Source organism: Rhinolophus sinicus, chromosome 16 (assembly GCF_057876585.1).
Source record: "Rhinolophus sinicus isolate RSI-liver-muscle chromosome 16, RSI-T2T, whole genome shotgun sequence".
In the NCBI taxonomy this organism is placed as follows: domain Eukaryota; kingdom Metazoa; phylum Chordata; class Mammalia; order Chiroptera; family Rhinolophidae; genus Rhinolophus; species Rhinolophus sinicus.
In genome coordinates this window covers 128301268-128429209 of record NC_142516.1, presented here as the reverse complement: position 1 = coordinate 128429209, position 127942 = coordinate 128301268, and the positions used below count along the sequence as shown (strand labels likewise).

General features: G+C 39.2%; 3 protein-coding genes, 1 non-coding gene and 1 pseudogene across 8 annotated transcripts; 2 read left to right on the top strand and 3 right to left on the bottom strand.

The window, feature by feature from the left end:
* Positions 1-18103: 18103 nt before the first annotated feature.
* Positions 18104-27492, top strand: TTI2 (TELO2 interacting protein 2). Of its 3 annotated transcripts, none has more exons than XM_088793516.1 (8): positions 18104-18120; positions 19496-20209; positions 21671-21857; positions 22539-22631; positions 23949-24136; positions 24196-24357; positions 26261-26423; positions 27334-27492. In XM_088793516.1, exons 2-8 carry the CDS (start codon positions 19563-19565, stop codon positions 27436-27438), a joined length of 1545 nt encoding a protein of 514 aa, XP_088649642.1. In that variant the 5' UTR covers positions 18104-18120; positions 19496-19562; the 3' UTR covers positions 27439-27492. The 3 variants fall into 3 exon arrangements, with proteins under 3 accessions (XP_088649642.1, XP_088649640.1, XP_019598738.3); XM_088793514.1 differs by lacking the exon at positions 18104-18120 and adding an exon at positions 19101-19214; XM_019743179.3 differs by lacking the exon at positions 18104-18120 and having other exon boundaries at positions 19139-20209; positions 24214-24357.
* LOC141571440 (small nucleolar RNA U13) lies at positions 18704-18807 on the bottom strand. Its single transcript, XR_012496182.2, has one exon. It is a non-coding gene; the product is annotated as a small nucleolar RNA U13 (small nucleolar RNA).
* On the bottom strand, positions 25623-37054 carry MAK16 (MAK16 homolog). Its single transcript, XM_019743180.3, has 10 exons — positions 36952-37054; positions 34661-34710; positions 34459-34568; positions 34290-34354; positions 33947-34098; positions 33091-33145; positions 30034-30108; positions 29092-29205; positions 28353-28418; positions 25623-28154 (listed from the first exon to the last, which is right to left on the bottom strand). The coding sequence occupies exons 1-10, from the start codon at positions 36964-36966 to the stop codon at positions 27960-27962; spliced, it is 897 nt and encodes a 298-aa protein (XP_019598739.3). The 5' UTR covers positions 36967-37054; the 3' UTR covers positions 25623-27959.
* Positions 37055-37083: 29 nt separating this feature from the next.
* On the top strand, positions 37084-118811 carry POFUT3 (protein O-fucosyltransferase 3). 3 transcript variants are annotated; one of them, XM_019743190.3, is made up of 5 exons: positions 37084-37427; positions 50205-50556; positions 54777-55071; positions 108966-109801; positions 118269-118811. In XM_019743190.3, exons 2-5 carry the CDS (start codon positions 50479-50481, stop codon positions 118491-118493), a joined length of 1434 nt encoding a protein of 477 aa, XP_019598749.3. In that variant the 5' UTR covers positions 37084-37427; positions 50205-50478; the 3' UTR covers positions 118494-118811. The 3 variants fall into 3 exon arrangements, with proteins under 3 accessions (XP_019598749.3, XP_019598748.3, XP_074185777.2); XM_019743189.3 differs by lacking the exon at positions 37084-37427 and adding an exon at positions 43088-43206; XM_074329676.2 differs by lacking the exons at positions 37084-37427; positions 50205-50556 and adding an exon at positions 43093-43206 and having other exon boundaries at positions 118269-118627.
* Positions 57523-58161, bottom strand: LOC109453460 (dynactin subunit 6 pseudogene; annotated as a pseudogene).
* Positions 118812-127942: the final 9131 nt, after the last annotated feature.

Genomic DNA, 127942 nt, shown 5'->3' with positions numbered 1-127942 from the left:
TGAATGCCACCATAGTGTTCCACTGACTAAGAGTTCATAGAATTCTACTTGTAATTCAAGGAATTGTGTTCTTAACATAACTGAAAAGGTCTGGGTTGCTATCATAGAGGCTTGATCTCTGTTTCCTTATACTTTTCTTACCTGCCAGCTGATGCTCACTGACCCATCCGACCCTCCCATGCCATGTTTAGAAGTGGACTTAACATTTTATGCCCCTGTGTGCACTCGAATCTTGCCCCTATGTCTCCCACCTCTGCTCTGTCAATGTCCCAAGGGAGCTGAATCAATAACGGATTGAGTGCCAGGAACTATCTTCTTGGCCAACAGAAGTATGGAGCAGCTGGGCTGTGGTCGCCCCCTGCTTGGTGGAAGAGGGCAGTGCCAGTGGTCACCCCAGGTGGCAAGCCTTGGATGCCGTGCATAGAGGCGCATTGCTGAACACAGTATAGTGTCATGGTGGGTCACGACATGCAAGAGATGCCCATGCACCCAGAGGAGCCAAGCCCAGGGGTAGGCGATGCCCTTCCACCCCAGGAGGCTGGCACAGTAGGTCTCACACTGGACACACCCGAGGTGCAGCTGGCACCGGTCTTGGTCGGGTCCTGTGCCTGAGGGCGTGCCTGTTTTTGTCACTTCACACTTTCAGAGGTTATTCCTACTCCTTAAAGCCTCTACCACCTGCCTGCTGCTGCCAAGCCTATGAGGCCTGGTCTTTTCTCATTGGAGCTCCACTTCCTCCAGTGCTGCCAGCTTGCTTTACTGGGGAATAATGCATTTCCTAAGCAAAACAGTCCTCTCTCTAGCTCCTGCTCCAGCCTCCAGGTGGATGCATCGCTGGGAGGAAGTGGGGAAACCAGTGGGCTACAGGTTGGCTTCAACATCTACGTGCTCCTCCCTCACCATCCTCTCAAGGAAAACTCATCAGTCGTGGCATATTCTTATCAAAATGTGGGCACTCAAGTGTCTGCAAATTTGAACAGCATGGTCCTAAAGTCAAAATGATGGTAAAAATGCCTTGTATTATTTTCAGTGCTTCATTTAATACAGCAAGGTAAAATGGTACTCCAGGGAAGAGAAAAGTGGGTATTTTTGGTTATCAGATGTGAACTGGTAGTAGCCATTCATAAGTAAAATAGTCACAAGTTCCAAATTCAGTCATTAGTGTGGTCTTGTTCCTCAGGCCAGCGTTCCTAGAACACCTGCCACCTGGGCCAGGCACTGTAATGTAAGACAGGATGATCCTTGCCTTTGGAAAAGATGGAAGCACTGTATTTTGGGTGAGCAAGCTTGTGGCAGATCCTTAGCTCAACTGGTGTGGAAATGACAGCAGGAGTGTCTGCAAGGAGATGATACCTGAGCTGAGCCTTGAAGTACACGGACAAAAGGACTCCAGGATTAACAGGCCTGTTGGGTACCAGAGAATGCAAACAATTCAATATGAAGTTGAGGTGGGGAAAGGCTGCAGTGAGATAGTTTTGTGTGCTGCCAGGAACCTGGGACTTGGTAGAGAGAGAATCCTGAAATTTCTTTAGATCAGGCTTTTAAAGGATCTGGACACCATTTGAGAGCTAAGCCAATGCTTTTCTTCTCTGTGCATGAAATATTCATGGGCAACAACTGTGTACTTAGTCCTGTTCCCATTACTGAAGAAGAATTTGCACTCTAAATGAATCAAAGGGAAACAAAACAAACCTGAAGGAATCTGGGTGATAATATGTCCCAGGATTCTAATAATCTACACACGCACACACCATTTCATCAATCAGAAGACAATGAGCATTTACCCACCAAGTTCTTTTCTTTCCTTCCTGTATGTACCATTCTGAGTTTGGGATTAGGAAAAGTGTTGAGAAAAGCAAATAAATGGCAATTTGGAGTGTGGGAAGCTTGCTGAGATGTCAAGGGCCCAGCTTGTCCAGACTGCACACAGCTGCCACCACTGACACCATCTTGAAATGCTACCTGGGAGCTAAGGTGCAAGTCCCCACTAATCTTGGGATCTGCCACATTTATTCTTTTCAGGTTGAAGAATTGTGGAGTTGAACTGCCTACATTCTACAATGAATTTTGCTAAAATTTTGTAAGGTTATAGTATTTCTACACTTTCCTATATTTACTTTATCCTATATCCATCTAGCTTTAACCAATTTATTTTTCACTGCATTTCAAAGCAAGCTCAGATACCAGTACACTGTTTATATTAGATTTTACAACTACCATGTTTCCCCGAAAATAAGACCTAGCCTGACAATTAGCTCTAATGCGTCTTTTGGAGCAAAAATTAATGTAAGACTCTGTCTTATTTTACTATACTATAATATATAAGACCCAATCTTCTATAATACAATATAATATATTATAATATAATATAATAGACCCGGTCTTATTAATTTTTGCTACAAAAGACGCATTAGACCTGATTGTCTGGCTAGGTCTTATTTTGGGGAAAACACAGTAAACGTCTTTTTTTTTTTTTTACAGGACTTTATTGGGGAACAGTGTGTACTTTCATGACTTTTTTTCTTTTCCAAGTCAAGTTGTTGTTCTTTCAGTCTTAGTTGTGGAGGGCTCAGCTCAGCTCCAGGTCCAGTTGCCATTGCTAGTTGCAGGGGGCACAGCCCACCATCCCTTGCGGGAGTCGAACCGGCAACCTTGTGGTTGAGAGGACACGCTCCAACCAACTGAGCCATCTGGGAGGCAGCTCAGCTCAAGGTGCCGTGTTCAACCTTAGTTGCAGGGGGCAGAACCCACCATCCCTTGCGGGACTCGAGGAATTAAACTGGCAACCTTGTGGTTGAGAGACCACTGGCCCATGTGGGACTCGAACCATCAGCCTTCGGAGTTAGGAGCATGGAGCTCTAACTGCCTGAGCCACCGGGCTGGCCTTAGTAACGTCTCTTTTTACAAGTGAACTGAGAATGATCAGAAATCTACCTTGAATATGAAGAAGATAAGCATTTTCTGATAACTTGCTGATAAATTTTGATGAGTAGCTCTGGTTTCGGGATGGTTTTAGAAATAAGTGTGATGTGAAATCATTTTATATTTAAAATGTGGTGATGGCAGTAAAAGGTTCTTCACTGCACCTGGTAACTTTTCATCTTGCTAAATTATATGTTGTGTGCCAAAGGGGGGAAGAGAGAGAGAGAGAGAGAGAGAGAGAGAGAGAGAGAGAGAGAGAGAGAGAGAAAGAGAGAGAGAGAGAAGAGTGTAGAACATCCTACCCTTACTGAACAACAGTAATATTTCTTACACAATGGGCCATGGAATATTCTCGTTTTGGGCTTTTTCCATACCCTAAATTTAGCAAGCTAGCATTATCTTTTAAGAACCACTTTAAGCTCCCCTTTTCAAAGGAAAAATGCCTACAGAGGGAAATCTGCATTTCTTTGTAGTTAGAATGCAATGTCCCCAACTTCATTATTCTGCAAAGAAACAAATTCTTTATTATATGCTGAGGATATAGCAAAGACAGTAATGCAACAAATTCATTACAGGTTTGTAAAATTAAAAACTTATATATTCAGATTGAGAAACAGGCAATGCATTACAGGCATCCCTGTTTTATGTGCTCTGGCAATTGTGCACATTGAACTGTACAATTGTCTTACATGTGCCAGGCGGATTTCATTATTTAAAAGAATTCTATGTTCCGTCTTTTTACGACTGAAAAAGTCTTTAAAATGAGATCTAAGGACTTTTTCACTTTTTAATTTATAGACTTTGAAACATTAAAATATTAATATAAAAACCGGCTTTTCTTAAAGTGAGATGTATCTACAGACTACAACAGAAGTGATTTCTTTGAAGTCTGGTTTACGAAGAGAAATGCATTAAGCTAGCACAGGTGAAGAAAGGGCAGTTTTGAATGAATGTTTTTTGTTCAGAGTTATTAGTTTTCAAAAGGGTTTGAGAAAAGTTTCACTGGCAAGAGTCAGATATGAACTGTGGCTGTGTTGTAGGAAATCGTGGGTGCTTTCCCTTCTGCTCCTCATTTTGAGGTTAATTTGTATAGTGGAATAAACAAAGTTAGCATTGGAATCCAGAGAATGGGTTTCAAGCCCCAGCTCTGCCTTTAATTAGCTGGGAAACCCTGGCCTTGTTCCTTAACCTCTCTCAGCCTCACTTTTCTCCTCTGTAAAATGGAGGTATTAGTCACTGCCTCAAAGTGTGATTAAAAGACTTCATAAAAGAAGGTATAAAAAAGACTCAAAGTGATATTCAAATACAAGCTATTTTTGTTTCTAAAGTCATAGGGATTTAGTCCCCTCCCCCTCAAAAAAATAATTGGGCTAAATAGAAAGTCTATAAGAAACAAGAAAGCTTGTATATTTCCCCTAATTGCCCTATTTAATACAGCGTCCTTTATTGAACAGACATTGTCACAGGTGCTGCACTCGGGGTTTGCTTTGCTTTACTTCATTGGGCATCACTGATACCATTGAATACGCCATTTGTAGAGAAGTCTGACATGATAATTGTACTTAGAGTCAAATATTGAGGAATACGTACTTCAAACTTTTCATATTCATTCAACAGCCACTGTGCCAATGAACAAAAACCCAAATGGTCCCTACTCCTGAGATGTTTATGGTCCAATGGGAAAGAGAGTTTCTAAACAAGCATAACATATATGTGTGCCAACCAGGAAAAAGTATGCAGTACCTACCTAAATTAAACTTGGGGGGATGGGAATATAGGCAAAACAATCCTTTCAGAGCAAGAGGCATTAAAGCTGAGAACAGAATGACAAGAGTTGGGGAAAGACCAGATAAGAGCATATGTGAGAACTCTGAGGCAAAATAGAGCTTGGATTGTTGGAGAGCAAATCCAGTGTGGCTAGAGCTCAATGAGAAAGGGGAAGAGAGGGACAAGGTGAGGTTGAAGGGACCCAGAGGTCAGATCATATAGGGCCTAGTAGCCACAGTAAGGAGTTTTATGATACTGGGATTTCAGCAGAGAAGTGATATTATGTGAGTTAGGTTTTTATTGGAGATGGGATGGTGGACAAAAATGGAAGCAAGAAGCCAACTGGAAGGCTACTGGGTTAGTTCAGATGAAGTGGGCTTGGACTGAGATGGTGGAGTGACAGCAAAGAAAACATGACGAATTCAAGATATATTTACGGAGAGAAAATCAATAGGACTTGCTAAACAATTGCATGTGGGGAGGGAGGGAAGTGAAAGGATGACAGTCTGGTTTCTGGCTAAATAACTTGGTAGATGGAATATAATAAGAATGGTTATTCAATAAGAACGAAATTATAGAAAGAAAAGCTTTGGAAGTTTTTGGAAGATTTAAATTTCAGTTCACAAATATTAGATGTCCTCATAAAACATACAAAGGGAGATGCTAGATAGGAATTTGAATGTATGATTCTGAAGCTCAGTGATAAGTATGGGCTGGAGGTCCATAGTGAGGGTTGAAAACATAGATGGTATTGAAGGCTGTGGGAGGCATGACATCACCTCTGGAGAGGTTTGCAATGATGAAAGGATCCATGACAAGTCCTGAGGAAGTACAACCAAGACCAAAGGAGAAAGCTGAGGACATGGGAAGGGTAAAGGAGTGACGGAGAGATGAAAAGAGAACCAGGAGGGGTGGGCTCACCATAAGCAAGAGAAGGTTTTAAGGAGAGAAAAAGCAAGAGTCAGAAGTTCCTTAGAGATCAAGTGAAAGGGAAATGAACGTGTCCATTGAATTTAGCAATTAGGGAGCTCTTGATGGCCTGAACAAGAGCAGTTTTGCTGATTGATGGGGTGGATGCAGAATTGAGTGTGTCGAAAAGTGAACAAGAAGAAAGAAAGAAGCCATTCCTAAAAGACTGAAAAGAAACAAAAATAAGAGAACCTAACTATATCAAATTGGTCACACAGCCACATAGAAAAGAAATTTTTTTTAAGTGACTTGAAAAATAGTATTTGATTGTAATTATTTACCAGGTATATCCTAGAGACAAAAAAAGAACAGCAAGGAAATATTAAATTGTGCTCAATAACCTTATGTTTAGTAATAATACTATTGCTATTTTAATACCTTTATGTATATATTATGTTATTAACATAACAACATTATATTGATGTTATTAGGAAATAAGATTTTCAGTGAAAAAGAAGAGAGATATGCCTCATATTTAAAAAGTAGAAGCCTGGAATCTTCCATTTGAATTGTAAATATCAATTAAAATTCATGATTTATTTTCTCTTTCTAAAGAACGTATTTCCAGGAATGGCTGGTTAGTTCAGTTGGTTAGAGCATGGTGCTAATAACACCAAGTTTGCTGGTTCAATCCCCACATGGGCCACTGTGAGCTGCGCACTCCTTAAAAAAAAAGAGGAGGGCGGCCAGTTGGCTCAGTGGTTAGAGCACAGTGCTCATAACACCAAGGTTGCTGGTTAGATTCCCACATGTCTGCACCCACCACAACTAGATTGAAAACAATGACTTGACATGGAGCTGACGGGTCCTGGAAAAACACACTGTTCCCCAATATTCCCCAATAAAAATTTAAAAAAAAAAAAAAGAGGAAAGAAAAGAACACATTTCCTAGATGTGTCAGCTGAGCCTAGAAGCCTAAAATTAATAAAAAAAACTCAGGAGCAATGGCATCCCACTGGACTCTGTAGCCTGTAAATAGCACTTCCCATTAGAAGGAACAAGGGCTCTTTGGAAAATGGTTGAATCGATCCTGCCATCCTAGACAGTAAGGAAGAAATCCAAGATTTCTGTTGTGTCAAAAAGACACAAAGGCCAAAATGAAAAAAAATTCCCATTGGACTACGCATGTGTGGGGACAGGGAATATACGGGAAATCTCTGTACTTCTGTGCAATTTTGCTCTAAACCTAAAACTGCTCTAAAAAATAAAGAGAGAGAAGAGAGTGTAGGACATCCTACCCTCCTACATGCTTAAAAAAAAATTCTTTTAGACTCCCTCTGGCCAAAGATAGGACAATTTGAGGATGAAAAAAATAATGATAATGAGATAAAATTCATCAAGTCTATAAAATTCCTTGAGATCTAAGAACAACAACAAAATATCAAGTATTCATTGAGGGCTGCTAGGGCACTAAGCTCATTATTCTAAAAACTGGTAGAGGGGAAGAATCAGGCATTTGTCTTGCTTTTCCTGTACAAACTGTATTTCAGAGTGATCAAATAACTAGGTGTTGATGGAAGGTTTTATTTAAAGCAGTGCTACAGGTTAAAAATACAAAGGGAAATAACAGAATTAGAAAACTGCGATTTTATAACACTTAATGAACTACCAGAATTAAGTAATGATCATCTATGGCTGCTAAAGTCACCAGAGGAAAAACTGATGGGTAACCTTGTATCATATAGATCTCTTATCATCAATAAAAGCGCGACATCACATGCCTCCTGTGATACAGTCAGAAGTACACACAACCCCCCACCCCCCAATGGATCCTGAATTTAATCCTACCTCTAGAGCTAACTACCTATTTACAGGAAATGGAGGAGATAGGGGAACAAATTAAATGATATCAAGAAGAAGCAATCCGTCGAATTCAGAGTTTCAGTCCCTTAACCAGGAAAAATGGTCTTGTGTCTTCAATGTCATTTTTAAAAAGGAGAGGGGGGCTATTAAAAAGTTTAAAAAACTTATGAGATATAACCAGGTTCAAACTCCATAAAAAAAAGTTCTAAGTGAATGACAGGTGGGCAATAGGGCACATGTGTGTGTTTGTTGTTTTATTTTTTGTTTTAAGACATTCTGCTGAGCAGAGAAATAGGATGGTTGCTGAAGGAGACTATGGCATCAGAAATAACTGTTTTTGTTTTTGTTTTTAAATTGGGGAATATTGGGTAACTGTGTTTTTCCAGGACCCATCAGCTCCAAGTCAAGTCGTCATTTTCAATGACGTGTGGAGGACACAGCTCATTGGTCCATGTGGAAATCGAACCGGCAGCCTTGGCGTTATGAGCCCTGTGCTCTAACCACCCAAGCCAGCCGGCTGCCCAGAAAGAACATTTTAATGATGAACTAGAGTGAGCATTTTGGAACACCACTAGGAATGATGGAGGAGAGCATAAAAAGGGAATGCCATTGGAGGGAGGTCATCAAGGAAAAACGTGCACAGGAGCCATTTCCCCCCATGGAAGGAACAGTCCTTGGGTAAGGTATTCTTAGATGATATACTACCTTAATAAAAATACTTGTCGAAATATTAAACTGATGGCACAGACGTGAAAAGGAAACTGAACAAACCTAGAATTTTAGGAGGGTGAAAGGTATATTGGAGATGTACTGGACTTACATCACAGTGAAAGCTGACTCATTTAGTCAAATTTTCAACATGGGTATAACTTTTAATTTGGATGGGTAGTCCATGTTTACGAGATTTTTTTGTTTATAGCTTTGTTTACATTGTTTCAAAGAATTCCGGCTCATTAAGAGCCATTTGGTGCTTGTTCTACACATTTTATAAACATGTGAACCTTCAAAATAATTAGTATGCTCTTCAGCCCAAACCAGTCTTCATAATCAGTGTTAAAAATGTCGTCTCATCTGCAAAAGAATATCGTGGTGGCCTCATTCCCACAGGCATTAACGGGCTGTAAATACTGTACTACCATTTTTCCATTTGGCCTGCAATCAGAAGAGTAGCTCTGCTGCAAGCAGTCATTATCTTACAAATCCTATTGTTAACCACGTTTAGACCATATGAACCTTGAAAGACGTATAGTTGGCATACCGTCATGCTGCAATCACATCAGCTGTTAGTCTTATTAGGATGAAGGGGAGCAAACACTTTTTTATTTTCTCTCACTTTTCTTTGTCCTTATGAAGAGGTTTTGAACCCAAATCGTTAATCATATGGTCTTTGGAAAACTGAGAGGTATTGCTAAATGTTTAACCACAAAATCTCTGGAATTTATTGCATTCTTCCATTTCTCTTTAAAGGAAATACTTTACAATTTAATCTCCTTATACATAACCACATTCATACATAATTTCACATAAGTACATATACACAATCATATATATGTTTTGTAAAAAGGTGCGGTCATTTCTTTCCATTCTTTTTGCTTGGTTTGGCTTCTCCATCTTCCTCTCTTCCTCCTTTTCCCCACATCAGCACCCAAGGTCATCTATGCTGAGACCCTAGGATGTATCCTACCATATTTTCTCCTCACTCATGTAGTATTAGACCTATACTTATGCATGTTCCGTGTTTCCCCAAAAATAAGACCTAGCCGGACAATCAGCTATAATGTGTCTTTTGGAGCAAAAATTAATATAAGATCCAGTCTTATTTTACTATAAGACTGGGTCATATAATATAATATGATTGATATGATATGATATGATATGATATATGATACACCCAGTTGTCATGCTGGGTGTCAGGCGGGGTCTCTTCTGGGGTCTCTAGTCCCGCTCCCCACATAAGAAGGCAGGATATGGTGAGGCCAAACAGGAACACCCACGAAGCCATAGGTAGGGGAGTCATACCACTATAGTCTTGCTAGCGGCTGGGTTGGAGACACAGGAAGCAAATATCCGCCAGCACCCCAACAAGGGGTCTTCCTGCACCAGTCTCGCTTGCTAGCTGCAATCTGCCGCTTGCTAGCTCAGCCGCCATCTTCTTGCTATCCCCCATTTTTTGCTAGTGTAGCCACGGCAGTTATATTAGTGGCCAATGGCTCACTGGTTACAGCTGACGGCCAATTAGCCACAGCTGATGGCCATCCAATCACAGTTGATGGTCATTTACTACCTGAGCCAACACCTTTCTATATGAGGCCGAGAGCCTGGAAACTGCACCCCTGGCTCTGTCCCCACACCAGTCTTATACAAGACCGGGTCTTATGTTAATTTTTGCTCCAAAAGACGCATTAGAGGTGATTGTCCAGCTAGGTCTTATTTTCGGGGAAACATGGTGTGGGGGCAGAGCCCCAGAAAGTAGTTTCCAGGCTCTCGGCCTCACATAGACAGGTGCTGGCTCAGGTAGTAAATGGCCATCAACTGTGATTGGATGGCCATCAGCTGTGGCTAGTTGGCCGTCAGCTGTAACCAGTGAGCCATTGGCCACTAATATAACTGCTGTGGCTGTGCTAGCAGAAAGAGAAGAGAAGAGAACGGGGGCTAGCAAGAAGATGGCGGCTGGGCTGGCAAGTGTGGATGGCAGTTTGCGGACAGTGTGGATCCAGCCTCCAGTGAGAGTATAGTGCCGCCAGAGAGAATATAGTGGTGTGACTCCCCTACCTATGGCTCCGTGGGTGTTCCTTTTTGGCCTCACCATGTCCTGCGTTCTCTTGTGGGGAGCGGGAGCAGAGACCCTGCAGGGTCCCCCACATGACACATGGTCCAAACAGGGATTCGTATTCTAAAGCATTGTCTTAATAACGGGAGTATAGCATCGCATATTCACCATTGAACCACACCTTGTGGAAAGCCTCGTAGTCCCCTGGTTTAGCTCCACTTCATTCTTTTAATAAATGACTGGAGAATTCCACAGTGTGGATGTGCCATTGATGAGTCTTCACTTTGTTTTCAGGTTTTTGCCCTATGAGCAGAGACGCAATGAACCTACTTGCTTATCCTTGTGAACTTGAACCCATATCCTTAGATATGGTTATTTATATTTGATAAAGTCTCAGGAGTACAGCTGCCACTAAATTCATGTATTCTTTTTAAGAATTGTCTGATTGTTTTCCAAAAACTGGAGGCAGAGAAAGTCAGGGAACGGAAGATGAATGTGGATCAAGTGCCCCCCCCCCGTGAATTTAACCGTGTGGATTGAATGAGGGGACAGTGCAGTGTAAAGACCAACCCAGTCTTCTCCTAAAGACGGTGGTGTGGGGACAGAGCCAGGAGTGCAGTTTCCAGGCTCTCGGCCTCACGTGAAAAGGTGCTCACTCAGGTAGTAAATGGCCATCAACTGTGATTGGATGGCCATCAGCTGTGGCTAGTTGGCCGTCAGCTGTAACCAGTGAGCCATTGGCCACTAATAACTGCTGTGGCTACGCTAGCAGAAAAATGGGAGCTGGCGAGAAGATGGTGGCTGGCAAGGGCTAAGTGTGGATTGAGGATTGCAGAGAGGTGGATTGCAGTTAGCAAGTGAGGTTGGTTGGCAGAGACAAGTGGACGGCGGGTTGCGGACAGTGTGGATCCAGCCTCCAGTGAGACTATAGTGGTATGACTCCCCTATGTATGGCTCTGTGGGTGTTCCTTTTTTTGGCCTCACCATGTCCTGCGTTCCTATGTAGGGAGCGGTACCAGAGACTCCGCAGGCTGCCCTGCATGACAGGAGGGCTCCCTGAGGTCACTGCCTAGGCCTCTCTGGAGGGGGTGGCATTTATCAGGTGTACAGTGAGAGTGACATTCTGGGATTATGTACCTGGACAGATTAGAAAGGAATGGTAGAGGGCCAGCCCGGTGGCTCATGCGGTTAGAGCTCCATGCTCCTAACTCCGAAGGCTGCCGGTTCGATTCCCACAAGGGCCAGTGGGTTCTCAACCACAAGGTTGCCAGTTCAATTCCTCGAGTCCTGCAAGGGATGGTGGACTCTGCCCCCTGCAACTAAAATTGAACACGGCACCTTGAGCTGAGCTGCCGCTGAGCTCCCAGATGGCTCAGTTGGTTGGAGCACATCCTCTCAACCACAAGGTTACCGGTTCGACTCCCGCAAGGGATGGTGGGCTGTGCCCCCTGCAACTAGCAATGGCAACTGGACCTGGAGCTGAGCTGTGCCCTCCACAACTAAGACTGAAAGGACAACAACTTTGACTTGGAAAAAAAGGCCTGGAAGTACACACTGTTCCCCAATAAAGTCCTGTTCCCCTTCCCCAATAAAATCTTAAAAAAAAGAAAAGAAAAGAAAAGGAACGGTAGAGCTGCGAAGAGCATAGGTTTGGGGAGTCAAAGGGACCTAGCTTTAAGTTGCAGCTTTACCACTTTCTGCTGTGAGATCTTGGGCAAGTTACTCAACTTCTCAGAGCTTCAGTTTCCTCATCTGCCGTATGGAGATAACGACGCCAGCCTGCGAGAGTGAGAGTGAGTGGCTGTGAGAAGGAAAGCACATAAGGCCCTGAGCAGTGTGCCTGGCCCTTGTTAAAAGTGACAGATTATTTCTCAGATGCCTTCATTATAAATCTTTCCCACGACTACCTATCACTGTGTCCCCCAGGAGATGAAAACCCATGGCAGGCAGGAACTATATCGAATTTACCTTTGCATCTTTATATATCCAATCTCTAACTTGGTTTTCTCTCCTATTATCTACCTCAAGGTCATTTGCTCGGTTAAACCAAGACTGATTAAAACTAAGGGCAATAACAACAATTTGTTATTATGGAAAGTTTTGGGTTTATACTAAAATTATAGAGAGAGTGATATAAAGAACACCCGTGATCCACTACCTAAATTCAACATTGTCAACATGTTGATAATCTTTTCTCACAACCATTTCTCGATCAATCCTTCCCACCACTTCTCCCATGGAGTAATTTAAAGTGAATCCCAGATATCACGTCAGTTGTTAATACTCATGTGTATTCCTTAATAGCAATTCTCAGTGTGTGAGCTAGAAACCCCTCAGGGTTTCCAAGACCCTATCAGGAGGTTGGACAGGTCCAAACTGTTTGTATAGTAATACAGTGTTTCTCAGAAAATAAGACCTAACAGGTAAATAATCCCTAGCATGATTTTTCAGGATGACATCCCCTGAACGTAAGCCCTAATGCATCTGTTGGAGCAAAACTTAATATAAGACCTGGTCTTATTTTCGGAGAAACACGGTATTAATATACTGGTTGTCTTTTTCACTGTCATGCTCTCCTGAATGTACAGTGGAGTTTTCCAACACAGATTGAATGCTACAGCAGATCTGAGAATCCAGCTGTCTCCTACTAAACCAGAAATGAAAGAGGTGCGAATTGTCACAAATCTGTTTACAAAAATGTAACACAATGCCACCCTTCTGGTTTTTTTTGTCTTGGAAAATATAGTTATTTTTCATAAAAATAGTATGCAACTTGTTTATTGTTGCTATTTTTAAAAGAATTAAATGGATATTTTAAGTTTGTCAGTTTTGATTTCTAACATAGAAAAAGATCTATCTAAATATCTATCTCACATAAAGCAAAGCTGTTTGGGGTCCTCAATGTTTTATTAAACTAGTCTTTAAATTGAGATTTTATTCATATACCATAGGAATCACCATGTTAAAGTACGTAATTCAGTAGGTTTTAGTATATTTACAAGGTTGGGTAATCATCACCCAACCAGAATATTCTTTCTTATCACCCTAAAAAGAATGATAAGCTGTCATTCCCAACTCTCCTCTGTCCCCCATCCCCTGACAACCACTAATCTAATTTCTGATTTTCCTGATTTGTCTGGACATTTCATATAAATGGAATTTTTTTGTATCTGGCTTGTTTTTTCCCCCCTTTCTTAGGCCTCTCCCCCCCGCCCCCGCACCTCCCACTTTGGTTCAAGCCATTGTTTCTCACTCTACTTGTGTAGGACACAGCTCCCTGGCCCATGTGAGAATCGAACCGGTGACCTTGGCATTAGGAGCATCGTGCTCCAACCACCAGAGCCACCGGGCCAGCCCCACTGGCCCTGCTGGCCCCTCTGGCTTATTTCATTTAGCATAATATCTTTAAAGTTCATCCATATTATAGCACATATCAGAGCCTCATTCCTTTTTATGGATGCATAATAGTCCATTGTACCTATATATCACATTTTGTTTATCCATTCATCAGATGACAGACAAATTTTATGTTGTTTCCATTTTGGGCTATTATGAATAATGCTGCTAAGAACATTTGTGTACAAGTTTTTTTTACGAATGCATAGTTTTAGTTCTCTTGGCTATATCCCTAGGAATAGAATTACTAGGCCATAAGTTTAACTCTAAGTTACTCTATGTTTAACTTTTTAAGAAACTATCAAACTGTTTTCCATAGCAGCTGCACCATTTTACATCTGAACCACCAATGTATAAGCATTGCAATTACTCCACATCCCTGCCAAATTTTTTTTCAGTGTTCTTGATCCTAGCCATCTTTTTATGATTCATTTAGAAGATTTTGAGACTAAAATGTTTGAGAGTTGTTTTTTTCTAACAAATAGCTTTTAAAAACATTAAAAAAAAAACAAATCTTTTTTTGTTTTTAAAGACAAAAAAACAAAAAAACAAACAAGCTCATAGATACAGATTGGTGGTTGCCAGAGGCAGGGGGGTGGGAGGCAGGCAAAATGTACAAATTTCCCATTATAAAATAAATATGTCCTGGGGATGTAATGTACAGCATGGTGAATATAGTTAACACTGTATTATATCTTTAAAAATTGCTAAGAGAGGAGATCTTAAAAATTCTCATCACAAGGAAAAAAATTTGTAACTGTGTGATGTTAACTAGACTTATTGTAGTGATCATTACCCAATATACTGGTATACATATGAGTATATTGTATCATTATGTTGTACACCTGAAACTAGTATAATGTAAAAAAAAAATCTATAAACATAATAACATTATCAAATTAACAATAATTGCACAAATTTATGTAATACCAGGGTAATCAAGTTTGCTTGGGACAGACCCAATTTACACCTCTGTACCAGCATAAATATTGTCTCCTTTAATTCTCAACATGCCGTGTTTAGATGACAAATTATATAAACATTCTAATTACACATCTATGTTCAAATTTCCCAAATTGTCTTAAATATATCTTCTTATAATTTATTGAAAATGAGATCCAACATTGCATTCGATTGAGGTGTCTTTAAGAACTTTTAACCTATATCAGTTTTCCCTCTACTCCATTTCTTTGCCCTCCATATTTCTTCCCATTTGGTAATTAGATGTAGAAGTTTGAGTACATTTGGGGTAAAATTTTTTTTTTTTTTTTTTTTTTGGTGCAAGAACATTTCATAGATGGTGTGTGTTTCCTATTGCATCACATCACGGGGCACATGGTATCTGGTTGTTTCACATTTAGTGATGTTAAGATACATCAGTGGATTCAGGTTTTGATAGCTCAATCCAGCCATCATTCCCTTCACCATTCTGTCTAATAATTTTAATAGCCATGGATGATTATTACCTACTATCAGTGCTTCTTTAGGAGTTGTGAATACCGACTTGCTGATTCTTTCAGGTCTGCTGTATTTGTTACCCTTACGAACTATCTGGGTACCTTGAAATATATTACAGAATAAATGCTTGACTATTTTCTCATATTTACCAATTAAAAACACGACAACAGTTCATTCCTTAGATGACCCAAGGGTGAATGATCAGAGTTTTTTTTCAGTAGTACTGTACTTTCATGAATTTGTATATATTTAATGTGTTTCAATCCATTAATCATTCTTTTTTAAGCCCAAATTGTTCTTTGGCCAAAAGGTGCCCCTTCATCTTGGCTTTTGTGTTCTTTTGACCTAACCTTAGTAGTATTTGATAGCTACCTTGCTCTCTGGCATAATAAAATGCCACTGGCTCATCTCACACAATCCCTGCCCCAGTTCTGAAACCAGTCATTTCCTAAAGGAGTCCGGGTTCCTTGTAGTGGGCAATGGCATTTAGGTTATGAATCTGAACACCAGGGCTGCTCATAGTCGTTGGATTGTCACTGCTTCTTGGCCTTTTCAGTGAACACAGCTAGGATATAGGTACTTGGTGGAAAGATTCAAAGTTCATCATGAATTTATGCTACCATTGCCAATTCAAATTTTCAATTACAGAATTTATACCTAACTTACTGATTTGATACCTGTACCTCTTTTATCTTTCACTGAAGACCTTGGTTTCTAAACATATTAAGAGAATTACTTATTTGCTATTTTATATACATATATATAAAATATACATAATACATGCAATAGCATCTAAATAACAATACTAGTATTATTACTAACAAATATTATTACTAAGTGAAGTTTGATTTCTTCACCATTCTTTTTTGTCCTTAGGATATGTCACACTAAGAATATAGTCAAAATAATGAATTTTAAATTCAGCTTCTTAGTGTTCCACATGGTTATGCTAGTAACTCCATATATACTCTGATTAATGGCTTCTTTTAGGAAATGCTTTGTTATTCTCTTTAAAAATTATGTAAAACATTTACATGATTGCAAAATCAAACTATAAAATACAGTATATAAAAAGAAGTCTAGTTTCCATCCTCATTTTTCACCCTGTTCTTTTCTTATGTGTAGCCATTTTTATTAGTTTGTAATTTATACTTCCATTGCTTCTTCTTTAAGCTCTTTCACTGTGTTAATTGATTTCAAGTTTTTTTCCCCAAAATGTGTCAGAAATCCACAAAAATGTTGATATTTTGACTATTTTATGCACTTAATAATAACAATTTGAGCGGCTTTGTAAATAAATGACACTTTTATGTATAAAAATTTTGTATTGTTATTCATTCTTGAAAAACACAAAAATATAGAAAAATGTACATCTGCTTTCCTAAACTTCCTTTCTGGAAGTTTCCATCTTCACTCAGCAGTTGGAAATATTCATTTGGATATATCCGACTGTCACAGTAAAAGGGCTAAAATGTAAGCAAGTGCACACACATCTTTCTTAGAAGAAAGGAAACATATACATGGTCTCAGCCTTGCTTTTTTCACTTAATACAGAGAGTGCCAAAAATGTATACACATTTTAAGAAAGGGAAAAACTATTAAAATCGTAATATATCCCGATAACAAAAGATGAATACCAGTCATATTTGACTTCTGCAATTACCAGAGGTACTCAAAGTGGTTACCATCAGTATCCAGACACTTCTGATTACAAGGAACTACTGCTTGAGCAACGTTGACCAAAGTGTCTACTTGTATATATTTTTAGGCACCCCGGGTATGTACTAGAGCTCCATGGCTTTCCACAGAGATGATCTTCATTCCTTTGTACAGCTGCACAGAACGCTATTGTATGGATGTACCGTGGTTTATTCAGCCAGTCCTCTGTGGATAGACATGTGGGTTCAACAAACATTTATGGAATGACTAAATTGTGCCAGGCACTGAGGATAAAGACCTGGTCTCTGGCCTCAAGAAACTAAAGAGTGTAGAGGAGGAGACCTCTGTAATACAAGTACTTTCCTCATAAGGGAGTGAGATCTTGTATCCACTTAGCACAAGGGGCCCGTGAAACAGGGAAAACAGACTCCCACACAGGAGGGATACAATAACTATCTGTCTATTGGCATCTTGCTCCCACCTGGACTTTAGTGTGGGAGAATCCCCTTGGGAGGACATGATTTTTATCAATGTTTGAAATTATTTAGAACATTATAAGTGCCAACTGATCAGAGAAGTCTAGGCCAAATGAAAGAGGCAAAAAGGAAGGGTACTAACCACAAAATTCCCCTGAAAAGAGGAAATGTAAGTTAATACAGAAGCTGTGGTTTAATAATAAGAGCTAACACCTATATCGAACTTACCACTGACCAGAGATTTCTCTAAGCAGTTTACATATATATTTAACTGCTTGATTTCTCAAAACAAGCATAAGAAGTAGGGACTACGTATGATTACCCATATTTTACAGTTAAAGACTATCAAGGCGCAGAAAGGTTACCGAACTTTTGCCCAAGGTCACACAGAGAGGGAGGGAGGCAGGGAGCGAGGAAGGAATCGCATATAGGATGCTTGCAAGCAGTGCCCTCTCCAAGGCAAGACTACCGTACCGTAAGTCTCCCTGCACCATAACGACTCCCTGGGTAGGAGAACCTTGACATCTCCCTCTTACAGACACACACACACACACACACACACACACACACACACACACAGAATCTTGACACCTCCCCCCCTCATCTACACACACACGCACACACCCAGGATGCGACCTGCTGGGTGCCTGGCGGAGGCTAAACCGACCCGCCCAGCCGCCCAGGTCCGAGCGGTGGCTGCCAGGAATGGGGCTTCCCCAGGGCCCCGCAGGTCCCTCTCCGAGAACCTGCCCAGCCCGCTCTACGACCCCTCCGAGTGTACGACGCCCACCTCTCTGTGCTACGGCCCAGGCCTTGGCACAAATTAAGTTTGCTTCCCCGGGCTCCCAAGACATGGTGGACGCTATATGAAGTCACCGACGAACTCCCAAGGATGGCCAGGTATGTGACCCGCCCCCGGGGCACACAACTCCACCTTCAAGGAACCCGCAGCGTGGGGGACAAGTAATGCCGACGCAATCTGACACGGGCTAGGACAAAGGGGTCGCACAGGGCCGTGGCTCCCCAACCCAGTGAAAACCTAACTAAAGACCTGCAGGGCTCAGCTTTCCGTTCGCTCGCTCTCGGGCTGGCTAACGCCGCCGCCCACGGCCCAGACCCAGTACCGCCCACGGCGGCCAGGCAACAAACACCTGGAGACCACACACGCGGGACGGCCCGGAGCAGGATTCCCCCGCCCAGACCACCCGTTCCAATCGCGAGCGGCTTCCCAGCGTCAGACGCATTTCCAACTCGCGATTTGACACTGGCGCTAGTTGATTAAAGTTCGTGGCTTCCCACTTTAAGAAGCTAACTGCACAGTGAAACGTGAACCTTCCACAAAACTATACGTCAAAACGCAGAAAGCTACAGCTCGTGCACGTAGAAAAATATTATGGAAAGTAGCACACATACAAACCAACTAGCAGTGGAACAAAAAGATTTTTCCATACGCTCAAAAAATATAGAGGATCCCTCTAGTTCACGTCAGACGGGTAATGTGCCGATGTCGTAACAAGGTTTGTGGGAGGCACACCTCACGCAAAAGCGTGAACACCCAATCATCACACTTATGAACTACAAAAGGATCGGGTTAAAGGATCGGTTAAGGGTACTCGAGTGTGGCCTACTCACTTTGCAGAAAGGGTGACAGATATAGTCTATATATAGTCAGTCTTGACATAAAGATCCTGTATGTTTTAAAAATATCACCGATATTCCGTGACATTTCTCTTCTTTCTACTTAGTAAGTGAAAACAGAAATAAAATTAGCTAGCTCATCACTCTCTATGCAAATTTTCCGCAGCAGCTCCACCTTTTAAAAAAGCCTGGGTCTTTATTGCTTTACGACAGATCGTGAAATGACGGAGTTGATGCCGTATAAGCGGAAGCTAGGCTTGTGCTTTGCGGCGGCTACGTTAGCTCGGGCCGGATCCTGATAGGCCCAGGATGTGCGGGAAAGGCTGCCCTACCGGTAACCGTGTTCGGATCATGCTGTAGGAGTTTATTCCTTAAACTCTTTAGGCTTTTCTTTTCATCTTTTCTTTTTTTTAGTCTTCAGAAGCACACGAGTAATTTCTCCACTTCACTTCCGGGAGTCTGAGATTCTGTTACTCCCAGAGAGGTCCCTTTCGCCCATGTTTTCCTTTACGCACACCTGACTCATGCCGGTTAGACTCGCCCTCCCTCCTCCAAGATGTCTCGCGTTTTTATTTGGTTTTAGTTCTGTTCTTTGGGAGGATCCCAGCATCCCGGTGATCTTTCCTTCCCTCTTTAGCGGATCCCCTCCCGCCTTCATCTTCGTGCTCGGGGGTGGACCGGCCATCGCAGCCACAGTCTGAGCAATGGAGCATGACAGCTTGAGGGAATCCCCATCGCGGGAGGATTCTTCCTTGCCTGGAGAGGGGCATTCTTCCGACCTCGGGCAGGCCTTCTCCCAGATTTTGCACCATCTTACCGGCCAGGAGATCACACGGGGCAAGGCCAGAAATGCAGCTCTTCAGGACCTCAGTGCTCTCATAGATGCCACAGAGTGTGATCAATTGTTTGAGGGCCGTGGCACATCGCTCCGCGGAATGCCTGAGATGCTAGGGCATGTGGCGAAAGCCGTGGAGAAATACGCGGCCCCACCCAAGGAGCAGGAAGGTAGAAGTGATCGTCACTCTGCAGTGGCCGAGAAAGCGGCAGCAGTTGGGGTACTATTTCTTAAGCTATTGAGGAAAGTGGAGGCTGCCAAGAATTCCTTGGTTTACCCTGCCTGGAAGACAGGCCTACGTCATTTGGCGGGACCCATCTATATTTTTGCCGTCACACACAGCTTGGAGCAACCATGGACCAGCCCAAGATCTCAGACGGTTGCTGGAGAGGTACTCACCTTACTGCTTCAAGTTACTGAGTGTGGTTCTGTCGCAGGATTCCTCCATGGAGAAAATGAAGATGAGAAAGGGAAATTTACTGTGATAATGGGGCTTCTCAAGCCTGATTTGAATAAGTGAGTACTGCGAAAAGGGCCGACTTGGGCTTCAGCCTGTTTTGGAATGTTAGAGCTCAAGGGAACCTTAGTGTTGTAATAACAGGTCTCTGAAGGTCCAGAAAGATTATGATTAGCTGTAAATGACATAACTAGATAGTGGCAAATTCGACATTAGCACCCGAGTTTTCCGATTCCATTTTCTAGTGCTCTTTTCAGTCCCCATGATATCTGCCCTGGAAATTGGAAGTTCTGTCCCATTTGCTTAGACTTAACTTTCTTAGGTGGGGATGGGGATTTTAAACTTATGGTTTGAATTTAAATTTAGAGATCTTGAAACTCATTGCTAGTAGATAGGGATAGTTATTAGATATGGAAGCAATGTTTGGAATGAAAAAAATAAAAGCTTTAGATTGCCATTAGCTAAAGTATTTTTTGTGAGTTTTCTCTTGCTATTTTGTATATTAGAATTTGTGATTCGTGGACACTTTGTCCTGTCCAAAATGACCACGGAGACATTTCATCCACATTCTGGAAATTTGGTCCTGTCCAAAACATTCACAGGCATTTGATTCATGCTACCACATCTGCCTAGCTCCATGTGCCGTAACTAGCTAGACTACCAAGTGGAAAGACTTATTGGCAATACAGCCACAACACAATTATTCAACCAATAAATCATGATAGTATTTTATATATTAATCCTGTAAACCAAAAGTATAAATAAATATCATGGGCTGTTTGAACCCAAGGACGTTTTCCTAAGTGTGGACATTTCGGACAGGACCAAATTTCAAGGACCTTTTTGGGTAAACTAGTTGTCTCCATCAATGTTTTGGATATGACCAAATGTCCTGCAAAAGTATCTGTAACACTGTAGTGATGAGAAAAAAATGTGTACATAACTGACATTTTACCAGAAACTTGGAGTTAACTGTAAGGCAGATGGTACTTTTTATTGTTCCTGAGTAGGACCACGTCAGATAACCTCTCTGAACCTCAATTTCATTATTTGTAATACAAAGATAATACTACCTGTTACAGTTATTTTGAAGATTAGTTGAGAAATGTGTGTAAATTCATTTTATAAACTATAAACTGCTGTTCAAATATTGATTCATTTGCCCCCTTAATAATAATAATCATAATAATAATCATAATAGTAAAAGACATTTCCTTTACTCCTCTCTCCCTTCTCAGCACATCTTCATTGTAACCACCATCACACAGATTCTTTACATAGCTATGGTTATAAATGGCTGCTTCTCATTGGATAAGGTTTAGACCCAGAGCCCCGGGTGATTGTTAAATGAATTTAGTGTAAGTTCTCTGAGTTATTTTGGTCTAAATTTTAAAATGTAATAACATCAAGAGTTATGTGGGATGTAATTTTCTCAAGGACAAGAAAATACTTTGTTTTGCTTGAATTTGCTAGTTAATACCTTGGCACTTTACTTAATGTGGTTTCGTATTTCCATTTAGGGAGTCCTGGAAGAATAACCCTGCCACCAAACATGTTTTCTCATGGACTCTGCAGCAGGTCACTCGACCCTGGCTGAACCAACATCTAGAAAGGATACTTCCTCCATCATTGCTCATTTCAGACGACTATCAAACTGAGAACAAAATTCTGGGTGTAGACTGCCTCCATCACATTGTGCTTAATGTGGTAAGCACCCTGTGCTCCATGATTTGTTTTGATCAGACAGAGTCATCATGGCTCTTCCTCATTCGTGATACCACTAGTGCATTTCCCCGAATATAAGACCTAACCGGAAAATAAGCCCTAGCATGGTTTTTCGGGATGACATCCCCTGAACATAAGCCCTGATGCGTCTGTTGGAGCAAAAATTAATACTAGACTCAGTCTTATTTTCGGGGAAACACGGTATTTTATTGTTGCCTATGTTTTCATCTTTTATTAACTTTCCAATTAATGCTGTAATGTGACTAATTAACTCATTTATATTTTTTCTCTTTATATTTTTCCTTTGTCAATCTAGTAGAGGTTGTATTTCATATATATAATATACTATATAAGAAACATGGATCTTTATCATGGACATAAGGCATAGCCATTGTCAAACTGAATAACCAGACCTTGAGTTGTTAACAGTTGACTTTCAAGGAGCAAAAAAGTCAAACTGAAAGGGATTATGCCCATATGTGGAAGTTATTACTCAGAGACTTTTTTTTTAAATACCTGTATATTATGGAGCTTTAAAATATACACAGAAATAGAGAGTGGTATCATGAATCCTATGCTCCCATAATCCAATTTCAAAAATTACCAGCATTTTGCCAGCCTTGGGAAACTTCTCTTTTAATTGGGTAATTTATCTGATTGCAGCCAGCTGCTGATTTGCTCCAGTATAACAGGGCTGAGGTCCTATATCATGCCCTTTTCAACCACCTGTACACGCCAGAGCACCACCTTATTCAGGTAATTGGAAGAGTTGTTCCTAACTGTTGAGTCCTGAGTTCTCAAATTTCAGCAGCAGGTGACATTATGTGAATAAGAATAGTTGAGAGACATTTTCTTCTCTTGGAAAGTGAGGCTGATACTGAAAGCCATCGCTCAGTTGAAAATATGCAGGTAGCAGTGACTAGTAAAAATATCTTAATACCAAGCAGGCATCTGCATTCCTGATGCTCCACAGAAAAGTTTTGTCTTCATCTGTCTGTTATCTATAACTTGGGCGGGGGGACACCTTTATGTCTGAAGAAGTGCTATTTTTTATTCATTTAACTGTCTCCTGTTCTGCTTTACATCAACACACACTTGAAACTCCTGGAATGTTGGATATTTTAGTGTCAATTTTTCTTACACTAAATAGACATTGAGTACCTACTGTGTGCCAATAACCACTGTAGGTTCCAAGAGTGATTGAAACAGGCAGGGTTTCTGGCTTTAAGAAACCCTTTAGGAGATATTTATGTAAATATATGAACTATTAAAAGAGGTTTGCAGAGTGCAGTGGGTGTCCAGCAACAGGCAACTATTGGTGTTGGGTGGTTTTAGGATTCCAGGAGGTCATATTTGCTTCTGAAGGATGAATGAGTGTCTTAGGAGAGGGAAGAACATTTTCAAGACAGAAGACACAAGTTATATAAAATTAGAGGTATAGATAGCCTTGTTTCTTATTTTATGTCTACTTACCTTTCCCCCACTCTGCCACCTCTTTTTAAAATATTATTTTTAGATATTGACAGATACTAACAGAGGCAAAAAGATTGAGGCTCTTCAGATAGTGTTAAAAAAAAAAAAAGCCAAAAAAAGAAAAAAAAGAAAAAACCACCCCAAAATACACTCAAAACCCAAAGATCCCAGGAAAGCTAGAAGGGATTGCCTAGACACTGAAACTTCAGATAAGGTGATCAATTGGATACAAATGAGTACTACTTTAGATTCTATTCAGGAGTTTTATTTTAAGTACATGTAAATACTGTTTTAACTTAGTAATGTAGTGACAATAGACTTAGACTCCTAAAACTTGGGTTAAAGTCTGAGTTCTGCCTTTCTTCCCATTTTATAGCTTAGCAAAGCACAATCCTGAGAAGGTATTAACTTGAGACTGTCAGATGGAGATAATGTAAAAAACTTTGAAAATGTAAAGTAATATGTACTTAATGTATTCTTACCAGTATGTTTTAGAATTCTATGACATGGACCCCAAGATTAATCAAGTTGCTAGAAACATCAGTGAGTGTTGTGAATACAAATGGATGAACTCTAGTTCCTTTCCATTATTTCTCCTAGGCTGTGCTCCTGTGTCTGCTGGATTTATTCCCCGTCTTGGAGAAAGCCCTGCACTGGAAGGGAGATGCAGCGCGACCCACCACGCACTGTGATGAGGTTCTGCAGCTGGTCCTGACCCACATGGAGCCAGAGCACCGCCTTCTCTTACGCAGGACCTATGCGAGAAACCTACCAGCTTTTGTGAAGAGGTGAGTGCCAGGCCGCTGGTCTGGCCATGTTCCTTGACTTCATCTCTTTGGTGTCACAGCTTCTCTTTCGTTTGTAGGTTGGGGATCCTAACTGTCCGCCACATGAAGAGGCTGGAGCGAGTCATCCTTGGTTATCTGGAGGTTTATGATGGACCAGAAGAGGAAGCCAGATTGAAGATATTAGAAACCCTAAAACTTCTCATGCAGTATACTTGGCCCAGGTATAATAGCCAAGCAGACAGGTGTGCTACGAGGGGCAAAACTCAGCCGATTTTCTCTTTAGAACTTGCCCAGGTGTACATGCAGTACAAAGTATTAAGTGCATGGCATATATTTCAATACCTTCCATTTTACACACCTATTGGATTTTGAACTGAGAAAATGGCATTTAAAAGATACAGTACACTCAGTGTTGTTTCGGTGTACATCTCTCTAGATTTATAATGTACATTAAATTTTAAAAGGCCATTTAGAAGTGTTACAACAGGGGTGTCCAAACTGTGGCCCGCAATCCATTTTTAATTGGCCTGCAGCAAATTCCAAAAATATAATTTACTTAAATAAACCACGTGAGGCAATACATACTTCACCTCGAGTGAGTGGCCCGGCTGTTTGTGTATTTTACCGCATATGGCCCTTGGTGAAAAACGTTGAAAAAAGTTTGGACACCCCTGTGTTACAAATAAAGACATGTCCAACTTTGTTCATCCTAATGTTTCTTAAATCTAATTAAGACCGGAGCACTTCATAGCACATTATTGAACATATGTAGGCCAGTGATCAGAATACTGATTTAGGATATGGTTGCTTAGAAAGCATTCCAACTCTGGCTTGAAGTAGGTGTCAGGAACAGTAAACTGGTACCCAAACATGTTAAGTCAACAAAAGGCTTTCTTGCATGAAATGACAGTTAATTCAGGTAGAGGCCAGTCCCTTACCAACATGCATATCTATTCTGAGCCATATTCCCTCATTTCCTTATAATGTGCCCAACAGTCTTTCCCTGTCACATTTGTAACCAGGTTGCATTTGTTTACTAATTTCTCCTCTACTGAAGTATAAACTCCAGGAAGATTAAAGGTCACTTTGATACACTGAGCATACCAATTTACTCAGTACCTGGTATTAAGTACACAAATATTTGAAGAAAGTGAACTTTAATAGATGGATGAATGGAACTGAATCACATTAATACTGTCAGGCCTTTAAAGACCAGAGACAAAGATTCCAAGTAAAAGAGATTGGCAAGCAAACACAGGGGTTAGAAAATGAATATAAAGTATGCGTGGAGGAGTGGGGCCTATGAAAGATTATATATTGAATGATGACAGGTGGAGGTCTGAGCAGTATAGATTATGGGAAACTAATATTTTTAAGATCAAGGTAAGAGATGCAAACTCTTCTTCTCCCAGTATTATTTCTGTTCAGAAATGTGGTTTATTATGTATATTTTCACACTTCAAGTTAAATTACTTTTCTGCTTCCATTAAGGCTTTTTAGTTGTTTTTATTGTGGTAAAAAAACATTAACTGTTTTAAAGTGTACAGTTCATTACGTGACATTAAGTACATCCACAATTTTGTGCAACCATCACCACTACCCACTTCCAGAATTTTATCAAGATAAAATCTTTTAGAAAGGTTAAGTAGAAGTAAATAAGCTCAGTTTAATTGATAGTAACTAGGATCTGGAATTGACAGAAAATTCAAATTGACACCTGCCAAGTTTGTTTCCCTTAAACTTTCAGGCCTAAGACTGCATAAAAATTAAAGGACTATGGGCTCTCTCGTTTTTCTGGCCAAAAGTGTAGGCCCCTGGTAAGGTGAGATCCCAGTTCTCCCTTTTCAAGAAGGGCTATTTCCTTATAGAAGAACCAAGTTTCTGGAGAGGAGCAAGATATTCTTAGGCCAGTGTGTATACACGTATGAGGGTGGTATGCTGTAGAAAAAATAGGGGGCGTGAGTTAAGAAATCTGGAGTCTGGTCTCTAGTTCTGTGGTCTTTAAGTCAGTTGACTTCAGTTCCTTCATTTATGAAATGACAGCTTTATACTAGATGACCTTTGAAGTCTCTGTTTAATATCCTGGTTTACTGTGTGAATTGAAGTTTTTCTTCTTCATTCCAGAGTTTCCTGTAGACTTGAGGTCTTATTGAAGGCTCTTTTGAAACTGATATGTGACGTAGCAAGGGATCCAAACCTTACACCTGAGCCTGTTAAGAGCGCCTTGTTAGAGGAGGCCACAGACTGCCTGATTCTCCTGGACCGCTGTTCTCAAGGACAGGTGAAGGTAAGGAACAGTCTGCAATTTGGTGTCAGTTAGGCCTCATTATCCTTATTTAATTCCCACAACTGATTCTACTTTACTGTTCACATGCCTGACTAAGTCTATAAATTATCATGGAGGGTTCAGTTCTCCACCTCTGGAGCCCTCCAGCCTTCAACAGTTTGAATAATACCTTATTTAAGGCATTTGGAATCATTCAGACCAAAAAGAAAGAGGATCAGTAAACGTCCCTGGGGCTAGGACAGAGAATAGGCAAAAGGATCAGGAGTTTGTAAAATTTAAGTTCTATTCTAGTCATTGAAGAAAAACAGAAAAAAAGGTGAAATAACAGGCTATAAGCCACCATGGAGTAGTAATATAGGTAGAGTAATTCATATACTAGATGTGTTTCCAGTTTTGGGGGGCAACTGTGTTTCTCCATATTCTTATTTGTCCACATGGGCTTTCTTTGGCCTCATACGCCACAAAAGTTAACTTATCAAAGCCATAGCATATCACAGCTATGTATATTTATATACATTTAGTAAATGACTGCTTCATTTCTTTATCCCACTTAGAAATCTTGAAAGATATAAGGTAGCATGAAACGAAATTCATAGCCTAAAAATATTTAGAGATAGCTTAGTTTGTTGTTTTATTAGTTTTTTCAAATTACTTCATCTTGGCTCTTTAATGTCAGGACGTTTTCGAGCCCTGACATTGTTGACATTTATACCTGGCTGGTATAAAGCTGCTTCTTCATGAGCCAGCAGGACAAGTCCAAGCATGTCAACAGGTTTTACAGTTGTACTTGGTTCTGTGAACTGTCCCCGAGTGTAATTCATTCTTTCCTCCTTTGAGCATGGTGCCAAGAAAGAATAACCAAAGTAAAAGGGGGAAAAATAATCAAAGCCTGTTTGGTTTCATGTTTCAGAGTCTTCTGGCTAAAATTCTCCAAAGCTGTGAAGATAGCAAGGTGGCGAACTGTATCAGGAAAGTGCAGCAGGTTTCTGAAGGCACTCCCTGTGATTTAACTTAAGATTTGTGTTACTTTCCTGAAGAGAAAAGGATTTTTTGAGTATAAATGGAATTATTTAAGAAAAAAGGTATTTTTATACCAAACATTTTAATTTAAATCGTTTTCCTTCTTTTTTCTTCTTTCCTTTTGTTCTCATAGAAGTAGGGAAAGGAGAACAGAAAAATATTGAAGTCTGGACATTTCTAAATAAAGGTGGGGGGAGACACCAAGGAAATGAACGGATGGGTAGCATTTAAAATTAGAAATATTTACAACCACAGACTCATCTGTTAAGCTTCTTGGGCTCAAGCTGTCACTTCAGCACATATGCCAAGGCTATAAAAATACTCTTTACAACTTAAGGTTTTCCTCCACTCCATCCTAGAATTCTTGCCCCACAGAAGTGGCATAAATATCAAAAACACAAATATTCTGTTATATACAACACAAAGAGCGAAAACTAGAGGTATGTATGTGTTGAGGATATAAGAAAGGAAGAAGTTGAAAATGTTAAGTCCTGTTTAGAAAGGTCTCAAGGGAAATCACGTGGTTTTGGCCTTAGCCACAGGCTCTGTCTCCTGCTCATATTCTATTTCCACATATGCTCGTTTTCTTTGCAAGGGTCCTTTCAAGGGCGTTTTGCCTTTGTGTTTGGCATTAAGGGCCTTTTCTTCTTCCTCACTGGAGGATTTATTATCCTGGTCTTCATCACTGCTGGCATCCAGTTTATCCATATCCTAATATGGGGAGGGAAAAAAACAAAAGAGGGAAGAAGATATTAGATTCATTTCCCAAACTCCACTGTCTTCTCAATTTAGAATAAACCAGATAATTTATTTGCCTCTCTGTGTTTGGAAATCCTTATTTCTTTCTTCCCTTTTTTCTTTTTTTTGCTGAAGGCCAGCAGACAATTTTTTTTTACCCGTAAGTCTCACCTCAAAATCACTTATGTCACTCTCGTCCACCTCATCATCTTCCACAAACTCTCTTTTTCCCACATCCTAAAATAAAACACAACTATTAGGTTCAAAAGTTTCAAAATACATAATGAAAATTTAGCATAGACATCTAGTTTTATTCTTTGATAAATAAGTACAGATATACACAGAATCAGAATCTACTTACTCGACAACCAAAATGTACTTACATCCAAGTTTAATACTTCTGAAACCAGTATATAGGATCTACAAACAATTCTTTGTACATTGAACTAAAACTATTAATTTCAAATATCAAAAACAGTTTACTAATAGGAAAAGTATGCCTATGTACCTATGTGAGTATACCATGTGAGTAATCATTTACTTGTTAAATCTGCCCTTTTCCTAAAAATACTAGCAACTCAAGTACCTCTCCTATGTTAATAATAAAATTTAACCCTTTATAAATTTCAGTAGGTTCCTTAATAGTATGTTCTATCAGCTGACGAGGGTTCTTTATTTGTCACCTTGTAGGAAAAATTTCAGAATGCCAATCAGAATAAAATTGTCAATGCAGTTTGTTGACTGAACATGGAGAATAAAGCAGCCACTGCTAAACCAGAATAAATCTCATGATAGAAAAATACAATTCCATTATTTTTGGTTAGGGGACTATGTTCTGTCTCTCAATTACATTAAAATAGATCTAGTCCTATTGATTGCTGCTTGAAAAAGCAAAAAACACAAGGCTTACTTCATCATCATCATCATCATCTTTTTCTTCAGCATCTGAAGAGTCACTCTCTGCTTCCTGCTGTTCCAGGGCATTGTCGAAGGCATGGATGGGGAAGTTGTAGATGTCGCCATACTGAAGAACATACACAGATTTGTTTTTACTACACTTGGATCTTACAATTTAAAGCCACTGTCCGACAAGCATATTATTTTTCCCTTAGTGAAATGAGAATACTTAATTTGATAAGTAATATTTCTATACTGTTTTCAAGCCTAGAGGTGGCAGTGTCTTTAAAAAGCCCATTTTTGACATTTAAATAATCAGTGATTAATGACCAAACTGGTAACTTCTATGAAGAATGGAAGCAGATTACTTAAAACTTAGTAGTCTATAAAACCTATCTGTGCATTAGAACAAATGTAATTTCCTGACAAGTGGGAAACAATAAAGAAAAAATTGTTATTCATGTTGTCTCTGTAAATGACACTAAAAAAAGAGAATACACGTTCATTTTAAAGACCTTAAAAGTAAATAGGCAGGAGGATCAAAAATGTATGGCTTTTATACATACAGTCTGGAATTGTGTTGGGAACAGGAGTTGGGAATATGGCAAAAGGGAAAGGTCTCGTATACTGAATGAATTATCAAAGATCAAGTACAGTGGTACCTCGGTTTTCGAATGTAATCCGTTCTGGAAGACTGTTCAAGTTCTGAAACGTTAGAAAACTGAGGTACCACTTGTACTAAGTACAAAGTAACCGAAGCATTTTATGTGCTTGCATCAATGAACTAAATGAGGAACCCAGGACATTACGTGATATTTATTCCAGGAATAAAATCAAGGGGAGCATCTTTCTCACATCTTTAAAAATAACCTTTTTCCACTATTGTCACATTTCCTAGCATGGTCTTACCAGCAAAAAAATAAAATTTGTACCCCAAAGCTTCTAGCTTTCTCACCGTATCTTGTTTAAGTCTCTCCAGCAATTCCTTTTCAATGGCATTGTCCAGCTGAGCAGCTATTAATGCCTTTTCCTGTAAAAGAAAAAGAGCAAACCCATTTACTTTATTAGTACTCATTTTTCAGCCTGTAGATGAAACTATCAAGTTTTTATAAGAAAGAAGATATAATCACGTCTCCCTTCTATTACTGGGGCTTCTGCCTCTCCAACCAGATAGAGTTCTTCTTTACCTTTCAAACTTCTAGGGAACCTTTCAATTTAAAAACGGCGGTTTTCATAAATACCATTCTAAATCAAATTCGAACAAAACCTTTAATATGGAAAAGAGGTCTACATACATTTTAAGTGTCTCAGAAAATTAGCAATCCTCACGCAGTTTTAAAGGGAACAGAGACTCACTCCTTTATGTTTTCTAAAACGATGTTAGATTCCATGTGATAGAGATAAAATCTCTTCCTTCAATGATCTTTCATAGGAAATATGTGCCATCAACTTGTACCACGCACAACCAAAATATAAAACTCTAACCTCAGTCTACCTTTCTAGCCTAAGACTGCATTAATTTGATAGCGAAAATCTGAGGATTTTAAAGTGTTACATACTGAAGCTATGTTAGAATGATGAACAGTGTGTGGGATAAATCAACGCAGAAAGACTGGGGCACATGGACCAGTTAAAAGGCTACCGTGATGTTCTACGTTATTCTCTAAAGTGGGTGCTTACACCTCAAGGGTGATCCACTGAGATGTAGGAAAAAATATTCAAAACTTAAGTGTTACAAATATTTTGTATGCATACTAACATTAGTGCCTTGATTCTGTCCATAAAGCAAATAGTTTTGCCAAATACAGTGAACAAGATATCCCAAGGGGAATTTGAAAGTTTGAAAAGTAGTGATTTCACTCCTTTATTCAGATTATTACAACATATAGCTGTTTATGTTTGCTTGGTTAAATGGATTTATAGATGATACTGAATAGTTTTTAGTAAGATAGGGAGTAGTTATAAAGGTATGCTGATTATTTAATGGTTTAGTACTTTAAAAGAGTTGTAGAACTTAAAATACGCATACAATAGTCGTAAATTTGCCAACCTTTTCTAAACTGACAAAAGACTGTCAATAGTATATAACATAGAAGGAGTTATAAAAAATAAATACACGGGGCAGACGGGTGGCTCAGTTGGTTAGAGCGCGAGCTCTGGGCAATGGGGTTGCTGGTTGATTCCCACATAGGCCAGCGAGCTACGCCCTCTACAACTAGAATGAAGTCAATGAGCTGCCGCTGAGCTCCTAGGTGGCCAGATGGCTCAGCTCATTGGAGCGCAGGCTCTCAACCACAAGGTTGCTTGTTCGGTTCGACTCCTGCAAGGGATTCTGGGCTGCGCCCCCTGCAACTAACAACGGCAACTGGACCTGGGGCTGAGCTGTGCCCTCCACAACTAAGATTGAAAGGACAACAACTTGACTTGGAAAAATCCTGGAAGTAAACACTGTTCCCAATAAAGTCTTGTTCCCCTTCCCCAATAAAATCTTAAAATAAATAATACACAAATGCAATTATTTTACCAACTGTAATACTTTTAAAAGTGTTTATAAGAAAAAGAAACTTGTTTTATGGCTAGATATCTTAAGAATAAGTGGTCACATCTGTATGTGACACTACTGAAAACATGTCTCCTATAAAAACTGCCATCACACACTTAAAAAATTTGGAAACACAATTTTCCATCCCATTTAAAAATCTTACAAATCTACATTTTTCAGAGGGCTTCAAAATTATTTGGTAAAAATAGAAAAATTTAATTTCTTCTGAAAGGTTTGTAAGAACATCTGTTTAACAATCAGGGAAGAAGAAAACTCACTAGCTGGATCTGAATAAAACCTCTTCATAATTGGTGGAGAATGAAAAATAAAGAGCAAGTACTTATTGCAAACAATCAACAACGCACTTCTCTAACTAAGCATGCCTGAAATAGTTATGAGAGTGATAAAAGACAAAAGTATACTCAGCTAAGAACCAGACCATTACAACTATTATTTATAATATACCTAGGAGTGCAAGTACACGCATGTAATAATAGTTATAAATGATAAACAGGGGAGCATATGTTCAAAAATTTTATTGATGGGGTGATCAAAAATGTTTGGAAACCAATGATAAAATAGACGAGATAAGAACGCTACGTGACTAATGGGAACAATAGTCTTATAAGACTATTTATTAAAGCTATTTCTTGACAGGATGTGACAAATGATCAGATAAATGCCTGCTACTGAAAGGGGAGGTAAGCAAAGCAAATAACCTAGAATGACTGCAAATTTGAACTTGTCGGGAAAAGCTGATTCCTGGATCTTGAAAAGCATAAGAAAATTCAGCCTGAGTGAGGTACCAATGAGGTGGAGAGGCAGTCAGTTCTCTGTCACAAAGGCTGGAGTTTCCTGATGAGATTTTCCATGGATAGCACAGCATTACCAATGCTAGTCATTAGCTTGGTAACAAAGCTGCCTAGCTTACTTCAAAGGAATAAATAATCCTATCAATTCCTACCAGCAATTTCAAAATAAAAAAACTCAATTTAGTGGTCTAATATCACCTGAACTGACATAAGGCTACCTAAAGACTTTTTAAAAATTCCATCTAGTGTGAACATGCTTATATTTCACTGCACAATTACTAGTGTGTTTGATTAGAATGCTCAAATCCTGCAGAGGGTAATATGTAATATACAAGATCAGCAACATACCAACATTCTGAATTCTGAAACATTTGACCTCAAGAATTTTAGACAAGGAATTGTAGATCTCAATTTTAGGTGTTCTTTCTGTTCTCCATTACATATCCGAAAGCAGCCATATTTTAACCTGCCCTGGAAGTCATAATCTTAAGATCTGGAATGGAATATCAACTATCTTATGCAACTAATACTGTTATTCACTAGTGAACCATTATCCAGGGCATGAACAGACAGTGGTGACAATCTTTCTCATGAGCCCTACGTTACAGCTCTACCTTCAGTAAAAAAAATAGACGCTGTGAATATCAGAATAAGTTACCTCTCTTCTTTTTTCCCTCCGCTCCACCTTCTTACTCAAAGGAACAAGTTTCCTCCTATGGGAAATAAAACACATTACCAGAAAACCCAAGTACATGTGCTATGTGTTCCATTAAAGAAATGAGAAGAAAAAAAGTATTAGAATTGACTTTGTAGGGTTCAGCTGAATACAGCAAGATTACATACTTAAAATGCTATAAAAAGTCAGACATTTTTCCATATAGTTTAATAGTGCTTTTTTCTTCTTTTTTTCCCCAAGCATTCTGAGATTTCTTGAGGGCTTCAATGAACTAGGAAAGGAATTTTCTGTAGAGGACTGACATCTTTAGCACTGTCTGCTGGTCACAAGGAAATATTAGGGCCTATCACTCCCTGTGGATCTCATATAACTTTTTAAAATTAGTTCTCATTGAACTCAGAGTTAAGGTCTTACGTTCCTGTTTATTCACATTTTTAGGTCATTTTCAAATCCCTAATTTTAAGATTCCCTCAGGGATTTAGAAATAAAATTTTCTGAAGCTGATTTTCAGACAGGGAGGGGATAATCAAGTTGCACTATACTGTTTTTAAAATCCTGGAAAATCAAGGGCACGACTTTAATCTGAAGAAAAGTTTCTGTTTAGCACATCACAAAGTCGAATTTAACAGAAAGCATTACTAGGGGTTTCATAACATGATTCAGGGAAAAAACAGATTTAGAAACAAATGGTCTAGGGTGGCCGCTTAGCTCAGTTGGTTAGAGCGTGGTGCTGATAACACCAAGGTTACCAGTTTGATCCCCACATGGGCTACTGTGAGGTGCACCCTCCTTAAATAAAAAAACAAAACAAAACAAGACAAATGGTCTAAATACTTACTGTCGCTTTAGTGTAAGTTTTCGGATTCGAATTAGGTACTGGGTGATCTTGGTGAATCTCTGCTTACATTTGTGTCGAATGAAACGGGGCCAGTAAATTAGATTTTCATCTATTTGCTCCAGTGCTTTCTCATAGTTTTTATGAAGCCGGACCTATCAAACAGAAAAAAGGAAGCTTGAAGGGCAGGAGTGAATGATTAGGTCTTCACGGTTACCACCACCTATGGGACCTAATGAGGATGGCTTCAGAAGTTTAATCTAGATATGGTCAAGAAAGAGAAAAAAGCATGTGGTATTTGTGCTCTTGATCAATGGTTAGTGTAATTTTATGTCCTAAGCCTTACCCGTTCCCAGAGACGTCTAGGAAAAGCTGCCCGCTCAATAACCTTCATATACAAGTAGCACTGTCCTGTAGGATAAAGTAAGTATCTTTAAGATTATTTAGGAAGAATAAAGAACATCCTTTTTAAAGCTGTTGAGTAGTTATCATGGAAGCTGAAACTGCAGAGTTACCTTTCTCTTCTTTGATAGTGGCATACTGACTGTTTGCCAGGGGACAGGACGACCGATTACACAGTCCAGTCAGACTATATTCATTTCTGCAAAAGCTCTGTGTCTTGGTTCTAGAACGGGAGGAAAAGAGCAAGAATTGTAAGATGGGTTAGCAAGACAGCAACTAAAGGAATCTTGGTCCAAGTTGCAAATCTAGACTTACCTTATTTTGAAGGAACAAAATTGCTTATTTCCTAGTGTATCCCAGATAACCTGCAAGACAAAATATAAACCCAATTCAATTGCTCTGACCCAATAGATGGCATATTAACCGAAGAAACAATGTCCTAGGGCAGTGCCCTGCTTTACTGAGGAAAGGAGTCTTTGAGGAATGAGAGGAGGAAAAAATACTTTGTAAAGTAGTCTGACTTTTCTTAACAAATGCAACAAATTCTTATAGAAAAAGTAAATACAAATTGGCAATAACTATAACTTCATAACCCAGAGATGAAATTTCACTAGTATTCTGTAAGTATTTTCAAGTTTTTCTATACATGTGTACATTTTATGTGTGTTTTCAACAAAATGAGATACTATAGTTTGTAAATTTCCCTTTCTACTTAAATTGTTCATTATGCATTGTAAAAGGCTGCACAGTACTAGATTTTTGGATATACATACCATAATTTTATCTGACTGAGGACAAGGAAAATCATCTATTGTTATCCTCCACTAACTAATGTGCTCTTTATTCATTCAGCATTTATTGTATACTTAATTTATGTAAGGCCACTGACATCCCTAAGTCCTGACACAAAGGAAGCACTCAAATATTTGTTGAGTGAAGAAAGGTATAGTCCTTAAAGAGTGTTATCTAGTTAGAGAGAAAGATATATACATAGATCATCACAAAGCAGCAGTCTAAGTACCACAAGAGAGGTGTATAAGACTATGAGAACCTTTGAGTGTACTACCTTGAGGAACTGGAAAAGGCTTTAAAGTAGTTAAAGGGAAAAACAAAGAAAAGTAAAAGAATGGAACAATGGTTTTGGGATTTTATAGGATGTGTTTGGCGGGGCATGGTAGGAAACACGTCAGAGGAAATAAAACTGGGAAAGTCAGAGCTCAGTTTGGCTGGTGGCTTTAAATATCATCTCTAACTTGTTGACTCCCAAATTGTCATTTCCAGTTCAGATTTCTCCCCTGAGTAACAGTCTTGTATATATATCCAGCTGCCTACCTGATATCTCAACTTGGATGTCTAAAAGGCATTATACACATTAACATGTCCAAATGAAGTTCTCAATTCCACACCTCTCTAAAGAGTATCGTGTTCCTTCTCTAGTCTTCCCCATCGACAAAAATAAAACTGCCACTGAACTATTTATTCAAATCAAAAAGTCCTTGAATTTCTCTTTTTTCATTTAACCCATCACCAAGTTTTGTCAATTATACTCATAAAACAGATCTGAAATCCATGCATTCTTTTCATATTCAACATGACTACCTTGGTTGAAGCTACTTTCACAATACTCTAGTTCCCTTGCTTTCCTTCTTTATTTCCTTCAAAAACCTCTCACAACTAGAGAACTTTTCACAAATGTAAATCAGATGGCATTTCCATTAAAAGCCCTAAAACCACATCCTGTAAGACTCTACATGATCTTGCCCTGGCAAGCACATCCAACTTCATTTCATCTCTCCCTTCTCTTGATTCCTGTAACAATCACACTGATGTGATATATTTCTTCAATCTTATCTCCAGATCTTTGGACTTTAACGTTCCTACTGAGCAGATGGATTGCTTTCCCCTCACTCTTTAGATCTCAGCTCAAATGTCTAGTCAGAGAAACCTTCCCAGATCAGCCCTATCTGAAGTGGTCTCTCCTTAATTACTCTCTACTCATCACCTCTGGTCTCTTTCTTAGTATTGCTACACACTGCAATTGTTTTTATTTGTTCACTGTCTCACCAGGAAAGCAGAGGTCTTTTGTCTGACTTATTAACAAGCAAATCTCCAGTAATTATCACCATGCCTGGCATACTGTAAGCACTTAAGTATTTCTCCTACAAATAACTAAATGAATTAATCCGATGCTTCCAAAATTATGACTTGGGCAGACGTGGAACAAATGTAAAGAAAAACCTAAACACAGGAAAAGCAGATTGAAAAGCAACGTGCACCTGGATGGAAAGGATCCTTAAATTTGATGCCTAAACTTCGCCCCCGCCCGCCAGCCCGCCTCCCACGTCCCCATGGACCAAACGCAGTCTGTCATTCTAGATACCAAGGATTGTATACTCCCATTCTGTGGATTGAAGTGGCGGTGGTCTGGCTGCTTAACCCCCAAGGTACACACGTGAGAGCCCCACGCCCCGAAATAGGGGTTCTGGAAACCTCGCTTCCGGAGCCACACGAGGTATTTGGGCCAAATGAGTATGTGGCTTCTGAGTCCCCTAAAGCGGGCGAGACACCTGCGTAAACCCCAGGTAGAGAAGCAACAGGAGACTCACATCATCTGACTGCATGGTGCCGGCGATTCAGCATGCGACCAGATCCGGAAAACAGCCATGCTGCTTCCGGCGAGTCACTTCCGGGACCTCTAGTCTCACCTATCGCGAGAGTTCTGATTACTCGGACTTGCGCAGAGCGCCCCTTGGCGGTGTAACTTTCGCGTGCGCCCAAGTGTCCGCAGATATGTCCGGACTGTCACTGCGCGCTTACGCAGCATTGGTTTTGTCCCGGGCGCATTATGGGACCGCAAACGCGGTTAATAGCCCCGTGTAATCCCGCGCTGGAGTCGTCCGAATCCCAGAACGCGGAGGTCGAGAGCGCCCGACGCACCCTTAGCCAACGCGCCATTTGTGACGGCCCAGCCCGCCAGGCCTCCTGTCTACCCGGCGTTTCGCTCCGGAGAGGCGCGGACCGCCGCCTGCCGGGCCTTAGTGCTAACGGTCAGGGCTGCATTGTTACTATTCCTTCGCCTGAGGTGTGGATCTCAAACTCGGCCTTTTTAAACCTGAGACTCTGGCTCCCGCACTTACCCCTCCCTCACTTACCGCGCACACACTTGTTTGGTGTGGCATTGGGTCTTGACTTTTGAAATTCATGGATCGGATAATATTTCAAAAAACTTTTGAAGTACTAAACTTTTTTCCGCTTTTTATTTTGACGGGAAAAAAACCCCAACCGATTACTAGCTCATCGTTTTTTTTTTTTTTTTTTTTTTTTTTTAAAGAAAGTCCATTTTAATACCAAAAGTAAGAAAGGCACAATCTCAGAATAATAATGGACCCTTAACTTGCATGTTACATTATAAAATAATTCAATGTAGCGTAAATATTGTAATTTTGCATGCAGGTGAGAACTACGAATTACAACACCCTATTGGAAAGCATTAATTTAGCACCAGTTTTTGGAGTCAAACTTACATACTAAAAACCAACTGCCATTTTCTAAATATCTTTGGGCAAGTCACTTACCTTTAACAAACATTTCCATTTGAATAATGGGGTTATGTGAGGACTAGAGGTATGTAAATACATAGTTTACATTGATTTATAAAACGTCGTGATTGTTCTCACTAGCCTACTGCCCTAGACAAGTCGGTTTAGAGACCTAGAGGAAAGTCATATATACACAAGCCCTTCTATGTTAGTAAAATAAAGTTTAAAACAATGTAAAAGAAATCAAAAGCTGAACAAGACTCACCACCTGCACCACACCACACTCCCTGAATTATTTTTAGGAGGGGAAGTGATTATGTGTATATATATATATATATATTTTTTTTTTTTTTTTGGCATAATATTCCTTCCCTGCTCACCATCAACAGGTGAGTCCTGTGAATAAACTTTTTTTTAATTGAGGTATAATTGACATACAATTTTATATTAGCTTCAAGTATACAACATGATTCAAGATTTGTATATGTTGCAAAAGGTTCACCACAGTAAGTCTAATTAACATGCATCACCATGCAGTTATTTATAACATTTTTTCTTGTGCTGAGAATTTTGAAGATTTACTCTTAGCAATGTTCAAATATGCAACACAGTATTAACTGTAGTCACCATGCTGTACATTCCATTTCCATGAATGATTTATTCTATAACTGGAAATTTGTACCTTTTGACCCCCTTCACCCATTTCGTGCATGCCCCCCCAACCATTAATCTGTTCTTTATATCTTGAGCTTATTGGGTTGTTGTTGTTTGTTTTTTAAATTCCACGTATAAGTGAGATCATATGTTATTTGTCTTTCTCTGCCTGACTTCACGTAGCATAATGCCCTCAAGGGCCATCCATGTTGTTGCAAATGGCAAGATTTCATTCTTTTTCTTGGCTGAGTAATAGTCCATTGTGTGTATTACATTTATATTACATATAAATGTGATATTAAAATATAACATAATATATAATATAATATAACATAATATAATATAACATATGTATCACATTTTGTTTATCCATTCATCCAGAGAAGCTTGGAGGCCCAGAAACATTTTTAAAAATCAGAACAATTTCTGTCCTTCCTAGTCCAAGTTGGGAGCAATTTCACGATGTACAAGTTTAAAACCTTTGTGTGCTTTCTATGTGCAATCTGATTTAAGTTCACTCCATTGGGCAAAAACCATACACATAATTTTTTTCAGACAAACTTCTGTCTTCAATTTTAATCGTGGCTACTTTGGGTGTGTCATGCTGCTATGGAAATACCTCTTTATGATTCTTACTGGCTATTTCATTTGGCTGAAAAGATTTGCTAGACACCATCTTAACTCTTTTAGAAGTCTTAACTAAAGATCTGCCAACCTTATCTTGAGGATCTTTTACTTGTTGGGGAGAAGAGAACCAGTTTTATTTCCCAACATGCTAAGTTTTGATTCCTCTATATTCTCCCTAGTTTCTGCCTATAAAGTTGCCTTTTTTTTTCTCTTTAGCTTATTTTTTTCTGGCAGTACCTTACAATTTGCAGCTAAAAGATGCAAACTGACATTTTTAGCATTCTGCCTAGAAATCGTTTTATCCAGATATACAAGTTCATTAGTTATGTTTTATATCTTCCAAGTTACTATAGGTGATACTTTCACCAAACATTTTTTTTCTACTACATAAAATGTGTCGTTATTTTTCCAGTTTGCTATAGTAGCTTTCTTACTGCTTTTTCAGTCTTTGCCCACCACCTGGTCCCAAGGCCAATGCCACATAGTTTAGATTTGTTTTTTTTTTTTTTTAACAGCAGCAGCCCACTTCTAGATATTAATTTCTGTATGAGTGAGCTACTGCTATGTAACACCCCTCTCTCAGACTCAGTGGTTTAAAAGGGTAAGTATTATTGTTCATGTTCCTGTAAGGCAGATGGGTAGTTCTGCTGTCCCAGACTAGACTTGGGTGATCTGACCTGCTCAGATGTCTGTAGTCAGCTGATGGATTGGTTTTGGCTGACTTGTCTAGGATGACCTCATTCACATATCTTATAGTCGACTGGCTATTGGCTGGGGCAATAGGGGTGACTGAGTCATTTTCCCTCATTGTCCGGAAGGCCATCATAGAATTGTTCTGTTGGTAGCTGGGCAGGATACCAATAAAAGGAATGGAAGCATGCAAGGCCTATTGAGGCTTGGGCTCAGGACTGGCACCCTGTCACTTCAGCCACATTCTATGGCCAAAGCAAGTCACCAAGCCAGCCTGTATTCAGGGGTAAGGAAAAAAAACCCACTTTTTGATGGGAGCTTCAAAGTCACAATGTAAAAGGAGTGGATACAGAGAGGGATAGAGAATTAGGACCATTTCTGTAATGAATGTTTATAATTAGAGCAACCATTGATTACACAGTTTGGGTCTTTGTTTTTTAACAAAGTCCCTTTTGTTGAATCATAGATTATTAATTAGGGAACATCTAGGAATTATCAGGTCCTATCTGATGTTGTGCATTAATGAATTTTACAACATCCACAATAAGTAGCCATCCAGCTTCTGATATGAAAATTCTAGTGTCAGAGAAACTATTACTCCTCTGTCTTCACATGTAATTCAGCTGGGTATATATAGCTGTACATGAAGCAGTTCCCTCTGAGGGAAATCCAGAAACTATTAAAATGTCTTCCAAAGTGTTATACATTTTGCATTTTCACCAGCAATGAATGTGTTATGTGTTTTAACCATCCTAATAGGTGTGTAATGGTATCTTGGGTTTGTTTTAATTTACACCTTTTCATTTGCTTATTTGCCATCTATGTATCTTCTTTGTGTGTGTGTGTGTGTGTGTGTGTGTGTGTGTGTGTGTGTGTGTATCTTCTTTGGTGAAGTGTCTGTTCAGGTCTTTACTTCATTTTTTAAATTGGGTTGTTTGCTTTCTTATTGTTGAGTTTTAAGAGTTCTTTGTATACTTTGGATAATAAGCTTTTATTAGTTATGTATTTTGCAAATATTTTATCCCTGTCTATGGCTTGTAGTCTCATTCTTTTGACCTTTATTATCCTTTTAATGTCCATGGGATCAGTAGTGATGGTCCCGCATATCAGAAATATGGTATAATTTGTGTCTTCTCACTTTTTTATTGGTTAGCCTAGCTAAGTTTTATCATTTTTGTTGATTTTTTTTCAAAGAAGCAGCTTTTGGTTTCGTTGATTTTCTCTGTTAATTTCCTGCTTTCAATTTTATTGATTTCTGCTCTCATTTTTATTATTTCTTCTCTTCTGCTTACTTTGGATTTAGTTTGCTTCCCTGTCTCTTGTTTCCTACAGTGGAAGCTTAGATTATTGATTTTAGGCTGGCATTCAGTGCTATAATTTTCCCTTTAAGCACTGCTTTTACTGCATCCCACAAATTCTGATAGGTTGTATTTTCATTTAGTTCAAAATATTTTTTGATCTCTTGTGAATTATTCTTTGACTCATGTGTTACTTACAGATTTGTTATTTAATCTCCAAATATTTTGGAATATTTCAAAAGAGTCTCAAATGTTTTGGGATATTTCTGTTATTGATTTAATTGGTTTAATTCCATTATGTTCTGAGAGCATATTTCCCCCCCTTCTTCCCCTCCCCCCCAATCTGGTTCAAGCTGTTGTTTCTCAGTCTAGTTGTATAGGACACAGCTCCCCGGCCCATGCGCAGCTGGCTGCTCATGATGGCTGCCAGCCACTCATGGCAGCACACAGTAGCCCATGGCAGTACACAGCGGCCGGCGGCAGCATTCAATAGTCCACGCCAACCTTGGGCTGCTAATGGCAGCCCAGCTCCAGGGAGAGCAGTTGTTCACAATCTTAGCTGTAGAGGGCGCAGCTCACTGGCCCATGTGGGAATCGAACCAGCGACTTCCGCGTTAGGAACAGGGCTCTCCAACCACCTGAGCCCCCAGGCCAGCCCGAGAGCATATTTTGTATGATGTCTATTCTTTCAAATTTGTTAAGGTGTGTGTTATGGCTCATTTTACCTGTCTTTTGATGTACATATGTATGTATGTATATTAGGCATATACCTAGGAGCAGAATTTGTGGGTCATACTGATAGACAGTTTTCCAAAGTGGCTGTAACAATTACACCTCCACCAACAGTGCATAAGAGTTCCATGTACCCACAGCTTTGTCTTGGCTTTGTATTGAAAGTTTTAAAATCTGTAGCCATTTTGGTGGGTGCATAGCAGTATATCATTGTCTTGTTAATTTTCATTTCCCTGATGACTAAAGAGGTTAAGCATCTTTTCACATATTTATTGACTACTCAGATTCCTCCTTGGTGAAGTGCTGCATAAGTCTTTGGCCCGCTTTTTATTGGATTCTTTCTTTATTGCATTGTAGGACTTTTTGATATATTCTGGATATGAATTCTTTGTTAGATAAACCTATTGCAAATATCTTCTACTCAGTGGATTGTTTTTCATTCTCTTAATAGTGCTTTTGATGAACAGAATTTCTTACTTTTAATGCTATCCAATTTATCGGTGTTTTCCTTTGTGTTTGGGATTTTCTAAAATTCGATACCATTATTATCAACTCACTTTTACAGGGAGGTTAACTGAGGTACTTGGCATTGGAGCGCTGTAGGACTAGGACGGTAATGAGGCAGGCCTGGGGCAGCTACCAAGCTCATGTTCCTGCAAGTGTGCCTGGTGCTGGCATGACTCTTAGAGTCAGTGCCTCTCAAATTCTGAGCCCTAGATGCCTCATTTGCCCTGACTCTAGTCCCAGCCCTCCTAAGGTCTTGAATTATTTGACCTCCTTCTACACTACGGAAAAATAATTTTAATTGGGTTACTGAATTTGGAACTCAGTAGCTAGAAGTCAGTTTAACTTTGCCAGTAAAAAGAAAGCAAAACAAAACAAAAAAACAACCCTAAATGATCATCCTGCTCAGTCTGCCAAACACTGGGACATGACTAAAGAGACCCAAAACTCTGCTTTCCTTAGAAGGTTCTCAGTTTTCCTGGATAGATACCTTTGAATGTGCTCCAGGTGAGTTTGAGAAGCAGGAAGTCTCCTGTGACTTGCCTCAGGAGAGGGCCTCAGGAGCCTTCCAAGAACTTTCAAAAAGGGTTGTACTGAGCTGCAGGCTGAGGTTCCCTGGAGCCGAGATCCCACTTGCTTTTAAATGGGAGTATCAGTGAAAACCTGGATCCAGGATCGCTGGGCCTGGACACACTGAGAATTACCCCGCCTTTCCCAAACCTCCTTTCCGAGTCTTCGCCTGAGCTCCGGGGGCGCAAACTGAAAGTGAAAAACCAGGGCTGCAATGGGCAGAGCGAGCCTCCCTCCCCGTGAAGAGGTGAGTGTGCATCACTGGGTCTTACTTGATTGATAGCTTGGGGGTAGGGTCTTGGTGTCGAGAAACAAACAAAAAAACTTTTCTGGTGCCCATGGAAGCTGCAGCCCCCGGGACTCACAGCAGAAGGAAACATCTTCTTTGTGCCCAGAGCGAGTGTCTGAAGGGAAAGACGGAGTTGTGTGCTGAAAAAGAAATCAAGTCTGCTTTGGGAAACCTTGGGCAGTGCTTTCCAGAGCTACTGCCTGAGATTTCAACCTATCTGGCTGCTGGAAAAGCCCCGGTGGGAGGCAGGCAGGCGCCCTTGCAGGAGCCCAGGGAGGCACGCAGTTCCTGGCGCCTCGAAATGAAGATGAAATGAAGATTTTCTCGTACCTCCCTGTCCGCCACGATCTTCCCAGCCCCACCAGTTAGAGAACCTAACTCTGCCATTGCGGACTGTGAATTGTTTCCTTCTTCCCCACGTCTTCATTGAGAATCACTTGTTGCTAGAATTGTGTGTTGAAGTCGTGATTCCGACTGTCCAGCTGTAGAGAGCATGGCACCTATAATGGAGAAAATGACCAGGGAGAACCCCAGAACAGCAAGCAGGCTTTGGTTATCTATATGCAAAGCCATTTCCTAGGTATTTTTGTATGCGATTAGCGCCCTCATAATAGAACTCATTTTGTGTAAGATACAGAAATAACATTGGTGTAATTTTAAGACTTTTTCTGGGAATCTTTAAATGACTCTTTAATATATAGCAAATGCCACGCAAAATGATGTTTGTTTAACACCACAGCTCCAACAGGCTGCTCTCTACACATTGCCACAGATCCTTGAAATAGCAGGGTAGTGTTATGTAAGTGGTGACTTGGATTGTTAATTTCATTGTGGAATGCATTAAATACACTGGCTTGCCACAGTTTTGAATGTGGCAAGTTGGTCTTTAGGACCTCATTCTCCTCTCTCAAGATGAGACACCCTTGAAGCTCATGATCCATCTTGGACTTGCTAGTGATGTCACACTACAACTAGGGCATTGTTTCCATGGTGGTTCGTTTCCAAATGGAGGGCTTTCAGGTGAGGCCTGGCCATCTGCATTGAATAAGCAGCCCAGGTATTTGTACACTAAAGCAGCAGAGCCACCAATCTAGACAGCACCCTAGCCTCAGTTTTAGAACTGTCTCTTCCCGCCTGCAAGCCAGAGGCCATGGAGCATCAGAGGATCTTTAGGGTCCGGTCCATTTTTGAAATTGTTGTAGTAACTCTTCATTTGCTTGCTGGCTTCCTGCTAGATGGCAGTGTGTAACAGTGAATTAAATACACAATCTCAAGTGTTACTGTTTTCATGGCTCATCTTTTATTCAATTAAAAAAAAGTGTAAGTTCAAGTGTTATCTTACACACAGAACATTTTTGAAAAAAACACTCAAACTAGAGTTAACTTTAGGAAATAAAAAACATAGTTTGGACAAACAATAATGATATTCATTTATGTATAAGTATTATTCAGTATGCAGACATTTCTAACCCATATTTAAATGCTGGCTCAGTTCTTAATGTGATATGTAATCTTCAGTTTTGTTCCCTTACCTCATTTAAAAACCCAATTCCTTGTGAACACTTGTATTTGGGGCTTTTTAAAAATACTTTTATGTGGCAGTCTTTTTTTGGGGAGGGTATATATTTTTCTGACCTGGGTATATAGTTTTATTTAGTTTCTAGGTTAAATAGATCCACTAAGTGAGAGTGTATTAATACTGCATACTTTGAGTGCTTCCCTGTGTGTCCAGAATTTAAGAATGGCATCACCTTCAGTTCTGCAATACAAATGTGAAGGTGTTTGGGCTACAACTTCTGCTTCCCCATTAATCACCTGTGTTGCTTCACATGGATTCCAGTACTCCTTTCTCTCTCATTATTCTCTATTTGTCTCGCCTGAAATGTGTGCTTGGCTGAAGAGGATGACCTTGCCCGATAGAAATCTGCAACCCAAAGCACTCTTTACATAAAAATAAATGCTCAGCAAAATATGAAGTCCATTAAAAAAGAGTGAGGAACATGTTAACACAAATACATGTTAAAGAAAATTAGGTGAAAGTAGAAACTGCAGAACCATCACACGTTTGTCAGATGCCCAAGGGACAGTCACAACACCAAGAAAGTCTTCTGCAAATTAATAAAATAGGTCAACTTTTTGATGTTCAACAATTATTTTGTGTTAACCCAATAAAGCATTTTTGAAAGTTTACTAAAATCCCCCAGTTTCCTGCTTTCTATCCTTTGTTGTAATGAAAACAAATACACAGTGATATATGTGGCTCTAGATGTCCGGACTTGGCATTGGGGAGTAGTAAGTCTTCCCCAAAGCAGATGGTCTTGAAAGCCTTGGAGAATGGCTAGGATAGTGCAAGAGGTATGGATGGTGTAGGTAGGGACCAGAGCACAGAACAGGAAGCTACACTCCAAGAATAGCAGGAACAAAGGGTATATGTGGTGGAGAGAGGGGGAAGGAAAGCTAGCGAAACAAGGTGGGGGTCCAGGTAGTGTTTTCTCACCTAAAGAGTTTTATCTGTATCTTGAAATCTTTGGGAAACAAAAGATTTTAATCAGAGTAGGGATTTCCAACCTGCATTCCAGAAACAACTCTACAGCTAAGTGGAGAGTGCAAGGGGTCAGACTGGTAGAAACACCAGTTACCAGGCTTTTGGAGAAACCAAGTAGGAATAAATGAGGAGTGTTGATGAGGACAAGTGGAATTGAAAGGCAGTAGGTAAAAAGTGCCTGCAGAGTTGTCCAAACTCCCTGAAACCTTTGCATCAAGCCTATCTCATCACCTGTCTTTCCCAGGACAGCCACTATTTGAGGGGAGTTTTGAGGATTTATACATTATAAACTGAAAACATATGTTGGGAGAGTCAAACCTATTTGAGAAATCATACTTTAGTATGAATAATTTGGTAATTAGATACATTTCTTCTAAAGACTCCAGGGTAGAACCTTAAGCTCAGTTAACTTACCAGTTACTGGGGAAGAGACATGGAAGGAGTCTTCCCTGACCTCTCTTTCCCCTGCCAGTGGGGAGAGGGAGAGAAACGTAGAGACACACAAACTGTCAGCGTTGGAAAACCCCATGCATCACCTAGGGTTGGTTTCTCATTTTCTCACTGAGAGGTGCAGGGCAGAAATCACCTTAGTCCCATTTCTGAGACCCTTAACCTATACTTTGGACTGGCCGTGCATGGCTGCAATTTGAGGCTGGCATCCTCAGGCTGCTAATTCACTTTAAAATATTCAGTCTCTCTTCTGTCCATTTTAATTGAAAATAAAGTGGAGAAATCTGAAATTATTTTGGGGTGAAAGTGTTCCTGGTTTTGACGGACTAGCACTTGCAGGAGTATGAGGTAGTCATGCTCAGTGCCATACCCCTCTCCGGGCAGCAGATGGCCAGCCCCAGGCAGTGCTTACCAGCTGCACAATGCGTTTTAGGAGCTCAGCTCCAAGGTTAAAAGGGTTGGTTAGTGAGAATCCATTTCACGTGTTATCTGCCATGCTTATCTGAACAAACACACATTGCCGTCCTGGAAAGGAGTGTTTTGGGGCAACCTCCCCTGTTGGAGGACTCTGAGATTCACCCTTCAGGCAGTGATGAAACAGAAGGGAGTTGCATTGGTGCTTGGTGGCCTTCACGGAGCTCTCTGCAAGCCCATCTGTCCCACCAGTCGGGGTACTGCTGACTTAATGACAAGCTCTTGGGTGAATTATTACCATATATTAGATTGTATAGGTTGATGTGCCCTGAGGTCTGGTTGATGGATGCATGCTATCAATCATAATACCATCTACCCTAGCTGGTTCTGTTATTTAGTGGTGAGTATTTAACCACAGTTGGTCCCTGAGACCCCACTGTACTTCTGGCTTTGGGAATATAACCTCAGTTGATATTCTTTGGATGGAAGGGAATTTGTAACCTTAAATTCTATCATAGTATGTACAGCCATGTAAAGACTTTAATAGTTCCTAGGAAAGGCCTAAGCTATGTGGTAGCTGTAAAAATATTCCAAAGAATGTCCTCACACACATTCTCCATCTTTTGTTTCCCTGTATACCTGACTCTTTTGTACACGTAACAAGCTGTCACAGTTTTCCCCATCTCTTTCCTTTCTGCTGAGCTTGGAGTCAGGTAGGGTTTCCAGGCGGGAATTCCCGCCCATTCTCAGGAATTTTTTTTCCGCTTTCCTGTTCCTGAATCCTGAGATATAAACTGTTTTCTGTTCTCCATGATGAATTGTTTCCACAAAGTGATGGCCGATACTACTAGTCACCTGGGTTCAAGGAGCTGATTTTCCTGATTTCCTGACCAATTTTTCTTGGGATTCAGGAATGGAAAAGCAAAAAAAATCCCCGAGAACAGGCGGGAATTCCCACCTGGAAACCCTAGTGATAAATAGGAAAAATGTCTAAGAGATTTTGTGAGTAGTACATTTATTTCCCATTGTGGGGATTACTGGGTTCAAGGAGCCAATTTCCCTGATTTCCCGGCCAACTTTTCGCAGAATTCGGGAATGGGAAAGTGAAAAAAATTCCTGAGTACGGGAGGGAATTCCTGCCTGGAAACCCTTGCAGGTGACATGATTCCTAGACCCAGTTCAACCTTTAAAAACTATGGTCTTGGACAGATCACTTAAACTCACAGGGACTCGATTTCCTTATTTGTGGGAACTGATAATTATAACTTACCCACTTTACAAAATGACTATCAATAAATTGAGGGGAGTGATATATCTAAAAATCTTTTAAAAAATGATCTCGTTAAACAAACAAAAAAAGATATAATTTTATACTCATTTAAGGTGGTAATATTATTTCATTACCTAATCTGGCTTACATTAATTATGTGAGTAGCTATAATAAATTGCTTTTGCATATAAAGTGACAATTTGATAATCTTTCTATTGTGAAAGGGAAATAATGGTAGTTAACATTTAGTGTTTACTATGAAGAAACTGAGGCTAAGAGAGATTTAGTAGCTTGTCCAAATGTATGTTATATGTAAATGACAGAGCCAGGAACCCTAAGTGCTAGCCCCATGTTTTGTGTAGCTAATAGCTACTAGGGTCTACTGAGTAGAAGGAAAGATGCTTTTCAGGTTCTTACAGATTTCTGTGACTTTTTTCTCTGGTATACCAGCCGACAGAACTATTCTACACACTTTTTTTTCTTTTGCTTTCTTTGATTCAGACAGATAACCTGAGTGTTAGCATTATCTGGTGGGAATTTTATAGTCTTATTGTTAAATATAAAAGAATGTAAACTTGTTAAATATAAACTTCAGAGTCTGACTAGTTTCTCATTTTAATATCTATCAAAATTATGGTCTTGGGCAAATTACTTCCTTCAAATTCAGTTTTCTCACCCTTAAAAGTGAGGATAGTAATTACTCTGAAGTTTATTCATTTTTTTTTATATTTTACAGTAAGACTATAAAATTCCCATCAGATAATGCTAACACTCAGGTTATCTGCCTGAATCAAAGAAAGGGGAAAACAAAACAAAACAAAATGTGTAGAATAGCTACTTCATGGAGTAGTTGTGAGGACTGAAAGCTCATGCATGCTGAGTATTTAGGAAAAGTCTTGCTCATAACAGGTCACTCAACAAATATTAGTGATCTCCTTTTCTTTGGCAAAGTATTTCTCCTTTTCACGTTCCAATTGATTGGGCAGCAACATACTTTATATGAATTCAACTTTATTTTTCCACTTAAAGGTATAATAAAAATTATAATAATATTTAAAAATAACATAGTAAATAGTTATTGGATATTTATGTGCCAGACTCTGAAATAAACGTTTTGTCAATCTTATACAATTCTCATAAGTACTCTAATTAGGTACCATTATTATCTACGTTTTGGAAATTTAGTTATGGGATAGGTTAAAACAGCTGGGGAGCTGAGATACGAATCCCTGCAGACTGAGTCTATAGCTCATTCCCTTAGTCACTGTGGATTGTGGTAATTCCATGGATGAAAGAAAAATGTACTTTTGGCGATTTCTGAGACCAAGACTCATTTCGTAGGTGAGGGGGAAAAAGTATTCTGGACTTAAAAGTAAATTAAGGTACATCTGTACCTTAAAGGGAGCACACTTTTAAAACCAAAGTTTTTAACCAGAATTCTACATCATTTTTATATTTCTAGCTATATATTTAATTCTGTATCTGAGAGAGAAACAATCAGACCTTAGAATCACATCTGTGGAATCCTTGAAAGCAGTGCTGTACAGGCTGGAGGAAGTTTGACCTTTGATCTGTGCTGGATTCCACAGTGTCCTTTACCCAAGACACTTGACTTCATAGAACCCTGGGAACAAAAGGCATTTTATGGGACTTAGTTCATTTAAAAAACGTTTTGAAAAGATTCTGCATTTCAGATAGATGAAAATCTTATTTCAAAACTTCCAGTGTCATATTGCCCGCACAACCCACTGCTTTATTACGTTCGTCATAAAAGACTAAGGAAATAAATCAATAATCAGAATTCCTTATGTTGTGGCTGAAGTTGTTTTTCTTGGGTGGAGTTGGGGCCAGTTAATCGTTACCTATTTTTTATCAAAACCTGAAATTTTTATTTATTTTCCTGATTTTTACAGGAGTGGGTGGATAGTCCTGGTAATTTCTATTCCATTTCTCTACTCCGTTGAAACCTAGATTGAAGGAAGTGTAAATGACTCCTGGAATGCAGCCTTTTGGTGGCAGAGAAAATTAAGTGGAAACAGAATTTCAGACTCGAGACCCGATTGTAGACCTGTCACTCTCCTTCAATGGGCTGTATGACCTTGAGCAAGTCACTCCAATTCTCTGGGTTTGGTTTTCTTATCTATGAGTGAGGCATTTGGACTACATAATTTCTAAGGTTCCTTTCCGTTGTCAAATTTTGGGTTTCTACATGATAACCCTGAAAGACTACATTTATTAAATCTGCACTATGGCTAAAAGATTATTCGTTTATTACAGAGTTTTTTGATGTCTTCTGGTCTGAAGAATCGCCAGCAGCTCTGATGATAGCTTAAGAAGACTGCATGCTGTTCCCTCTCAATGCCAAGCCAGGCCCACTCAAAACCTCGGATCTCAGTCCTTCATGGAGACCAGGGCCCAGCAGGAATGGCAGTGGAGGAAATTGGCACCCAGATGGTCCCTCCACGTGAGATTGTCTCAGGCTATGGGCTGACTGGAGAACACCTGGTAGCCAGGCTAGCCCTCTGTCAGTCACCCAGGGCAGAGCAGCACGATGCGGGCTCAGAGGAGGAAGCTTTGGGCATCTTGCCTGTGCATCACAGCTACCATCTTTCTGCTTGTCACACTCCAGGTACCAAGAATTTGGGTTGTGTAGTGTTGATTCCTGGGCCTTTGCCACCACTCCTGCCCCACCCTCTTCTCTCCAAGTGCTTTATGTTTTGCTTTATCTTTCAGGATCAGGGTTTTCTGTCTAAGGTACTAGAAATACTTTGTTTTTTAACAGATGAAACTAGTTTTAGTGAGTGGGTGTGTCAGGTACAAACAAAATCAGTGAGCTGGGGATTCAGTTTGTGACTCTTGTAGGGTCCTGGTTTTAGAGGAAAGTACAGCTCAGTTTGTCTTATGGGGTCAACATTTGATGGCTTCCTCAAAGTCCCCTATTGTAATCACTTTTGAAAGGTGGCATTCTTAAGAAAGCCTATTCTGAGAACAAGACAGTCTGTTCTGCATAACACAACATCAGCATTTATAAATTTGTCATTCTTGACATACAAGTACGCTGCTTGACCAAGGATTGTGTCATGGTGAATGAACTGAAAGATTTCTTTAGTCCTCCCACTTACTTCACTTAGCTGGTTATTCTGAACTTCATTTGCTGATTTCAATTTAAAGTAAAAATTACACATGGAGAGTAAAAGTACAGATATGAATTCATATATATTTAGCAACCATTCAAGTACCAGCTGTTCATTTCAAAATCCAAAGGACTTAAAGATTATTTGTGGATGTTAGTAGTTCAGGTGTGGGGCTGATGGAAACGGAGGTGTTTTCTGGGCTGTTTCACTTTAGGGGAGCTCCCTTCTTGATTAGGATTGAATGAGATAATGCTTATAAGAGCACTTTGGCCAATAGCTGGGCGCAGTATTCTGCCACCCGCTGCCAAATAAGGATTCCACTCAGAGGAAACACTTGCCTCCTTTTTTTGTCTGTCTTGGAGCTACTAGGACCTGCCTGAGCAGAAAGGGCTGGAGTTTTCTGCTTCTTTCTATGGGAAGTTATGAGAAAACTTTGATCTTATTAGATATTTACTTTAGCACTTTCTCCAGTGATGAGGAATGCCCGTGTCCAAGCTAAGAGTCTTACTTTTGATGTCAGACTAAGTTGCCATGTTTTTGGTATGCATATCATATCATTTCTAAGCTTCCAGAGTGTGAGAGGAGGTATAATTACTGGAGTTAAACATTTGTCTGAGTCTTAGTTTCAGTTTGCCACTAATAATATGGTTTGGGGTATTTCCCAGTTCTCACTGATACATTGAATGCTTCAATGTTCAGAGTTGTGGCATTTAAAACACTCTAGATGAAAATATATAATGCCTATGTATTTAGGACCATTTCTGATTTTACTGGTTTGTAGGCAAGGCAGATGAAATAATTTGCCACATAAGCAGCATAAAGGAAGGGTACATTTAAAAAAAAAATCATGTCTTGTATCCTGTATTAGTTTGCTAGGGCTGCCATAGTAAAGTACCACTCTGTGGCTTAAACAACACAAATTTATTTTCTTTTTGTTGTGGAGGCTAGAAGTCCAAGATCAAGGGCCAGCAAGCAGGGTTGTTTCTTCTGAGGCCTCTCTCCTTGGCTTGTGGATGGCCGTCTCTGCCCTCTGTCTGCATATGGTCTTCCTTCTGTACTTGTCTGTGTCCTAATCTCCTCTTTTTAATAAGGACACCAGTCATATTGAATGACCTTATCTTAACTTATGACCTTATTTTAACTTAATTACCTCTTTGAAGAACCGATCTCCTAACTCAGTCATATTCTGAGGCATGGGGGGTTAGGGCTTCAACAGATGGATTTTGGGGGGAACACAGCTCAGCCTATAAAAGATCTTCTATCATAATTAATAAATAATCTAAACACGAAAATGTTATGTTGACATGCAGTTAAGCTACAACATTGTAGTTCTCTGGAGGAAATCATTCATCTGAGATACTGTTTTCTACTCACATTTAACTATATTTTGTATATACTACCTGTAAATTCTTTGGAGATATATGTGTGTGTGTATATATTTAATTTTTAATTGCACAAATAGTTCATTGATACATTTGGAGTATTTTGAAGCAAATCCAGTTTTGCTTGGATATTATTTCACTTGGATTTACTTTAGTATGATTCTCTGATGATGGGAACTTTTAAAAATTTAGTATAACCATATTATTATTGTCACACTTAACAAAATTAATAATTACTCAGCATCATCTATAGCCTAGGCCATGTTAAATTTTCCTTGATTATCTCAAAAAAGTCTTTTATAATGGGTTAGTTTAAATCTGGAATAAACAAATCCCACACATTGCATTTAGTTGGTGTGTTGCAAGTTTTTTTTTTTCTTTTCTATAAAAGTTGCTTTTGCCTTACCTTTTATTCCATGTCATGGATTTGTTGAAGAAACTAGGTCATTTGTGCTTTTGAATTTCTCAGATTTTGGATTTGGTTGATTTTATCCTCATAGATTTCTATAATATGTTCCTTTATCCCCCCATATTTCCTACCACCTGACAGTGATATCTAAGGCTAACTATTTTTTTTTTAAAAGCTGTTTGGCAGAAAACTCTGTCCTAAAGCAGTCCTTATTATTCGGAAATGAGCTTATATCTCACATAACAGACATTGATTAGAAATGTGGAGCAAAATCTCTCTTTGAAGTTATATCCCATGGTTTTTTAAAAGCCTGTCTTTAAAGTTGTTGGATGTACATTTGCAGAGAAGGTTGGGTGAAAGGATGGTGTTTGGCTACACGTCAACTCCATTCCATCAAGCTTCTGGGGAAAAGCCACATTATTATGGTATCATAAAAATGTTGAGAAAGCTATTGGCATGGGTTCGTTAAACTTGAGTTTTCAGTGATTGTTTTACTGTTCTAATGCTGACTTTGGTGTCACAGGTAATTCATGATTTTTTAAAGCTAATATCATTCTTTATTCCTTTTGGAATACTACTTGGTTTTCACTCAGTGGTTAATATTTTTTTGGCCATTGGATCCCTCAGAGAATCCAGTGCAAGTCATCGACCCTCCCCAGGGAGCTACAGTCTTTATATTGCAATAGTGACCAGTGGCCCTATTCTGACACCAGGGGTAACAAGCATGTAAAGAAGGCACCACCCGTGACTGCTAAGAGAGGGCATCACAGGTCACGTCCTCTGTTGACTGGTGGAGGAGTTAATACATAAATATGTGTCTTCCTATACCTACTTTAATTGTTGTATAGTCTGACTACTGATGTTTTAGTTATGTATGAAACAGACCAGCCCCTTTTATACTGCTTTCTCTAACATATTTTTATAATGCCAATTCAATATCAAACCTTAAAGTTTGATGAAAAGGCAGCACTTTTGGAGAACAACTGCCCCTTTCATTCCACTCTGCCCACCCTGCCTGTCAGGTTACTGTTACTGATGGCTTAGTTGTCCAGTGATCCAGACTATCCTGAAATAAATAAAAACTTGTTTTTATGTAGGAGGGAGCCCAGTACTCATAGTCTGCTTCACCATCTTGATTTCATAGTGGACATTGTTAAAAATAGAAGACCCATGTTACAACTCCTTTAATTATAATAAAAAGAAACCGTTTGGTAATTCATAACCCATTTTCACTACAATGTAATCTCTAGGAATAGCCAGGTAATATCCCTGACTCACAGGTTTCATTAAGAGACAAAACTATTTCTGGATAATATACATGCATATGAAACGGAGGAGAAATGTATCTCTTACGTGTGTAGCAGAGTTAGGCACCCTTGTTGGTAGGTATTTTGGAGGCTTTGTCCATGCTTAATCCCTGGAACCTGTATTACCTTACATGGCTAAAGGGACTTTATAGATGGGGTAAGGTGACACACTTTGGGATGAGGAGATTATCCTAAATTACCCCTGTGGTCCCAATGAGAACCCTGCCTGCCTATAGTTGGAGGTGAGACGACAGAAGGAAGGTCAGAGAGATGCAACATTGCTGGCTTTGAAGATGGAGGAAGGGGGCCACAAGTCAAAACTTGTGGTTGGCTCTAGAAGATAGAAAAGCAAGGAAACGATCCCCTTCACTGCCCCCAGAATCCCCAGAAAGGAACATAGTCTTGCTGATACCTTGATTTTAGCCCAGTGAGACTGGTTTCAGGCTTCTGACCTCCAGAACTCTATGATAATAAACGTGTATTGTTTTAAATTGCTAAGCATGTGGTAATTTGTTGCAGCAGCGTAGAAACCTAATAAGAGACTAAATCATCAAGATGAATGGGAGGTGTGCAAGAGGAAATTAAACAGTCTGACTCTAGTAATTGTCTTCTCTTAGGTAGTGGTGGAGCTGGGAAAATTGGAAAGGAAGAAGTTTAAAAATTCCAATTTACAAGATGGACGTGCAAAAATATTGGAAGAGCCTACACATCTCTATCCATTCCCTAAGAAAGAAGCACTGACCCTGAATAGGAAAACAAAACTGGACACTGATAAGTACCCCATTATGCTCTGGTGGTCCCCACTGCCTGGGGAAAGTGGAAAGCTGGGCCAGTGTGGAGCAGATGCCTGTTTCTTCACCATCAACCGGACCTACCTACGTCATCACATGACGAAAGCCTTCCTCTTCTATGGTGAGTAGGGCTTTTGCTTTGCTCCCTTTGCTTGCTGACATCCTTCTCTAAAGCTGAGGTACTGCTTCCCGCCCGAGGAAGAGATGGTAGAGCTCCTCTTGAAAACACTTTGGTGTGTCTGATTTCCTTTGTATTTGCTCTCTGAAAGCCCCGAGCATTTGGAAAATATGATAAATACATGTAAATAAGCCTTGTCCAACGTAGAGGTGGTTGGCTGGGCCACGTGGTGTTAATGGAGGAGAAGACATTTCAAATCACCTTTTCACAGCTGGGTCCTGTGCTCACTGAATTTGGTATTCGGGGAATTGGGTATTGATTATATTGCTGATACCAATTCAGAATGTCACGTGATGATTGCCAGGGGATTTTAATTACTATAACAGGTGTTTAATTGGGCATAAGCTAAGCACAATGATCTTTTTTTCATTAGTTAAAAACAAAAAGATTGTTCAGCATCAGCTTTTAACAGCAAATTGGTGTTCGTGTGTGTGTGTGTGTGTGTGTGTCAGTATAGTATTGGCTTTGGAGAGGCAGGACTGAGACTAGGGTGTAGAGTTGAGTCATTCTTGGTATTCTACTTAGCAACTTAAATACAGCAGAAAATGGGTTCAGCAGGAACCAGGAATCGTGTTGTATGCTGTGCAGTTGCACAGGGGTACAGAGCAATGGGCACCAGTGTCCTGGGTTAAGTAAAGAGCCAGGGAAATTCCAGGTCCTTAAAAATCCAGGTAGAGTGGACTCCACGTCCTCCCTGAAGATCTGCTAATGTCCCCAGCCACTTGTTTTCCACCTACACTTACAAAAGGGAATCAGCTTAGGCTGTTTACATAGGGCCAGGCTGGTGGCTGATTGGTCCTGAGGGGAGAGAGTAGTGTCAGATGCTTATTTTGAACATCATTGGATTACAAGTCCCACTGAAGGTGTAATGTAATGTATGGAATTGTATCATGATACCTTTCTAAAATCCAAAGAATTCTGAATTCTGGAACATAAAGCTCTGAGAGTTTTCATAAGGGATTATGATTCTCTAGTTGTGTTTTGAGATGAACAAAATTAAATGTATGAGTTTAGTTTCCCAAACTTTAACAGAACCTCCTAGAAACTGTGTATTTCAGTTTTACACAGAAAGTACAGATAATATTATGGGTACTTAATGTACACTATGCCATAGCTTAAGAAATAAAATACTATAAGTATAATTTAAAACCTCTATGAGCCCTTTCCTGACCCATTCCATTACCTTTCCTCCTGCTCCAGAGGGAATCAGGATTCTGAAGTTGGTGTGTGTATGTGTGTGTGTGTGTGTGTGTGTGTATACATACTACACAATAACATAAATAATATATAATATTATTTTGTATGTTCTAAAAATTATGTAATTAGTATAATATGTTAACTTTCTGTCACTTGTTTTTTCTCCTACATGGTTTTTGAGGTTTATCAATGTTGGTTACTTGTAGCTCCAGTTCATCCATTTTCATTGTTGTATAGTATTCCATGATATTTAGATATCACACTTCATTTAACCGTTTTCCGCTCTTTGGACACTTAGGCTATTTAAAGCACCTTACTTATGACAAACAGTGCTACAACAAACAATGCACGTACATGTGTGAGATTTTGTGAGGTTTCATATCCGACAGGGGAATTACTCAGTATGCATTTATGTTTACTAGCTATTACCAAACCAATATCCAAAGTGGTTATATCATTGTCACTGTCTTTTAAACATTTAAAACTTTTTAACATGTTATACATGCACATATAGCTCCTGTATTTCCAAATAGTGTACTTAGATTGTTACTTCTTGATTTGTCAGTTTTAGACATTATATATGTAAGGTGTGTATATATATATATACATATATATGAATATATGTGTGTATATATGTGTGTGTGTGTGTGTATATATATATATATATATATATATATATATATATAGTACTCATCTTACTATGGAAAATGAGTATTTAACTGTCCTTCCTCACCTCTGCACCCCCGACATGCTCGATTTCTCATCCCATATCTTTCCAGAAAGTCATATTATTTAAGATGGATTAATGTTCAGTGTTTACTTCAGTACGTAGTCACCATGAACCAAGATTACTTGTAGTATACTAAGAATACTTTTCCCACACAGTTTGTTGTTTTCCCTGAAGTAGAATCAGGTATTATTTTTCCTTGTCATCAACATTTTTATTTAATTTGTATGTGCTAGAATATAAATACATAACAATATGCCCTTTCTTATCATGGGTAATCTTTTGTATAACTAAAATCTGTAGCCAATATTTCACAGAACAAAAGAAAACTACATCTGTAAATTATCAGAAAAACAACAAGAATATAGGAAAATAATACATTTTTATATAAATTGTATAGGATAGTTACAATGCAAATCCATTATTTTCCTCTCTATCTCAATTTTACAAAATAAAGTTAACATGCTAAGAAGGCATAAACACTGTGGCCCTTTCAAAAGACAGTGGTCAAAGACCAAATGTTATCTTGATGTCATACATTGTTCTTAGTTCTTAACTGGAGTTGAGCTTCCTTTCATAGTCTTCTTTAGGTGGTGGTAGTTTGGCAAGATTTCCATCAGGAAATCCAGTTGCAGTGTCTGGGGCTGTGGTCGCTCAGTCTGAACCCGACGAAGACAATCTACACCATAGATCACTGTATTCTCAGGAATGACTTCAAACGTATTTAGGTTGTGAAAGCCCAGTGATACAACCACTGGTCCATATTACATTTCTGCCTATGTATGCTTTTGATTCAATCCCAAGCCTATTTTCATGGCTTGGGAATAACACCCAACTTCAAGCACATTATTTGTGCCAATGATCATAGGTTTGGGTTCTGGATCTTCAGCATCAGGGGTGATATTATTAGGGTGGGCATTTATGATAAGCGCCTGTTCTTCTATTAGGTCACCTTCACCGATCACTATTGGCCCGGCTTCCACAATAATTCGTGCTTTAGGGTGGATCACTGTCCTTGGTCCTATGGTTACATCACCTCTGATTTCACTTTCTATACATACAACTGCTCCAGGAGCAATCTTCGTACTCTTTTGACTCTTCTCTGCCATGGTTTGTCCCAGGTCTCCAATGGGAGCTGAGATCGATACCAAGAATCAGATATTCTTAAAGAAATGTCTCCCAGAGATTCCTGACTTGCTCCAGTTGAGAGCAGTCATCCTTTTTGTCTGGTGCACAGCTGCTGTCCTGGCTCTCCATCATTCTGGGGTTTCCCTGTGCCTCACTCTTGTGTTGCATTTTCTGTTTCTTCAATGCCTTGTCTTCCTCTTTCTTGGTTTATGTCTTTATTTCTAATGTTCTGAGAAAGGTTCAGGGAAGGTAAGTTTTTAGAGACTTTGTATTTGTAAAAATGTATTCATTTTACCTTTACCTTCATTGATTGTTTAGCTCAGCATAGGATTCCAGGTTGGAAATTCTTTTCTTACTGAATTTTAAAGATATTTTCCCACTGTCTTTCAGCTTCCAGTATTACTTATGGGGAATCCAAAGCTATTTTGATTCCCCATCCTTTGTGTGGTGTGCTTTTTATGTTCTTCTCTCCTTCTCTGGAAAAATACAGAAACTTCTCTTTTTCACCAGTTTGCAAATTCAGTAATGATTACTTTGGTGTGGGTCTTTTTCCTTTTATTAAGGTGGGCACTTAAAATTTGGTTGTCAGGAAGTCTATAAAGCAGTATTTAGTTTAGTGACTTTTCCAGGACTCACAGTTCTACAGGTTCACACACTTAATTTTATTAGTACAGTAAGACTCAGTTTTTCTCTCAGTGGTGGACTTGCCTCCAACCAAATTCCCAGAGGACTGATGCGTCAACTAGAATTGTTTCTGGTTTGATTTTCCTACTTCAGATTTTGTTACTCTCCAGCTCCTTAATCACCAGTGACTCTTACTGAGAACTGAACATACGCCATTTTTATTATCCTGGCAGTCAAGGCTCTGTGTAATCTGACTCAACCTACCTCCTAAATTTAACTCCTGTGATCCTGTCAACTAAATCCTATGTTTAAAAATCAAACTAGAATAGTGACCATTTTAGGCATGAGCCACAAATGTTCCTAACTTAGCACCATGGTTTATTTTGTTTTTATGTCCTAGAGTGTTCTTTTCATATTGATCCTGTCAAAATGATCTACTGAATACCTACCATTTGTTTGGCAATGTGGATAGTGTCTTATGTCAGATTGTGATCTGGACGCAAAGATATTACCCAGCTATAATGCAGGGCTACATGGTATATATACTATAAGAGAAATGTCAATAAATCTTGTAGGATTTCAAGGAAAGGAGAGAGCACATATGAATGGAGGGATCAGGAAAGGCTTCATAAGACATTCCTTCGTAAAAGAGGAGAAATTTGAAGTGGGTCTTGAGGGATAATGGAATTGGATTATGTTGGGATTGAAGAACAGTTCAGTATGAAGAACGGCATGAATGGGGGCATGAAGGTAGAAAATTATGGGTAATATCTGAGCTACAGCAAGGCCATGACACAGTTTTGTGTAAGAGAGAGATATCATTCAAGAACCTTGACTGTTGGCTTAAGATTTTGCATCAAATTAGGCGATGGTATCAAGGAGCCGCTAAAAGTGGAAAGATCTTTTAAAAAACAACTTAAATATAACACGTGTGATCCATCCTGATTCCCCCCATTAGATGCAGCCTCTCTCCTGTAAATGTTCACAGGACATTTTATATCTCTTTTATGTCATTTAATTGAATATCTACTATATGCCAGGCACAATGCCAGTTACAGGTAAATAAGGTAACTATGGCATTTGGTGTTGTCCTATTTGATCTTCTCTCCCCTAGTAGAGTATAAAGTTCTTGAAGATAGGGCAACATCCATCATCTTAGTACCTCCCTACTCCCTATATCTGCATAGTGCCTTGTACACAGTAATAGTAGAACTAATATAATATTAACACATTAATACTAAAAGCTGTGTTTTATATTTTTTAGTTGTTCTTAAATATCGCATTTTAGGCCAATGTTCATTATATGCACTTTTTTTTACATAGCCTTGCAACCTTAAGAAGCTTATGCTTGTTCTCCGAAGCAGGAACTTCTGGTGTGGGGGCAGAAGCACAGGCTGTTGGTGAATTACCTGTACCATGTAACCTTTCAGGAAATGTCACAGAGTAGGAGGTACACCGTCTAGTCTGACACACTACTTCCCTCCTTTTATGCAGCAATTGTTCATCCATCGGCAATGTTATGACTTGCTTAGACTTTTCCCGGATATGATAACCTGAAAAATACATTGAATTTGCTTAGAAAAAAAATACTAATTAAGTCTACAATTAAATTTTTTTTAAAGGTTTTATTGGGGAAGGGGAGCAGGACTTTTTTTTTTTTTTAATTGGGGAACAGTGTGTACTTCCAGGACTTTTTTCCAAGTCAAGTTGTTGTCCTTTCAATCTTAGTTGTGGAGGGTGCCATTCAGTTTCAAGTTATTGTCCTTTCAGTCTTAGTTGTGGAGGGTGCAGCTCAGCTCCAGGTCCAGTTCCAGTTGCTATGCAGGGGGCACAGCCCACCATCCCTTGCGGGAGTCGAACTGGCAACCTAGTGGTTGAGAGGACACGCTCCAACCAACTGAGCCATCTGGGAGCTCAGCAGCAGCTCAGCTCAAGGTGCCGTGTTCAACCCTAGTTGCAGGGGGTGGAGCCCACCATCCCTTGCGGGACTTGAGGAATTGAACCGACAACCTTGTGGTTGAGAGCCCACTGGCCCATGTGGGAATTGAACCGGCAGCCTTCGGAGTCAGGAGGATGGAGCTCTAACTGCCTGAGCTACCGGGCCAGCCCTACAATTAATTTTTATTCAAAAGAAAATTAGGAAAAATGAGTATGTGTAGCTACTCAGGAAATATTCATTGACACTTAGAGACATAAAGGACCCTAGAGAGAGTCTAAACTCCTCTTTGTAAAGGTGAGAAGATTGAAGCTCAGGAAGGTTAGGGATGTGCCAAGATTGCATAGGAGCTCGCAGCATAGTTGGACTGAGAACCAGGGTGGCCTGATACCTGATCCAGCACTCTCTCGCTTATACCCTATTTGAATGTACACTTATGAGTATAATTATACCTGGATATTTGGATTTTGGAAATGCTTAAGGTGCATGGTTTTTAGCTGATTGAATTAGAAATTCAGTTCATTAATAAGGTCTGTTGAGCAAAATAGAGTGAAGACAACACACTTCTTTCTGAGGGTTCCAAATTCTAATTAAGTAGGTCACTTGAAACTGCAAATGGGACTCTGGTGCAGCAGGATTGAAAAAAGAAAAGGCAGGGAAAATGTTTCAGGCGTCAAAAGCTGACCTAATTAAGGGAAATGAAAACTCGAAGGAGTATGTGACCTCAAAGCTTTTATAAACCAGAATATTTTACAGTTTGTTTCCTTTGTGACCTTTCTTTTTCTTCTTCCTAGAGATGATTCATTTACTTAATATAAACACATCTGGAGTTAATAGTTAAAGACTTTCACTAGTGAAATACAACAAATGCTGTGCTGGTTTTAGCCAATTGTGAAATGTAAGGCTTTAGCTACATAAACAGTTCTCTGAAAAATTAAACCGCCACAAGTGAATAAATTATCTTTTAAACCAAAAGTCCATAGAGTTACAGAAGTTAGTCTTAGAAACTATCGCTGTAATGATTTCAAAACACAACTCTGTTTGTAAACAGTCCTCTTGAAATGGTCTTTCATGAAGGAGACCTTGATGAGAATTGTAGTTAGGGTAGGAACTGCTGTGTTAGGTGAGCTTCTAAGCAAAAGTTTTAGTAAATATAGGCTCAAGGAGAAAAAGAACAAAGTAAGCTACTGAAATATTGTACTTCCTCAGGAATATGAATGTTAGCACAGCTTGATGAAGTCTGGAGGTTACGAAGAGAAAGAACGTCGGGCTGGTCTTCCTCAAGAGAGAACTAACTGCAGTCCGGCTGTGAGGATTGTTAACGACTGGGTCCCACGTGATTGGTGGGAGTCCTGGTACCTCCACCCTAGGAGCAGGCTCCTTGCTCCCCCTACCCAAGCATTTTCTTGAATGTGATGATCTCATTTGCTTTTTCAAAACAACTTCATAGGTAGGAATTTTATCTATTTTGATGAAGAGGAAAGTAAGGCACAGAGTTACAGGCACCCACTTATGCGGGTGGTGGGAACCAGAACTTTCTCGTAATGGCAGAGTGTGAGATAATATAGTCCAAATTACATTTCCAACCTTAGAGAAGACTTAAAGGAATAATCAGAAATGGGTAGTATCATTCTAGAAGACTTCTTGAAGGACATAAGTTAACAAGGAAGGTTTTGAGAAAAGAAGTGTGGATGCAAGAGGAGAGTGTGGAGAGATGCGTGCACAGAAGTATTGAGCAAAGCAACAGAAATCAGCGTTACTCTGTGGCCTGACATGTTAATGAGCAAGGAGTTCTGGTTTTAGAAAGATCTCTTGAGTAATAAAGATACACACCGTCTGTGGATTACCAGTTCTCAGAGACTTGTAATAAAATACGTTTAGAGCAAATGCTAGCAAACAGTAGATACTTCCTTCATTTCAGAGGACACGTTAGGACTTCTCAGTGTCTTAGTGTAATCAAGTAGGAGTGGGAGCCCAGCTGTTCAGACAAGGCCTCTCAAGGGTCAGTCCTCTGGTGGAATCCTCATCTGTCAATGTCCACTCACATTTTTCAGTCCACTGGGCATTATTAGTTAGATTAGTAAATGAGTGGTGCTGATCTAAAAAATAGGAGATCCATGCTTAATACCAAAAAGCCGATATATCAGTGTATCTTCACAGTAACAAGAGTGCTGCTGTTCATTATTCAGGGTACCTCCTCCCAAAGACCAAGTTAGCCAGAAAAATGGAATGAGAAACATAAAGTTGCTTAGTGAGCTTAGAACTAAAGTAAACATTTTGTTTGTCTTGAGTGATAGAGCAAAGAGCCTGATCAGTTTCCTCTGACCCTCACAGAGTGTAGTTATAAGCGTTGTCATATCGGTACCTACTCTGTGCCAGGCACTAAAGAGACACTCTCCATGTATTCTCTTATTTAAATTCATCATAACGCTGTGTATTACCTCTAGGTATTATTATCATTTACCCATAGGCATTATTATCATTTTAGAGGTAAGGAAACAGGCCGAGAGAATATAAATTATTTTGCCCCAACTCACATAAGTGGTAAATGCCTGAGCATGTACCCAAACCTGAATATCTGATTCTACAGCTCGTGGTCTGTTTGTTAATATTCTACCATACTGTCTACACCAGAGGCTATAGGCATGCATGCTAGATCCAGCATCTTCCTTCTTTGGAAAGTCTAGGTAAACAGTGAATCCTGTTACCATTCATCTCTCCATCTTCCATGTTTCATCCAAGCATTTACTCTTTTGTTTACTCATTCCCTTTTAGACATTTCATTTGTTCATTTATTCAACCCTTCCATCCATCATTCATTCATTCATGGACTATATGATGAGCAAACATGTGTGGAATGAGATAAACACACAGAGATTTGAAAACAAAACAAAACAAACTAAATTTTAAGAAAGAAAATATAACCGTGACCCACTGGTTTGGTATAGCACTAAATAATATTTATACTTGTAATAATGAAAGTACTGAGTATACACTTAATCAAATATGGATGAGGAGGGAAGACAAATGTGTGTGGGAAAGGGTGATAGAGGAGAGTTAAATCCATCTTCCATAGCAGCAAGACAATAGGTATTATCTAAAACTGAAAAACCAAGAAATAGCAAGTTAAGCGTGTTATTTAGCTATATTTGAAGTGTACATACAGAAGAAACACTTGAAATAATTGGAGTAATAACTTCTGGCATGTGGAAATAGAGACTGGGGGTAGAGCACGACACTGCTATCTTCTGTTTTTAGTCTGATAAAACTATTTCACTTTTCAAGCTATACGCAGTATTTGATATAAATAAAAATTTAATTAAGAAAGACATTTTGTTGTAGGAAATAGTTTATTACAAAGACAGTAAGAACAGTTATGAATAAGTTATCCAATATCTAGACTTTTTTGCTTTATCAAAATCCCTTTTGGGAAAAGTGTTAATTATGGAAAGACACATTAATATTTCTTTTAGCTAAGGTACTCTTTTCCTTCCATGAGAAAATTTCATATTATTATTACTTGATTTTAAATCTTTACTGCTAAAAAAATAAATCAACTGAAGTTTGGTAGATTTAGTTTGGTAGAAAGACAAAGGCTTTAGTAAGCCTCATAATGTTTAGTTTTATTCTTTTTGTTTTCTCCCTTTCTTTTTTTTAATTTAAAAAAAATAATTTTTCAATTACTGTTGACATATAATATTAGTTTCTGCTGTACAAAACAGCATAGTGATTAGACATTTATATACCTCAGAAAGTGATCACCCCAATAAGTCTATTACCCATCTGATACTGTACATAGTTATTACAATATTATTGACTATATTCCCTATGCTGTACTTTATATCCCTGTGACTATTTTTCTTTCAATTATAGTTGACATTCAATATTATTTTATATTAGTTTCAGGTATACAGCATAGTGGTTAGACATTTATATAATTTATGAAGTGATCTCCCTGATAAGTCCAGCACCCATCTGGCACTATACATAGTTTTTACAATGTTGACTATATTGACTTATTGACTATATTCCCCATACTGTACTTTAAACCCCGTGACTATTTTGTAACTACCAATTTGTACTTCTTAATCCCTTCACTTTTTTTCACCCAGCCGCCCAAGACCCCTCCCATCTAGTAACCATCAGTTTGTTCTCTATATCTATGAGTCTGTTTCTGTTTTGTTTGTTCATTCATTTTGTTTTTTAGATTCCACCTATAAGTAAGATCATATGGTATTTGTCTTTCTCAGTCTGACTTATTTCACTTAGCTTCATACCCTCTAGGTCAATCCATGTTGTTGCAAATGGTAAGATATCCATTCTTTTTTATGGCAGACTAATATTCCATTGTATATGTACAACTTCTTTATCTAATCGTCTATTGCTGGACACTTAGGTTGCTCCCATAGCTTAGCTATTGTAAATAGCACTGCAGTGAACATAGAGGTGCATATATCTTTTCAAAGTAGTGTTTTGGATTTATTTGGATAAATACCCAGAAGTGGAATTGCTGGGTCATAAGGTCTATTTTTAATTTTTTAAGGAACCTCCAAACTGTTTTCCATAGTGGCTGCTCCAATTTGCAGTGCCACTAGTAGTGCATGAGGGTTTCCTTTTCTCCACATCCTCGCCAACACTTTTTAAAAAATTTATTTATTGATGATAATCATTCTGACAGGTGTGAGGTGATATCTCATTGTGCTTTTAATTTGCATTTCTCTGATGATTAGTGATGTTGAGCATCTTTTCGTGTGTCTATTGGCCATTTGTATGTCCTCTTTGGAGAAATGTCTGTTCAGGTCCTCCGCACTTTTTAAAAAAATTGGATTATTTGTTTTTTTGGTGTTGAGTTGTATGAGTTTTTTAAAATAAATTTCAGATATTAACCCCTATTATTGTATCATTGGTGAATATCTCCTCCCATTCAGTAACTTGTCTTTTCATTTTCTTGATGGTTTTCTTGGCTGTGCAAAATCTTTTTAGGGGGTGGACGGTTAGCTCAGTTGGTTAGAGCACGGTGCTCTTAACAACAAAGTTTCCGGTTCGATCCCCACATGGGCCGCTGTGAGCTGCGCCTTCCACAACTAGATTGAAACAACTACTTGACTTGGAGCTGATGGGTCCTGGAAAAGCACACTTAAAATAAATAAAAGTTAAAAACAAACAAACCTTTTTAGTTTGAAGTAATCCTATTTGTTTATTTTTTCTTTTGTTTCCTTTGCCCAAGGAGGTGTATCAAATAATATATATGAGGTCTGACAATTAAGTTCGTGAACAATGTTGCTAACCTTTTTTTTTAAATTTTATTTTATTAAATTTATTGGGGAGACAATTGTTAGTAAAATTACATAGATTTCAGGTGTACAATTCTGTATTACATCATCTATAAATCCCATTGTGTGTTCATCACCCAGAGTCAGTTCTCCTTCCATCACCATATATTTGATCCCCCTTACCCTCATCTCCCACCCCCCACCCCCCCCCTTACCCTCTGGCAACCACTAAACTATTGTCTGTGTCTATGAGTTTCTGTTTCTCATTTGTTTGTCTTGTTCTTTTGTTGTTTTTGGTTTATATACCACATATCAGTGAAATCACATGGTTCTCTGCTTTTTCTGTCTGACTTGTTTCGCTCAGCATTACTCTCTCAAGATCCATCCATGTTGTCACAAATGTTCCTATATCATCTTTTCTTACTGCCGAATAGTATTTCATTGTGTATATATACCACAACTTCTTTATCCATTCATCTATCGAAGGACATTTTGGTTGTTTCCATGTCTTGGCCACCGTAAACAAAGCTGCAATGAACATTGGAGCACACGTGTCTTTATCTCTAAATGTTTTCAGATTTTTTGGGTAGATACCCAGGAGAGGGATTGCTGGGTCATATGGCAATTCTATTCGTAATTCTTTGAGGAACCTCCACACTGCCTTCCATAACGGCTGCACCAGTCTGCATTCCCACCAACAGTGTATGAGGGTTCCTTTTTCTCCACAGCCTCTCCAACATTTGTTATTATTTGTCTTGTTGATGATAGCCATTCTGACTGGGGTGAGGTGATATCTCATTGTGGTTTTGATTTGCATTTCTCTGATGATTAGTGATGTTGAGCATTTTGTCATATGTCTATTTGCCATTTGTATGTCCTCTTTGGAGAAATGTCTCTTCAAGTCCTCTGCCCATTTTTCAATTGGGTTGTTTGTTTTGTTGTTGTTGAGTTGCATGAGTTCCTTGTATATTCTGGATACTAGCCCCTTATCGGAGGCACTGTTTGCAAAAATCTTCTCCCATTCAGTTGGTGGCCTCTTTATTTTGTCGATGGTTTCTTTTGCTGTGCAGAAGCTTTTAAGTTTCATATAGTCCCATTCATTTATTTTAGCTTTTACTTCCATTGCCTTTGGAGTCAAGTTCATAAAATGCTCTTTAAACCCAAGGTCCATAAGTTTAGTACCTATGTTTTCTTCTATGCAGTTTATTGTCTCAGGTCTTACGCTTAAGTCTTTGATCCATTTTGAATTAACTTTGGTACATGGTGACAAATAGCAGTCCAGTTTCATTCTTTTGCACGTGGCTATCCAATTCTCCCAGCACCATTTATTGAAGAGGCTGTCTTTGCTCCATTGTATGTTTTTAGCTTCTTTGTCAAAAATTATCTGTCCATATTTATGTGGTTTTATTTCTGGGTTCTCAATTCTATTCCATTGGTCTATGTGTCTGTTTTTCTGCCAATACCATGCTGTTTTGATTATTGTAGCCCTGTAGTACAAGCCAAAGTCAGGAAGTGTGATACCTCCATTATTGTTCTTTTTCCTTAAGATTGCTTTGGCTATTCGGGGTCTTTTGTGGTTCCAAACAAATCTGATGATTTTTTGTTCTATTTCTTTAAAATATGCCATTGGGATTTTGATGGGGATTGCATTGAATCTGTATATTGCTTTGGGTAATATGGCCATTTTAACTATGTTGATTCTTCCAATCCATGAGCACGGAATGTCTTTCCATTTTTTTGTGTCTTCTTCAATTTCTTTCAAAAATGTCTTATAGTTTTCAGCATATAGGTCTTTCACATCCTTGGTTAAGTTTATTCCTAGGTATTTTATTATTTTTGCTGCAATTGCAAAAGGAATTTTTTTTGTATCTCTTTTTCTGAGATTTCATTGTTAGTATATAGGAAGGCAATGGACTTTTGTGCGTTGATTTTGTAGCCGGCAACTTTACTGTATTCGTTGATTGTTTCTAATAGCTTTTTGGTGGAGTCTTTAGGGTTTTCTATATATAGCATCATGTCATCTGCAAAGAGTGATAATTTAACTTCTTCATTCCCAATTTGGATGCCTTTTATTTCTTTCTCTTGCCTGATTGCTCTGGCAAGGACTTCCAACACTATGTTGAAAAGCAGAGGTGATAGGGGACATCCCTGTCGTGTTCCTGAACGTAGAGCAAAGGGCTTCAGTTTTTCTCCATTAATTATGAGATTAGCAGAGGGCTTGTCATATATGGCCTTTATTATGTTAAGGTATTTTCCTTCTATACCCATTTTATTAAGTGTTTTAATCATAAATGGATGTTGTATCTTGTCAAATGCTTTTTCTGCAACAATTGATATAATCATATGATTTTTGTCCTTTATTTTGTTTATGTGATGTATCACATTGATGGATTTGCGGATGTTGAACCTTCCTTGTGCCCCGGGGATGAACCCCACTTGGTCGCGATGAATAATCTTTTTAATGCATTGTTGTATTCGATTTGCTAGAATTTTATTTAGGATTTTTGCATCGGTATTCATCAGAGATATTGGTCTGTAGTTTTCTTTTTTTGTGCTGTCCTTACCAGGTTTTGGTATCAGGGTAATGTTGGCCTCATAAAATGAGTTAGGGAGTACTGTCTCTTCTTCAATTTTTTGGAAGAGTTTGTGCAGAATTGGTATTAGATCCTCTTTGAAGGTTTGGTAGAATTCACTAGTGAAGCCATCTGGTCCCGGACTTTTGCTTTTGGGAAGGTTTTGGATGACTGATTCAATTTCGTTACTGGTGATCGGTCTGTTTAGATTTTCCAGTTCTTCATGGTTCAGCCTTGGAAGGCTATATGTTTCTAAGAACTTGTCCATTTCTTCTAGGTTGTTGAATTTGGTGGCATATAGTCCTTCATAGTATTCTTGGATGATCCTTTGTATTTCTGTGGTGTCCGTGATAACTTCCCCTTTTACGTTTCTGATTTTGTTAATCAGTGTCTTCTCTCTTTTTATCTTAGTAAGTCTAGCCAAGGGTTTGTCAATTTTGTTAATCTTTTCAAAGAACCAGCTCTTTGTCATATTAATTTTTTCTATTGTCTTTTTGTTCTCTATTTCATTTAGTTCTGCTCTAATTTTTGTTATTTCCTTTCTTCTGCTGACCTTGGGTTTTACTTGTTCTTCTTTTTCTAGTTCTTTAAGGTGTAACATGAGGTTATTTATTTGGGAGTTTTCTTGTTTCTTGAGATAGGCCTGTAATGATATAAATTTCCCTCTTAAAACTGCTTTCGCTGCATCCCAAAAATTTTGGTAGGATGTATTTTCATTGTCATTTGTTTCTATGTATCTTTTGATCTCTCCTTTAATTTCTTCTTTGACCCAGTCCTTCTTTAAAAGTATGTTATTTAATCTCCATGTATTTGTGTTTTTTCCCCGCTTTCTTTTTACAGTTGATATCCAATTTCAAAGCCTTGTGATCAGAGAATATGCATGGTATGATTCCAATCTTCTTAAATTTGTTGAGACTGATTTTATGTCCCAATATATGGTCTATCCTTGAGAATGTTCCGTGTACACTAGAAAAGAATGTATAGTCTGATGTTTTAGGATGAAGTGCTCTATAAATGTCAGTTATGTCCATTTCATCTAATGTGTCATTTAGGGCTACTATTTCATTATTTATTTTCTGTTTGGATGATCTATCCATAGCTGTCAATGATGTATTTAAGTCCCCTAGTATAATTGTATTTTGGTCAATTTCTCCCTTTAGTTCTGTTAGTAGTTGCTTGGTGTATTTCGGTGCTCCCTGATTGGGGGCATAAATATTGATGACTGTTATGTCTTCTTGTTGTACAGTCCCCTTCACCATTATGAAATGTCCATCTTTGTCTCTTGTTATCTTTTTCACCTTGAAGTCTGTTTCATCTGATATCATTATGGCTACACCTGATTTTCTCTGGGTACCATTTGCTTGGAGTGTCAATTTCCACCCTTTCACTTTGAGTCTATGCTTGTCCTTGTAGCTGAGATGTGTCTCTTGGAGACAGCATATGGTTGGATTTAGTTTTTTGATCCAATCTGCTACTCTGTGCCTTTTTATTGGTGAGTTCAGTCCATTTACATTTTTAGGGTGATTATTGATATGTGAGGATTTCCTGTCATTCTATCTTTAGTTTTCTGGTAAGGCTGTGTCTCCATTGTTTCTTTGCCTTTATGTTGTTGTCTATTATTTCTGTGTGGTGGTATTCTATGATGTTTCCCTCTGTTTCTTCTTTTATTTCAGTATATGTTTCAATTCTGGATTTATTTTGAGTGGTTACCCTTAAGTTTATGTAAAAGAAAGTTTGATATTTAGAGTATTCCATTTTCTTCAGCACGCTTACTTTCTCCATTCCCATATTCCGGTTCAGGCCTTTACTCTCCCCCTTTTTGAGTTGTGGTTGCCACAAATTGTCCCTGTTGATGGTGGTCGAATAGCCTCCTTTAGTACTTCTTGTAGTGCAGGTCGTGTATTAGAAAATTCCTCAGCTTCTGTATGTCTGGAAAGGTCTTTATTCCTCCTTCATATCTAAAGGATATCTTTGCTGGATATATTATTCTTGGCTCATGGTTTCTCTCTTTCAATAGTTTGAATATTTGGTTCCACTCCCTCCTGGCTTGTAGAGTTTCTGCTGAAAAATCTGATGATAATCTAATGGGCTTTCCTTTGTAAGTTACCGTCTTCTTTTCCCTGGCTGCCTTGAGGATTCTTTCTTTGTCGTTGATTTTAGACAGCTTCAATACAATGTGCCTTGGAGAAGGTCTGTTGGGATTGAGGTAACTAGGTGTTCTATTTGCTTCTTGGATTCGAGGGTCCAGTTCTGTCCACAAATTTGGGAAGTTCTCATCGACAATTTGTTTGAGTATATTCTCTGTTCCCTTCTCTCTTTCTTCTCCTTCTGGTATGCCCATTATTCTTATATTGCTCTTTCTGATGGAGTCAGAAAGTTCTTGTAGAGTTCTTTCATTTCTTTTAAGTCTCAAGTCTCTTTCTTCTTCTATTTGTATCATTTCCAGGTTTCTATCTTCGATGTCACTGATTCTTTGCTCCATCTGGTCAACTCTACTACCTAAGCTGGTTATTTCATTCTTAATTTCTTCTACTGAGTTCTTAATCTCCAGAAATTCTATTTGGTTCTTTTTTAAGATTTCAATCTCTTTCGTAAAATGCTCATGCTGTTCTTTGATTGAGTTTCTGAGTTCATTTAACTGCCTATCTGTGTTTTCTTGTATCTCATTGAGTTTTTTCAGAACTGCAATCTTGAATTCTCTGTCATTTAAGTCACTTATTTCTGTATCTTTAAGTGCCTTCTCTGGAGATTTTTCACTTTCTTTCTGAGCTATCTTGTTGCCTTGGTTATTCATGGCGATTACTGGTTTACTATTTCTCTTCCTAGACATCTACAGGAGTGACTTCTGCAACAGGTTGATAGAAAGCGGTCTTTCTTTTGTTTGCCAGTACTTGTTGGTAGAATGTTTTATTATTTTTCCAACTGCAACTTATTTTTCTTCTCCCACACGGTAGTGCTATGTTTTCTCTGCACTATTCCAACTTCTCACACAATGGGGGGATTCCCTGGGAGACGGGCTTCTCCTCTGTTAATAGTTCGTCTAGGTCACAGGGCGCAGTGTCCCGGTGGGTATGCGGAGAGCTTTTGATGTTCCAAAGCTCTTCCAGTTCCTGATTCGGAGCCCATATATTTCAGCAGTTCTGTTTACTCCTGCAGGGATCCGCCCAGATAGGTTGGGCCAGGGGCGGGGTGAGCTGTGAGAGGTGGCCCAGAGCAATGGTGGCGACCACCACCACAGCTGGTCCTGCTTCCACAGCTCTCTCCCCTTTGCCGGAACTAGTTGGGCTGTGAATTTGTGTTTGCGGTCCACAGTTTTCAAAACAGCAGATTTTCTGTTGTTTTGATCTGACACTGCTACTGTTTCGCTTCTAGCACCGGGCAGGTGGGGGCGGGGCGAGCTCTGGGAGGGGAGGGAGGGGGCGGCTAGTCTCAGTGCCTAAGGCTCCGTTCTCTGCTCGGCAGTGCGGGCTTAAACCACCGTTTTCAGCCTTTTTCCCTCAGTCTTTTCTCCGAGGTCTCTGCCGTGAGCGTTGGGTTCAGCCGTGTTATATGCTGTCCTCTCAGCCCTGTGGGCCACAAGCGGAGCCCTAGCAGTCCGAGTTCTTCCCTCTCCCGCAGCTGCGGTGGTTCCGGGAAGCAGCGAGCTCGGCGCACTGAGCGAGGTCAGCGTCCTGCGCCCGCGCGGCTCCGTCTCCGCGCACTTCTCCCTTTCCTCCTCCCTCCACTCGTGCGGATCTCTCACCTGTAGGTGATTTCAGTCGGTAGTGGGCCTCTTCGTCTTGCCTGTCTGCTGTGCAGGGAGTCCTTTGTGGAGTTTTTGTTGTTCGATTCTTTGTAAATTCCAGGGGAGCTTTACAGAGGCTCACCTCACGCCGCCATTTTTCCGTATGTCCGCTAACCTTTTTTTGATAGAGGGATTATTCATTATGAATTTGTACCAACTGGACAAATAGTTAACCAAGTTTACTATTTGGAAGTGCTGAAAGGGCTGTGTGAAAAAGTTAGATGAACACAACCTGAGCTTTTCGCCAACAATTCATAACTCTTGCATCACGACAATGCACCAGCTCACACAGCACTGATGGTGAGGGAGTTTTTAGCCAGTAAACAAATAATTGTACTGGAACATCTTCCCTACTCACCTGATCTGGCCCCCAATGACTTCTTTCTTTACCTGAAGATAAAGGAAATATTGAAAAGAAGACATTTTGATGACATTCAGGACATCAAGGGTACTATGATGACAGCTCTGATGGCCATTCCAGAGAAAGAGTTCCAAAATTACTTTGAAGAGTGGACTAGGCACTGGTGTCGGTGCATAGCTTCCCAAGGGGAGTACTTTGAAGGTGACCATAGTGATATTGAGCAATGAGGTATGTAGCACTTTTTCTAGGATGAGTTCGCGAACTTAATTGTCTGACCTCATATATAGTACTAAAGGTGATGTCGGAGAGTTTACTGCCTATGTTTTTTCCTAGGAGTTTTATGGTTTCGGGTCTTAAATTTAAGTCTTTAATCCATTTTGAGTTTATTCTTGTATATGGAGTAAGAAGGTGGTCCAGTTTCATTTTTTTTTGCATGTATCTGTCCAGTTTTCCCAACACCATTTATTGAATAGACTATCTTTATCCCATTGTATAGTCTTGCTTCTTTTTTCATAGTTTAAATGACCACATAGATGTCGTTTTATTTCTGAGCTCTCTATTCTGTGCCAGTGATCTCTGTGTTTGTTTTTATGCCAATACCTTGCTGTTTTGATTACTATAGCCTTGTAGCACAATTTGATATCAGGTAGCATGATACCTCCAACTTTGTTCTTGAGATTGCCATGGCTATTTGGAGTCTTTTATGGATACATTTAAATTTTAGGATTATTTGTTCCAGTTCTGTGAAAAATGTCATTGGTATTTTGATAAGGATTACACTGAATCTATAGATTGCTTTCAGTAGTATGGACATTTTAACTATACATATTCTTCCTATCTATGAGCATGGTATATGCTTCCATTTGTTTATCTCTTCTTCCGTTTCTCTCTTCAATGTCTTACAATATTTTGAGTACAGGTCTTTTACCTCCTTGGTTAAATTTATTCCTAGGTATTTTTTTTTTTTTTTGATGCAATTATAAGTAGGATGGTTTTTTAAAGTTTGCTTTGTGATGGTTCATTATTGGTATATAAAAATGCAACCAATTCCTGAATATTAATTTTGTATCCTGTTACTTGACTAAATTCATTTGTCAGTTCTAATAGTTTTTTCGTGGACTCTTTGGGGTTTTCTATATATAGTATCATGTCATCTGCACATAATGACAGTTTTACTTCTTCCTTTCCCATTTGGATGCCTTTTATTTCTTTTTCTTGTGTAATGCTGTGGCTAGGACTTCCAATACTATCTTGAATAAAAGTGGTGAAAGTGGACATCCTTGTCTTGTTCTTGGTCTTAAGGGGAATGCTTTTAGTTTTTCACCATTGAGTATGTTAGCTATGGGTTTGTCATATACGGCCTTTATTATGTTGAAGCATGTTCCTTCTATTTCCATTTTGCTGAGAGTTTTTATCATAAATTGATGCTGGATTTTGTCAAACACTTTTTTCTGCCTCTATTGATATGACCATATTATTTTTATCTTTCATTTTGTTTATGTTGTGTATCATGTTAATTGACTTGTGAATATTGAACCAACTTTGCATCCCAGGAATAAAGCCCACTTGATTATGGTGTATGATCTTTTTAATGTATTGCTGAATTCAGTTTGCTGATGTTTTGTTGAGGATTTTTGCATCTATGTTCATCAGGAGTATTGGCGTATAATTTTCTTTTTTTGTAATGTCGTTGTCTAGTTTTGGAATCAGGGTAATGGTGGCCTTGTAAAATGAGCTTGGGAGCCTTCCCTCCTCTTGAATTTTTTGGAATACTTTGAAAAGAATAGGTATTAATTCTTCTTTGAATGTTTGGTAAAATTCACCTGTGAAGCCAATCTGGTCCAGGACTTTTTGTTGTTGTTGTTGAGAGCTTATTGATTCCTGATTCGATTTTATTAGTAGTAATTGGTCTGTTCAGATTTTCTGTTTCTTCTTGATTCAGCCTTGGAAGTTTGTATTTTTCTAGGGATTTTTCCATTTCTTCCAGATTGTCCAATTTGTTGGCATATAATTGCTCATAGTATTTTCTTATAATTTTTTGTATTTCTGTGGTGTCCATTTTCACTTTTCCTCTTTCATTTCTGATTTTATTTATTTGGATCCTCTCTTTTTTTCTTGATGAATCTGATTAAAGACTTATCAATTTTGTTTATCTTTTCAAAGAACCAGTTCTCAGTTTTATTGATCTTTTGTACTGTGTTTTTAGACTCTATTTCATTTATTTCCACTCTGATCTTTACTATTTCTTTTCTTTTTACTGTTTTGTGTGTGTGTGTGTGTGTGTGTGTCTTTTTTCTTTGTTTTTTCTTTTCTTTTTTCATTTTTTTATATCATTCTTTTTCTTTTTCTTTCTTTGTTTTCTACATAATGTTTAGTTTTAAGGGTAATTCAGACAGGGCTAGGAATTCTCTGAGCCTTATTCCTGACTCAGCCTGTCCCATTCTTTTTAACCCTCTTTGTTCTTCAATAGCATGTGATAATATAAAGATTAAAGACAGAGCAAATGAGGCTGAAAATCTGAAAGCATTTCTTGGGTTAACCTTAAAACTCTGAAAGGAAGCACAGAGTGACTAGTACCGAAAGTCAGGCACTTTTCTTCTTACTGGCATCAGTAGACAGTGGACAGATTTCATTACTATGGTTTCAGCAATTTGGGCCAGTGGATATGCTGGCACCGATCCAGTTTTAGGCAGATTCTCTGACACCCAGAAATTCTCTGAGACAAGCTGGCACCTCTATTCTTTAGAACAGACAACTGCATCTCTCAAAGACACACAAAATAAAACCATGCAGATTTAATTGATGCATTTCTCTTTACTCTTAAAAATTAAAAATAAATAAATAAAAAACAACTTAATCTGAAAAGTAAGTACAGTAGATCCTTTGTTTGCATAGCTTTTATATTCACCCTATCTAGATAGCTCTGGGGCCCAGATTGGAGTCTCCTGGCCTTTGACAGATGGGGCTTCAAGGGAGAGTCCCGTGCCTGCTGGAAAAGAACAGCCAGCGTCCCTTTGTCAACTGGCTTTGTGTTACAGAGTTGTTGCATATACTGGAAATCTCTCGAAATAAGGAAAAAACATTCTCTCTGAAGGAAGTAAACTACTAGTGCTGATAATGGAAGTGAAGACAAAGTGAAGTTTTTTTTAAAAGAAAACAATGGTTATTAGGCAGAAGATAGCTATTTAAATAGATTAAACAGTAGAATATTGGACTAACTTATGGTTTGGATCTGTGTGAAATAGTCCACATAGCTCCATTTTTTTTTTTTTTTTAGAAAATTATATGCTACAATATTTATGATTTGGGAGACTCTTAGAATGTCTTAGGATGTGTCCCTTACTGATGTCAGGGTCTGTTCTTCATTCATTTATACAACTGGCATCTAAGAAACATTTATTATATGTGTAGCTATGTGCTAGGTGCTGGGGCTATAGTGGTAAACACCATAGGCTCTGCCCTAATGGAAATTCTGAAATATGTCAGTAGGATGCTACCAGATAGTAATAAGCATTTCAGTTTTAGACAGAGTGACCAGAGGCCTCTCTGAGGACATAAAAGTTGAGGTTGAGACTTGAAAGATGGGAGGAGACAGTCCTGTGAAGACAGAGAGAATTAATTCCAGGTATAGGGAACAGCTGATGCAAATAAGAGTGGGAAGGAGTTTGATGTATTGAAGGGTCAGAAAGAAGGTCACTGGTGGCGGGAACACCTTGGGTGTAAAGAAAGATAATATGAGATGAGATAGTATCAGGGGCCAGCTGATAAAGGGCTCCATAATACTGGGTAAGAGGTTTGTATACATTCTAAGTGCAATGGGAAAACATCAGAAAGTTTTAAGCAGGTGTGCTATCATCTGATTTATGTTTTAAAACAATCCCTCTGGCTTTTCCATGGAGAATGAATTGGAGTATGAAAGTGGAAGCAAGACACAGTTTTTGTAAAATAAGTGGAAATGATGTACCGTGTTAGGGTGGGAGGCAATGAAGAAAGGAAGAAATGGGTAGATTCAAAGTGTGATTTGAAGATAGCATTGATATCTTGATGTTTTAGTGGTATCTGTTTTCATAGATGCAGGTGCCAAAGAGGAAAATTAACTGTATATTCATTTAACTCCTTGGCCTTTCAAACACTTTGTTCAGCCTCATGTTACCAGCTTACCACAACTGCAGTGCATAAAAAACGTGAATGCAGCTATTCATTTCCTTCCTGACTGGTGAAGAAAATATGTCAGTAAATTATTGATCCCTAAATATGTTGCTTCCACCGGCATATAAATATTTAATTCTCCAGGTTATTGACATTTGCATATTTTACTTTCCTGATTCAGAGATCTCAATTTGATATCTTATTGGTAACTCTATATTTCAATTACACGTGAGGAGGAGTGATTAAAATCTAAGTGTGCAACTGATAGTCATATACTAATTCACTGCCAAAAATGTTAACAGCTAAAAATGTAAATATAAATTCCTCAGCCTCATTTCTTTACTGATGAAGCCATTGGCACTTAATCAGGAAATTTAGGAGAAAAACATCCAGTGTCATTTATATGGGTCATTCCATCTCACTCAAGAGTCTTTTGAAAGCAGGCAGTCCTGTGTGTTTGTTTGTTTGTTTGTTTGTTTTTTAATTGAATCTCTTTACTTTGTGGTGTAATAGTCACTGGTAATTCAATTCACTTTTTGTCTCAGCTGGGGTTTCCTAGCGCTAGAGCGTTATTAGGTACACAATCCCTGGGAAGCAAGAGTGAGGGGAAAAGGGAAGTGATGCCAGGAAGGAAGAAAGGAAATTCAAGATGGTACTTAGCTGTGAGAAATCTCTGGAGAGGCCATATGGAAACTTCTGTCTCGGAACTAGGAGGAAGGAGGAAGAATTTATTTACCAGTTCCTGCCTGTTGCCTTCCTGCCTTTCATTGGTCAGAGTTTACTCCTGGCAAACTGTGGGTCATGTTATTTGGTCCCTTTGGCAGCTGTTGGGAAACTAGATCCAGTGACAGCATCTGGAGTACTAGGCAGTAGACTATTGCCTTAGTGAGTATGCTGAGCCAGCCTCTTGGCATCTGGCATTTGAGCAGTGACAGAGGAGCCCCAGGGAGGAGGCAAGGCCCTGTCCAGTTATGCACGAGCCCCACGGGGAGCCAGGGCCAGGTGTGCCCTGGTGGCCTAGCAGGGGAGTGCTCTATGGAAGGTGGACATGGAGATGAGTGAGCCTCGCTCTAAGGATGCTCAGAACCTCCTACCTCCTGTGAGAATGTGCTGATACCAGGTGATCTTCTGGAGATACCGGTTAATGCTGATCACAAAACCACGGGGAAGGGATTATGCAGACGTGCCCCAAGGAGACCTGGGGTACTTCTCAAGGGCTCCCTACAGCTTCTACAGGTAGGCACAAGTGACGCTGGGAAGGCAAGAAGAGGTAGAAAAACAGCTTTTCTGTTTATTTATTTTGTTTTGTTTTGTAAAGACCTATGTTGCTGAACTAAACACTAGGCCATAATTAGTAGGATCACCAAGGAGACTCAGAGTGGTCTTCTTAGCTGGCCTTTCTGTCATCACTCATGCACACGCTGCCCTCCACGGCTTCCTTTCTCCTCCAGAGCTATGCTCGATAGTTTTGGGATGGTGATGGTGGCAGGAGTGACTTGATTAGGGATGGAGAGACAAGAAATAAAAGGAAGAGCAAAGAAAAGGAAATGAATGACAGGATCAGATTTAAGAAGCTCCTAAAAGTGAACCTGTGGACCTGATGCCAAGCAAAGAAATTTATCAGAATTTAAGCAGTGGTGCAAATTTCCTCTGCAGGGCTAATTCAGAGACCTTGGTTATTTTACTGAGGGTCCTAAAAATCCTTTTATACTTTAAAAAAGTACAAGTGGAATGAATTAAATATCCAAGTTTATGTTTATGATGGCTAAATACTGTTATTTGAGCAACTTTATAACAGGTTGCACTTTTTCACGTATCCCAGTGCTATCGTTTTTAGGATATGGAGGCTCTTGTATAAGCAGCATATGTAAGGTTTCTGTGTCGCAGGCCATGTGAGGTGGGAAGAACACTGATCTGGAAATCAAAAGATACAGGTTTGGGGGCCGGTCCAGTGTCTCAGGCGGTTGGAGCTCTATGCTCCTGACTCCGAAGGCTGCCGGTTCGATTCCCACATGGGCCAGTGGGCTCTCAACCACAAGGTTGCCAGTTCAACTTCTCGAGTCCCGCAAGGGATGGTGGGCTCTGCCCCCTGCAACTAAGGCTGAACACAGTACCTTGAGCTGAGCTGCCTCCCAGATGGCTCAGTTGGTTGGAGTGCATCCTCTCAACCACAAGGTTGCCGGTTTGACTCCCCCAAGGGATGGTGGGCTGTGCCCCCTGCAACTAGAAACAGCAACTGGACCTGGAGCTGAGCTGCGCCCTCCACAACTAGGACTGAAAGAACAACAACTTGAAGCTGAACGGCACCCTCCACGGCTGAGATTGAAGGGACAACAACTTGACTTGGAGGGGGGGCCTGGAAGTACACACTGTTCCCCAATAAAAAGTCCTGTTCCCCTTCCCCAATAAAATCTTAAAAAAAAAAAAGAAAGATCCAGGTTTGAGGTCCAACTCTAACAGGAGTTAGGGAACCTCGAGCAATTCATGTAACGAGTCTAGCATAGCAGTTCTCCATTCCAAACGTGCATCTGAATCATCTGGAAAAGTTAAAACAAAAATACAGCATTTTGTTTCTCACCCCACACCTAACGAACAGCTCTGGAAATGAGGTCTAGGAATCTGCGCTGTTTATGAAGCTTCCCAGGAAATAACGATGTGACCGCCTGTGGTGGCGAGTAGTGGGGCAGCTTCCAGATGATCCCTTAGGCGGCTTCCACCATTAATGTTTTATGACTTAATATAAACTCTCCTAGTTCCATCATGGGAATCTGTAGGTGTGTCTTTGGTTTTAGGTCCTGTTGTTGTGCATGTATGTCTGTGAGTTATCGGATGCTTAGTCTTTGATAACAGAATCCCCAGTTATCGCATTATGCCTTGGGGAAAATAAAATCCTCTTTAAGACATCTGCCTTGTGGCAAAGTTTCGAGGAATGTTTTATATTAAAACTGGAAAACTGTTTGTAATTTTGATGATTCGTTCAAAGAAATTATGCAGTTAGTGTTCTTTTAACCACATGGGTCCAAATTAGTCTTTCAGGAGCATGTGGTTATTGGACTAATACAACATCCGGAGATGGCTGAAAGTCAGAGCCAGGGGTCTTCACTCAGAATAAGATTCTTATTGCTGAACTGATGCTAAGCAAAAGTGTGCGTGCAGGAGGGTAAAGACAGAAATCCTTTTCTACTGTCTACACCGAGCAGTGCACAGACCCAGGGGACGGGGGGAATTGCACAGGTTGCCATAAAAGTGTAAACGTATTGAGCCTGGAGAGGGCTTCAGGGTCATTTGCCTTAGCTGTCTGCTGCACTGCACCTGTTCCTAGCTTCCTTTAAAACAATCCCTTTACATTCCCCAATGATCAATGACTGTAAAATCCCTGCTTTCAGAGATTCATTGGCTAGAGTGGCCCATGTTCTCTTTATTCTCAAGGCAACTAAATTCTACTTTTTGTTTTCATACATTACATTAAGCAATTTGCAAGCTTCCTAGTTAAGTTGTCCCACAGATTTAAGGGAAGGCCAATGCTCACACTCTAATTTCCTAAGTTGCCTACTTTAGGCTCTAAATTCAGTTTTCCAAACACGGGGTCACCAATATACAGAGAGGAATCGAAGGCATAACGATGAAATGAGCATATTTGTTTTTCTTGGCAACCAGTGACTTCTGCTTTTGTTCATCCTATAACTTTGATCCCCTTAACCAATGCTCTGTCCTCAAGGGTAATATTGACATTTGGTACCAGGACACCAATATTCTCATGCAAGTGGTTGATTTTCTCAGTTGCAGTCAGTATATGAAACGGTGGTTGGTAACAGTATTGGTGGTGTAGGGGGTGGTGAGTTCTGGCACATGGGAAAGATTTGCTAGGCTTAAATATGAACTGGATTATTTCTTTTCTTTTTAATTAAGATCAAGTGTTTCTTCTTCTTATTGCCTATATCCATACCTCCTCTGCCTTATTTACTGGTCGGCATTTTTGTCATTGTTTCCTCCTCCTCCTCCTCCTCAGTTGCTTCATGCATTTTCTGTCACAAATTATACAAAGAATATACCTACTTTGTAACATCCCATCATGCTTTGTTTTATATCACATTAATCCTTGGAAGAAAGAAGCTGAAAGTTGTTTTATATTAGCCAAACTATTGTTTAATACTCCGACTGACAGAACTTTTCTTTTGATGAACAAAGGCAGGTCTAATTTTATACATTTCTATGTATACTTTACAGAGATAATGGTGGCATGTTTTAGCAGAGAGAGGGTCAGTTGAACCTTGCTACAACAAAACTATATACCCCAAACTACTTGAGAAACTCTATGGTATAATGGAAAGACCTGAAGTCTGAGAGTCAGTAAAAGCAGAGTTGAATTCGTCTCCACTACTTGTTGGATCTGTGACATCCATTACTGAGTCTCTTTAAGCTTCTTTTATCATTTGTAATGTGGGGATAATAATTGCATTTTATTTAAAGTTTTTGTGATGTTTAAAGAGAATTCATGTAAAATATACAACATATTGCCTGGAGCATGGTAGATGGTCAATAAATAATGACAACATAATATTTTTATGTTGATAGTATTCCTTTATTATCGTTTTGATGTCCATGAGATCTATAGTGATGTCCCTTCTTTCATTTGTATTAGTAATTTGTGTCCTGTTCTTTTTTTCTTAGCCTGGCTAGAGGCTTATAGATTTTATTGACCTTTTCTCAGATCCAGCTTTTGGTTTCATTGATTTTTATCATTGATTTCCTGTTTTCAATTTAACTGATTTCTGTTCTGATCTTTATTATTTTATTTCTTCTCCTTAGTTTGGATTTAATTTGCTTTTGCTAATTTCCTAAGGTGGAGACTTGGGTTATTGATTTTAGATCTTTCTTCTTTTCTAATATATACATTCAAAGTTATAAATGTTATACCTCTAAGCATGGTTTTCTCTGTATTCCACATATTTCGATATGTTATGTTTCAATTTCATTTAGTTCACAATATTTTTAAATTGCTTTTGAGCTTTCTTCTTTGACTTGTGTTATTTAAAAGTGTGATGTTTAATCTTCACATATTTTGGGACTTTTCAGTTACCTTTCTGTTGATTATCTAGTTCAATTCCATTGCAGAACTTGATTTTCAAGTTCAATTCCATTGTGATCTAAGAGCAAACTTTGTATGATTTGTATTCTTTTAAATATGTTAAGATGTGTTTCATGGCCAGAATGTGGTCTATCTTGATGAATGTTTCATGTGAGCTTGAGAAGGATGTCTATTCTATTGTTGTTGGATCAAGTAGTGTATAAATGTCAGTTATATCCAGTTGATTGATGGTGTTGAGTTCAACTGTGTCTTTACTGATTTTCTGCTTGATGGATCTCTCCACTTTCGATAGAGGGCTGTTGAAGTCTCCAGCTATAATTGTGGATTCATCTGTTTCTCCTTGCAGTCTATCATTTTTTTTTTTTTTTTTTTTGCCTCATGTAGTTTGACAGTCTTGTGATAGGTTTATGCATGTTAGGATTGTTGTCATGTTATATTCAGATGAGCTAATATGAAATTAAAGAACAACGGTAATAGGATTATAATAGATTTAAAAACTAAACTAATAGAGATAAAAAGCATTTCTTTCCTTTTGAGTAGGTTATTGTCGCCCTTGCTGGTACAGGCCATCATCTCTTTTAGGGGAGAATAGGACTGTTACAGAAGAAAAGTTTGACATTCATATTCAACTTTGACGTTTATAATGGGCTATTTCCTATAAGATAATAACAGCCTTCACAAGTTAGACTGTTCTCTTGAGGGGATTTTCTAAATTTCTTCAGCTTTTGCTTTAACATAATAGGTATTAAGATGAATGCTCAGCTCACATTTCTCCTGTTGAGAAGATACTCCTTCCAGCTGTGACACCTTGATCACAAGTCTTGCTGATGCCTGGTAGAAGGAAGGGGACAAAGCCTCATGCTCTTTTGTCCTAGGTGTTGGTGGGAAAAGAACCAAGAGAGAGAATAGGAGGCAGGTAAAGACCAGTGTTTTGTATTTTCCCTTGCCAACCGCAAATCCTGCCTGGGGGTCAAATTTTGAAGAGGAGACATGAGAAATATCTTGATCACTGGGGGCAACCCCAAAGACAAGCAGGCCCTGAGCTGAAGTGCAGGGTCCAGCAGAGTTAATTGGTCAGACTGGCGTGGCCAGGCAGTGGGCTTCTGGTCTGATCCCCAAGTTTTTGCCTTCTCATGTTGGATGTGTCTGCTTAACGTGAAGGTGCAAGGTGTCCACCAGGAAAGGCTGGATGTGACCACCTGGCCAAGGTCCGGCAGAGTATGTGGCCACGGCTTAGGTGTAGGATGACTGTACCCTCCACTTTGTCTAGGGCAGGCCTGTTTGCACGTGCAGTGCCAGCAGCCTGTCCCGTTAATACCCTCTGTCACTATTAAAAGTGTCCCAATTATACCGTAAGTGATGTGCTCATTTTCAGAGAGGTGTATTCCCAGTGAGCAGTGAGGGCACTGAGTCGTCTGTGGAGCATCCCCAGGCACTGGCAGGGCGCCTCGTGACCAGATTACAAGGTGCAGCCAGTACCGATTTCAGCTGAAAAGGCAGTGGGACGTCCACTCTAGGTCAGAGACAGCAGAGGACACCACACAGATTCCAGGACATCTTTCCCACAGGCGGACATGGTCATGGAGAAGAGGTAGAGAGGGAGATAGAATCTGAGAAATCTGAAAGACATTTTTACCTAGAGAGAATGAATAAAGTCATAGGCTTAAGATTATTGATTAGTTTTATGAATTAGTAAATTTATGTGTAGTGTCTTTTAATGACCTCCTTTCTGTCTGGGACAACAGGGTGAGTTAGGGAAATCTCTCCTACTGTCTGTTCACCTGCTTACAGGAAGCTAGACTGTGAGGGATGAATTCAGAACTCACAGAGTTGAACTTAATTTCATCAAATCCAATAAGGTAAATTTTATGGGCTCTCCATAATGTTGCATACAGAAAGAGGGGGACCAGTCTTGAACTCAGCTTCAACTCAAGGGTAGCCCATGATCCCACCTTCTTCCTCTTTCTCTCTTGCCAACTTCAACCATCCTAAGCTCACCTGACTGGAGAGAACCCATGTCATTAGTTTCCATTGGAGAGACAAAGGTCATATTAGCAAACACACACACACACACACACACACACACACACACACACACTACACACACACAAACGGTCTGACAAGTTCGGGAACTCATCCTAGAAAAAGTGCTGTATACCTCATTGCTGAATATCACTACGGTCATCTTTGAAGTGCTCCCCGTGGGAAGCTATGCATCAATGCCAGCACCTAGTCCACCCTTCAAAGCAATTTTAGAACTCTTTCTGGAATGGCCATCAGAGCTGTCGTCCTATTACCCTTGATGTCCTGAATGTCATCAAAATGTCTTCCTTTCAATATTTCCTTTATCTTCAGTAAAGAAAGAAGTAATTTGAGTCCAGATCAGGTGAATAGGGAGGGTGTTCCAACACAGTTATTTCTTTACTGGCTAAAAACTCCCTCACAGACAGTGCCGTGTGAGCTGGTACATTGTCGTGATGCAAGAGCCATGAATTTGTGATGAAAAGTTCAGGTCATGTAACTTTCTCATGCAGCATTTGCAGCACTTCCAAATAGTAAACTTGGTTAACTGTTTGTCTAGTTGGTACACATTCATAATGGATAATTTCTCTGATATCAAAAAAGGTTAGTAAAATCGTTGCAATATGTTGTAACATCGATTTGCAACAATTGTAACATTGTTGCAATAATTGTCAGACCGTGTATACAAGTTTTCCCTTAGACAAAAAAAAAAAAAAAAAAAAAATCACCTTCTCATCACCTCTATCATTCTCCATTTATAACCTAAATTCTCTAAGAAGCGTATCATAGTCATCTCCATCTTCTCACCCCACCCCTTACTCCTCAGTTCTCTGCTCTGGCCCCATCACTCCACTAGCACCGCTCCTGCTAAATTATCAGTGACATGCCTGCTGTCACATCCTCCAGATTGCTGTGTGATATAAAGGCATTTCTAGCCCTCGTCCTATTTGACTTCTCAGTAACATTTGACTTGGTTAACTGTGTATTTCTTCCCTACATGTTCTCTTTTCTTTGCTTCTCCAACCCAGCATTTCTGGGTTTTCTCTTCCTTTGTCTGCCCTTGCAAGGCCATTCTCTAGCTGGCCATTAGATGTTGGAATCCATCAAGACTCCATCCACGGTCTTCTCTGTTTCTCACTCTAGACTCTCTCCCTGGGCTGGTAGTTCACCGTTGCATCAGCCTAAATGCGCACTTCTTATAACAATATGTAATTAAAAAACATATAATGTCCTAGCTGTAATATAAAGGAAAATAATTTATATTTAGCAGTATTTTCATATGTGTGTGCTCAGCCATGTAGAAGGCAGAATTAAGTAGCCACATGCTGTGCCTGTAAGTGGAATCATTGATTGTGAATGTGGGAATTTTTTATGTGGAGTCAACACTGCTGACTGATAGAGGAATGTTGTACTGGCACTCAGTTACCGTGGGCAGTGATGTGATTTTCTGAGTGGTGAGTAGCTCTGGGTAAATGCTGAAAAACGGCCCACTTTTCCTTTCATTTGCATTCCTGGAAAATTCAATATAAATTAACAACACAAGCCTGGGTGTTTCTGTGGAAGATGAAGTTAGATTCCAGACTCAGATAATTTAAAACAGCTTATTAACTTTCATGACATGTGAAACACGGGACATCTCATCTCTGGGCCTTATGGGTCCCCCTCCCACTGAAAGGCAATAGCAATCCCCAGTAACTGTAAGATACCTGACCCCCATTTCTCTTCCTCTGTAAAATGTCAAAAATCCCCCTGGGGGTCCTGCTCGGTGTTTGAGAACTACTGCCCTAGGCAGTCTCCTCTGTGAGGGGGCTTGCAGCCCATATGCAGATAACACACACACTTGTATCTTCATTCCAGGCCTCTCTTCTGAGCCCCATATCTGAATAACCTGTTGTCTGCTTCGTATCCAATTTATGGATCACAAAGTCACCTCCAAGCTCAGATAATGGCTGCCGTGTCCAGGAAACTAGATGTTATTTTGGAGCCCTCCTGTCCCTTATTCTCTGTGGATATCTAATCCATCATAAAGTTCTTTTGATTACATTTCCTAAATACTGAAAGTATTTTCTAAATGTTTTTTTGAATCTCTTCATTCTCTCAGGCTTTACCTTAACATCTTTCAACTACCATAACCTTTTACGGGGACCACAGCAGGGGCTGTGAGCTCGCCCAGCTGCACCCACTCAGCCTCTTCTGGGCCGTTTGTTTACTCTCTCCCTCCTGCCATAATGATTTTCCTGTGGTCCTTTGTAGTTACCACGCTCCCTCTTATCATGGACTTTGCTGCCACAGACATGCTGCCTCCTCTCTAGAATATTCTTCCTCTATTTTCATTCTGTTTATTCCAGTCATCCTTCAATCTCAGCATGTGCCACTACCTCTAAGACACCTTTCTCAACCTCTCTGACAAGGTCAAATCCCGATCTATTAACAGGCTGTCATTGCATTTCATAACACATTTGAGCTCTGACATTTTACTTATATGATTTGTTGATTAATGCCTGCATTTCCCACTGTACTGGAAGCTCCATGAGAGCAGGGACATTTTCTGATATTGTATTTTCAATCCCTAGCCCAGTGCCTGGCACACAGTAGGCCCTCAATAAACGCTGAGCTCTCCTGAAACCTGAAATGAGATGTTTGTGGCTAGAGCAGGTGACCTGTTCCATTTTACAACAAAAGAGGGCAGCAGAGGCTGCCAGAAGAGTGGCCTCTGGCTTGTCTCTTAGGTTAGAACATCCAATTTGTCAGGATGTTTAGTCAGAAGTAGGGAAAGGGACGGAGAAATGTCAAAGTGGAAACGGAGAAGTGAAAGAACAGGTAATCCAGAGGAAAATGGAGCCAGAGTGAATAACTGGAGTTGGGTAGAGGAGGCTGGAAAGGGTCCGCTATAACTGGGGTGTAGCCTGGCGTATTGCTTTCTCATCAGGCCTCTCTCGGGTTGGAAAGAATCCTGCACAATATCCCGGAAAGCCAAAACGATGCAGATGGGGTGGTAAAAGAGATGAGAAGCCAGTTTCTTCCTGCTGGCCACAGCTTTGTTTTGGAAGCTTCTGGCACGGTCAGGTGGTGGTAGTTCTAGTTGGGACTGGCAGGTGGGACGTGGGACCCTGGGAAGAAAGAAGAGGAGGAAACTAACATTTCCTAAGCACCCTCTGTGTTCCTTAGTCCCATAAGGTCAGTATTTTCCTCATTCAAAAGATGAGGATGCTGTGGCTCAGTTACAATAAAATGCTCCATGTCACATTCGTGTGGATAGGCTGAGTTTTAGCCTTAGTTCCCAGGGCTCAAAAACCCATGTTCTTTCTCAGATACGCTGGAGACTTCTAAGAGACTTTGGTAATGGCTATTTTTCACTTGCTGTGCCTAAAGAGAAATATAGCCATTTCAAGTATGTGCCATATTGGTAGATACAAAATTTACTCTAGCAACTCTTGTGCTTGTTTATGGATCTGTTGGCTCTTGGGAAATCGAGTATACCATACATATAAAATATTGCAATTTAACTGACAGTTTATTATTTCTGATTGCCAACAAAGACTCAGAATTTGAAATGTCCAAGTTCTATATGGCAGGTTTATGAGGGTCAAAAATTGCAAGAATTGTCATCCTGATTTTCGATGTAAGGATGCAAACTAATCATGAGGTTTTCTTAGTCAAATTGTTAATCAAGTGAATACCAAGGTAGGAAGTGATCTCTGCTCACAGATCATGAGCCACAATTAGAATGACCTTAAAGTTAGTTCAACAGTTTTTGACCTTGACTGTGACTACTGGAGAAGGAAAATTCTTGTGAAACCCTTGACGAGAACAATCCTCGGTAGAACACGGTGCTCGCTGTTGTACTTGTAGTTGTCCACACAAGCTTGACGTCAACACCCCGGTCCAAGCCCTCTGCTTGTGATTAGCGAAGCCACTGTGGGATGGGAGGCCTCGGGCCTCCGGGTGAAGGAGAAACGGACAGCAGTGAAGCCCGGGGAAGCACAGGGCTTGCTCCCTGTGATCTAATAAACAGCAGAGGAAGAAATCTTGGAGCTGAACATGTGTGAAAGTTTTGGCAGGGAGAAATGTGAGACTTTATTGAATAGTAAATAATGCTTAGGAAGAAAATTCGTTCTTCTCCCTGCAAAGAAAGGAGTGTGGCAAAAAGTGGGTGCTTTTGTTTTTGCCTTTCAGAAGGGGAGAGAGCATCAGGGTGGACCTTTAATCATTTAATCTCTCCACTTTCTCCTCCAAGAATGATTTAAATTATATCACCTGTGTGGGCTTGTCCATATTTGTTAAATATTTGGTTTAAGCAGTTATCAATGACAACAATGATCATTTTCCTGCATGGCACTTCATCACTTAAAAGAATACTTCAGATTGCCCACAAATAGCAAAATGAGTTCTGAAATCAGTCACTTGTCAGACTCACTTAATGTGCTTTGAGCATTTACCTGTCAAACTTCTATTTAGCACTATACTTGATGCTGAGGCATGTGTCCTCAAGGAATCGAGGCAATGGCAAACCAATGGGTTCTTTGCCCCAAATGAATGAACAGTTGTTTGGAACTCAGAACACATTTCTCCATTAATAACCAGATTCTTAGACCCTCCCGTCGAAATCTCTTGAATCCATAATGAGGCCATGCTATAAAAGTAATAGAGCAATCCTGAATTCTGGGTCCTATAACTAGCAGGCTGACTACATGGGGAGGATAAAAGTCCCAAGACTGGGAATGTGACATTTGAAGATTTAAGTAAATTTCTAGTTTATACAATTTAAGATGCTTTACCATGAAGTGACACCAGAGGGCAGTATGTACAGTCAAACCTCATAATGGAACAGGTTACTGAATTCTTACCATTTCGTTATTACGCTTTTTATTCATGTTCAAATATCACCCCTTAATTTGTTTCATTTCATTACAGTATATGCCACCATAACAAACATATCTTAAAAAGATGAAGAACTTTGTTAATTTACTTTTTAGCAAAGTAATAAACTTAATTAAAAAAAATTATAGTATTAAAAGGTTTTTTGATTTAAAAAAAGAAGTTCTCTTCCCCTCTGCTTTAAACCTCTCTTCCCTGTAGCTTCATCTGAAATTTATTTTTGCATTTTTAAATTATATGTGCATACTTATATTTTTTGAAACAAGTGGTCATTTTTAATGAATTTTCCCCAGACACTTGTATTTACGTTTTCCCCAAAACCTATCTAACATAGTCAAATTTTATTACATCAGAAATCACTGTTTGCTGTATAACTGTTATAATTTTAAGTTTTCATTATGGTGCTTTTCACCCAGCTTCAACAAACGATCAATCTTCTCTTATTTGTGTTTCATCATCCCCACATTCTTCCTTCCCCTCCTAATTATTTTAAACAACTTCATGACTATGAAATATTGCTCAACGTAGAGCCAACAGTTACATTTCCTTTTTTGATATTTTATTTATAGAAAGCTAATAATTGACTTTTAAGAATTGCTTAGTTTTAATTATCATTAATTTTATTTTAATAATATTCCATCAGATATATCAAGTACCTATGTATGTATAATTTTTATATGTTTAAAAAACTTTTAGGTACATAAATAAAATTTAAACAAGTGGTCTGACATATCAGATAATCTATCAATTTCATTTCTTCCCAGGGAACATTTGTTCTACAGTCACCCCACCCCCGCCCGTCCTGCTTTAAACTGCGCTTGTTGCTCTCTAATCCTGCTGAATACTCTCATCCTGGAATTTCAGATATCCTGAGGAATTCTTTTTGTGGTTTTATGATGGATTCCCTATTTCCTAGGTCTGTTTTCCACTTTCTTGTTTTACTCCCTTCAGTGGCTACAACCCATTTTCTAATTGTTTCCTAAGAAGAGTATAAGGGAATTCGAGGCTGGATATCATCTTCTCTCAGAATTGTGAGGCTTTTGGGTTTTGCTCCATTGTCTTCTTTTCTAAGTGAACTTTGTGACCAGTCAGTCTTAGCCAACTTAACTAAGCCAGCTTAGTTAAGGGACATTAGATCACTGATTTTGGTTAGTGACTCTACAGCTTTATGTCTTTATAAGAAATGTACCACACGTGCTAACTAAAGAATACTGGTATCTGGAAATAGGTTCATCTTTATAGCAGGTGATTACTCTTCGTATCTGGTAGCATTTTGCTTTCCATTCCTTTAAAAATAATCAGTTTTCTAAAATTTCATTGTCTGATGATGGAGCGAAGGTGTAGTGGCCACCAAAATGAGGAAGTATCTTGAGACCGAAAAATGAGTCAGGGAACTGCATAGACTAGAACAGAATTTATTACAGGGTAAGTCACTACAGGGATAGGATCGGAGCAGAAGGTGATCCAGAAGTCTAGGCTATGGAGATAATCTCCACTACCAGACAGTTGTTCCAATAAATGTTTTATAACGTAGCTAAGGCACTAATAACTGACAAGACAAAGGGGCAAAGCATGCAGTACTTGCCAGGAACCATACATCCTGATGGTCTTTGGAGGGATGGTTGCTTAGAATTGATGCTAATCCCAGGTCGATATTTATCTCGGTTGTAGTGCTATTCTGGTTGTTACTGACAAGAATCTTTATGGTTACATTGTGTAAGCTTAGGCATGCTGGCTGAGAATAGTTAGGTTAGTCAGAGTTCACAGAGTGAAAAACTTAAACGAAAAGTAACCAGGGGCACAAAGATGGAGTCAGTCGTTCATGTCTACATCTGTTCATTCATGGTGATGTGGCTTGATGTGGGTCTTTGTCTTTCATTGGGATGAACACTTAGTAACCTTTCAGTTTGGAGTCTGTGTCATTCAGCTCTGAAAACGTATCTCATACTATTCATCATGTCATCTTTTCTGATCTCTGTTTTTGAAATTACTGTTAAGTGGATATTGGAGCTCGTAGATTAATTTCATATGTGTTAAATTTTTTCTCTTCTCTCATTATCATTTCATTCTGCTTTTATGAAATTTGTGTTTTATTTTCCAATTCTCTTGCTATTAAAATTTTTGTTGTATTGCTTTTAATTTTGTTTTCTTTTACTGTTTTTGTTTTGTGGATGGAATAATGTAACATCTCTTTGATTAAATAAAAATCATGCTTTAAATTATTTCCTATATTTCCCATTTATTTTAAGTTTCATTTTTGTTTATTTAATTCTCTCTAATTTGTGTTAGAGGTTTATCACACTTTGTCTGATGGTCTTTGAATGTTTTTATTTTAGAGTGAAACATGAAAAAGCTGATTGGAAACTCTGAGGTGAAGATGTTTATAAGACATGAGGGTTTTGCAGGAGGCTGAGTGAACCTGCTTTTTCCCTGTGAGGGACCACTAAATGTTAGTCCAGTGAAAGTGGGTCATTTCTCTGGAGCTGCTCAGATTCTGAAGGGAAGTGTCTGAAGAGCATAAACCTGACTGTCAACATTCTGGGAGCTGGTGGGGTTAGGTCCTAGGGCTTTACTCTATGTTTTTTCTCTAATCCTCCTCTTTACAGCCCTGAATACCATCCTGCCCTCTATCGTACTCACTGCAACCAAATGTGGATGCTCACTTTAAAAACATTGAGAGAATAAACGTCCGTCCTCTTGGCTCACTTTGTATCTGTCACAGGCTGCATGTAAGAGGAAGGGACATGGGATTTCACTGCTCCGTAATTAAAGTTTTCATTCATCCCAATCCTTCCATCCCTCAGCCCTGCCTTCCACAGCCCCTGTCACTTCCTAGTCCTGCATTTCAAGAATCCCGGGCTTGGTGGGCTCCCTGCTCCTCCACAGCACCTTCCTCTATTGAATCCGCCAGCTCTACATCTTTCAAAAGTGCGTGTAAATCCCTCATGTGACTCAGGCTTTTCTCCAGTTCTTTATCCTTACAGATTTTATTTGTTTATTTATTTTTTCCTTATGATCATTTTAGTTGGGATTGAAGATGGGGAAGAGATGAGCTTGTGTTTAACTAGGAGGTCCAAGAGTACTTAACATAAGGGCCTAGGCACTGAGCTCCGAGCTTCACTTCCCCTTTCTGTGAGGTTAGGTTTTGCTAAAGGAACACCTAACACATGACACAAGGAAGGCTTTACTCAAGGGAGGACTATTGAGATAGGTACAGGGACCATGGCAGTGGGGTCTTGCAGTGAGGGAGAGAGATCGGAGAGACATCATGGGCAAGTGGGAGTTTGTAGCTGAGAAGCAGAGTGGCAGTCAGTGGATGGAAAATTGCGAAGAGGAAACTTCAGGGGCGAGGGGGATTCTGGCTAAGCCGACCCAGCAGGATTCTTACTGAAGGCCGAGGTGGTCAGGCATCTCCTGGGGGGTGGAGTGGAGCATGAGGAGCCCAGATCTGGAGGATAGAGGTTTCCGGCTAAACTGACTTGGGATTCTTGCTAAAACTGGGCAATGCAGAGACAAACACGGAAGCTTACACGTCAGGGCCTAGTTTAAAAATCGCTCAGAGGAGCCTGCTTAGAGTTTGGTCAAGGAGAGAATATGTGTCAGTGTCCAAGTCAACTTTTGAGATTAAAATAGAAAATAACTAGAGAAGGAAATAAAGTAATGTACTGTTTGGGAATAAAAGAAGGGAGAATGTAGCTAAATTAAGGAAGATTTGTTTGTTAGATTTTAGTTAATAACTACAGAACTTATGCCCTTTGAAGGAAAGATACTTACTAAATATGTCAAGTTATTCTGTTGAGCTATTCTATGGTTGGTTATCACATTCGAACCTGCTTTACTTTGCTGGGCTATTCTGGCAGAGTTCACTATTGCCTGTCTCCCGCATTGCGTGACCCTGTGCACTCAAATTCTCCCGTCTTGTTTCATGCAGTTAGCACTTTTGTCAGAGTGACTGGAGAAGGACCGAGATGGCAGCAAAGAGAGACATTTGATCGTTTTCCACGATATGAGTTCCAACACTTTATATTTTCAAAATTAACTATAATTGAGTAACCAAACGAATAAATAAAATACACAAAACTGTCATGGTCTTATGTACCTAGGAAGTGAGATGTTTTCCGTTTTGTGCTTGGACCATTCCCTTGTGCACGGGCCCCTTACTCCAGGGCCTCGGTGCCCAGGGTCTCCTAAGAGATGCGGTGAGTGATCTGAGAGAAGTTTTTCACTTGAATGCAGGGTACCTCCTAGTGGGTAGGTGAGGAGCTTCAGGCCAGTGGGTCAGCTGACTGGAGCGAAAACAATGGCCAGGCCTCAGCAGCTCCCCGTGCTTTGCCCCTGCAGCCAGGCTGATGCCTGTGAATGACAGGCCGGCCCAGGGTTTTCAGTCTTGCCTCGCTGTAGCTGAAGAGTGCCTTGACTGGATCCAGCTGCAGTTCCAGGGGTATAGGCATTGCCGCGTGGCACTTTTTCAGGCCTTTCCGAGACTTCACACTGGCTTACTATCTATTACCAGGGCTTCGCTTTTTTTTCCCTCGGCCCTGTGTTGAATGTCCTTGAAGACACTTTGAGGCCTTATTCAAAGTAATTCGGTAAGGTTGATTTCAAAGGTTGTGAGTTTCCCTACTATTGAGGACTTTTCTGTCAGCTTTTTAGACTACAGATGATGAAAATGTATATTGAGTAAGGATAGATTTTAAACACAGTGCACTGTTTGATCAGTGCTCAAATGTTAACTGTCAAAATGGTTTGTGTTGCCCATATGATGGGCACCAGGAGACGTGACTGTTGCTGTCCAAGCAGTGAATGAGAACTGGGATGGTGAAGTGCCTGTTCTGAGCCGTGAATGGCGAATGCCTTGACAAGTACAATGGCGAGTTTCTGAGTATCAAAGCTCTTTGGTGCTGCCCAGGGAAACCCCCGTGTCCTCTCCTTAGAGCTGGTTTTACAATGGTGTTCCAGATTGCTCCCTCTCAGTTTGGCCTCTTGTTGTTTTAAGTCCGAAATGAAGATTTTTCTTTTTAAATATTTTTTTCTTATTAACTAATGGTACTATGCAAATTTTCATTTTGAGATGGAGCCATTCAGTAAAGTCGAAATCAGCACATACTCTCCTGCATATCAGCTTCATAGAAAAGAAAAATACTACTCTATGGTTCATTCTGGCCTACATCCAGCTGTGCTGTAGACTAAAGCGACTTCAGCATTTCCACATCTTGCTTCTCCATCCCGATTCTGTGCTCTGTCTTAATTTTCTTATGTCCCTTGGATCAGTGAATGTGCTATTTTTCTCATAACGTCATTCACCAATTCCAATCCTCTAATTCCTTTCATGCGAACTCAGAGATCTCTGTGGTGCCATTATTTTTCCTGAGCACTAGCTCCAGGTTACAGGGGGAGGATTTGTTTTCAAGGCTTGGCATCTGAATGGCCTGGACCATAACACCCAGCAGCTATCCACTGCTCGTTATTAGACAGAGGGGACTTGACGATCTGGTAGGAAACCTGAGTGCGGTGGCTGTTAGGTGGCCATCCGTCACAGGCGGCCTGCCTGAAGGATCTGGCTTGGGCAGACGGTGCTGCCTTAGGCCCCCACATGCCAGCTCAGCTCTCGGGTTGCAGACCATGGAACTGGCTCCGATGTTTCACTGGGCCAGGATTTCAGCTACGTACTGGACTTCATTACATACCATCAGATGGGAGAGTCGACCCAATAACTTTCCATTTCCCCATAGGGAAGTAATTCTGGGAAGATGTTTGGCTCCACTGGTGCAGTGCAAAGAGCCACTTGACTGGATAACAGGAACCAGCAGACATTTGGCACTTCGAAATGTACATGCATGCACACATCCAAAGGCTCATGAGTCCTATCCCTTGCCATATACGTATCCGGTGGGAGACTCTGGCTTTTCACTTGAGAAATTTCCAGTGCAAGTTCATGGATGCTTCCCTCCAGGCCTTTTAAAGGTGGGACTGCTTTCTTTGCCCACAATCAACACCAGTAGGCAGCACCTCCCCTCCTGTGGGTGCCACACTCCTATCTCTGCGCTGCTTAGCCACAAAGCAGATTTCATCAGTTCCAAGCTCAGAGGCCAGCTATTTGCAGTGCATACCAACCCTCTGGGCAGTGTTAGAATCACAGAAGAGGATGGTTTCCATGGATCAGGGCAAAATAACATTCTAAAAATCAAATATCCAGTTTTCCTTAGGAAAACTTTCCTTAATGATGTCTTGAAGGACATCTGTTTGTGTCCTTTGGTCCCCTCCCAGATACGTCCAGCGTGGAAGTCTGTGTCTCCATTCCCTAGTATCTAGCCAACTCTCAGACGTTACTTACCCTCAAGTAAGTAAATAAGGCATCAAGGTCAGAACGGAGACCACCTCCTGAATCAAAGCCGCTTCACACGTTTTGATTAGATTAGGTTCGCACAGCGGGGATTATCTCTGTGCTAGGAGCTGTTTCTGTTGGGCTGCTCTGTTGCATTATTTAGAGGTACTGAAATCTATACCACCTCCCTTTCTATTGTGCTTCTGGTCTTCTAGTATTTTGATGAATTCATAGTTATAACAACAACAAAACAACGTAAAATGGGAGCACCTTGGCTATGCTTTTCTTTCGATATTTCCAGAGCAGGAATCTGTACAATTTCCTGTGATGGACTGCACAAATTCTGAGTGAATCTTGAATTTATTTTACAGAGGGAGTGGGGTAACGTGCTGCTGCCTTAGAGTCCTGTAAGTGCAGAGGTGAAAGTGACCGTAGCTCTTTGATGTCCTGAATCCCTCCAACAACATCCCTAAAAGATATTGTTCCCGTCTCTCCTGAATCGTTAGGGTGTTGGCAGCCCTGACTTTTCTCTTTAAAACAAACTTTAGAAAGATGACGTTTACATATAATGAATGCATACATTTTAAGTCAGCAGTTGGTGACAAATTATCAATCACTATTGCATTTACCCACTCCAGAACGTTCCTTGTGCTCCTCTGTAAGTCAGTCTCCTTTTACTTTCCGCTCTCTGCTCCCCACCCCCTACCTCCCAGGAAATCACTGATCTGATTTCTCTCACTATAGGTTAGTTTTGCGGGTTAGAGATTCCGTATAAATTGAATTGCACACTATTCTTTTTTTTGTCTGGCTTCTGTTGCACAGCATGTTTTTGAGATTCCTCTATTTTCTGATCAAGAAGAGGCAAAACTGATTTTTAGCCAACATTGTAAACATGTCCAGGAATAAGACTTGGCTGAGCATCATTCATGCTTCTTCTGTCCGGGCTGCAGCTATGGAGGGCCTGGGCACTTTTTGTTTCTTTGATGTGGGCTGAGGAGGGACTGACTGTTCTGAGTTGGCTGGGACTCAGGGAGTTCCTCAGATACAGGATTTTCAGTGATAAAACTGGACAAGTCCTGGGCAAATTGGGATGAGGTGGTCACCCCAGCCCCCTATAGTAGGCACCATAAAGGACATTAGGGCACCAGTGGTAGGAGCTTTTAAACAATAGGGGAAGGGCAAGAAAAATGAACACTTATGTTTCTTTACCTTAAGCCTGTCAGCTACAAGGGAGAATCCTTCTGGAAGCCACCTCCATTCCAGCCGGACTCCCCCGCATCACTTACCTGTTTTCAACTGAGGTTTTTTAAAGACATTTTTTATAGTTTGGGTTCCTATTTTATTAAGAACATTATGTTTTATTACTTTTCTACTTTCCAGAATACTGTTTTAAGAGTGGTGACATTGCCAACCTTAATATTTTTAAATGTAATCAAAATTGTGAAAGTACATACTTGAAAGTACTAAGATTAATAAATTACCTTAATAATTATTATTATTTCAAGGTGTTTGGTTTGATGGGCTCCAGCTTGATTATTTTAATGTGTTTAATTTTAAGAATCCAACCAACTTTTTAAACTGCATTACAAGGCATTGTTCTAAATGGCTTCTCTGAGGATGCAGGCTAATCTCATTTACATCTGAAATAATTCATAAGGTGGATGTTAACAGAACCCATTCACCTGTTGATGGCCAAGTAATCTATAATCCGCCAGGTTCCTTTTGGGGCATATGAAATCCCTGGCAGTAATTTTCCACATAAATTCTGAAATACGATATTCTTATAAACACACAAGTTTCCAAGGGTAATATTTCCTTAGTAGCACTGGGCATAATATGGCAGCTGTGAGCCTTTACATATTATACAAAGTTTGTGAGTTTTTTTTATGCTTCTCTTTAGAAAAGTATTTCTTATTTTCCTTTAATTTTTTGATTTTTAAAAAGTACATAAGCAATGCACAAATGTATCACTAAGGCAAAATTAAATAATAAAAAAGTCTAGCAAGCAAAAAAATGAAATTTCATCTTTACTTTCTCAATCTCTGCCCCCGTCAGAATCATAGCTCTCCTTCTAGATTTTTTTTTTTTAATTGGGGAATATTGGGGAACAGTGTGTTTCTCCAGGGGCCATCAGCTCTAAGTCATTGTCCTTCAATCTAGTTATGGAGGGCCCAGCTCAGCTCCAAGTATAGTCACCACTTTCAGTCTTTAGTTGCAACAAGCACCGCCCACCATCCCATGCAGGAATTGAACCCGCAACCCTTGTTGTTGAGAGCTCACGCTCTAACCAACTGAGCATCCGGCTGCCCCTCCAGAAGCTCGGCTGCAGCTTGTTGTCTTCAATCTAGTTGTGGAGGGCGCAGCTCACTGGCCCATGTGGGAATTGAACCAACAACCCTGTTGTTCCGAGCTCAGGCTCTAACCAACTGAGCCATCTGGCCGCCTCAGAATTTTTATGTATAATTGAATTCAGCCTGTACTTTTGTCCGTTTTTTTCTTAAACTGAATCATACCATAGATACAAATTGGTTTTTCCATTTAAACATATGTTCTAAAGATGTTTTTCAGGTTAGACTATATAAATTTACTTCATTATTTTAAAATCTACATTGATTCATACTATGGAAGTACCTATAATTTATTTAACAATTCCCGTCAATGATTATTTAGGTTGTTGCTATATATATATATATATATATATATATATATATATATATATAAAGATATATATATATGTACATGTATATATGTATGTGTATGTGTATATGTGTGTGTGTATATATATATATATATATATATATATATATATATATGCATATATATATATATATTTTTTCTTTTATGTTACCATGAACATAACTTGTATGTCTCTGCTCATATATGGTATTGTTTCTCTAGACATCTGATTATGGTGTTGCTGTGTCAATAGATAAATTAAATTAAAAATTTGGTCCATATGGCCAAATTGGCCTTGAAAAGGCTGTACCAACTTCCCCTCAGTTTGAATTCTTTTAACATGTGAAATATTTGAAACAGAATAAAAACTGATAATTAAATTTTGCAAGCTCAAACAGCAAATTAGGAATTTGCTCTGCTTTTAATAAATCTTTTTTATTGCTTACTTGTACATTTGATTTGTATAAAACTTCTCAGAAAAATTTAAGACACTTGGCTTATTGATGTATTTACTAGTTATAATTTCATGGACTTCACATGAGCTCAGAATTAGAATGAATTTTCATGTTTTTCCATAACTGACTGCTAAGATGTTTCCATATAATAAACTAATGAAAATGTGGTCAGTAAGGAATAATAAAGAAATTACCTCCACCTAAAAATCTTCCATATCCAAAGTTCAGGGTAAGAGTCCAATTCTTTAGCATTTCCTAAATATCCCATTGTCTATTTTTATAATTCACTAATTCTTTCTAAATCATTGACTCTGTCAAAAATTATTTTTGCAAAGAATTGATAGCTGGATTAATAAATGCCACACTATTGCTAAGACTTCATTATTTTTTCATTTTCATGAGGTGGTAGTATTGCTTACTAGTCTAGCATGAAGTATTATCATAAGTAATGAAAATAAAACTGCTATTCTTGCCAGAGTAAAAGAGGCAGGAGAAAGTGCCTAAGATGAGGTAGTTATTTTCTCATCAATTCCTTTCACCATTTCTCTCTTACTTAATGTATTCTGTTATGTTTACAGAAACCTATTGACCTCATTGGGTGGAGATACAAGTCATGAAATCAAACTGCTAGGAATGTGAACTGAAATTCCTGTGTGCTTTTGTTGGGACTGATATAATATGCAGATGACACTTGTACAAAGGGCTTTCAATGTTTTGACTTAATTTTAAGACTTTTTTAGAATTTCTAGTGTTTCCACATTTGAGCTTTATCTGCTTGACAGCACTCGGTGTTAGCACCCAATTCCGACGTTTACTTCTTCCTCTCTCTTTACTTCTTATCGCCAAAATAAACTAAGGCCTGACTTCTGCAAAATAAGATCCAAAAATGCATTTGTTTATTCTCCAAATATCTTTGAGTATCTACTGTATACCAGGCACTATGTTAGGTTCTGCAAGCAAAGATTCACAAGATGTGAGTCCTCAGAGGGCTTCCTGTACGGTGGGGACATTAGACGTGTTGTTGAATAACTGGTTCTTGGTTTAAGCCACAGGAAAGAATTCAAGAATGCACTGAATAAGCCAAGCAAGCAGTGAATTTATTAAAAGAAATAGGATACTACACTACCAAGATTGTGGGAGCTGGCAGGCCAGAAGAGCAACCACTCCGAAGAACAAAGGGCCTTAGGAATTTATTCCAACGAGGGCACACAGTATTCCATATGCAGGGGTGGTGGTATAGGCGTTCCCAGGCGGGTCCTTGTTGACCACCCCTTCCCGTAGGGAGGAGGGATTTTGTCATTTTTGGCTTCTGTTGGAACTGTCATGGCGGCACAGGGGGTGAAGATTTTCCCTGGCCATAATGCTAATAATATTATAATCCATCACTATTAGCTAAAGTTTACCTTGAGTGACAAGATGTCTCCTGGGTCTGCTCTCAACCACGGAAATCTAGTTCTGGCTGGTCTGGTAGCTGCACCTCTTCTTAAGAATGACCTCGTCTCTTCCTTCCTTTATCTCCCCTCACCTTCTCCTTCCTTTCCTCACTCCTCTTTCCCCCCGCCCTATTTTTTCTGTCTGTGGTAACAGACAGGTGCACATGTAATTGCAGTTGAGTACGAAAAACACCATAGTTCTAATCCATACTGAAAGCCTCAAGATAACAAATAGGGAACAACCAATATAAGGAGTTGGGCAATTTGGAAAGCTCTTCTAGGAAGCAGTCACTTCCTAGAGGTCCATTGGCAGTAGCAATTTAGCCTGTTTTAGAAAATGAGCAGGAAAGATCTCATCTAAAACACTGCTGTCCAATACAGCAACATAGAGACTTCCTAAACTTTAGGCCACAAACTAATGCTATTACCATTCAAATGCATTAGGCTGCCAGTATTAAAATCCTTACCAAAAGTGGCTTAGTAATCTGGGCATTTATTTATTAAATCAGCCAGAAGACTGAGGGAGGTAGACCTGTTTTGTTCAGCAGTTCAGTGGGTCACTGAAGACATCCTTCTACTCTGTCACTTCTCCACGTGGTCAGCTGATGATGGCTAACAGTCTCAGTGGCACAGAGCAAAATACTGTGTTCAAAAACACAGACACCAAAGATTCAAAACTGATGCAGAAGAGTTGGACTCTAAATGTGAAGACATTTTAGATACTTTAACCAATTTAACTTATATTTTTTATAAGTATTCACAAGAGATAAATGATAAAAATCTATACGCAAATCTAAAAGATTTCAATAAGTATAAATCAACAGTCTAAGTTTAAGAAGCATTATATAATAGTTTAATTGGAAATACTCTTTTGTGGTGACACAAAAAAATAATGGTACATCTTATAATTTATTTTTCCTAGGTTCAGTTAAATGTGATTTTCTCCCTCCCTTCCTTCCTTCTACCCTTCTTTCCCTCCCTCCCTCCTTCCTTCTCTCCCTCCCTCCTTCCCTCCTTTCCATTCTTCCTTCCTTTGTTCTTTTGGTCCTTCCATTCACTTTTTAAAAAAATGCAGAATGTGCAAGAAATTGTTAACAGAGGAGAGGGACCTGGGTTTCTGGTGTATGGAGGAGAGACAGACTTTTCTTATATAGTGTTTTGTTCACTTTATTTTTATTTGTATCAAAGATATACACACTCCAAGCTTAAATAGCAAATAGTTATCTCCTGAGTTGCAGGACTTTTGTCTGACTCTTGGTTGTTATCACCAGATCTCTAAGAAACATGGTGATATTACTATTTCATGATTTTTCAGTATTTAGGCATTATTTATTGACTCAATCTTGAAAGATGAGGATTTACTCTTTTACCCTATCCTGTTCAACACACACACTAACCCTTCTTGTATCCCTGCCTTCTACTTCTATTATCATATTTGTAGATCAATATTCACTCTCCATTATTATGTCTATGTGAGTGATATTCGTAGATGAACCAGATAGTACACTGATTACTTTGCTTGTTTGCCCTGAGTTAATAATTGGGTCGTATTTATTTTCTTCAATTCCTTGTTTTTTTTTTTTTTTTTTTTTAAATATATGCATTATAAGAAATTCAGCCCCAAACTCTTTGACCCGTCAGAAATAATGATTCCTTTCTTTGTCCTGCCAGGGCTGTTTGCATCAGTGTTATTCCACTTTGAATTTCAGCTAATGGTTTAACATTTACATTCATAATCATAAGATTCTTGGGGTTTATTTTGTTCATCTTTAAAGCCCCAGAGTTCCTATCTTAATGCTTTCCAAGTAGTAGGTCTCAGGAAAACCTTGCTTTTTCTCAGTGGCTGTGCTTCTCGGAGTTAGTGGTTGGGTCTCTTGTTTCCAGTTATGTTGGCTGCAGTAGAGATACAGTGTCTTTTAATAATGAAAAATAAATTCTTCACAATCCTTGAGAGATACCACAAACCCTAATCCAGGGTTGTGGAGCCTTGCCACGAAAGTTTTATGTTGGATGTGATCAGAACAGTTTAGCTCTCTCTGCAGCGGCTTTGCCAACAAGTCCTTGGTGAAGTTAGCTCCTGTCACCATGGGGGAAGGGCAGTGCCTTAGGCTGTTACACCTGCTCTGGTTTCTTGTTGGTCTTCACAGCATCTAATTCTCTCTTTTTCTAATTTTTACTGAATTTCCTTTTGTGTTTAGATTTAGACACTGTCAGAAGCACTTTAAAATACTGTTACGCTTATTCAGACAGATGTAGCAGGGAGGTTGCAATTATAATAGTTATCTTGAACACTGGGAGTTTGAGCTTTATGAAACAAATGATTTAATCCGAGGCAGGAAATGAGAACAAACTCAGAGAGGTCACTGTGAGTTTAGCTACAGCTGAGGTGATTAACAATAGGTGTGATTTATGAACTATTGCTGTCTCCTACAATTGTTTTGCCCATTGTTTTATAAGCTTTAACATCTTTGGGCCACAGAGGTTTTCATTTCCGATGGGTAAAAGGCCCTGTGGTAAAATCTTTTAGCAACAAGAAAGTCTTTATCTCTTTTTACATTAAATGTCAAGACACACAGTGGAGAGGATTTGTAATTTGTGATAAAACTTAGAATGTACTCAAATACAGTTTTATTGAAGACCTTCACCTCCACTACATTCTTTGTTCCTACCTGGGTCATCAGTATTCTGTATATTTTAATTAGCAGCTCAAAGAAGGAATTTGTAACACAGTACCTGAATGAAGAATATGCTATTGGTTTCAAGTAATTTGATGGTTCCTTTCTTAAAGGGAATCTCATTTTGTGAGTTTATATTTTTCCTTCTTAAATAGGAGACTTGAATTTTTTTTTTTCTGCTTCCACGTTTTCACCAGATGGACTGAAAGAAATAAACAGAAAGGTGATTCTCTGAGGGGAAAAATAGGAATCTGGGACGGTGGTAATAAGGCAGAAGAATTGTGAAGAAAAATCATATTTTTAGAAGAATCAAGGAGCAAGAGAGCAAGAGAAAACTTGCAACACAACTTGGAATAAGTTGCAATCCCAAGCTTTTGAAATGGGCTTCTGTATTAATCATCGTCTGATAGGAAAACAAATTATTCCAGGTTTTTCAAACAGTGGGAATTTATTATGGGAATTGATTACAAAGGGGTTGAAGGGCTAGTGGAGGAAAAGGGGGAGGGGGAAGGTTATGTAAAATGAATAACAGGAAAGCGCTACCACTCCCTGGTCAGAGAAGCACAGGGGAAATCACTACCCAAAATGCAGGATGGCTGGTCTCCAAGGCTCCACTGTTGGAGGTGAGCAGGAAGCCATGAGCCTGCACTCCCAGGCCACTGCCACTGCCACTGTGGCTGTCACCACTGTCCACAGGACCCCTGTCTCCACTCCAGCTGGTGTGATCACAGTCCCCTGCGCTGCTGCTCTCTCTGCTACGTGAGAAGCTTTAGGAAGATATTCTTTCTCTCCCGCTGACTTCTAACTTCTTACACTGCTCCCCTTGGCAGGACCTAACTGCAAGCCAGGTGGCCTGGGATCCTAAGAAATGATGTTTACAGGGTCTCAGCCTTGTACCATACAGAGTGTAACATACAAAATCTCTGAATTTGTACCCTTGGTTGAAGAAACCACAAAAGGTACCTAAACCAGATCCCTGTTTCGCGTAGAGCAAGAATTCTAGTCGCCAAGTAACCATTGCTTGGGGAGGATGAGTGGCAACTTAAATTTGAAAAATGGAACATTTAGATTTGGCCAAGGGGAGTTTATTCTGGCCTTCCTCCAGCTGCTATGAGTCCATGGGCCACAGTCACATGTTCCCCCCGCTCTGCCCCCACACAACATAATCGCCAAGTACCAGGACCCCAGAATTCCTTGCAACCAAGGCCAAAGTGGAGCCTACGTTCAGAGCCTGCACTGGTTACTTCCTTGTTTTATTCTCCGAAGGGCAAACTGGGCTTGAAGGTTGGCCAGGGGTGACTGCAAAGGTATGAACTATAAAAGAAAAATGTTGCACTGGAAACTTCTTAAAAATGGCAAAACAGATTTTATTTGAGCTACTGTAATAAAGGACAGAAACTTCAGTATAGACCTGAGCTCAGCTGAATACAGCAAAGACAGCTGGGGATTTATAGCCAACAAGCAGAATGGATAGAAAATTACTAAGAGGATATCAAGGTAGGAGGATTCTTGCTAAAGGCAGGCCAAGGACTTAGACATCAAGTGTGGGGGATGAGGAACTTGATCAGATACCAAGGGTGGGGGGATTGTCGCTAAACCAACATAGCAACTTTCTTTGCTGAAACTGGCCTCTGCAGGCCAAGGGCAGGGTGCCAGCCAGGCCAAAGTTGAAGCATAATGAGAAGACGGCTCAGAGGAGCCTGGCTGAAGTTTGGTCAGAGATGGAGTCTGTCAGGATGCACCTTCACCTTGAAGATTGAGGTGTCCATGTCATGAACACAGCATCCCTCACAGTGTGGGACAGAGCCAGGGGTAGAAGGAAAACGGGGCCAGGCACCACTACATTCTAGCATGGAGCACTGAGGAATCTGAAAGTTCAGAATTTGAACCTGGCCCTCTAGCCACAGGTTCCTCTGAGGGACTTGAGCTGATGCTGGCAGGGATGGGGGCAGAGATTGACTGGTGGTGACTCTTTCAGCTGAGGAGAAACCTTAGAGACAACACACTCAGGTGCCTCATGAGCCCCCTGGAGCATGGGGGCGGGAGGGGCAAGACCCAGACCAGGCCATGAGTGAACTTCCACCGAAAATGGGTGTTTCACCTGTGGTCGTCCTACATAAACGCAAGGGGAGGTCTGAGGGATTAGGTGAGGGTGAGTCAGCCAGCGAGGGCGAATCCTCTCCCTTCTCCTCTTTTCACCCCATGCCAAGCCCCCAGAGAGAATTATGAATTGTGGCAGAAAACAATGTTAATTTTGAATACTTTATCCCTATTTGGCGTGAACTGTGGCTTTGCACATTTAAACAAAATCATGAATGTATATATGTTAAGGTAGAAGGATAAAACATTTAACAGCTTGTTAAATTGATTTATAGCCTTTAAATGTTTAGGCATATGGTGCACGGGACTCTATTTGTACTCTTGCCTCAGGCCCTGCACTGTTAGGAAGGGGCTGCAAAGTTATTGACTGGCCGGTAACACAAGGCTCAGTAAGAAGATTCAAGACATTTCCAGGCTGTGGGATTGAATGGACAGATGCCTAATTGAACATGTAGAATGGAGAGAGGGCTATAACTTGTATAATTGAGGGGGCTCTGTGTCATAGAATTGATTAAGGGACAGGTGAAAGGACTCATGAAGAGAGATGATGGGAAAAAGGAAAGAACGTAGGTCTAGAAGTTAGTATGAGAGCATTTTAAGAGGCCTGCCAAAGTCTCTCTGAATTGGCTAGGGCCAGGCTATCCTCAGGGGCACATATGTGGCATGAAATTGGTTAGAATTTAGCCTGAGGTAATAGGAGCCTACGCAGCTACTGACACCATTCTTCCACATTTTTAGTTAACCCTCAGAACCTTAGAGAAAATAAATGACTTTATCGGGTTGTATGGGTAAGTCAAGAAAATTAGTGTAAAATGACTTTAAAAGTGGCAATGAACTATCAAATGTTAGATGGTAATATATAAGATAGCCCCTTCACATAAACTGTTTTTCCTCAAAAGTTTTAGTTCCCTCTATTGGGGTATTTTTCTTTGGGACCACATTTATGGGACACAGTTTTATGGTAGTGGTTCTTTTTAAAAACAGAAATTGTATTTGGAGGACATTTTATGGGAACATTTTTTTTGTTTCTAATTCAGGCATGACATTTTCCCGAGTGGACTGGGTTTAAGCTGGGTAACATTTTTGTGGGTGCACTTAGGGGCGCCAAGAGTGAGTTGTTCAACAGAATCAACATTGTAGCAGGGCCTGTGATCTTTCTTGTTCTTTACCATTAGCCGGTCTGAAAATTCTCGTCCTCACCAGGGGTTTGTCGCTCCAGACACATGACTCAAGGTTTGTTAGTAGAGTGGGATTCGTAACACATATTGCCTTCTTCTGTTTGTTTTCACCAGTTTGTGTGGGAACTACAGAAGAAGATATGTGCCCCTGGAGAAGAAAAGGAGCACAGAAAAGAAAAGAAAAGAAAAGAAAAGGAGAATCATAAAACATTGTGGCTCTTCTGCTTATCTGCTGTTTCAGGTTTAATCTCCATGGTCAGCAGTCTGGCATCATTTGCCAGCATTAATTTTATTCCACTTGTATTCCAACTTGCAATTTCCTTTACAATGCACTTTAGTGCTTAAGATCTATTTGTCAGCTGTCATTTAAAGGAATGAATAAATTTGTCAGTATTCAGTAAACACAAAATAACCTAGAGAAAGAAAGTTTGAATCTGAAGTTGTTAAATGGAAGAGCCAGTGAAGATGACTAGTGAACCAATCACAAGCAAGTTAGTAACTTTTTTTTTTTCTTTTTGCTTTACCATAGGTTAATTGATTTTTATTTCTTTGAAGACTCCACTTACAATTCTTGTTATAGTAGGCATTGCCCTGGGATTGGAGAGAGCTAAATTACTCAGTCGTTTCCTGAACCACATCTAATACTTTTTAGAATTTTTAATACTTTTATTGTAGGCCATGATATCCTCAGTGAAGTATTCTATGTTTGTTATGGTTCTAATTTCAATATTCTTGAGTGTTTACCATCTGAAGCTCTAGGCTTAGGGGAGGAACTCACTGGAAAAAATGACTTTTTATTATTAAAAAGATCTTCCCCAGAGGATTTTAACTTGTAAGAATATAGAAAACCTATTTTAATGTGTATATGTGTGTGTATCTGTGTATTGTGCGTGTGTATCTTAGGGAACTTAACTAGGAAGTACATTTTAAGACAGCAAATAATGGGAAATGTTTCTGGAAAGTTAGGTCCCTTTAATTTTCTGCTCTATTAAAGAAGCATTCCCTCACTATTAAAGATATAGAGCCTCACTCCTATAAATTAAACGAAATTCAGATGATGTATGAGAAACTCATACTCTCATTAAAAAAAACACTGTGTTACTTTTTAGCACAGGCATATAAATAAATGTTTCTTGCTTAGATTCTGCAGGCTCTTTTGCTACTGCAGATTGCAGAAGGAGGGACCCAATATCCTTCTCCCTGTCCTTCCACCATCAGGGTTCCAATAGCACCTTGGCTCAAGGTGTAATGAGCTTGTTAGCCCTTATCTCCTAGTTATTATGTAATGAATAAAAGGCTCATTATAACTAGTACCTGTTTCAAGTCCCATTTCTATTATCAGCACAAACTGGACAGAACTAGATAGTGGCCTCGAAAAGGTCTAGACACAACCATTTTTAGTTTTTCTGTACTTTACTGATGTAGACAAGCAGAGATGAAACCCAGGCCCTCTCCATTCACTGAAGCACTGGAGGCAGGCCTTGTGTCTTTCTGCTTCTCTCTCCTGCATTTTGGATCATTGCTGTGGCACCCAGGATGAGCCACATTGTGAATCACAAATGTGCCACATAACAATGAGCGGATCTGATCCCTGAGTTAATTCTAGATACACTTTTGTTTTAATCATATCTCCTCTAGTCTCTAGTCTTACAGTGTGGTCCTTGCCTCTGATTCCCATGGATTGGACTATAGTTCTTCCTCTCCTAGATAGATGGCCTTGATTCTCTGTTGTGCCTTTGGTGGAAACTTTATGTTCTAACTGAAGTTTCTGGGTTCCAATTCCCATCATTGGCCACTTGACCGGCCTAGAACCTTTTTGAGCAGCAACCACTTCAATGTAATAAGCCGCCTTTCTTCTAAGATTCTCTTCTCTTTTATGTCCTCATGTTTCTCTCTTAACTTTTGCTGACCAATTCTATATGCCATTGTATTTCAGGTGTATGGATGAATATTCTTTTTGATGCTAAAAGTCAAAAGTAGCAAATGCCAAAGAAACAAACATATAACCATTTTTAGATGTTAGTCTTTCATTCCTGATCATTGAGAATAAAAGCTTGTTATCAAAACAGTAGTACTTTCTTCAGCAATTTCTCTGTGCTTAGTATATGTCCCCAACATAATCTTATTTGATCTTTAATTTTTTAAAAGCCTTTCTTGATTAATTGATTTCTCATTGATGTACTGTTGACTTCAAAGAGTATATGTTTATTTGAGAGAGTGTGCACTGTCATTAATTATTAATTTTTATGAATTCTACTGGAGAATATGTTTTATTCTGCTAGAAGCAATTTTTTTTTTTGGTGTTTTTTTTCCCCAGTGGGTGCTGGAAGATGGATTTTGTTTTCTATTTTCTTACATTTAAAAAATACAAATCAGGGGCCACAAAATCATCAGTGTCAGGAACACTTTAGAAATTGTGTATTATATATTGTGATATTCTCTTAATTCTTCTTTTTCAGTTCTAGAAATAAATTCTTCCTGAATGGGTCTCCACCCATGCAGTCAGGAAACAATCGCTTACCACATCCATCACTTCTGTCTGCACATTATCATATTTCAAAGGCTTCCCAATTAATCCTGTGGAAGCTAGAATCACTTATAATTATAATCCTGTTATGCCTTCTTTATTTCTCGATGTGCTTGTTAATTCATGTCCGTCCTGCAGTGGTCTGTAACATAGTGCTATTATCAGCTCTTTCGTTTTTAAAAGCCTCTTGTCTACCATTTTGACTAAGATTGATTAACTGCACTTTGTTGAAATCGATCATTTGGATTAAAAAAAATCTATCCTGTATATTTGTTCTGGCTACTTTTGCATGATTTCACCTTTTTTCAGTTAATCAATCTGCCAAGCTGATTGCTTTTCCCTTTTGGGCTTCTTTCCTCTTGCTCTTTTCTTTTTTAAGAACTGTCTATCTCTTTATTTCTTGTGTCCTCTCTTAGGCAACACCTCCCGGAAGAAAAGCCAATTGCAGGAGGCAGTGGAATAAATTCTCCCTGTAGAACCTGACTAGACACTACTCCCATTTCCCTTTCATTATATGAGAAAGAGGCTCCCTCTCCTTGGTGATTGTCCCCTGGAGCGGTTTCTGGGGTGAAACTTCATGACTGACTGCCAGGCACTTTTTGCAAACAGTGTAACGTGCTTTTTATTTATAACTTCAAACTCCTCTGTATTCTAAGCTTACTATGTGGACTCAAACTTAAACACCAAAATTGTTTGGACAGACTAATATTTTCTTTTCTTCCCCTAGGTACTGACTTCAACATAGATAGCTTACCTCTGCCTCGGAAAGCCCATCACGACTGGGCCCTTTTTCACGAAGAATCTCCAAAAAACAATTATAAGCTCTTTCACAAGCCAGTCATCACCTTGTTCAACTACACTGCTACATTCAGCCGGCATTCCCACCTGCCACTAACCACTCAGTACTTGGAGAGCATAGAAGTCCTGAAGTCACACCAATACCTGGTCCCCTTGCAGTCCAAAAACAGCCTTCGAAAAAGACTTGCTCCACTGGTGTATGTGCAGTCAGACTGTGACCCACCATCAGATAGGGACAGCTATGTTCAAGAGCTGATGACTTACATTGAGGTCGATTCCTACGGCGAGTGTTTACGGAACAAAGATCTCCCTCAGCAGCTGAAAAATCCAGACTCCATGGATGCCGATGGCTTCTATAGGATCATTGCACAGTATAAGTTTATCCTTGCTTTTGAGAATGCGGTCTGTGATGACTACATCACTGAGAAATTCTGGAGACCTCTGAAACTGGGGGTGATCCCTGTGTACTATGGATCCCCCAGCATCACAGACTGGCTTCCCAGTAACAGAAGTGCCATTCTCGTATCAGAATTTTCTCACCCTAGAGAACTGGCCAGTTACATCAGACAGCTGGATTATGATGACAGACTGTACGAGGCCTACATAGAATGGAAGCTGAAGGGTGAGATCTCTAACCAGCGACTCCTCACAGCTCTCAGGGAGCGGAAGTGGGGAGTGCAGGACATTAACCAAGACAACTACATCGATGCATTTGAGTGCATGGTGTGCAACAAGGTGTGGGATAACATTAGGCTTCAGGAAAAGGTAAGGGAATCTAGGTTTGGCAGAGAGGTGCTAGGACAGCCATCTTGATGGTCTCTGCTGTTCCACAGCCTTCTGTTGCAGCTGACTCATTCCTGCTCCTCATTCCTGTCAGAGAGGCCAGGCTCTGCAGGAAGGCTGACTGTTTCATTACTATCCTTTGAGGATCACCATGAAGTTTACTGTCATGTCCTTTTCCCCGAAGGCCTTAAATTCTCCTTTATTCTTTCTTCTGGAGGACGCCATGCTGCAGGTGCTGGGCAGTGACGTACGGAGGCTGCAGAAGGAGGCAGAAGGCCAACAAAATAAAAAAATGTCCAAGTTCTGACTCATCCACATGGTTCTGACTCAATGCTTTAACCTTTCCATCCATGCTGTGGGTTCTCCCTTTCACAGGCTGCTGCTTTAAAACTTATTTGCATTTCACATGCGTTATCAATGAACCTCTCTCTTTCTTTGGTTCTTGTTCTTTCTCTTCCAGGCATGAACACATGATGATTAATGTATAGAGAATATTAAAAAATGATGGGGAGAATCCCTGAGAGACTTCTTTTCTTAAATTATCATAAATGAACTTCTTAGCAATATCTTCAAATTTCTAGATGCTTTTAACATTTGTTTATTGGCGTACTTTATTCTTTTATATCAGGAAAGGTCCCACTTTATATATAACTGAATTTTTTAAAAGGTAATTTATTGAGAGAAAAGGAAAGATTAGTTTCAAATACCTTTGAAAATTTACAAAAATGAGATGGCTCACATATACCACTTGGCTATCACTCATTACCCTTTCCTGACTTCCACATAGACATCATGTTTTATCTAAATTCTCCAAAGGCGAATAATTTTTGTTAAATATTTCAATGTTTATTTTAGCTAGCATATTAATTTCAGGTCAAGCATAAGTGTAAACAGTGTGTGGAGTTATTTTTATGTATTGTATGTATACTATATGAGGCTTTCATGTACTAAGTATGTATATGTTTAAATTTAAAATATTGAAACATTATTTTACTAATTTTAATTATTATGAAACTGTAACTTCTTTTATCTGGTTTTATATAAAAAATGTTTACTCATAAAATCAGTTATTTTAAGCTGAGTGTCTTGGTCAGCAACAGGAATAATAAGTATTACATCATTTTTCTTAGAGAATGCAGCCTGATTTCCAATGACTTTCTTTGTGACCTAATTTATAGGGCCACATTACAGCAAAAAACAACATACACATACAACTGCAAAAACACATGAGAAAGTAGAGACCATATCAATTGTCCACACACTATACCAATTATTTATTTTCAAAATATGTCAAGGAAGAAAACAGATCTTCTGAGGGTGATGATTTGCCTGCTCTGCATTTCAGTCCTTTCCAGGCTTGGAAATTATATTCACAGAAAACTGAAAGAACCACACAAACCCTAACTACTCCTGCACTTCCCAGAAGCCTTTTTGGAATGATTACTGGGGACTGGAAAAGAGGGTATAACAACATTGGTAAATAGCTTTTAAAAAGCTATAGAATACATACATTCCCATGTTTCCAATGGAAACAGCTAATTGATTGTATTTCCGAGTGCCCGAAAGTGGTATAATTGAATGTTCTTCTCTCTGGAGTCTTTGAGGAAACATAGATGAGGCTCTCCTCCACTGTGCTCTCATCCTTCCCAGAGAGGTGGTCAGTGAAGATGATAACAAGACTTTGCTTACATTTCAGTGAACTCACTACCATTCTCTAATGCTACTGTGCTCATTATTGAAAAGCAGAACAAAACATACCTTGATAGGTTAAAGTTGATAGGTTAAAGGCTATTAGACCAGTTGTTTTCATTTGCATTTATTTTACAACATGAGTTACAGCTTTTATATGGCATGCCTTAAAATAAGCTACCTAAATACAAGTTTCTTCACTTTGTGTCTTTCAGCCAAAGAAAAGCTGAATAATTCGATTTCCTCTCTGATTAGTTTTTATCTTGCAATTGCTAATAAGTTTAAATCATTGTACTTAGATGTAGAAAATACTAATTGAATATCAAACGCATTTCCCCTTTCTCTGTTCTGTTTCTCCCCTCTTCTCCTTCTCATAAACATACAAACCTAGTGTGTTAGTTATCTGTTGCTGTGTAAACAATATTACCACAAATGTAGTGGCTTAAAACAACATATATTTGTTATATCGTAGTTTCTGCAGGTCAGGATTCTGGTCATGGCTTAGTTGGGTGCCCTGGAAGTCTGCAATCAGTGTCAGTCAGGGCTGGAGTCTCATCCGGAGGCTCTAATGGGGACAGGTCTGCTTCTGAGCTTACACACTTGCTGGCAGATTCAGTTTTTTGAGGTTGTAGGACTGGGGGCTTCAATTTTTTGGCTAGTTGTAGGCTGGAAGCTGCCCTCAGCTTCAAGAGGCCACCCCCAGTTTCTTGTCATGTGGGCTTCCCCAACAGAGCTGCTTACTTTCTTAAAGCCAGTCAGGGACTGAGAGATTCCAGCAAGACCAGTGCTACAGTGTTAAATATGTAATCACATGCACATAATCACATACATCTTCCCATCTTTGCCATATTCTGTTGGTTAGAAGCAAGTGACAAGTGACACCTACACTCAAGGGTAGAAGATCACACAGGGCATGAACACCAGGAGGCAGAATCATGGGGGCCATTTTGAGTCTGTCCTCCACACCTAGTGAATCTATGTAGGCTTATTCTCAGTGTTGTTTGCTTTATTTATGTAGGTGAAGGTCTTTCAGTATTGATGAGTTAATTTTAACCAGTTAAAGAATATTTGTTGATAAATGCCCCTGTCCTCAGAGGCTAAAATAGGGGAGACAACATATAATCATCAGAAATATAACTGCATGGAATTGGGGTAAACTTCTAAAAATAATAGCTTTATTGAGGTATAATTGACATACAATAAACTGCATATATTTAAAGTATACAATTTGATTAATGTTGACACATGCATGCATCTGTGAAATTATCACCACAGTCAAGATGACAAACATTTCTATCATCCCTCCAAAGTTTCTTCATGTCACTTTGTAATCCATCTTCTCTCCACCACTTTCCTCATGCATCCATCTGCTTTTTGTCACTTTTGACAAAGAAGCTTAGGCAGTTTTCTAGAATTTTATATAAATGGAATCAGGTAGTGTGTATTCCTTTGTGTCTGGCTTCTTTCACTCTGCATGATAATATTGACATTCATCCATGATGTTGATACATATATCAGTAGTCCATTTCTTTTTATTGCTGAAGTTTGGACGTACCAAAATTTGCTTATCCAACCACCTGTTGATGGATATTTGAGTTGTTTCCATTTTCTGGCTGTTACAAATAAGGCTGCTATGTGCATTTATGTACAAGTCTCTGTATGGACATATGCTTTCATTTCTTGTCTGTAAATTTGTGGGAGTTGAATGGCTTAGTCATATAGTAGATGTATGTTTAATGTTTTGAGAAACTACCACTGTTTTCCGAAGTTGTTCTATCTTATATTCCCACCAGCATTGTATGAGAGTTCCATTCATTAACAGTTAGGCTGTGCAGTGGTATCTCATAGTGGTTTAGTTTATATTTCTCTAGTAACTAATGATGTTGGGTATCTATTAATGGCTTATTTGCCATCAATATCTTATTTGGTGAAGTGTCTCTTTAAATCCTTTGCTCCTTTTTTGAAAATCGGGTTGTCTTGTTAATCTTGAGTTGTAAGAATTCTTTATGTATTTTTAATATGAGTCATTTGTCAATTGTGTTAATGAAAGTATTCTTCCAGTCTGTGGGTTTTCTTTTCATTTTCTTAGCAGTGTCTTGAAGTGTAACGTTTTTAATTTTGATGGAGTCCAGTTCGTCAATATTTTCTTTTATAGTTCATGCTTTTCGTGTTTTGTTTAAAAATCTTTGTGTAATCCAAGGTCCCTACGATTTGCTTCTGTTTTCTTCTAGAAATTTTGTAGTTTTAACTTTCACATTTAGGCCTATAATCCACTTAGAGTTAATTTTTGGAATATAGTATGATGTAAGAATTGAGGTTTGTTTACTTTGATATCCAATTACATCTGTTCCATTTGTTGGAAAGATTATTCTTTCCTGATTGAATTACCTTGGCTTCTTTTTCAAATATCAATTGGCCAATATGTATGGACTGATCAATATATCTGTATATGAGTACTGTAGCTCTATAATAATTCTTGAAATGAGGTCGTGTCAATCTTGCAACTTTGTCCTTTTTCAAAAGACAAGATGATTACCAGATTTAACGTTATCACATTGTAAAGTATATAAATCTCTAATCATACATTGTACACTTGGTACTAATCTAATATTGTATACCAACTATACTTAAATTATAAAAACATAAAGCATAAAAAACAAGTAGTCTTTTACTTTTCCCTTTTCCCCCTTCACAGAAGCAACCATTTACCATAATTAGCTAATTATTTTGGTATTTACTCAGTGTTTCTAAATAACATGTTTATATACTAATTTTTTAAAATATCCAGTGTTTATGTGATAATGACTATGTAACTCTTATTCAGAGATGAACCTTGTAGTATATTATCATTTGTTTCCCTTGCTTGTACAGCTTTTTGTTTCCCTCTGGTTAATAATTGTCTTGTTTGATTATTTCTCTATGTACTTATCACTAATTCAATCCTTGTTGATTGTTTAAAGCTCCTTTGAAGATGTTCAAATATACCAGGCATCCAATTAATTTCATCTTGTCGAAGAAATCTCTCACAGAGTGTTCTGACCTACTCCAGTGTGTACTGGCTGCCTCTACATTTAGTGTAGAGCATCTCCCCCAGCATTTTGGGAATTTCCTTTTTTGTCTTTGTCTCTTGTTTGACATCTCTGTTTCCTGTATGCTTTTCTCCCTTATTCTTAGTTTGCTCTTTGGTTTTGGTTTATCATACCCTCATAGCTTTCTGAGAAGGGTGTACGGGGGATATCTGAAATGTCTTCCTTCTCCTCTAACATTTAAGCAATAGTTTAGCTGAGTATAAACTATTAAAATGGAATCAGGTTTTCTCAGAATTTTGAAAGCATTTTGCCATTGCCCTTTAAAAAAACTTTTAATTTTGAAATGATTTTAGAAAGAAGAGTTACACATATAGTATAGAGTGCCTGGCTTCCCCTAATATTAACATTTTCTTAATATGCACCTGGCTTCCCCTAATATTAACATTTTCTTAACTATGGTACATTTGTCAACACTAAGAAATTAATATTGGTACACTACTTTTAACTGAACTACAGACTTTAGTCATATTTCACCAACTTTTCCACTGATATCTTTTGTCTCTTCCAGAATCAAATCCAGGATAGATACTGGATTGTAGTGAGTCATCATGTCTCCGTAGTCTCCAGTCTGTGACGATTGTTCATTCTTTCCTTATTTTTAATAACTTTGACACTTGTGAAGAGTGCTAGTTAGTATTTTGTACAATGTCTCTCCATAGGGTTTGTCTGATGTTTTCTCATGTTAAGAGGTGAAAGGGCCCTTCTCTTCCCATCATACCAAGGGTTGCATGGTATCAACATGACATGTTACTGGTGCTGTTAACTTTGATCACTTCCTGGTATCTGCTAGGTTTTTCCACTGTGAGGTTACTAATTTTCCATTTCCACTAACTGAGTCGCTAAGTCCAGCTCACCCTCAAAGGGAAAGGAATTAAGCTTCACCTCATTAAGGGAGGAATACCAAAACCTTTATGAACATATGTTAAAAACCACCACAATAATTAACAAATATTTGGGGAGGGAGATATTTTGAGGCTATGCAAATATCCTTTTTCTCCTTAAAATTTTACTCACTAATGTTAACCGTCATCGGTGAATCTCACCATTGCTTTTTAACTTCCAATGTTACTGTCAAGAAATACAAAACCATCCTAACTTCTGATCCTCAGAATTGGACTTTTCCTCTTAGGGAGGTTGTAGAATCTCTTTCTTCTTCCCTGTGTTCTGAAATTTCATGAAAATGTACTTTGTCAAGAGACTGTTTGCATCACGCTGAGCTCTCAGTAGACCCTATTTATCTGGAGCTGAGATCCTTTAATTTGGGGAAAATTCATAACTTTATAAACTTATTTCCTTATATATGGAGGGTGCCAAAAAATGTGTACACATTTTAAGAAAGGAAAACACTGTATTAAAATTGTAATACTCAATATATACTGATAACAAAAGATGAATACAAGTCACGTTTGACTTCTGCAATTACAAGAGGTGCTCAAAGTGGTTACCATCAGCGTAATTTTAATACAGTTTTTTTCCTTTCTTAAAATGTGTATACCTTTTTTTTGGCACCGTCTGTATTTCTTTCCTTCCCTCTCTTCTGGAACTTCTAATATTTGTATATTGTTCCTAATGTTAAAGAACCACTCCAAGTGTTTCAATATTCAAATGCTTTCCCCACTTCTTTATCTTTTAATTCATGGAGTGTATCTCAACTTTGTCTTTAACCCTTCTATTAATTGTTTTATATATGCTCTTATATATCTAATTTCTAAGATTTCATTTCTTTTTATTCCTTAATGTTTTCTTTTCTAGTATTTGATTCTTTTACTCATTGATCTAATCTCCTCTGTCTCTTTCTCTCTCTTTTAATTTTTCTAAAATTTTCTTCTTGCCTTATTTCTGTTTCTTATGTTAGTAAGTTTTCTCAGATGATTTGTAATCTTGGTATCCTGTTCATATTAGGCGGTTTGATTGGGAGTTTTAAGTATGAGTGGGTCATACTGGCTGTGAGCGTCATTGTAGGGTGATCTGGCTAGGTGATTTCCTTGGAGAATATCTGAGTTATGTCCTCCTGAACGTATCACATTCCCCCCAAAAGGACAGTCCATTTTCCTGCCTGGATTGTGAGGCCTGGCTACCAGCTCTGTGGGAATGGATTATAGGAAAAAGCAAAAGGGTCGCAGTATCTGATATTTATATGCTCACTGAATCCTTCTGTTTATAGTACCACACCGCTGCCCTCAACTTTGTTCTCCAGGTCAAAGATCTTGTGATTTATTTCTCCAGGGAATAAACCTCTAGTCTTTTGTTGTGTAAGGGAAAGAAGACACCTGGTCATGAGGAGAAGAGGAAGGACTCAGTATCTGACTGCTTCATAAGCAGACTTTCTATGAGCTCTTCTTAATTTATTGCCCTTTTTCCTATTTCCAGGAATATCCTGTGCCTTCTGAACCTTTAGGGCTCTGCAATGTAAAATAGACTGCTTCCAGCTCATCCTACTGCTGCCAATGATGCATTTTTTTTTTTTTAAATCTGTTAAGTGATTTACTACTTTTCCATCTGCCTTCCAGCCTCAAACATTTTATTACTCTTCCACCTTCTTCCATTCTCTTAGTTTTTACAGGTTAATATCTTTTTAGAATAATTCTTTTACTCTCATTTTAATGGTGTTTCAGGAGGGAATGAAGTTAGGTGGTGTGTTCTATCTGCTATTCTGGAGTTTGTCTGTCTTCCTCTCTTGTTTCCTCTCTTTCGTGTTTCTTTCCTTTCTCTCTCCCTTCCTCCCTCTCTTAGAAGATTATCAGAGGGCCAGATCCTGAAAGGGTCTTATAGGCCATTGTAAGGACTTTTGACTTTATTTTGCATTGCAGATAGTTGCAGAGTTTAGCCAGCAGTAGATCAAGGGTGAAATCAGGAAGACTAGTTAGGAAACCATGGAAATAAACCAATATAGGGCTTGGACCAAGGTCATTATAGTACAAGTCCATGTACAAGGATTTTGAAAGCTGGAAGGTCTCATGCAAATGTCAGGTATTACTGTTTTGTGCAGACATCTTGGTTAGGGGACAGCTGAGTGCAGTAGAAATACATTAAAAACAAGGGATTAGATTAGCTGAATACATGTAAAACAATGTTTGGTGAGAAAGTAACAAACAGAATGAGATATATAATGTAATAACACATAAGTAAATGAAAAATAAATGCCCAGAAAATGAAAACACATTTTCTAAAAAGACATACAAAGAACTGTATTAAATTCACTAACACGTTTAGGGAGGAGGATAGTGGCAGTGAGATATAAAGGCAAAGGAAATAAATAAATCACCAAACAAATAACAAGGGGAAGGGGGCAAGCTTTAGAATCTGGAGAGAACGAGGTTCAATTTTAGGTATACTGTTTGGAACAATTTGTGTAACTTTTTGGAGCCTTAGTTCTCACCTCTGTGAAATGGGTTGGTAGTATCTATGTAATATGTTTGCCATTAGAATTAAATAAGACAATCTGTGGTAATTGCCTAGCAAAATGTGTAGTACACAGAATATTCTCAATAAATGTTAGATATTTTCTATCTCCTTCAAATATTCAACAATATAACTATTGGGATTACGGAGTGAAGATATTTGCTTTAGGGAAAGTATGTGCTGGGTTCTGTTATTGCGAGGACCATGGGACTTGTGCTTCCTTATATATGACATATTTTTAATTATTTTTTCTCCTTCTTTCAATTCAGGGCTTACCACCCAAAAGATGGAAGGCAGAAGTTACTCACCTGAGTTGCCCGGAGCCTACAGTGTTTGCTTTCTCATCTCTGCCTCCACGTTGGAGGTCTCTGCGAGGGATGTGGATACCCAGCTTCGAACAGTCCAAGAAAGAAGCCCAGGCACTAAGGTGGCTGGTTGATAGGAATCAAAACTTTTCAGCTCAAGAGTTTTGGGCCCTAGTATTTAAGCACTAATTTCAAAAAGTATCAGAATGATATAGACGAGAGACTTCTGGAGGTTTATTTTCTAGGTTGCCTTAATATTTGAATAGAATAGCTACTCTGTGGACTATCCTTTAGGATAAGAATTGCTGCAGTACTCATAATGAGCCTTATGAAAAAATAGATATGAATCACCCTGAGGGGTCACCTCTATATTTTTTACACAAAAAAAGTAAATACAGTAGTTTCCCCTGATATGGGGTTTTGCTTTCCATGGTTGAAGTTACAGTCAACAGCAGTGTGAAAATATTAAATGGGAAATCCAGAAATAAACAATGCATAAGTTTTAAATTGCGCGCCGTTCTTAGTGTGATGAAATCTCGCGAGTGCTGCTCCGTCCCATCCAGGACGTGACTCATCCCTTTACCCAGCGTCTCCACGCTGTGGACCCTCCCCGCTTGTTAGCCACGCTGTAGCCGCCGGGGTTATCGGATCGGCTGTCCTGGTATCATTGTGTTTGTGTTCAAGTCACTGTTATTTTACTTACTAATGGCTCCAAAGTGCAAGAGTAGTGATGCCGCCAATTCGGACATGCCCAAGAGAAGCCGTGAAGTGCTTCCTTTAAGTGAAAAGGTGAAAGTTCTCAACATTTTATCATCTCACGTCACAAGAAGGGTGAGTAGAGTACAATAAGATATTTTGAGAGAGAGACCACATTCACATACCTTGTATTGCAGTATATTGTTATAAGTGTCGTGTTTTGTTATCAGTTATTGTTGTTAATCTCTTACTGTGCCTACTTTATAAATTAAACTTTATCATAAGTCTGTATGTATAGGAAAAAGCATAGCATATATAGGGTTTGGTACTCTCCGTGGTTTCAGGTATTCACTGGCGGTCTTGGAACGTATCCTCCGTGGATAATGGGGGAATACTGCATTTCTCACGGACACTGGTCACCTTCAGTTTGCATGTCTGCACCCATGCGCCTGCTGCCTCTTGTGGAAACTCACCTAACGTAGAGTTCTTTCCTGGCTGCAAGGGAGGCACACGGTGTAGCTGTGGGTTCTTGATACTCACCTCACTATGTGCGGTTTATTGGTATTTGGCAAACCCAGTGTCCTGATGCTGAGCATGAACATGAAATGTATTAGAACTGAGCAATGAGAGAGTTCATCTGTTGTTGGTTTCCAGGGATGTAAATTAGTAATAAAAGCTGTGTGAAGTTTACCTGCTGTCTACTCTTTAAGTCAGAAGCACACAGGCCTGACTCTACCTTCTCCACTCTCTCGCCACCTCTCTAACCTTTCTTATTTTTATTTTGCTGTGTATCCTCCCTCAGTCCCCCTCCCACCCCCAGAGTGGAATGTCTTGTGAAGACGTGCCTCCTCCTTGTGTGTTTTGATCAGTGAGATATTCCCATTGTCCCTTGTATTGCTAAGCAGAATAATAATCATATGTTTGGGTCTGGACAGCGATACATTGTGATCAACGTGAGAATGGCAGTGAATGCCCCAAGGAACTCCACTTGCATTGAAGCTGATTTGTTTTTTCTTAGGATGATGTACATCCTGTAGTGGTGGGCAGTCCCACAGGTTGTGAGCATTTCCTGTCATTTCTGATCCTGTCACAGACAAGGTTTAGCTGTTTTGTCTGGGGCATCTGCTGGAGCTCCACAAGAGACAAGGAGAAAACACTGGCTCACATTTTCTTTCCATTTGAGGGTAGAGAGGCTTCTGGATGATACTAAAGCCTGGTGCCACCGGATAGGTCATGGCGTTGGCATTCTTTACCAACGAGAGGTGTAAGCTGCAGAGGACAGGAAGGGGCCCTGATCTTCATGTCCCTGATGTGGCATAAGGAGGAAACTTACGTGAGCTCCTGCAGCACCAGCTCCCATGTATCCCATGCTCTCTGTGCCTGTCAGGGACAATCTCTTTCTGAAGGAGCTCTGTGTGGCTGGGCCAGAGAAATGAGGACCGCAACCAGTACATTCATTTAGAAGCAAGAAGGGCCATATTATTTTTGCTCTATGACTGAGTTCTGTCTCAATCCGAGTTCTGCCGTTAACTATGATTTTGTACAAATCTTAACCTCCCTGGCCTTAGTTTTTGTACCTAACAAGAAGTGATGAGGCTGGTCTTTAAAGAGTTCTTCTCTGTGTAACATTCTTTAATTGTTTATCATAATTTACAAAGTTTAATTTTGTAGGTGTTTTTATTAAACAGTAACAAACGATTCCAGAGCCACTGTATGTTTTTCAAGGGAAGCACACTCTTCTTTGGAGGAAGAAGTATATTTATTGGGTATTATTGGAGATGGAAAGGAATTTATCGTTCTGCCATTTTATCTGATAATATTAAAAGAGAAAGGATTGCAAGGGGAATTGTTCATTAAAGACCAAATTTTAAATTGTATATTAAATATATATTAAATGAGGGTTTCTTTTTTTTTTTTTAATTGTTGTACTCTTAAAAGAAAGCCCAAGATATGATTTATGGCTCTGGTGAGATATTATCAGGTAGCTCCAGTTCTTCTACATAATTGTCTTGAGCAAATACCCAGTGCTTATATGCTGCCATGTAGGAGTATGTCTTAAACTTCTCCTCCATGAAAAAATTTCATGTGGTTTTGTTCTACTTTGGTTCTTCACCAAGAGTCCATAGGTAAAATTCTCTGTAAACACTTAAAAAAAAAAGTTTATTGCGGTGACAGTTGTTAGTCAAGTTACATAGATTTCAGGTGTACAATTCAGTAATGCGTCATCTACAGATCACATTGTGTGTTCACCACGTAGAGTCAGTTCTCCTTCCATCACCATATATTTGATCCCCTTTACCATCTTCTACCACCCCCGTCCTCCCCTCCCCTCTGGTAACCACTGAACTATTGTCTGTGTCTATGAATTTTTGTTTCTTTATTTGTTTGTCTTGCTCCTTTGTTGCTTTCAGTTTTATATACCAAATGTCAGTGAAATATGTTTCTCTACTTTTTCTCTCTGACTTATTTCACTTAGCATAATAATCTCAAGATCCATCCATGTTGTCGCAAATAGTACTATTTCATCTTTTCTTATGGAAGAATAGTATTCCATTGTGTATATATACCACAACTTCTTTATCCATTCATCTATCAAAGGACACTTTGGTTGTTTCCATGTCTTGGCCACCGTAAATAAAACTGCAATGAACATTGGAGCACATATGTCTTTATGGATAATTGTTTTCAGATTTTTTTGGTAGATATCCAGGAGAGGGATTGCTGGGTCATATGGTAATTCTATTTTTAATTTTTTGAGGAACCTCCACACTGCCTTCCATAACGGCTGCACCAGTCTGCATTCCCACCAACAGTGTATGAGGGTTCCTTTTTCTCCACAGCCTCTCCAACACTTGTTACTATTTGTCTTGTTGATGATAGCCATTCTGACTGGGGTGAGGTGATATCTCATTGTGGTTTTTATTTGCATTTCTCTGATGGTTAGTGATGTTGAGCATCCTTTCATGGTTCCAGCTGTCTTGTAAACACTTTTAACATATGTAGTCCTGAAGAAATTTAGCGAAATAAAATAACTATCGCTTAATGTGTTTTAAAATTTTGTAGGGGAAGAGGATGGTGGAGTGGGAGTTCCACGGGATTGAAAATGAGGTTTCTTTCAAAGAAAATACATTGAATGTTCTCTGGGATCTGAGTACCCAGAAATTTGAGACTCTTTTTTCACTTAGCATATGCATCTTCTGCACTAGAGATATTTTGTTAATAAGATAATGCCATCTTGACTCTGACAATTGCTGTCATGGAGTGAGAGCTGTGTCCCCACTGAAGCAAGATTCTTACCTGCAAAATGGGAGCTATGCTTTTTGAGTTCCGTATAAGGCCCCGCAGTACATTTTATCTGTGTTGATCCCATCATAGCACACTTTTCTCTTTACCTCACTGTGTCCATTTTTGCAATATGATTAAGAAAGCATCCTACCTTACAGGGCTGTTGTGAAGAATGATTCATGGCTGTGAAGCACTTATGCAATGCAACATTCTGTGTAGCACTTCAGTATGTTTTACTTGGGTTGTTCTTTAAGACTGATTTTCAAGGTGATTTGAAAGGGTGGACAGAAAGCTTTGCAGAAATGTTGAAGAAAAAATTGCTAACGCTAGTCAGTAGTCTTCACTTCTTCACCTGAACATGGAGGCAACTTTGACCTGTGATCATGTAGCAAATAAAATATTTTTTTTGGTCAGTTATTATATCTTCGTGTAAACAAAGAGAACCTGACACTTGAAGAGAACTGATAGAATTTGTTGCCAATGATAAAATTTCAGCTTTCAAGTGAAAATCAAAATTTTGGAAAATGAATTTCCACCACTTTGAGCTTGACAACTTCCTGATATTTAGAGACTTTCCTGATTATATTGGTGGTGATAATTAACAAATGTTACTTTTGACATTGAGTGAAAACAGAGATGATGACATGTAAGGGTGTTTTTAGTTTGTTTTTATAATGCTAAGTAGAAGAAAGATCGAGTTACATACTAGAGAGAGAGCAATTTTTAAAAATATATTGCATAAATAAAAAAGAACTTCCAATGGGAGATTTTAAAAATTATTGATTATTTGAAAATTGGGATAAGATAAAAGGTAATCAGCTTTTGATGAAGGAAAGGCTTTTGGTTTTTAAATTAGGAAACAAAGTATTAAGGAACAAGAAACATATTTTAAAAATATATCAAGGAAATTATCGTTATTTGGGTCACTTAGAATATCAAGCTGCCTGGGATTTATTAATATATTAAACAAATTTTATTGAGCACTTACTATGTCCCAGGAATTATTCTGGGCCACGGGGATACAGCAGTGAGTGGGACTGACAAAACCCCTGCCACCATAGAGCTTACATTGTAATTCTAGTAGGGGAATGAAGATGGAAATGCTTTAGCAAAATATAAACCACTTCCAGGAAGCTTTTGTTTCTCTATTTTGTACGGGCCCCATGATATGGAATTTACCTCCGGAATCCCTACCACTCTATTAGAAACATGAAATGCAATATAAATGTGTTATATTGATAGTGTATTAAATATGCTATATTGACAAGTTGTTTTAAAACTACTAAGCATTCAAATTTAAAGTAAGTTGGCAAATCCTCTCTGTTCTTTTCGTTCTTTACTCCATTGTTTTATTCATGTCCCCAGAAGGAGAGACATTTCTTCTTTCAACATTAGGTAATTTCAGGCAAGAATCAGAAGTCTAACTTGGGGAATGGCAATAATGATGGTGAGCCCCCGGCAAGCCATTCTTCTTTGGCTAAACGATATCTGTTCACCTTAAGTGCAGGGGCTGGGACGAGTCAATATTTACTAAGTCACAGTGCTTGAAAACGTTTTATCTTACAAGCTGCATTCAGCCATCATATATATAGTTTACACACCATTAATAAGAAGACTCATTTCACCACTGAAATAATATTATCTGCTTGTCTGAGAGAACGCAGGTCGCTTGGATGAGCATCTTTAAGTAGCAAAGTAAATCACTGATGTCCTCTGCTTCCTGTTTTCATGATCTAAAATCCCAACTCAGTTAGCCTGGAGGTGATGAAGCAGAAACAATGAAAATGAAACTTGATGCCCCCTCTGTGTTTGTTTGTTTGTTTGTTTATTTTTGCAGCAGCCCTAGGGATGCCCTTGAAAACACATTTTGGTAATCTTTATTCAGAAAGATGATGCCGCTGTCTGTGATTTTTAGCAGGATATGTTTTCTGGAAACACTGTGACAATAAAATTTCTTGTGCAAAGTGAAAGGGGGCGCTATTATTAAACCAGGACAATAGACATAAACTGTGGTGTGGTTACCCTAGCGTTAGGAGACAGAGGGGATAACAGGGTGTTTCCGCAGCACTGTGCTCCAAAATAGTCTGAGCCTGGTGTTCTCCCATAAGGAAAAGGTTACTAACATTTATTAAGGGTGGGCTGTGCTAGAGTCCGTTATATGTAATGGCACTTAGTTGTCTAAATAACCATTTGAGGTAGATAGTTCCCCCCACCCCCCGCTTTTGTAATAATAATGGCAATGATAATAATAATAATAAAAACCCTCAATTTAACCATGGTGGGGTGAAATTTTACAGTTTTTTGTTAAATTGAGAGAAGATTTGCTAGTAACTTCTTCCAGTCTCCAAGTCTCCTGGGTGGAGATCTGTTTTCGCCAGAACCTCTCGAGCAATCCCTTTCCATATGGCAATCAATGTAAGGCTATTGGGTTCTTTTTGTTCTGGTGCAAGGGAGGAATTTTTTTGCCTTCACCATACACCTTATTTATGGAAAAATAAAAAACCTATCATGGGAAGTAGAAATTTGAGTAGAATAGGTGCCTTGAGACTCTTGAGAACAAGATTACAGAGACTTAGAGACCTTTCCTTCTCATCATATAGGACGTGTTTACCCACACATCTTATTTTGAAAAAGTTTTAGAACTGCAAAAAAGTTGTAAAAGTAATATAAGCGACACTTAATTATTCTCCAGTTAGGTTCATCAATGGATGATATTTTATCACATTTGCTTTATGTTTTTTTCTTTTCATTTTTTTTTGCCATTTGGAAATAAGTTGCAGACATTGAGACACTTCACTCCTCTTTCTTCTATGTAGGGCATTCTTCAATACCATGATCACACCATGAAATCAAACGATACAATAATATTGTTAAATACATAGCCCATTTTCATGGTTTCCCAATTGCACCAGTTGAGTTGTTGTAGCTGTTTCTTTTTTCTTTCCAATCCAAGATTCAATTGAGGATCACACATTGCATTTATTTTATATATATCTTTAATCTCTTTCAATTTGGAAGGATTCTTTTGTTTTACCTTGCTTTGTTTGGGTCTTCTGTGACACTGACATGTTTGAAGAGTCAAGACTATTTGTCTTGTAGAATATTCCATAATTTGGATTTATCTGATTGCTTCTTATATTAGATTCATGGACCTCTTTTGAGGTTTAACCTTATTGGAACATTTCTGGTGAACTGCAGAAACCCCAACTGAGGCATCTGTCTGACGACACCAGCGCCCCTGAGAAAGGGACTCACTGTTCTAGAAAAGGGAGTCTGGGGTGGTGACTCAGGCTTGACACCAGATCCAGAGGATGGTTAATTTTAGGTAGTGAAGGTTGTGTGTGTGTGTGTGTGTGTGTGTGTGTGTGTGTGTGTGATGAATGTTTGAGATTGAGAGAGTGAGGAGGAGGAGGAAGCAGAGGAAGGGGAAGAAAAAGAAAACGAAAGAGGTATAATAAAGAGAAATATATATGGTGCAAGAGCAATAATGGTGGTAGAGAATGGGACCTTCTGGTGTACAAATTATCTTTTCCAGTTTCCTTTCTGCAGCAGTTATAACTAGGAACAACTCCTTGGACCAGTAGGCCCCCAAAGTTCTTAGATTTATTAGGATAATTAGAAAGAAAGATAAAATCCTTTTTGAGATAGGAAAGGTAGAAATGACTATTTTAAAAAATGTGATTTTGTTTTATTACCTAAGATAGTGAAGCAGGACATATCCAATGCTGTATAACTAATAAATGACAAATCCAAATTTCAAACCCAAATTGTTTTATTTGTTCACGTTCTTTTTCCCACGTGAAAAGATAGAGGTTGTTGCAATGCTTTGCAGCACTCCTGAAAGAATAAAATATGTCTTTCCCCCACTGATATGGAAAAACCCAGTTCCACCCTTACAGCTTTTACAATAAATGTGAAATTCTTTATTAGTGGAAGGGAGCCTGTGTCTGTGCTTATAAGTCTATCTATTTCTTTTTCAGAAACTTTCTTGTGATATTGAAATTATGAGTAATTTGGTTTGAATGTATTAAACACTTGGGAAAGCCTACATGTTAGCCTTAAAATATACTCTCATCTTTGGGAAGGCCTAGATTTGGTGGTGACTCACCTGATTTGTTGGCAGGGTGCTCATGTAATTCTAATACACAAGGACTTCACTTCCCCATTCTGAGAGCTGACACAGCAAAGACCATGAAGTAATGATGATATATTTGTGCAAACAACAAAAGCTCAGAAAAAATAATGTTGGGATCTTGGAAGTGACACCGTATCACAATTATGGAAAACCAGCTTTCAAGTTCAAAGAAAACAGCATCTGGTATCATTTCCTATGCCACACTTATCATGCCCATCCCCACCCCACACACAAGTTCCGGCTCTAAGTAACACAGATACCATTCATCAAGCCTGTGATTCCTTCTAATTTGATGAACATCGAAACTTTCCTCCATTTTTACAATTATATAGGTAAATGTGACTCCCTAAAATTCATATTCTGCCCCATCTTTTGAAAAAGCAACACCCCCCAAATAAACTTTATAATAAGAGGCTTTCACATTTTCAAAAAGGGGGGATGACGGTGAAAGGACATTGAAGAAAAAGAATGAAAAATGCACTTTCTGAGGCGATATAAAAACAGCATGAAGTCGGTGAGGCCCAATTGTACGGTGAAGCTGATAGACACAGCCATAGTTCCAGAGAAGAAGCCTTTCTCTGGGGTTCTTTACAGAGACCAACATCTCACTTTCAGTTTCAGAAAAATCCCTAACCAGGAAATAAGATGTTCCAAGCTTTGGGCTTTGGGACAGACTCGAGAGATACATTTCAAAGATCTAAAAATGACTGACTTCGTGGCTTCTGAGAACGAGTAGCATAGCCAAGGGGAGACCACCCTCCCTCCATCTGCAGCTGCCTCAAGTGCCCATCACCCAGAACCAGTGTTTCGGAAACACAGCCACATTCCTCTCCTCTACACATGACCTCCGCTCAAGCTGCACAATTCTTTAGTAAACTGAGGGGTCATTCACGAAGGGCATGAAAACAAGGAGAAAACCTCTAATCTTGTGTGGAATACAAAGGATCTGTTTTGTCCAGGATAGAAGGGGGACTGCTGTAGAATTCAGGGTTTCAACAGTCTGATCTCAGCGCTGGCAGCCTCTGGGATGACATTGGAAAAGGACTTGTGTCAACTTGATCAGAACCTCCAGATAATACATGTGAGCTTAGCCAAACATTTGAATGTGTCCAACATTTGCCTGTTTAACATCATCTAGGGACAGGCTTCATTGTGCTGGGCTTCAATTTCACTCAAAAAAGCTGTTGTGAAGGGGTCCCTCCCCACCCCATTCCTTCCTCTTCCAATAGCCCCACAAACAAATTATGGTGAAATATTGGACAATGCAGACATATCAAGCTCTCATACAACTCACCTATTACCTATAATACAGTGGAGTTGGATTTAGATTAATTTGGAGATGACTAGAAAGTGACTCTAGAGACTGGGAACCCGAATGTATCCACCAGGATGTACAAATCTTTTAAAATGTTGTTCTCATATGTGCTTGCTGCGTCCCAATTAAACAGAGAACTTGGTCTCAGGCTGTGCACAGCTTCTCTTATGTTTACATGTGTCACATACTTCTTCAGGGCACTGCCCA

Excerpts from the sequence above, each read along its gene's own strand:
- TTI2 (XM_088793516.1), top strand. The coding sequence starts at position 19,563 with ATGGAGCATGACAGCTTGAGGGAATCCCCATCGCGGGAGGATTCTTCC. Across the intron at positions 21,858-22,538 it reads ATCACATTGTGCTTAATGTG|CCAGCTGCTGATTTGCTCCA; the intron begins GTAAGCACCCTG and ends ATCTGATTGCAG. Across the intron at positions 24,358-26,260 it reads ATGCAGTATACTTGGCCCAG|AGTTTCCTGTAGACTTGAGG; the intron begins GTATAATAGCCA and ends TCTTCATTCCAG.
- MAK16 (XM_019743180.3), bottom strand. Across the intron at positions 34,569-34,660 it reads TTTTGTTCCTTCAAAATAAG|AACCAAGACACAGAGCTTTT; the intron begins GTAAGTCTAGAT and ends CTCCCGTTCTAG. Across the intron at positions 28,419-29,091 it reads ATGATGATGATGATGATGAA|GATGTGGGAAAAAGAGAGTT; the intron begins GTAAGCCTTGTG and ends GTTTTATTTTAG.
- POFUT3 (XM_019743190.3), top strand. The coding sequence starts at position 50,479 with ATGCGGGCTCAGAGGAGGAAGCTTTGGGCATCTTGCCTGTGCATCACA. Across the intron at positions 50,557-54,776 it reads TTCTGCTTGTCACACTCCAG|GTAGTGGTGGAGCTGGGAAA; the intron begins GTACCAAGAATT and ends GTCTTCTCTTAG. Across the intron at positions 109,802-118,268 it reads ACATTAGGCTTCAGGAAAAG|GGCTTACCACCCAAAAGATG; the intron begins GTAAGGGAATCT and ends CTTTCAATTCAG.